Source organism: Tenrec ecaudatus, chromosome 9 (assembly GCF_050624435.1).
Source record: "Tenrec ecaudatus isolate mTenEca1 chromosome 9, mTenEca1.hap1, whole genome shotgun sequence".
Classification (NCBI taxonomy): Eukaryota; Metazoa; Chordata; class Mammalia; order Afrosoricida; family Tenrecidae; genus Tenrec; species Tenrec ecaudatus.
In genome coordinates, this window is record NC_134538.1 from 132,180,818 (window position 1) to 132,324,996 (window position 144,179).

At 40.9% G+C, this 144,179-nt stretch overlaps 1 protein-coding gene across 1 annotated transcript; it reads right to left on the reverse strand.

Annotated features, from left to right (window-relative positions):
* Window positions 1-28,465: 28,465 nt before the first annotated feature.
* Window positions 28,466-84,637, reverse strand: SAMTOR (S-adenosylmethionine sensor upstream of mTORC1). The gene is made up of 5 exons (XM_075558575.1): window positions 84,370-84,637; window positions 67,345-67,486; window positions 52,880-53,050; window positions 35,107-35,221; window positions 28,466-31,682 (listed from the first exon to the last, which is right to left on the reverse strand). Exons 1-5 carry the CDS (start codon window positions 84,527-84,529, stop codon window positions 31,053-31,055), a joined length of 1,218 nt encoding a protein of 405 aa, XP_075414690.1. The 5' UTR covers window positions 84,530-84,637; the 3' UTR covers window positions 28,466-31,052.
* Window positions 84,638-144,179: the final 59,542 nt, after the last annotated feature.

Genomic DNA, 144,179 nt, shown 5'->3' on the forward strand with positions numbered 1-144,179 from the left:
CAGTGTGGCTATGAAACTGGGGTAGTCTTGGCCTGAGAATCCTGGTGGTTCCTTCCCCAACTATAAAATAGCGACTACAAAACCTTCGTGGTAGATTTGTGAATCTTCAGCGATACAATTCTGTTGTTGTTTTCTAGAATAAGGCAGGCAATCAATAAAGATGAGCTCTCCATCCAAGAAACCCAGCCTACTGGCCTTCTAAACACACGGCATTACCTACCACCCACTCCTTGTGCTTAGCACATCACTCCGCCCCTTTCAGCCCCCCAGTTCCTAACATGTAAATGGCATGCTCTTAACATCAATTTTCCATGATGGTTGCAGTGATGAAATGAGCTCGTATTTCCAAAACGTCTTACTAGCAAGAGACCAGACTCCAACTTTATGCACCCAGTGGGCTTTGCTACAATCTCTAGAACAGAGAGGCGTCGGTCTTGTTCACCGTGAAAGCATCCTAGCATGGGACCTGGTACACCGTTGGCATGGGAATTATTGTTAAATAAACCAATAGTACAGAAGAGGCCCTCAACAGTCACTAGGTTTTCCTGCTTGTTTTCCACCTGTTTTATAATGTTGATTCTGACTCACGGCATCCCCATGTGACAACAGAACTACTCCATAGAATTTTCTAGGCTGTCATCTTCATAGGGTCAAGTCGACAAGTCTTTTTACCGAAGAGGGGCTGCTGGGTTGGAAACCAAAGCGTAACGTTCCTCTAGGCTGGAACATAATCACGGTGAGGCTAGCATAGGAGCAGGCAGTGTTTCATTCTGTTATACATGGGGGTGCTGTGAGTCAGAACCAATGCAACGACACCTAGCAACAACATATATATATATATATATATATATATATATATATATATATATATATATATATATACAGAGAGAGAGAGAACCTCCTGCCATGTTTGGGGAGTTCCCCCACTCAAGGGACTCATGATGGAAGCTGAAATGTAAAGTACGTGCTCAAACAATTATGGGTTCCAGCTGGGATCTAGTGACTCCGAAAAGTAGGCATGACTCCGAAAAAGTCACACTTCTTGGGGAAACCACAGACATCTCGCAAAATCAGCTCCTGTGGCCACAGCAAGAGTGGGGCTGGTGGGAGCATCCAGTATCCAGGATCAGTGGTGGCCGTGTGCCAAATGTCTGTCCTTGGCACCAGCCAGGACAGAATCCTCTCTGGTCTGCTCAGTTGACTCTGTTTGGTGGTGGTCTCTGGCCATGCAGTCTGAGCCTCAATTTTCCACGTTTCTCTGCACTACCATTAGTTGCCATCACGGCAATTCCAACTCTTGGCGACCCCATGTGTGAAGTGTAGAACTCTTCCAGAGAGCTTGCCAGGCTAAGACCTTACAAAAGCAGATTGCCAGGTCTTGCTTCTCATTGTCAAGAAGACTAAAATTTTCACATGTAGACGGATGGGCGACTTCATGATAAATGGAGAAAGATTGAAGCTGTCAAAGGGTTTTGTCTTGCTTGGATCCACAATCGATGCTCATAGAAGCAGCCATCAGGAGATCAAACAGAGAAAACAAAAAGAAAAGATCAAATGACTTATTGCAGTAGGTAAATCTGTGGGACAAGACCTCTTTAGGGTATTGAAAAGCAAGGATGTTACTTTGAGGATTAAGGTGCGCCTGACCCAACCCTGGCATTGCCCATTGCCTCATGTGTATGTGAAATTGGACATTGAATAAGGAAGGCAAAAGACAATGCATTTGAATTGTGGTGCTGGTGAAGAATGTTGAAAGGATCATGGCCGGGTAAAAGGACAAACCACTCTGTGCTGGAAGAAGTAAGAGGCAAGGACGGCAAGACTTGCTCTCCTACTTTGGAGAGACCAGTCCCTGAGAAGGACATCATGTTCGGTAAAGTGGAGGAGCAGTAAAAAAAGGTCTCAGAGAGCTGGATTGACACCATGGCCACAATGCCGGGCTCAGGGCACAGGACTGTGCAGGGTTTCCTTCTGTTGTGCCTAGGGTCCCTTGGGTAGGAACACACTCAATGGCACTGAACACCAACAACACTTCTGACACACCTCAACTGCCAGCCTTTCATGTAGTCATCACACCCTAATCTGAACCCACCCCAGTTCCTGAGCTACCCATTTCCCTTTCAGCAATTTCCCTTTTGTTTAAATCTGCCACTGTTGCTTACCACAAGGCCCGTCACGATAACACTGCATGTTTGCCTTCTCTTTGGCCTCAGCAAGGTCCCTCTGCCTTGTGCCTTGGAAGCTGGTTATGTTGTTATTTTGTTTTGTTTTGAGGCTTGTTATATTTTTCAGTATATTTTAGAATACTTCCATGGGTTAGCTAGATGTTTGAAAGGTAGACTGCTTTATCTGCACCCTCCAGGGTGGTTAATTAGCATTTGATGTATTATGATAAGAGCTGTATGAGCTCCCAATAAAATTATTTAAAGAAAAAGCATAATGGAGATGAGGACAACCTTGAGAGAAAGATCTCAGACACAAAATCTACAGACTTTTCAGAATAAAAGGTGTAACACCCCCCACGACAAGCCGCTGTTGAATATGCTGCTCATCCTACTGTTATTCTGCAGCCCACATAAACTCTAGAACTGTGTGTTCTATTAAAAAGAAAGAAAGGCACTAATCAGGAATCTTCACTACAGAGTGGGAGGCACCAGTGACTCACATATCCCCACATAGATCTGCCCTCCATGTTGGATAGTCAACATGAAGGATAAGAAATAATTTTTCATTGTGGAAATGAGATACATGTCTGACTAAAACATTGAACCTCCCTGCCTTTGCAGACACAAGGTGTGACATTTCACTGAAGAGAGCTGAATGGCACCTCTAGAATGGACCCCTGAGTCTACGCTGGAGTACTGTCCTTTGTCACACAAAAAGAGAACCCTGTTACACAATGTGTCACTTTTGCCTCCAAGTAACCGTTTCTTTCCAGATGCCTGATGCAGCAGAGAACAGGGCTTTTAACTCCTTAGCTGTTGTTGTGCCCGATTGCCAAGCGATACATGTTTGCTAGCATTCTGTCTGAGGCTTGCCACCTAGGAGTAAGAGAGGAGGCATGTAGCTCTCAGTCCGATCCCTCTTTAGTTGTGAGGGTTCTCAGTATTTACTAAAAGAGCATGGCAATGTGAAAGGCCCTGTGTTGTTTGCATCTATCTTCTTTATTGCACTTACCCTTTCTTCTCAACTTCCATGACCACTGCCTGAGTGCAGAGGCTAACACTTTCACAAAGTTCTTTTAATTCCCCTGGGTCAGATTTCTGGATCCATGGAATTTGGGTGACCTGACCCAGTCCACCTACCCTATTCTGGGTGTAAAGGACACCCCAAATCTCAAATATAATTTAAGGCAAACATTTATGAAATATTAAATGGGACAGCAACAAAGACATATCATCCCGATGAGGGACTTATTAGCACAAAGTCATAATGGCTTCCAAGATTTTGCAGTCACATGAAACTCCTAGCTCACTGTCATTGAGTTAAACAAGCGTTTACAAGATTGGCCAGCCCTGGACTAGCCAAGGAAGCCAGGGCATGACTCCTCAGACAAAATTCATGACTGTGTGACTCCCACTATGGAGGTCTCCGTGGGGGGACACACCCGACAAGCCCCTAAGGGAGAAAGCCCCTCCCTGCACTGGCTAGGGAGAGGGTGAGGGCAAGAAGATTCTCATCCTGGTCAATGGTCTGAAGGGATTCAGTGGAGGCCTAGTGCATGTGAGAATGTTAGGTTTCTCCGGTCGTAAAGACCTCAGTTCTTGGTTTCGCACAAGAAGGAATTCACGTTGAAGCCTGATTTATGGTCCAAGTGGGTTTTTTAAAGGACAGAAGAAGTTTCCGGTTTTACAGTCACCAAACAGGGGCAACTCGCAGGGCTGTACACCCACACGTGATGGCCTGATGCTAGAGAGAGAAAGCAGCCCAAGGGCCATGGTCTCAAGGTTCCGGCCTTTAGGGCCTTTGGCTGGGAGGTGTGGTTGATGGTACTGGTTGACCCCATTGGCTGAATTAAGCCCACCTAGCCTCGTTTGGGTCCACTCAGGTGTACCACCTACCTGGCTTGAGAGCCTGACATTGAAGCAAACTCAGTTAGTCTCTATAGCTTCCAACCTCTGTAGGGGGTTCCTCTAGGCATGGAGAGGGACATCCCCATCCCTGTCTCCAGGTACCTAACAGGAACACTGTAAATGGATTTGGGACTTTAATTGTCATCCCTCTTACTGCCATCAAATCCATTCCTGTTCATAGCAATCCTACAGGGCAGGACAAAGCTGCCCCATGGATTTCTGAGACCATAACTCTTCACAGGAATAGAAAGCCTCGTCTTTCTTCATACAAGTAGCTGGTGACTTTGAACTGCTACCCTGTGGTTAGCAGCTCAACTCACAACCAACATCATTGTCATTTATAGCCTTATGTGAGCGGGGTGCCCCAAACTGCAGCTCGAATACAACCCTCATGTCCTTTAGAGCCTTAAGCATTTAAAGAATGAGTTCCAGAAGCAAACTTTTAGTCAAACAATAGCCTAAAAAGCAGCCATAATGAAGAATGATCTGACTTAGGCATTGGGTTCTTTTGGCAAATGATCTATTGGCAACCAGCTTCAGGAATTCTGCAGTCTGGCTGGAGGTTGTGTTTTAGGATCTCTGGCAGGTCCTTGAGGACTCTGTAGCTGACTGTCCTTGAAACCCGGCACTGTGCTGTTCTCCTGAGGAATTAGCATAGCAATGGCCCACATCATCTGTTTTCACCATCTTCTTTCTGATACATTCCTTATAGGTTGAAGCCGGATGTGAATTGCCTTTGCGGTGCCTTCAGGTTGGCTTTAACTCATAGGGGGACCCTATGCGCAGCAGAACAAAAGACCACCTGGTCCCGCATCATCCTCAGCATTGTTCTCATGATCCAGCCCATTGCTACAGCCCCTGTATCAATCCATCTGAGGGCCTTCTGTTTCGCTGCCCTTATACTTTCCCAAGCACATCCTTTTTCCAGGAATTGGTCTTTCTGATAACAAGTCCAACATATGAGAGGCACAGCCCTTGCTTCTAAGGAGCGTTTTGGCTGGCCTTCTCCCAAGACAGACCTATTTTTTTGTTTAGCAGTCCATGGTACTTTCAGGATTCTTTGCCAGCCTCATAATTCAAGTGCGCCGATTCTTCATCTGTCTTCCTCATCCAATGTTCAGCTTTCACATGCATACGAGGAGATTAAAAATGCCATGGTATGGGTCAGGCCCACTTCGTCTTCAAAGTCACCTCCTTACTTTCCAACACTGTAAAGAGATCTCGTGTGCTCTTGACTGCTGCTTCCATGAGTCAATATTTTCTCCATCTATCAGTGCGGTGGTTACATAATCTGTTGTCAATCTGAGACTTCAGTGAAGGAGTGGAGTTAGCTTGTCAATCAGGTCGCAACTTGACCTCATTTGGAGGGGCTAAGGAGATAAATAGCTCACATGAGGCAGGACACACACACACACATTCCATGTGAGACATTCCTGTTGAGAAGACATAGAGCAACAATAGAGCCCTGGAGCTGGAGCCAAGTGGAAAACCCTGCCAGCACTGAGATGCTTTCACTGCCACTGGACCCACAAGACTTTGCACGCACTGGCCTGTGATCTTCCTGCATTCGGTATTATTGTATGGGAACGTGAGTCTAAAGAGGAATTTATGGACTAGTATTGAATATATCAGACTTATGGACTTGAGCTGGACTGGGTTGGGATATTTTCTCAATATTCAATTGCTTTTGTATATAAAGCTCTTTCTTATACACATTTGAGAGTCTGACTCCCTGGGTTTATTTCTCTAGTCCACCCTGACTAACACAATGATGCTACCCATTAGAACAGCTGTGAGGACTTTTGTTTCCTTTGGGCTAAATTGTAACCCACATTAAAGTCTGCAATCCTCGATCTTCATCACTAAGTGCTTAAAATCCTCACTTTCAGCAAGCAACATTGTGTCTTCTGCATGTTGCAGGTTGTTAATAAGCCTTCCTTCAATCTTGATGTCACATTCTTCTTCATGTAATTCAGTGTTTCTGATTATTTGGTCAGCACACCTGTCCTGATTTTAAACCATGTAGTCTTCCCTTGTTCTGTTTGGACGTCTGCCTTTTGGTCCATGTGCAGTTTCCATGTGAGCACAGTGAACTATTCTGGAATTCCCATTCTTAAAGCTATCAATTTGTCATGATCCACAAAATCAAATGCCTTTACAAGGTCAATAAAACAAAGCATCTGTGGTAGTTACATAATTTCATGTCAGCTTGGTAAATAGAATGCAGGGATGGAGTCTAGCCTAGCGTGTCAATCAGGTAACAAGGTAACACCCACCAGGAGGATTCTGGGAAATTGCGTGGCAATCAGGTAACAAGGTAACACCCACCAGGAGGATTCTGGGAACTTCTTTTTCCTCTGGAGGAGGACCATCACTCTCTCTCTGCTTCACCTTCCTGTTGACAAACCACATGGAGCCATATTGATGGCAGCCAGAGACCTGGTGATGTGACCACTGCCACCAACAGGACTTTGCACCCATCGACCTGTGATCTTCCTGCATTTGGCATCATTGCATGTGCTGCATGAGTTTGAAGATGAATTAGTGGACTAATATTGAACTTATGGACTTGATCTGGACTGGGCTATGATGTTTTATGGATGCACAATTACTTCTTGATATAGAGTTTTCTCTTACATATATGTGAGTGTCTCTGAATTTGTTTCTCTAGTCAACCTGGACTAACACAACATCTTTCTGATATTCTCTACTTTCCGCCAAGATCCATCTGACATCATCAATGATTTCATTTGTTCCATATTGTAGTATGTAGATTTTATGCCAACTTGAATTCATATGACAGTGTAGGGGTAGAGTGCAACCTGTTAATAAGATGGTAGCCTGATAACACTTCCTCGAGGTGTGGCCTTTCGTATAAGAGAGAGATCAAAAAGAGACACCAACTCTTCTTTCGTCCCTTTGCCTTCCTGCTTGCTGGGACTCAGCGCCTGCCTCCAGGAGTGGCTGTATATGGACCACCTAACCAGAGAGGTGTTTATAGCCTGCCACGTTTCCACAGACTTTGGACCCGTGCAACTCTGCACCTACAAGCCTGTGGTCTCTCTGCATCCCACACTTCAGCTTTCTGCATCATTGACCTGGAGCTATGTGAGTCTGAAGAGGTTTCCGGCTAGCAGAGGACCCATGAACTTGAGTTGGACTGGGCTGGGATGCCTTCTTGATATAAGTTCCTTCTTACATATATATGAATGTCACTGATTTTGTTTTTCTAGAAAACCCAGTCTAACGTATGTGATGTCTTCTTCTGAATTCAGCCTGCATTTCTGGCAGCTCGCAGTCAATGATCTGCTGTAACCATTGTTGAATGATCTACTTACGTGTGCTATTAATGATATTGCTCTATACTGTATGCATTCTGTTGGGCCACCTTTCTTTGAAATGGGTACAAATATAGGTCTCTTCCAGTCAGTTGGTGTGTTAGGCTGGGTTGACTAGAGAAATCCAGAGACACTTATATATGCATACAAGAGGATGTTGTTTCAAGAAGAATTGTCTGTCAGGAAAACATCCCAGTCCAGTCCAATTCAAGTCCACAAGTCTGATACTGGTCCACAAAGCCCTCTTCAGACTCATACAGCTACATGCAATGATGGGGAATACAAGATCACAGGCCATAGACGAAAGTCTTTGGATTCAATGGTAGTGGAAGCATCATCACAGGGCTGGTGCGCTCATTAGTGTAGCTGTCCACAAGAAGGTCAAGGCAGAGAGAGAGAGGAAGTTCCTAGGATCATCCTTATGAAAAGTCCACACCCACCAGGAAGGACCATTGGGTTGTGATCGAATTGCCAGGCTAGACTCCACTGGCCAAGTAGTTGTCTTCCAAATTTCTTGTCATGGACAGGTGAGTGCTTCTAGTGCTTCATAAACTGGGTGAAACATTTCAGTGGGTGTTTTGCCTTGTTTTTGCCAATGCCTTCAGTGCAGTTCAGATATCTTCCTTCAGTACCATTGGTTCGCATGCTTCCTCTTAAAATGGTTGAGTATCGACTAGTTCTTCTTGGTACGGTGACTGTGTACTCTTTCCATCTTCTTTTGATATTCTTTACATCACTCAATATTTTCCCATGGACATTTTCAGCACTACAGCTTGAGGCTTGAATATTTTCTTGAATTCTTTTAGTTTAAGATTTGCTGAATGTGCTCTTCCTTGTTGGTTTTCTGACTCAAGGTCTTTGAAAATTTCATTATAGTACTTTCCTTTGTCTTCTTGAGCTGTCCTCTCTAACCATATCGTCTCACAATAAATATATTCACAATGAATATATCCTGCTAATTTTTGGTGTTTCTCTAAACACTGGCTTTTTGTCCACCTGGATTACATTAATATCTTCCTGGTCTAATCCATCCCTGGACATTGAACCCCGCTAATTTTTCCTGAACAACACTCTGAGACACATCTTGGGTGAAATCCCGTGCCTTCCACAAGCTACGGGGAAAAGTCCAAACTCTCTAGTGCGGTACCCAAGGTCATTTTCAGCCTTTTAAACATTATTTACTCATCATAAGCATGTAATGAAATAGTTAAAACGTCAAGTGAGGGCTTTAAAGCAGCACTTGCAAGGCCCTTTCGGTGGCCTCCAGGGGGTACTGTTTTAGGGTACAAAAGAGAGAGATCCCAATCACAAATATAGTTTAAGGACATCCTTCACTGTCTTAAAGGAGACAAAGACAAAGACACATCATCCAGATGAGAGAGACCTTTAGCACAAAACCAAAATTTCATCCAAGGATTTACATTCAGGAAGCTAGTTAAATAAGATATAGGACAAATCCATGACTGGTGGCACACCAGTACATCACAGCTACAGGTAGGACTACATTAGTGGGCACAGGAACATACTTAGGTCACATATGTTATGTTAGAAGAACTTATAAGATTGGTCCAGGTTCTTCATATCAAGGCGTGGCTGATAGGGAATGGCTCCTGCCTATTCGACCCCCAGCATTCTCCCCAGTAAGGTTATCTCCATCAAGGACATCCAGGGGAGGCCCTAAGAGAGATCCCCCACTTGGTGCCTCTGCAAATGGATCTGGGGCTTTAAATATAATCCATAGCCTTCGGCAAACCGTGTGCTCCAAATTTAAGCTCTAATAAAATGCCCTGCATTGTAGATGATGAGTCTGGTCAATGGGAAAGGTATTTAAGATTCGAGATGTATCATTAGAAAAATTTTAGTTCATATATGAAAGAAACTTGTTAGGTTAAAAAAAAGTTCACACAATATTATGAATAATGAGTCATGAAGCTGACAGTTTTCTGAACTGTTGACAGCAAAAAACAAATCTCAGGCCACATGCCAAAGGAAAGAGCAACTAACATTCTTTCTCTTTACAGGAAAGTAAGCAACAAGACCATTGTCCTATGAAAATACAGTTGATTATACAGATAAATAAAAGAAAAGGTCTTCTAGAGGCATGCCGGATGTTCAATCAAAACACAATGCAGCTTGTCTGGATTTTGTGACATTTGTAATATACACCAATGTACGGTTACTTCAGTGTATTCTTTTGAAAGCAGTAGCTCCTGAGCCAGGGGTCATCAAGCCAACTTTTGGTCATGGTGTCCCCATGAGGGCCAGAGTAGAACCGTGATCTAGAGAGTTTTCAAGTTCTCATTTTTGTCAGAAAGGGGTCACCATACCTTTCTTCCAAGGTGACTTTGCACGGATGCCAACTTTGAACCCTTTAGCCAGCAACTGAGCAGCATGAACCAGGGACTGTGGTGGCTTAGACCCAAGCCCCAATCTACTGCCGTTGAGTAGATTCCCACCCATAGCTACCGGAGAGGAGGGAATAAGACCACCATGTGGGAGTCTGAGGCTGTAAAGTTTCATGGGAGCAAGAAAGCCTCAAATTGCGGACCTTGTGGTTAGCAGCCCAACCCCCTACACCACCAGGGCCCTCCTGTGACTGCAGAGTTGCTTGAGAAAACAGAACACCAAGTCCATTGCCACAAGCCAGTCAACTCATAGGAACCCTGCACACAGGGTTCCTGAGACGAAACATCAGTATTTCCCAAAGTGCGCAATACTGTCCCCTACCAGGCACACGGGAACAACCCAGAAAACCAACTCTAAGTGACCTTACAGGACAGGTTAGTGAGTTTCTGAGACAGAAACTCCTTAAACAGCTCTACCTTTCCCCCACAGAGTGGCTGCTGGTTTCAAACCACCGACCTTGAGGTTAGCAACCCAACTTGTCAGTGCTACGCCACCAGGGTTCTAGAACAATCCAGGGGGGTCTACAAAAAGCAGATATCTATGCTTTTTCCTGTATTATGGACTAGAGTACAAAAGTTGTTTCTTGATGGGGAAAGAGGAAAGCGGGGGTACTCTCTGTTTTGTTTTGTTTTTTAGTGGAAAGGGGGTAGAAGACAAATATAGTTTGGGAACCTATGCTGCAAATCCTTTTTCTTTTTCATTGGGGGCTCTTACAGCTCTTATCACAATCCATACATATATCCATTTTTCAAACACATCTTTACATATGTTGTCGTCATCTTTTAATGTTGCAAATCTTTATGGAGGCAGATAGCCTCATCTAGAGATGCTTAAATGATCCCTCCTCTCACAGGTTGGTGAGATGCAAAGAACAATAGAGTATGGTTTAAGAACATAGCTTTGTATTATGATCCTGGCAGGAGAGAAGGGGGGGGGGGAGAGAGAGAGAGAGAGAGAGAGAGAGAGAGAGAGAGAGAGAGAGAGAGATTTACAGTGATGGCAGGATCTCACTGATTAATGGTATGGTTGCACAGCTGATTAATCGCCCTTTCATTACCAAATTGTTTTTTGTTTGCAAGACTTTGCAGACATAATGTTCCTTTACTAATGGCATGCATGGTAAATCACTGAGTGTTTTAAAATTATAGTTATATATGATGACTTTTCAGAAATATTACATGGAGCACATATGTCCCATTGGACTCTGGTGGTAGGCAAAGTGGGATGAGATATAGGGGAAATCCTTACTTGCATCTACCTAATCTCAAACACTTTGCCTTCCCAATAATAAAGCAGGAAGTATACTTTCAAGTCTTCTCTCACTATACAGAAGCCCAAAGAAACACAACTGTTACTTATTTACTCCTCCAGGAGGCACTTCTCAACACATTAATATTTCACCACTGAACTTCCTTCTGTTATACACAGTTACACAGCCCATTCCCTGTGTGCGTGGTGTGTGTGTGGTGTGGGGCGGTGGGTGAGGGGAAGAAGTGGGGAGGGCAACCAAGAAAGCCCAGAATCTGAAAATGTTGTTGATACTTACATGTTGTGATACTGAGTATTTTTGTGTGTGCCAACATTACTCCGGTTGGAACATGTGGGAGAATTTAGCCTGCCAATCAAGTTGCAGCTTGCTTGAAGGGTTACTGGGATAAATGGCTCTCTGGAGGTGAAACTCTCTCCCTCTCTCTCTGCTTCACCATCCTGTTGATGAGCCACTGTGAGCCACATTGATTGCAACCAGAGTCCTGGAGATGCATCTACCACCATTGGATCTAGAAGACTTTGCATCCATTGCCCTGTGATCTTCCTACATTCTAAACCACTGCATATGACTGCATGAGGCTGAAGAGGGATTTATGGACTGGCATCAGACTTATGCAGTAGTATTGGACTACTTGATCTTGACTGAACTGGGGTGTTTTCTTAATATACAACTACTGTTTGATATAAAGCTCTTTCTTAAACATATGAGTGTCTCTGGTTTTGTTTTCTAATCAACCCAGCCTAACACATATGTATTATGAGTTACAAAAGAATTAATGTAATTGCTGTTACAGTGTATGCTATCCACATGTAAAAAGTTGAATTGGCAAAATTTGTATATAGATATATTTATAATAAGTACAATAGCAACAGAACCAAGAGCAGGATTTAGCTCTTTGTTTAGCTTACCTAATATAGCATACCTGTTTTCCATGTTGAGCTTTTAAAAGAACTATCTAGTTTGGATAGAAAGCTTAGGAGTCAGTGATTTTGTATTAATGAGGGGGCAAAAACTTGGGAAAAGAGAAGGTGGCATTTACATAATCTTGTGTCAACTTGAGGGTATTAAGAGTGAAGGGGAGGAGTCTAGCCTGTCAATCAGTTCACAGCCTGATGATGCTTCCTTGTGGGCATGGTCTTCTCATGAGGATTCTGGAAACTTCCTCTATCTCTCTGCCTGGGTCTTCCTGTTGATAAACTACACAGAGACTTCACTTGCTGAAAACCTGGGAGAGCCTCTCTCTCTCTCTCTGCTTCACCGCCCAGTTGAGGACACACACTTGGAGAGCTGGAGGAGCCACACGGAGACCCACACCAATGCTGAGATGCTTCCACTGCCATTGGTTCCACAAGACTTTGCACCCACCGGCCTGTGGTCTTCCTACATTTTGCATTATTACATGAGACTGTGTGAGTCTGAAGAGAGATTTATGGACTTCTCTCAGACTTATGGTCTAATGTCAGACTTATGGACTTGATCAGGACTGGGCTTGGATATTTCTTTTTCTTGTTCATTTTTTGGAGGATGTTTTATAGATATACAATGACTCTTTGATATAAAACTCTTTATTATACATATATGACTGTCACTGGATTTGTTTCTCTGGTCAACCCAGGCTAACACAGAGAATGAGAATGGGTGCCCAACTAGTAGACTATAGTCAATGTCGCTGAATTGTATCTGTAGAAATTGTTGTAGGAGGGGTAGAAAATGGCGACCAGATAGGACTCATCCCTCTGGAGCTCCTGCTGCCAGACCAGAAAATCGGGAGGAAAGGCGAAGGAAACGGGGAGGTGGAGTCCTGAAATTAGAACTAGGGTACCAGGGTTTCTCCTGAACCCCTGTTTGTGTGGAATTTCCACTCACAAAGCAAACCAAGAATGCTTTAAAGCGCTCTAGCTTTGGGGAACCCGCAGGTGCCGGCTGTGTCCTCGCCAGGAATAGCGATTTCTGCAGGCAGACGCCTGAGAGGGAACAGAATCCCAGACACCGAGGGGAACCTCACTCGAGCTCTCCACGTGGTTGGCTGCCTTGAGCCCACTGCCAGGGGAGTGGTGGCGGGTAGCCATAATTTAGAGTAAAAGAAAAAACATAGTATTACCTTAAGAAGACAGAGGTGTGGGAGAAAATAGCAGAAAGTTGGGAGTCCAGGGAGCAAATGTAGTTCCAATTGGCCAAGAAGGAAATAGCCCCCATAATAAGCTGGATTTCCTCCGCTGGGGGCCAGCCTGACAGCCCTCCAAAAGGAGCATATCACAAGCAAAAAAAAAAAGGGGTGTGTGTGAAATATATATTATTGGTTTAAAACTCAAACCCAAGTCTGGTTGCTCAGCTCCAAGGAGCACATAGTCAGAGGCCCTTAACATAAATCAGCATAAGAAGCAACCTAGCTAAGGAATGCCAGAACTCAGCTACAGGGCCTGGTGGCTTTTAGCATAACAAAGACCTGTTGTAGCAAAAGTCAACTTTAAACAGCAAGAAGTTGCAGCCCAGTGACTGTGAGAGACAATTACATTTGAGTATACTCTAGCTGGCCAGGGACATAAAAAAAATAAAATCCTCAGGCTCAGCGGGCTTGCTTTTAAACTTTTTTTGTCTCCTCTTTGCCTCTTTCTTGGTCTCTCACACTCTACCATTAAGCTCCAGACCACTCCTTTTAGTCTAGGGCATTTACACCTGCACCACACCCAGGTAGGTGAGCTCCACCCTGTATAGCTAGATAGGCTGGGAAAATCCCTGCTGGCTCCCACCAGGGGATACGCTGCTCAACTTCTTACTTGGCAATTCCTGCCTGTGTGTCTGGGGGCATAAGGCAGCTCTGCCAACACTCCTCAACACTCCAAGCTGCTGCAGGAACTTCTGCCCAACCTCCAAAACACCAAAGCAGGCAACCCTTTGAGTCATGCCCCTGAGAGGGAAGCCACAGGAGGATAAAGTGGTAGGTTATTTCCATAGTGAAATGAGCTATAGGCAGTTTGAAGAAGCACTTCTACAAGTCTCCCAGAGAGAGCCAGTGCTCTTCAACACCCAGGGAAATGGCACTTGGCTCATGTAAAACAACACAACACAAACAGCCATCAGCCCCAACGACCTCAATGAAAAAATGGGAGAAACAAAATGCAATGCCAGAAGATGTCCTGAACATAATGACATGCATAGAGGAAGGAGACATTGAGCTGCCACAGAAAGAAATGTTCAGAATGCAGTTTGGAGTAATACAGGATATGAGGGAAACAAGACAGAAAAAGGATGAAATGATAGAAGAGGTAAAAGCCATAAATCAAAGAGGAATACAGGAGCTTAGGAAGGAGATACCAAAAACGAGTAGCACACTCATGGACCTCGAGTAGCGACTGGAGGAATCAGAGGACCGCATCAGTGACTTGGAGGACAGCCAAGCAGACCTTTAACAAACACAAACAAAAATCTAATAAGATCATCAGAGAAGCTGAAGGAAATTTAAGAGCTATGTCTGATGCTATGAAGCGGAACAACATTAGAATTATTGGCTTACCGGAATAAGACACAATAAAGTAGTCATCTGCAACAATAATGAGAGAATTCTTGGAGGAAAGTTTCCCCAGCTTAGTGAATGAAAACTAGACAACCATTCAGGAAGCTGAAAGAACACCAGCTAGATTATATCCCAAGAAGAAGTCACCAAGGCACATAATAGTTAAATTATCCAACTTTGAGGAAAAGGAGAAAATCATGAGAGCAGCAAGGGAAAAACAAGCATTCACATATAAAGGTTCCCAAATAAGAATATGCTCAGACCTATCAGCAGAAACTATGAAGAAGAGGAGAGAGTGGAGTAACATATTCAAAAAATTGAAGGAAAACAATGCAAACCCAAGAATATGCTACCCAGCCAAATTATGGATCAAGATAGATGGAGAAGTAAGAGTCTTCCCAGACAAGGAAAAACTCAAAGACTACGTTAGAAGAAACCCAGCCCTACAAAAGATCCTTGCTGACCCAGTATGGGCAGAAGAACAACACTCACCAAGCATAAATAAAAGACCACCACATAGAACAACCTCACTCAGAGGGCAAAAAAAGAGAAAACAGACTTCAAGATAGCTTTGATTTACATATAGAAAGACTTCAAAGGCTGCTGAGGTAAGCTTAAAAAAAAATGGCAAATGGGGCATAGGGAAAAAGCTATGGTATACAAATTTCCCTGGGGTGAGGACCAGATGGTGTGGCGGGGACCAGACCAAATACAGGGATACACACAGTAGACTACTAAAAAAGGAGGTGGGGAAAGAGAAAAATAATAATACTAAAAAAGAAAAGGTTAGAGGGGGCACAGGGCACTAACCCACCCAAGGGGAGGGTATTGTTTGTGTCTCCACAGGGAAAGAGGGACCAGACTTCAACTGATGCTCCAAGATGTGAATGGAACATGCCGGCGTGGAGTGAGGAACCAGTGGTGAGGTCTGGGGCACCAACCCCAACCCCAACTACTAAGGGGACATCTGCCCCTCCCCTTAGAAGAATTTTTATCAAAGGATGGCACTGAATCTATAGCTCTGGAAAAGGGACATATGTGATCAGAGCACATGGGAACAGATCAAGGGGGAGGAGGAGAGAGTAGAGCACATCATGGCCCACCAGGCCAGGAGGTCGATGTTCCCAATTAGAACAGCCAGTAGACAGAGAGGGCCACATGGCTGGCCCCACTATGAGGCACACGACATCCCTCACTCATCCACAGCCCTACAGGTGACAACACTGGAGACACAGTGAGGGAATTGTACCCAATCGTATCCTGCCACACCGAGGCAAAACATCAAGGGGGTGCAACAGAACAGCAAGGGAATGGAGCGGTGAGGTTCCCAGGGAAAGCTGAAGGTGGACTTTGGGGCCAGGGCATGGACTGGACTGGAAAACACTCCTAAAGGCCAACAAATAATCCTTGAACTAACTGCAAGCTTTTCTTTCTTGTTGTGTTTTGTTTGTTTTTGTCATTGGTTTGTTGTTGTTTTGTTATATTTTGTTGCTTGGTTGTGCTCTGTCTTGTTTCTGTGCATGTTACTAACTCCGCAGGTCTGTCTAAATAAGATAGGCTGGATGAACAATCAGAGGAGAAAACAACAGGACTGATAGTTCTGTGGGGACACAGGAGACTGGGAGGTGGGAGGAAAGGTAGTGGTGTTAATAAACCCAGGGACAAGGGAACAATAAGCATTCCAAATCGGTGGTGAGAAGGGTGTGAGAGACCTGGTTGGGCATGACCAAGGGTAATGTAACTAAGGAATTGCTGAAACCCTGATGGGGACTGAGTATGATAGTGGGACAGGAGGGAAGTCAAAGGAAATAGAGGAAAGAGCTGAGAGGCAGAGGGCATTTATAGAGGTCTAGATAAAGACATGTAAAAATGCATGTATATTTATACATGAGGATGGGGAAATAGATCGATGTGCATATATTTATAAGGTTAGTATTAAGGTAACAGAGGGACATTGGGCCTCTACTCAAGTACTGCCTCAATGAAAGAATACTTTGTGCTATTAAATTGGCATTCTATGATGCTCACCTTCCTGACACAACCACTGAAGATAAAGCGGGTGAATAGGTGAATGTGGTGAAGAAAGTTGATGGTGCTCGGCTATCAAAAGAGATAGCCTTTGGGTTCTTAAAGGCTTGAAGGTAAACAAGCAGCCATTTGGCTCAGAAGCAATAAAGCCCACACGGAAGAAGCACACCAGCCTGTGTGACTACGAGATACTGAAGGGATCAGTTATCAGGCATCAAAGAACAAAAAAAAAATCGTATCATTTTGTGCTCGCCTCCTGATATGATCACTGAAGACAAATGGGTGCATAAGCAAATGTGGCAAAGAAAGCTGATGGTGCCCAGCTATCAAAAGATATAGCATCTGGGGTCTTAAAGGCTTGAAGGTGAACAAGCCGCCATCTAGCTTAGAAGCAACTGAGCCCACATGGAAGAAGCACATCAGTCTGTGTAATCACAAAGTGTCAAGGGATCAGGTATCAGACATCATCAGAACAAAAATCTTACCATAGTGAATGAGCGGGGGGAATGTGGAGTGGAGACCCAAAGCCCATTTGTAGGCCACTGGACTTCCTCTTAGAGAAGGGTTTTGGGGAGGAGAGGAGAAAGTCAGGGTGCGACGTAGCAACGATCAAAAATACAACTTTCCTCTAGTTCCTTTCTATTCACCCCCCCCCACCCCCCGTCATGATCCGAATCCTACCTTGCAAGCCTGACTAGACCAGAGGAGGTACACTGGTACAGATGGGAACTGGAAACACAGGGAAGCCAGCGGGGGATGAAGCCCTCAGGACCAGTGGTGTGAGTGGCAATACTGGGAGGGCATAGAGAGGGTGGGTTGGAAAGGGGGAACCTATTCAAGGATCTGCATGTGACCTCCTCCCTGGGGGACATACAACAGAAAAGTGGGGGTAAGGGAGACACGGGACAGACCAAGATGTGACAAAATAATTATAAATTATCAGGGGTTTATGAGGGAGGGGGAACTGGGAGGGAGGAGAGAAAATGAGGAGCTGATGCCAGGGGCTTAAGTGGAGAGCAAATGTTTTGAGAATAATGAGGGCAATGAATGTACAAATGTGTTTTACGCAATTGATGTATGTATGTATCGTGATAAGAGTTGTATGAGCCCCTAATAAAAGGATTAAAAAAAGAACTAGAAAAAAAATGAAATTGTGGTATAGTCTGCTGCATGTATTCACAACAGTGAAAAGAAAATAAATTATTTTGAAACATTGTGTCTGAGATTGCCATGTGGGTTAAATAAGAAAATATCTGTCTGACTTCCCTCAGAATGTCCCCAAATAGGAATGTTCTCCTTTCCTGCAGCCCCCATCAATTTTCACCGTCCTCTAGAAGTTTAGGTGAAAGTCTCTGGGGAGAAAAGAATGCACGTGAGCCCTCTCCCTCCAGCCAGTCTGGCAGACTCACCACCATAGCTGTCTGCTTTGCCAGGGCTGTGTGGCCGGGCCTCCTGGGGCAGCCTGTCACTGGGGGTGTTTAGTGTTGTGGAAGCCATCTTCATGCCCTAGTGTCTGGGGCCCAGCAGAAGTGCACACTGTGTGGGCACACACCCACTCTGAACACTTTCTGACTCTGAGTCTCTAGGGAGGCTCACGCTAGCGTCCCTCTGTCTCCTGGGCTTTATTGTGGTCTTCATTGAAAATGTTCCTGATATTTTACGGGTGGCTACCACCATATTCCTGGGAAGTGGTTAAGCGAGAACTAAAATGTCTATCGCCCTTATTAGTCCAAGTCAACACAGCAAAGGTCCTCCTCCACATTTGAGTCCTGGTCAGGCTATCCTTCCCAAACATCCCATGATGTCTAAACACGTGCACTACCATTACAATGGCAATGGTTCATGTTGATGCACTGGTTCTGAAATGCAGCTTGTGAGGTCTAACGTGCATGGCTTGCCACAATTACCTTCCCATAAACTGAATTAATTTATTCGTGATTAATTTGGTTATCCCTCTGTTAATTTCTAAAATTAAAATCTTACAGGGTATTATGTACATTCGAATGAATTATTGGCTGGTCCTGTACTATCTTCATGATCAGTGGCATGTTCAAGTCCATTATATCTTCTCCATTTTCTCCAAGGCCTGAAGGGCACTGGACAACTGTGTTAGTCCGAGTAGACTAGAGAAACAAACACAAACTCATAGACATATACTTATGTGTATAAGAAAGAGTTTATATACAAGAACAATTGAATATTGAGAAAACATCCCATCCAGTTCAGATCAAGTCTATAAATCTGATATTAGACCAGATATCTGATACCAATCTATAAAGTCCTCTTCAGACTCATGAAACACATCCAGGAAGATCACAGGCCAGTGGGTACAAAGTCTTGTGGATCTAGTGCCTTCATAACTACCACAGCCCTGGCAGGGGCCTCCATGTGGGCTTCTCCAGTCCCCAGGGCACCTATCAGCATAGTGCCATGTGTCTTGACAGTAGAGTGTCTCTCAGGGAGTCAGCCTAGAGAGATAGTGTCTCCCACCTCCAAGGAGGAAATACAGGAGTTCCCAGAATTCTCAGAAGGCCATGCTCACACAGAGGCTTCATTGGTTATGACCTGATTGACAGACTAGACTCCACCCCCTTCACTCTTAATCCTCTCAAGTTCCACATTCACATCAGATCATGCAACCACCACAACAACTAACTGGACAGTTCTATGTGTCCTCAGGACAGGCCCAGAGATATGCATCCACCCTCATCTGTTTTGCAATCATCTGGCACAAGTGAGCCTGAAATTAGAAGTATCAGGGTCAGCTCTGACTTCGGCCTCATCGATAGCCAAGCACCTGGATATTAAACAGCCACCAGGGACCCATTTCAGTGGCAGGAGATTTCAGGCGGTGGTTATTGATGACAGTGTACTGATCATAATAGCCGAACCGTCCACTTTTCAATACCTGCTTCCATGCAGGCAAAGCCTGTGTGCTCCACGCCAGCAACGTCACCCAGAGGAGTTACTGCAGACTTAGGACCACCTGTTGAAAATGCAATCAGGCTAATAACAAGAATCAAAGGCAAGAGAAGTGGGCAGCACCCACGGCAGGGGAAACAACTCTACTGTACGCTGCAGCCGGTGATGGGAGGGAGTCACGCCACTTCCAGGCGCTCTCTCTTCACTTTTCCCTCCTCCCTGCTCTTGCAGTTCTTAAATCCAGCACTAGCCTAATGGAATTCCGGCGCTCCGTGGAAAATCTGTTGGGCTGAGTCTCTTTTGATTTCTACTAGCACTGTAAGTTTACTAAGTGTCTTTTCATTTGATTTACAGGTCTAACATCTACTTGGACAATGCCCAACTGCACTTAGCTTACGATCCCATAAGGTGTGTGTGTTTTAAGGGAAACTACTTCTCTTTTTGGTTATTATTTCCCCATAAAGCTCTTAAACCCCGCAAACCCAGACTCTTGCCGCACTGGGCCACGGGTGGGACCCAGGCGGGTGGAACCGGGAACAAGGCATGGGATGCGGCTGCCTCTTGGACGTGGCTTGGTGGACCAGGTGGTGGCAGCCAGCACGGTTGGGGGTCCTGGCTGCTTCTGCTGCTCAGGCCGGAGAAACAGGCCTGGCGATTGTCTCTGAAAGGCCGCAGCCTTGAAAACCCTATGTCGCCGCTCTATGCACCCACGGGGTGACCACGAGCTGGTTTTCTGCGCCTGTCAATATTTGCAGCCTAGAAACCCTAAGTCGGGTTGCTATGAGTCAGCGTGTTGGTTTGGAATCATCCTTAAATGAGCCCAGGTGGCACAGCTGTTAGAGGTCAGCTGCCAATCAGGCTTCAGCAGGTAGTTTGATCCTGCCAGCAACTCCGCGGAGCAGGACGTGGCAGGCTGCTTCCCTGAGCTTGGGCGAGCGCCGGGCAGTTCTGCTTTGTCCTGCAGGGTAGCTGTACGTCCCAATCCAGGTGACGGCAGTGTAGGCGTCGTTATTCAGTTTAGGAGACATACTGCATTGAGTAAGTGCTTGAGTGGAGGCCCAATGTCCATCTGCTGCCTTAATAATAATAAACCTCTAAATATATGCACATAGATCTGTTTCCCCACACCCATATAAATATATTTACATATGTACATTCCAGTCTTTGGACCTCTATAAATACCATTTGTCACCTAGTTCTTTCCCCTATTTCCTTTTGCTTTCCTCTTGTCCCACTATCATGCTTAGCCTTCATTTGGGTTTCAGTAATTTCTCTCGGTTACCTTTCCCTTGGACCAGGCCACTCACACCCTCCTTGCTACTGATTTTGGATCACTTATTGCTCCCCTGTCCCTTGGTTGGTCAGCACCACCTCCGTGCCCCCTCATCCCCCTCTCTCATGTACCCCCTGAACCATTGGTCCCGTTGTTTTCTCCTCCAGATTATTCATCCAGTCCATCTTATCTAGATATATCTGTAGAGATAATAATATGCACCAAAAATCAAGTCATCAGAGTCTGTCCTTTGTGCTCCCTCGGGGACTCCCTGCTCTGCTCCCAGGGCTGCTGTATCTCATGCTTTTAGTGTTGCCTCAGTGTCACAGGGTCAGTCTGCGCCAGTCACAGCCCTGAATCTCCAGTGTTGTCCCCCTTAGGGGCCTGGGCCATTGAGGGATGGTGTGTCTCCTAGTGGAATCAGCCATATTGTCCACTCTGTTCATTGGCTGTTCAGAGAAGGGATATCGTCCTCCAGACTTTCTGGGCCAGGATGTGCTCCACTCTCTCTTCCTCTCCCTTCTTTTGCTCCCTTTTGTGCTGATCTGACATGCTCCTTCCCCCTAGCTGGAGCTTCAGTGCTGTCTTCTCAAGTAAATTCTTCTGGGATGAGGGGCAGTTGTCCACATAGCTGGTTTGGGGGTAAATTTTCAATATTCTAAAATAACAAAATGAACTCCAGGAGGAGTAAAAATTTTAAAGGCCAACAAGCCTAGATGAAATAAGAATTCCCTCTCAAAGAATATTAAAGGCCCAAATGCTTTAGAATTGCACTTCAAACTTAAGAAAACATTATTTCCATACTAAATAATTAGTTGCAGAAAATGAGGGAAAATAGAAAGCTATCCAATTCCTCTTATAAATATGTCATTTACAAGAAAAAGGGCAATGCTAGAAAAGAAAAGCATGCACAAATCTCACTTTAAAAATATCAAAAATAAACTCAAGAGTTTGTTGAAAGGCCAAAGATTTATTTCATAATTGCAAAAATAGATGCTGAGTTGTTGCTGATGTGACAGATTAATAAGGGGCCTCAGAAAGTTTCTTGAAAAATTGAAAGATAATGGAATTTTTCTATGTACTTGGTAAGGCTCCTTCATCTGTCAGCAAATCAATGAGGAAAAATTATATGACAATCACAAGTCCTTTAAAAAGAGTTTGATGAAACCTAAAACCAATTTCTGAAAAAGATTGCAATGAAAAAGTGGTCATATTGAGTCTCTGCTCAAGCCCTCCCTCAACACAGGAACACTTTGCTCTAACAACCTGGCATTCTGTGATGCTCACCCTCCTGGCATAATTGCTGGGTGCATAAGCAAATGTGAAGAAAGCAGATGGTGCCCAGCTATCAAAAGATATAGCATCTGGGGTCTTAAAGGCTCAAAGATAAACAAGTGGCCATATAGCTCAGAATCAACAAAGCCCACATGGAAGAAACACACCAGCCTGTGTGACTACACGCTGTCGAAGGAATCAGGTATCAAGCATCAAGGAACATATCATTGAAAATGTGGGTGAGTGCAGAGTGGAGACTCAAAGCCCAAGGGTAGCCAACCAGACAACACTTGCAGAGATGTTGTGGGGAGGAGATGAACCAGGCAGGGTGCAGGGCAGCAACGATGAAACATATAACTTTCCTCTAGTTCTTGAATGCTTCCCTCTCCCCCCACTATCATGATCCCAATTCTACCTTATAAATCTGGCTAGACCAGAGGTTGTACACAGGTACAGATAGGAACTGCAAACACAGGGAATCCAGACAGATGACTCCTCCAGAACCAGTGTTGAGAGTGGTGATGCCTGGAGGGTGGAGAGAATGTGGGGTAGAAAGTGGGAACTGATTACAGGAATCTACATATAGCCTCCTCCCTGGGGGAGGGACAGCAGAGTAGAGGGGAGGGGGAGACGTCAGACAGTGTAATATATGACAAAATAATAATAATATATGAATGATGAAGGGTTCACGGGGTGGCGGGGAGTGGGGAGGGAGGGGGAAAATGAGCAGGAGATATTAAAGGCTCAAGTAGAAGGCAAATGTTTTGAGAATGATGATGGCAACAAATGTACGTATGTTCTTGACCCAATGGAAATATGTATGGATTGTGATAAGAATTGTACTAGCCTCAAATAAAATGATTTTAAAAATATTGAAAATTTAATCAGGATTCTCTAATTTATTAGATCATTTAGAAAGTAACCCTCAGCACTTCATTTAAAAAATATATTTCATTTAAAATTTGAAAAGCTGCTCTCACTTTCATTTGTTCTCTGCACATGCTCAAAAATATCATCTCCTAAGAGTATCATTAGCTCTAAACTTGATGGCGAGGAGGGGACAGTATGCCTGGTGGGACCTGATGGAGGGCACTGTAGCCAAGAGAAATTACTGAAACCTGAATGAAGGCCGAACATGACAGTGGGACAAGAGGAAAGTAAAAGGGAATAGAGGAAGGAACAAGGAGGCAAAGGACATTTACAGAGGTCGAAATATGTAAATATATTTATATATAATGATAGGGAAATAGATGTGTGTGCATATATTTATATATTAAGTATATAGGTAGCAGACAGACATTAGGTCTCTACTCAAGTACTCTCTCAATGCAAGAACACTTCATTCTAATAACCCGACACTCTGTGATGCTCACCTTTCTGACATGATTGCTGCAGACAAAATGGGCACATAAGCAAATGTTCTAAAGAAAGCTGATGGTGTCCAGCTATCAAAAGATATATACATCTGGGATCTTAAAGGCTAGAAGATAAACAAGTGGCCATCAAGCTGAGAAGACACAAAGCCCACATGGAAGAAGCATACCAGTCTGTGTGATCATTAGGCATTGATGAGATCAAGTATCAAACATCAAAGACCCAGAACAAAAATCATATCAATATGAAAGAGGGGGAGTGCAGATTGGAAACCCAAAGCCCATGTGTAGACAATTGGACATCCCCTTATAGAAGGATCACCAGGAAGAGATGAACCAATCAGAGTGCAGTATAGCACGAACGAAACATAACTAGTTCTTTCATGCTTCCTCCCCTCCCCCACTATACTAACCCCAATTCTACCTTACAAATCTGGCTAGAATGGAGCATGTACCCTGGTACAGATAAGAGCTGGAAACACAGGGAATCCAGGATAGATAAACCCCCCAGGACCAATAATGAGTAGTGATAACAGAAGGATAAGGGAAAGGTGGGGGGAGAAATGGGGAACCAATCACAATGATCAACGTAACAGAAAAGTGGGTGAAGGGAGATACCCGTCAGTGTAAGACATGAAAAAAAAATTATCAAGAGTTCATGAGGGAGGGAGGATGGGGGAAGGGGGAAATGAGCTGATACCAAGGGTTCAAGTAAAAAATGTTTTAAAATGATGACGGCAACATATGTACAAATGTGCTTGACACAATGGATGTTAATGTATAGAGCTGTGTGTCATGCATAAGAGCTGTAAGAGCCCCCAATAAACTGATTAAAACAATATTGTGTTGTAAAGGTGAAACCAAGGTACAGGGAGACGGATAGACGTAACTTACAGGACAAGGGAGAGCAGAAACAAAAATTGCTTTGTCAGCGGGAGCTCTGGATGAGGTTCCGGGAAGTGGGGCTCAGCAGCTGGGGGCACGGGTTTAAAGGGGTGGTGAGGAATGTATGGCTATTACCATACGGGGTCTGCTGTGGCCTCCTGTGGCTTTCTTCAAACCTGGAACATTGGGTTCATGGGTTATCTTATCTGGCGGCATGCCTGCTGACCTTCGGGATGTGCAAGGAAGCTCAGGGCCCTGACCTGCTTCAGCTGAGTCCAAACAGGTGTCCCTTGCTAATTTGCCTCTCCGCTTCACTTCTTAATTTAGCCATTTACCATCATGAGCAGTGGACTAGGGCTGTATGTGAGGTCAAATTCTGGAACCGGCCTGCCTGAATTTGAATCCCAGCTGTACCTTACTAGCTTTGTTTTCTCATGTGTAAAATGAAAATATTAACAGTACTCATTTCTTAGATTGTTGTGAGAACTGTGAGTTAATGCATGCGAAGTAATCAGAACAGATCTGGATGGTAAGTTTTAGTTGATGTCAATCATTACCATTTTTACATTTACGTATGAAACCTCTTAAGGAGCCAAGATGGTGCTGTGGAGTAAGCTTGGTGATGTAAATCCACCAGGAGAAAGACGCCGATGACTGTTCCTGTAAAGCTTTACTATCCTGGAAATTTTATTTATACAGGGTCTCTATGAATCAGAAGAGGCTCTATGGCAGTGGGTTTTGTTTCTTTAACCTCTTAAGGGGCCTTTCAATTTTACCCTTGGTTCAGTTTGCAGATCAGCATCTTAATACCAGTTGGATAAACCCCCCCAAATCCAAACCCCACTGCCATTGAGTCAATTTTGGCTCATAGTGACCCTGCAGGACTGCCCCCTGGGGCGGGGGAGGCTTTAGCAGCCATCAGTGGAGGCCAGTGAGGCCGGCTTGCATTCAGATGTTAGCTGAGTGACTTTTCTAAGCCTGTAACTTTATAGCCAGTTGCATTCTTTCTCTTCACTAGTCTAACAGTGGCAGTCACTCTGAAGAGCTTGTTGAAAGGTGAAAAGCGAAGCAATGCTGGTGGAGGGGGTAGCATAAAATCTGACACATAGCCGTTGCTCGGGAAAGATATTGGCAAGTTATGACTATTAAAAGCACTTTATTCAGCGTGAAATGTGTTTCTTTGCTGTTGTTCCTTTTATAATCTAGGCTTGCTGTCATACCAAAGGGGATACTAAGTTTCCAATCTGGTTTCAAGACATGGCCTCAGTTGAGCCATAAATCACTTCAGCGTGACTGCAGGGCAGTGCTCCCCCTGCACGAGCCTGCACTTGAGGAGCCGGAGAGGTGGCGGAAGCAACAGTAGGTAAGCTTTGGTGGGGCTGGAGAGGTCAGTACTTTGGAAACCACACTGCATTTCAAGCGATTTCTTCCCATTAAACGCAATACTATCAGGGGACTTAAACAAGTTTGCAGAAAAATGGAATTGAAAGATAATGTAATTTCCCAGAAACTTTTGCAAACTTCTTCTACACTTATCTCTAATTCATACCTACTCTGCAAAGAAAGTGTGATTCCCCAATTCGTACTAAACGGCATCCTTTGATTTCTGTAACCTCCTTTTTGCTTATGAGATACAAATTAAACATGCGAAGGGGCCACCTGCTTTTCTTTTATACTTTAAAGTGAACACTGCCTCATGCCGAGGTTTGCTTTGCACTTTTGTGGGGAGCCCTGCCATAGAGAATGACCTGGGTGTGACACTTTTCTCATCATTCACAGGGGGGACAAATGAGAGAAAACTCTAAGGCTGCCTAATTAGGTTCCTCTAATATGCTGTCGGTTGTTTAAACCCTCCAGTTACTGTGGGGAAGGCGACCTGGAAAGTGCCTCCTTCAAGTCTGTAGCCCAGGACACCCTCCAGGCAGCTCTACCGTCCTCCAGGGGGACTGTCAGACAGACAGACTCAGAACACCCCAGTCAATGCTGCTGGGAGGAGATTTTAATCCGGGTGATGTGAAGGGGCTAACTTGTGTGGACTAGGAAGGATCCTTTGAAAGGTAATGTTTAAGCCAAAATCGGAACTGGTTAAAAAAAGAGCAAAAAAGGAATGAAATTTGAGGTCAGTGGGGCAAGTTAATGGAAAGGTGACCTGCCTGCCCCCCCTCTCTGACATTCACAGAGAGGATGAAGGGTTGTGGTAGAATGGCTGGGGAGGAATCCTTTGGTGAAGGAGGATACCTTACTTAAGGGAACTGCACTAAGACTGGGTGTGAACAGTGGACCAAAAAGATCAAGTGACCAGGAAGTGACTGATTGGTACTGCCACAGGCTCTTGTGCAGTCCCATATTCTTCGACGTAGACTTTTTTTTTTAAAAAGATCATTTTATTGGGGGTGCAACATGGTTGTATTGTCCCTTTTATTAAAGCTTGTCTTTCCCCTGTAAGCTGTAAGTCAACTCCTTTAGAGCAGACATTTCTGACAGTCTCTAATACACTGTACTTTTTAAGGCCTAAATACAAAGCAATTTGTTATACAAAACCTGGGCTTGCTCCCTTCTAAGTTCATGCATCACCTTTTGTGAGTGAAATTAAAAGTATTACTATCCCCCTGTATTGATAATACCTGAATTATCTCTAATTCAATTATTTAACATGTTGCTTCTTCACGCTTGAGAAAGTTTAGTAGGAAAGCATCGGTTCATTTTGTTAGAAAACGCTTGTTTGAATTTTTGAGGTATAAAATTGGTAGTAGCAGTTCAATATGTATCCACAAGGTTAGATGGCTTGTGACACGGTAACTCCCATTCTTTCTCTCCTGCTATGTAGCTCTGTTCTGCTGGCCAACAGGGTTCCTCCCTTTGCTACTTCCATCAGACTATTCTTTCCCTCAATGAAAATGTATCTTTTTTACTTTCAACTCCCAGGACCCTACTTGTTTCAATGGTTCCCTGCACTCTGATCCTTTAATCTGTGCTCACGTTTCAATGCGGATGGAGAACATAGAGCTCCTCTGTAGGTCCACTTTGTTTCAAGAATCTTACTCTTCCAGGCAGGCTCAGGGATCTGGCCTCAATCAGCTGCCATCTAGAAGAACAAAGGCGGACTTTCTGGAAGTGCCTCCGGACAGTCAAAGCCCCAGCCTTATTTATTAGCAGCAATCCAGAGACTCCTACCTCTTCTTTTCCATAAACCACCCAGGGACCTTATTTCCAAGAAATGTTTCATCTATGTTGACTTTGGGAAAAATTTTATCTCCTAGTGAAAAGGTGTTGGAAACAATGATTTCCAGCAACTCCCTGCCCCCCCACCCGCTGACTTTTCTCTGCAAAGGAATTGAAATTGAACTGCTATGTTCTAGGAGCTTAACAAAGGAGTGCTGGCCTAGGACCGTCTGCATTCCAGTGCAGCACTCTTGCTCGGAAAACAAGCAAATGGAACCTGATTCTTTTTTTTTTTTTTGGGGGGGGGAGGGGGACACGGCGGGAATGTAGGGTGGCACATTTAGCTTTATTTTTTTAAAGTGGGATGACCAGTAGATCCCTTTTATTCACAATATGTTTATAATTTGTTTTGGGCAATCAAATTGAATCAAAATTGTAGGATCAGAAGGCAATAATTCCTAAAGATACATTATATACATAAAGAATGACTTCTCCATTAGACCATATGCCCCATTAAAGCTGGGGCCCTGACCACCCACATCCTGCTGTCTCCCCGGTATAGAACTTGTGATAGAGTTCAAATATTGTTCAATGAATTGACAACTTTCATCGCGAGGAATTCATTTGTTGTCCTCAAGAACTGCATACTTAACTAAATCATCTCTGACAAAATTAACTTTGCAAAGAGATAAAATAAGACTCAGTTGACATATGATAAATCAGAGTTTATGCTCTGGGCCTGGCTTGGCCACAAAATCATGACGCGGCAAGCAGGGGAACGGGGAAGTCACCTGACCTGTCTGGGCCTCAGTGAATACATTTATGAAATTAAGGAAAAGGACTAGATGAAACTCAGTTGGGAAATTCTAAAATCCATCAAGTTCTAATTGTTTGCCATTTGTGAAATCACAGTGGAACATTTCAACCAAAGACCACAATACTTTCGATTTACAAGTAATAAACAAAGAATATTAGAAAATTTAAAATTTTTAATAAATGTGCTTTGTTCACAAAATGTGAAAAAATACAAACACAAACATACACTTTGTTATGCCACTTCCCCCAACTTAGCAACTATGGTGTGAACCACTTAATCTAGTCATGATTCTGAAGAAGACAACCAAACGACCATCATTTGTTTTTTTAAAATGCCAAACTATTTTGGAAAATCCTGTTGTATAACTTACTTATATCCAAATGAAATCATTCTTAAGAGTACCTACATAGTATTAGGAGGTCCTATGCACATTTTCTGTCATTCTACAGATAGCCTGGCACCAAGCCACACGACTGCTTAGATTTCAACACTTATACATGGAACTGGCTTTGGTGGAATATGTATTGATTTAAATCCTGTGCCAACCTATAAGCTGAATTTACAGTAACAAAGAATACTCATAAATCCAAACAAATTTATACTAAGTGGTAGTAAGTTCTATAAAGAGCATTTTCATCAAAGTCCTACTTAAAATACATCATGCACACTTTGGGGCATAGCAGAATCGACATCTGTAAACAATCTGAGAATTTATAGCACCAACGTTTTAGCTGTAACACAAAGGCTAACTCACTCCAGGGTCATACTTACACTAGCTCCTCACAAAAACACTGTTTTCACTTATTTTCAATGCACTTCCATTTGATAGACTTCTTTCTTTGCTTTTAAAATGTTACATTTAGTCAAATCAAAGAAAACAAAATAGCATAAAACTCATAAAAAGGTATTATCATAACATAATTCTGTGTTATCCTCAACACAGCATCATTTTTTTTTCTTTTGGGGGAACTATAAAGCATGACCATCTTGTAACTGAATGAAAGTCAACCATGATTATTAAGGAAATTTTACGCTATTGAAAGTAAATGGTAAACTTCTATCGAAAGTAAATGATAAATTTCAAGTTACTTCTGGCATATTTCAATTGCTATTTATTGCATTTAGCCAATTTACTTTTTTGGTTAATTACAATCTTGTTCCTCTCATTCATTTAGCATGTGCAATGTATTCTGAAATATTGGGTACACACGCTTAACTGTTTTTGTTTTAGAAAGGATACAGTTCATATCTCTAAATAAAGTTTGACACTCAAAGTTAACTACAGCATTTCACAATAAGCACAAAGACATCAGTTTTATCAGAGTAAAGAAGTGCAGTTTATGAAATTTAGTATCAACTACTGAAAATGCAAGTTTCCTTTAAACATACACACACGCACACACGCACACCCACACCATGAAATCTGAAACTGTGATATTTCAGTGCAAAAACCTCACTATGAGGTAATTTTAATGTAATAACCACTTGAAAAAAAATCCACACAGTGGCACTCTTAAAAATGATCGTTTACATGACAATTGCTGGCTGACAAGACAATGGACACTAACTGTTCTTAGTGGTCTAGAACCAATGTTGTCTTGATTGGACAAATAGTTTTCCTTAGTCATTTGCTTCTGATTCAGAAAACACCGAAAGACATTTTTCAATGCCAACTAATGGTCATCAACTAATGGTTTATTTATTCAAAGAAAACTTTCTGCAAGGATGTAGCTTGGAATTAGAATGTCAAAGGTCAAAACCATTTTATTAGATTACTTGCAGAGGGTTAATTTTCGACTTTTCTATATAATTCCAGACCTGTAGTTCAGCACCTCCTTAGCAGAAAGGTGAAGACTTTTATCAGATTTGGTCTAGTTAGAACAAAGCTCTCTCACAAGTGCAAACCCTTTCAACAAGGTGTTTACTATATCATTCCTTGCTGAAATAGAAAAATTTGTCAATGGAACCTAAATTAGAAAATGGTAAAAGTAAACTTTCACAGGTTAAAAATACTAATCACCAAGGTCCAAAAGACTACTTTGGCAATGGTGGTTACTATATTGTGTGAATGGAACTGGAATATATAACTTGGGGGAATCGCTTTCCCAGGATTTGATGCTGTCAAATGAGCTTGTAATAGACGAAAGAAGGGTAAATTGAATTACTTCCAATTTAAAAATGTTCAGGAACTATTGGATCATCAGACGAAACTAGACAGAAAATGGCTTTTTGCTACCGACAACAATGTAGTTAGGAAAATGAACACAGAAGGACAAGTGCATCCCCAAGCTAAAGCAATCCCCGTGTCACAGTCGACTCGCGAGTCATCAAAGTGCAACCTACAGCTTCCTACGCCTCTGAAGTCCCCATGGCAGCGGGTTCACGTCAACATCACGAAGTTGAAGGAAAGAAAAATATGGAGTACATTAAGCCTCAATTCCCACAAAAGAACTGAAAAGAAAGAAGTACCTTTCTAGGATATCTTTGTTCTAAAACTAAAGTATCAGTGGTTTTTGTTATGACAGGAATCAATGGATGAAATTTTAGGCTTTCTATAGAAGAATAAATTTTAGATTGAGAAGTAGAAAAAAATAGCAAACTCTGTAAACCTTTGCATTTTTCTATGCAAACCAGATTTGATGAGCTCATATTAATATTTCCAATTAGTGTAAGCAATTAGTTTAAGGAATTTGGACTTAAATCGTCTGCTTGTATATTAACTTAAAAGTAATATGGGGTCCTCGAGCTCATAGAAAGGAATAGAGCTGGCTTGACTTTCTCCAGAATCTGAGTCATATGGAGCATCAGGGAGCTCTGTGAACCCGCATGCTAGCTGTTCGTCTTCCATATCTGATCGGACATCGCAGGAAGGGTTAGAATACTCCTCATCTTCTATACTGTTGAAATCTTGAGGAATATATAACATTCCTGGGTAGTTCCTACTAACCAAGTCATTTGTGGTTTTTAGGGAGATTTTTCTAAACGCCATCAGGTGCATATGTGAAAATTTTGAATACTTGAAACGTTTAAAGCCCAGAGACTCTATCGCAATCTTCCAGCTCTTCATCATCACAGCATGGCGGTTCTGATGGGAGGAATCGGGTGTGATGATAAGCAATAAACCATTCAACACTAACAGTTCATGGGCTTTTTTGCAGCATATCCATCGCTGGTAAGGTGATGGGAAATAGGAGAGGAGGAGAGAGAAAACAACAACGTGGAAAAGCTCTGCAGGAAGAGCATCAATAGGGTTTCTCAGCTGCTTCAGAAAGGCATCTAGAGCATCCTGGGCAAGCTGGAGGGGCCGCTGCAGCTGTAAGTTCAGGAAATCACATTTGTACACACTCTGCGGAAAGGGAAAAACAAGGCAGATGAGGAACTTCAAAATTACCTGTACCTTTCCATTATATTTAACAACGCACTCTCTCAGCACTGCTATCTACTTCCAGTTTCCACTATGTGCTTTTCCTCTTGTAAATTATTAAGCGTGTAAAGATTCAGTCAACCAAAATATTCACTTACAAAATCTCAGGGAACAATTAACAAGATAAAAACAACACAAAGACCAAGCTAGCTGAAGTTGAGTTGATTCAGACTCAGGATAACCCTCAGGTGCAACAAAACAGAACCCCCACCCACCTTTAGATTCACAGTTGAGAGCAGCACATACGTGCTACCAGGATACACCTAAGGAGCAATTCGCATCAAGGGATGCCTAGTCACCATGGAAAAGTATGCATTTCTGCCCAACAATAAAGTAGGAATACTTTTAAAGTACACATAATTTAAAAAATCAAAACAGTTTATCTTAAATTTAATTTGGCTACGTCTACAGAGATGGTCCATTTATTTCTAAAGTTAGCCATAGCTATACTCACTTCAACATTCCAATTCCACCATCATCCTCCCACAAACTGCGGGTATGCTACTAACTTTGAAAGCAGTACTACCATGAACTACCGATGAATCAAAATCAAAAAGGATAGTGAAGGAAGCACTATCAATTGGTACAAACAGAATGATGACTCAGCTTTTCAAGGCTATGAAAAGACTTTTAAACCATTAACCTTAATAATCTTATTTATAAAGTAATTTTAGTTATCACTTTCATATTATAAAAAGTTTATTTCCTGGTTTACAACGACTATATTAAATTAATGTAGTCAAATGCCCACAGGAACAGCGGTGGAATGAGTGCAGCCGGGGCTGATGAACAGAGCAGGGTGAGTCAGTGGGTTGAAACACTATCTGCTAACACTAGGGTGTCGTTCACACCAGCTGCTCCACAGGAGAAAGACGAGGCTGGCTGCTGGTGCAGGTAGACTCAGAAACTCTAAGAAACAGTTCAAAATCGAATCGATGGCAACAGATTTTTAAGTTTCTGTTTTCAATATTTCCCCCCTGGTGTAGATTTTGTTTTAGTAATTTAAATCGGATGAATAATGAAATACTATGGAAATGATCCTAAAGACAGCAGTTTAAAAATTAAATTAAAATTAGCCACCTTATTATACAGCACCACCATTTGTCTGTCCATCTGTCATATTGTGGTGGCTTGCACGTTGTTGTGTACTGCAGAGCGATGTTAATGGTATTTCAAATACTACAAGTAAGGCCAGTAAAAACCTGATGAATAGGAACGGGGCATTTTCTGATGGAGTGCCAGGAGAGGAGCCCCTCAGCTGGGAAGGCACTCCAAACACGACTGGGGAGGGCTGCCTCCGCAAGCAGAGTCCTCCGTGACTTCAGTCCAGCTAACCCAGCTGACCCGGCTCCCTTCTTTTGCTTTTCATCTTAAAGTCTATAACTGGGTCTTGCTTTTGTAACCCAATTTGATCATCTCTTTTAACTGAGACATTGAGGCAAGTTCTATTTGTTGCAATTATTGATATGTTTAAAGTTTAAAACTGTAATCTTGCTGTTTGTTTTCTATTTTATTTGGTCGCTTTTTTGGTTTATTCTCTTATTTCTGCCACCTTTTGGAGTAAATTTTTCATGATTCTTTTTTTATATCAATGTTTCTGTTAGTCATAGCTTTTTGTTTGCTATTTTTTTTTGATGGCTCATAGGGATTGTTTGCTATTTTTGTGGTTGTTTTGAGGTTGTTTTATGTTTCATCCAGATTTTTCTTCAAGTGATAATATAGTACTTTTGTGTAGCTTAAGAACCTTAATACATTTCCATCTCACCTAACCTTTTGTTGTGTTATTATAATCCATTTTATTTTACACATATTATAAACTCACTATATATTATGTTTAATTACTATCAAAGGAGATTTAAGTAATAAGAAACACATATAATTTTATATACAAAGTATTACTTCTAGTATTGTTTGTTCATTTTTGTACATCCATATTTTCACTTGGCAGAAGGTCTATCTCCTTTGACATTTCTTTTAATGCAAGGCTGCTGATGCTGAATTCTTTCAGTTTTTGTATGTCTGAAGAAAGTCTATTTTGCTTTCACTTTTGAAATATATTGATGGGTTATGGAATTACAGGTTAACAGACATTGTTATTCCTGTATTTTAATGTTCCTTTCAATGTATGTGGTGGTTTAAAATGTTTTTCTCTTTATTACTGGTTTTAAAGGAATTTAATTACAACTTTTTTTTTGTACTTGAGGGTCTGTTCAAGTTCTTGGATTTGTGGGTTTAGAGTTTCCTTCAAATTTAGAAAATCATTGGTCCTTGTCATTTCAAATGATTTCCCCACTATATTTTTGGGATTCCAGTTTTATGCTTAATTTGGCCACTTCATTGTCTTATTGCTCGAAGTTACTCTTTCATTTAAAAAAACTCTCTTTACTGTATTTTGTTCTGGAGAGTTCTGTTGGTATCAATTGAAAATATTTCTGCAACGCTTAGTGTGCCGTTAATATCACGTAGTGTGCACTTTATATCATAAAGTAGTGTGCACTCTAGAAACCAGATGAGCTCCTTCAAATACGAAGACTGCAGCTACCAAATGCAAAATGACAAACACTAATTTGTTATTGTTATTTGAGAAAACTCTTCTTTTTCTGAAAGAAATAAGAATTTGCCTTTCTCAAATGATCTATCTTCACAAACTACTCTTAGTATAAACTCTTGGAATCGTGAATGAAATATAAGAGTTTTTGAGCTGACAAGGATGTGCTACTATTTCAGTTGTTTAAACTACAACAACCATCACAAAATGAACTCATTCATGTTCGCAAAGGAATGCTACTTTTCATTTCTTTAGGACTTACAGCACGCAAAGAGAAATTAGCTTGCAGTTACTCTTACAACTTTTTTAAAGGTAGAGGAAACAGACCAAATGATGTTAGATAGATTTATCTATTCAAGTACAAGTGGTTAAGATTTAATAAATTTTGGGCTGATGCCAAAGCCTTGGTTCTTTTTGCCACCCCAAAATAGAGCTGCATCACAATAGATTTCAGAAAGGGGCGAACCAAGGAATGAAACTAAGTCAAACAAAAAATCCAAATTCTATAAATATCTGGAAATCTTGGCAATTTACTAAAGTTTACTGATTGTAATAATTCTACTGTATTGCCATTGCAGATTATGGAACAAAATAAGACAAAAATAAAACCAAATACAATACTGGTTATATTAGTATTGGTTAACTACTCAAACAATTTCAAGAAGATAAACTTAGTTTATGCCTTTTACACTTATACATAGGATATATGTCTGCCATTTTAGGAATGTACTTTTTCTTTGTAAATAGACATAAAATATTCAAGTCTGAGAAAACCCCAAAAGTTCTATGCACACCTACCTCAACAGCAGGTACAATGTCTATGCCAACAGTTAGAAATTCTTCAAACTTCAGAAATGGGTTAAAGCAGCTGCCAACATCAAGTAATCTGATCTTTCCTGAGGCTTGTAGCAACCTATAATACATTTCATCAAAGAAAAGCCGAAGTGTAAAGAAAACTGTGCATATTTGCAAATATGAGACCAAATAGATTTCATAACTTTTGAACCCCACAGACCTAAAACCTAGTGAGAGTTCCAAAGAACTTTTATTTACATGGGTTATGTTTATCAACAGTTTTCACATTTGACATCAAAACAGTAAAGTTTAAAAATATTTATTAACTCAGTTTAAAAAGCTAATAAAGTAATTGCATGCTAATAAACAATATTTAAAAAACTGAAACAGATTTTTAAAAAGTAGTTCAAAAGTATAGCTGCCCCCAATAAAATGATGAACAGCACAACAACAATACAGCTGCCTTTTACATTTACATATACCCTCTACACTCGAGTGTAAGCCGACCCGTCTATCAGCCTAGGCACCTAATTTTACCCCACAACTGTGCTGAAAAACTCGGTTTCTCCACGAGTCTGTATGTGTGTAACTACAGGAAAGGGCTGTAGAAAGGAAATCACTTGGGGGGAATGGCGCACACCCATTCTACTGCGGTGGTGAGCTACACTTGCGGCTCACTTCTAACGCAAACGTGGACACCCTCGAGAGGGATTTACTGTTCGCATTACCTGCACCTGTGTGGTTCCATTGTGTCCTTCGGACATTTACTTTTCCTTACTTGAAATACTTTTCCCATTTTACAATTCCATTTATTTTTATAAACTACTTGTATCTTTTTTGATCTACGAGAATTTAGAAATTCTCTCCAAACAAAATAATTTAAATACCTAAGATTAAGGTAAAATGGAATCACCCAGTTTCTCATTTTAACTGATATTTTTTGAGAGAAAATTGTATTAACATTATGGAAGTTATCTTGAGTCTCTCACACTTACTTTAAAAAATCTTATGGGATTTTTGCTTTCATCCAAATACCTATAAAAAGTTTAAAACAAATTCTTACAGGAGTTTAATTACACAGTCTAAAATAATTAGCTTTAAAACACCACGTAGGTTAGAAATCCACAAAGAGTGAGTTGGGCATGTTGCAGAGCCATTGAAATCGAGGTGTCAGCTCCTTTGGTCTTTCTGGAGAATCACTGAGACTGTTGGCAGAGGTCGGTTTCCTGTGATTATAGCACCGAAGCTCTGATTTCCTTGCTGACTCCCAGCCAACAGTCATTCTCAGTTCCTATGTCAAGTCACATAGATCTTTCTCACTGGCATCAAGCCCATTTCAACTTACAGGAATGTTATATGGCAGAGTACAACTGCCCCTGCAGCAGGTTTCTAAAGTCTAATATTATGGGAGCAGAAAGCCTCATCTTCTTCTCTAGGACCAAGAGGCTGCTGGGTTCAAACTGCTGATCTTGTGGTTTGGGGCCCAATGTGTAATGCACTCCAGCTCCAGGGCTTCTTCACTTTAAGACCAATTACCTGAATTATTTCAGCAAAGACCCTTCATAGTAGCCTCTAGACATGTGCTCCCGTTTTGACAAAGAACAAGAACTTTGAGGGCAAGAGGAGCCATGTTTAGAATCCTACCTACTACACCATCTGTAAAAATGAGCCTTACCTTTCTATTACCAAACAAACCCACTGCTGTCAATTCTGACTCACGGCGACCCTCTATGATAGAGTACACCTGCCCCAAGAGTTTCTAAGAGTGCAATCCATCACAGAACAGCTGGTGGGTACCAATCAACTTGTGGGTTCACACCAACTTCTCAGCAGCTAAGCACTTAAAGCATGGTGCCATCCGGGTTCCGTGTAGTCTTTTATTAGTTAGGAATACGTACTTCTGAATGAAGATTGTATAATTAAGAATGGTTAAATGCAAGCATGAGGTCTCAGACTCGCGTGTTGGGTTTGTGGTGCACAGACCCCTTCGAACTACTGGTAATACGTGCAGAGACCATACTCGACGCAGAGAGTCTTCCCCCTGCCAGGGAGGACTGAATGGAAGTTACATACACTTTGAAAAAACCATGCGAAATACATATGCAAATGGTAGGAACAGTCATTTGGGAATGGTACAATCATTAAACATTGAAAATGATACAAAATAAAAAAACTTGTTATTGGTAAAAGCACAATTCTGTTAATTTGATAAACAAGTTGCACCTTTGTGGTAGATATAGGGCATGATATTCTTTCACAAGGGGGAGGAATCTAGTGCTCAAGTGAGAATATATTTTACATTTAATGGAAATCTTTAAAAAGTTAATACAGATTTTGTCGTCATAATGACATAATCTTTTCTCAAAATAGGGATATTCACCATGACCATTGATAACCTTCCCCAGATTTATAGGATTTTTTGCCTCTATAGCAGTACTTCTCAACCTTCTAATTCTGCGACCCTTTAATACAGTTCATGTTGTAGTGACCCATGACCATAAAATTTCTTGCATTGCTACTTCATAACTTAATTTTGCTACTGTTATGAATCGGGCGACCCCTGTGAAAGGGTTGTTCGACCCTCACAGGGGTCACAACCCATAGATTGAGAACCACTGCTCTAGAGTAAGTATGTTTATATTTTTGAAATTATTGACTGGCTTTCTCTGAGAGGTTGGTCTCTCTCTCCTCTTACTGTCACGTTTGTTACTAGGGTACCTTACCCCTTCAATCGTCTAACTTGAGATTTCTAATCTGTTATGCATTCCAAGGAGCCCTTGGGGGCACTGTGGACTAAGTGTTAGGCTGCAAATTGCAAGGTTGGAGGTTCAAACCCACCAACCACTTAGTAGGAGAAAGATGAAGTTGTCTTTTTTTTTTTAAACATTTTATTAGGGGCTCATACAACTCTTATCACAATCCATACATATACATACATCAACTGTATAAAGCACATCTGTACATTCTTTGCCCTAATCATTTTCAAAGCATTTGCTCTCCACTTAAGCCCTTTGCATCAGATCTTTTTTTTTTCTTTCTTTTTTTCCCCTCAATCCCCGCTCCCCCTTCCCTCATGAGCCCTTGATCATTTATAGATTATTATTTTGTCATATCTTGCCCTATCCGGCATCTCCCTTCACCCAATTTTCTCTTGTCTGTCCCCCAGGGAGGAGGTCACATGTAGATCCTTGTAATCGGTTCCCCCTTTCCAACCCACTCACCCTCTACTCTCCCAGCATGTCCCCTCACACCCCTGGTCCTGAAGGTATCATCCACCCTGGATTCCCTGTGCCTCCAGCTCCTATCTGCACCAGTGTACATCCTCTGCTCTATCCAGACTAGCAAGGTAGAATTCGGATCATGGCAGTTGTCTGCTTTTGGAGATTGACAGTATCAGAAACCCTACATTGAGTTCTATGAGTTGGAAGTGACTCCATGGCAGGGTGTTTGGATTTGTTTCCCTTTTATTGTGGCTTTTCCTTTTTGTGTGGGAAGGTCCTAGTCACACAGTGTTAGGCACCCCACAGCGACGTTGACATCCTAAACCTTATGCTCGTGATAGAGTTTTCAATTTCAAGTATTATCAGTTAAATGAATAAAGTCATAACTGGATCGGCTGGGCACTACTCTTCATTCCTTCCGAGGGGTAGCATATAAAACAGAAGGAAAGCTCCAGAAACAGAGGCGTACACACAGGAAGACAGATGCCATGTGATGAGAGTCAGTTGTAGCTGTAAGTAAGAAACAACAACAACCGATTGCTGTCAAGTCAATTGTGACTCATCGTGACCCTCTATGACTGAATACAGCTGTCCCAAGGGCAAATAATTTGCTAGCAGCCATCAGGAACTGGAGAGAAGAAGAAAATAGTTTTGTCTCATGACTGAGACCCTGATTTGGAGTTCTAGACCCCAGAACTGTGAGAGAATACATTTCTGTTCTGTACAGTCACTTCTTTTGTGGTGCTCTGAGAAACAGACACACGACATATGCTGAGTTGGTCTTATTTTCACTCAGTAAATACAAATTGTTTTCAACCTGATATGTTGTCATGTATTAACTAGGGTAGGAATCCAAATATAGGTGTATTTTGTTCAATGTCTATGATGTGTTCCAGGGTGTTATACGAATATCTTATTTACACTGTATGGGAGGCTCACTTATGGTTATCCATCAGAGCAGCAGCAGAGGTGGGTGGTGGATGGGGAGCAAGAGTGAACCCCATATACTATTCCAGTAGCTTGAACCACATGGGCAGCTTGGCCCTGCAGCACCCACCATACATACCCCTGCCACCCATGCCTCCTACTGGACAAAGCCTGATCCAGAGATATCTAAGTACACCCTCATCTGAATGCACCCAGCCAGTGGGGTCACAGTCTGTGCTTGAGGGCCTTTAAAATCATTAGTGGGAAATAATAAAAGGAGAGATGCTTTCCCTTCTGGAAACACACACAAACAAAACTTCCGGGACAATGAACACATATAAAATTGGAAGATGACCCAATGGATAATGAGTGAAGCATGTCTCCAGCAGACAGAGAAACCAAAACCCACTGCTACCGAGTCCATCCTAACTCAAAGCCAGCCTCCATACACTGTCTGAAACTGCCAATCTGCTTGAGAGCAGACAGCATCATCTTTCTCCTGAAGAGCGGCTGACTGGACCTCTGGCTGACCTTGCAGCTCAACTTAATCCCAGATCACCACCAGGGCTCCTTGGACAGAGATTACATAAAGGTAATAGACGAGCTTGGTTTTCTGAAGACAGAAAAACCTTTCCTCAAATGGTCTCTGTCTTAAAATTTACCTCCGTTGCTTTTTTCTTTGAAACCATCCACCACGTTTTTATCTGTTGTATTTATGGTTCCATTCTATCCCAAGTATTTTCAGTAACATCATGTTGTTTAATGGTACACAGAGTTAAAAAGATTACAGGGGTAAAAGAAAACCATTAAAGAGAGTACTGCTAATTTCTCTTTCTAAACTCAACCATCTCTGTTAGATAGTTGGATTTAATTATGAGGTGGGCATTCCTGCTAATTTTATTTAACATGAATTTTAAGGTCCTTTCTGATAAAGAACTTCTGCACTGACTGATTTACCTAGTAAAAAAATACTGGGGTCCTGCATGTAGAAAGAGCTCGGGCAGCATAGTGGCTTACTCAGAGTAAGTGGATCAAACCCACCAGTTGCTCTTCAGGAGAAAGATGAGGCTTTCTGCTCCTATAAGGACGTATAGCCTTGGAAACTGACAAAGGCCATTCTACACTGCTCTATAGGTTTGCTCTGAGTCAGGATTGATGGGATGGCAGGGGGTTTGGTTCTGTTTGGTCTCATATGGAAGAGCACTGTACTGGCCCCTAGGGATACGGCAGAAATTAATACAGTCCCCATATCTATCTATCGATCCTCATAGAGCTCTACAATCCAGTATGATGGTGTGGAAAATCTGTAAGCATCAGCAAGATTATAATGCCCCTGGGCCAGTTACGAAGTGAAGACCTACTACCCTTTAGAGCCCTTGAACTCATTCATGGCTTGCAGATAGCGATGGATGAAAATCCTGTCAGGGTTTCCTGGTTTCCAAAGTGACCCCTACATTTGAAAATATGTATCCAATGTATATTTAAAACATAAAGTACATAGATCTTAGGAGGAATAGATTTTTCCTCTTCATGCAAAAAGACTTTGCCCAAATGAGCTAACAGATTGACTGAGGTAGGCAATTCCCGTCTGAAAAGCTTGACTATTCCACAATCACGTTGACGGCTTAAGAACATCAGGTAGAAGGTCTTTACTGCGACCACAATGACTGCTTGCTTACATTAGAAAAATTGAAGATAACTGTTATTTGGGGTCCAAAAAAACCATTGCTTTGGAGGATAGAGGTATAAAATTAGCTAGCTGGTTAGGGCTCTTAGTTTCAAAGAAAGTTTCTATCTGAAGATCATATTAATTCTCTCCTCAACTTCTCAAGGCCACACTTTTACACAGAAAACATGTCGTTCTTCAGAAGTAAACAATTACTCATAACATTCCTATATTAGATCGTTTCCATATTTTTCATTTACTCAAATATAAACTGAATACAAAGTTCCAGAGGATCCATAGATGTTAACGATATGGTGAGAAGCAAGACCAAACTACTGTCCTCCAGTAACAGGGCTGGACTTTCGGTAACTGCTATGCAAATAAAGCATTTTAGATATTATTTTTATATGCCGCTCTATAAAAAGCTGAGCTAAGGGAGAATGGAAAATACCCACAACATATTAAGTGTACAGTAAGTACTACCTAATTACTATCACCTAAATTATTTGAAGGAATTATTTGGGAATCAAATTATCTTCATTCACATCTAGTTATCTCATACTAAGAAGTTAGCTATTACTGGCATAATAAGAAAACAATTGGTTTAGACTGTGTTATAAAATTTGGTGCAGGGAAGCAGTTCAAAATTGGGTGTAACACTGAGACTAATCAAAAGAAACTAGCTCTGACTTTGGCAGCCCCACAGCGAAAGAGGCTCCCGGGGCCAAAGGGAGCACAGACACGGGGAGCGTGCCAGGGAAGGCAGCGCACGAGAGCTCCAGCGGCCCGGCCGCCTGTGGCTGTACCAGCTGCTGCCTGTGAAGCAGAGGAGGTCAGGGAGGGAATGGGCTGGAACCCAAGAAGAGGGCTGCTTATTGATGAGAGGGTTTCAGTTTCTATTATCGCTCTTTAAATAGCAGCTGCCCCACAAACTTCATGGTACGTTTAGAAAGCCAAAAGATGCTGACTGTTCTCCACTGAAGATCCTGTTAAGACCTGAATACCACATCTCAGAGAGTTCTTTTTCTTCTTTCTTTCACAATTAACAGCAGTGTTAGAATCCTACAGATTTCCCTCCACCTTTTCTCCCCGTTTTAACATGTTCTTAAACAATGTTGCAACTACACATTCTCAGAAGAGTAAGACTGTAAGCGAAGCAGGGAAATATAAATACCAGAAGGTGGTGTTCAGAAGTTGCAGTTCTCCCTTCCCACCATATTTATTGCATTGTCATTATTTTATATACATGACTGGTAAATTAAAATAATGCCAAGAAAAAGAACTTTAGTTTGTATTCTTAAAGCAATTGATCCAAAGATAAAATGCAGTATACCAATTAAAGCAATGAGTTTTGAACACCTCTCCGTTACATACTCACTGGGCATCTTATGACGCTGCCCCAGTGGCAGTGGATTACGTGTTGGGCTACAATCAAAAGGATAGTTCTCTGAACCCACTGTCACTTGGCAGGAGAAAGATGAGGCTGTATGTTTCTGTAAAGATTTTCAGCCTTGGACAACATAAAAGTGGGTGAAGGGAGACATTGGTCAGTGTAAAATATGAAAAAATAATAATTTACAAATTATCAAGGGTCCGTGATGGAGGGGGAAAAATGGAGGAGCTGGTATCAAAGGCTCAATCAGAAGAAAATGTTTTGAAAATGAAGATGGCAAGATATGTACAAATGTGCTTGATACAATGGATGGATGTGTGGACTGTGGTAAGAGTTGATATGAAACCCCAATAAAATGATAAAAAGATATTAAATAAAATGTCATAATGGAAATACAAAAATAAATAAATAAAAATTTAAAGACCACCACCACCAACAAAACAGTTTTCAGCTTTGGAAACCCTAAGGAGCAGTTAGTTTGTTCTACCTTGTCCTCAGAACAGGGTTCCTAAGAAGTGGAATCGACTCAATGACAGTGACTTTAACTTTTGGTTTGGACATGTAATTGAAAAGCAAAAATTCAATTATGTATTCAATTATAAAAATTACAGAACATGTATAATATGTACCAAAATTTTAGTCACTAATTCTATTTAAAGCATGAGGTATAGTCAAAGATTTTCTTTAATTATTTTAATAGGTATGGAAAGAAAAGTTCTTTTACAACTACCCAACTTTCATATGAACCCATTTAATGCAAAGCTTTTCCGGAAATTCTTTATGTATGAAAATGAGCTGTCGGTACAAAACTGCCTGCATTGAATGGTTCAATGCTACCCAGAGTACTGGCACTTTGAATGAAATCGATGTGTTTCCACATCTTCCTTATTATAGTAATATGACTTTGTGTATGTCAAAGGTGTTTTCAATAATGATCCTGAATGAATATATCATAAAGTATTACGGTATAATGATTCCGATAGCACTCACAGCAAATTCAATTTTAATAAAATCAAAATACAATTAAGTTGGTAAGCTTTACTCCTAAATGTTAATAATTAAAAGCAAAACACAGAAAATTACAACTTTGCTAGAAAACACGTTATACTTGGAAACAACTGTTTGTACCATTCAGTATCCATGAATTGTGCCAATGACTCAATTCTGACTCACAGCAACGCAAAAGGACAGATTAGAACTGCCCCATAGGGTTTCTTATGAAAAATAACAACAAAACCCACTGCTTTTGAGTTTCCTAACACACACACACACACACACACACACACACACACACACACACATCTTTTATCATTAAGTAACCATGAACTGTGTTTATTGATTCCACCTCATAGTGACCTCAAAGGACAGAGCAGAACAGCCCTGTAGGGTTTCCATTGCCACAGGGCTTCTCAAACACACCGCTAATATCGTCAGTTCCCTACCTTGAGCAAATCACTGTGCTACTCTTTCTCCATGCAGTGGGCTAATTCCTAATTCTAATACTGTAGATGTCTTCACATTTTAAATCATTGCTAAGTGATTCAAGTTAATATAATTTTTACTCTACAGATTTACATGCACAAAATAAGATGTATGCTACTGCTACTTGAGTAAAACTCTTGCTCTGAGGGAACAAGATGAGACTCACACAGAGAATTACAGACCCGGAAGTTCACTCTTGTCACAGTTCATTATGAGTTGGCATGGACTAGATGGCAGTGAGAGAAGAATAATGATATGCCAGATAAATGTAGTTCTGGAAATTCCTTCAAACTCAACTTACCCTAAACTATTCATAGCCTTCCCACTCCTTAAAACCCTTTTCACAGTCTACCAACAAGACCACTTAGTCCATAAAGCAGGTGCTACAGTTACTAACTTATTTCCCTTCCTCAACTTCATCTTTTAACTTTGTCATGTCTCTTCTACTCATTTCTCTCTGCCTCTCTCACCAAGGGTCACGTCCTACAACTGATCTCTCTGCTACAGTATCTTTCAATCCATGGCAGACACAGGCCCGCCCCTAAAAAGATATTCTTTTCCCAAGAACTTCCGGCAGCCTTCTCATTTTCTAAAGGAACAAAGGAAGGATAAAGACCTTTTGTTACCTAAGACTCAAGTCAACTCTTCTAGTCACTACTTCCTGGAAGCACATTGTAGTTACACATCTTTGTTAGTCTTTCTCTTCCCACATTCAACCCTCACTCTTCTTTCTACTCATCCTTAGAAGCTCAGCAAAAATGTCAGTTCTACGAGTCATTAAATCTCCCTGTAAAAAAAGATAATTAATTCTTTTTCCAGAGCATCCCTTATATTCCTGAACAATCTCTTCTTAGGTTTAAACCAGCACATAAGCCCATTAGACGTAACTTGATAGTTCACAAATCAACAGGGCATGATTCTTAGCTCTCTTAAGTTCCCCTATGATTATCACAAAAGGAAGAGTTGAGAATTATGCTCTATTTTTGTAGCATTTTATGCTGCGATAACAATGCTTGTTGAATCCATGACATTAACGAGCCTTTCTTGAGGGTGTAGTCTGTGTTAGCACTATGCTAGGAGCTGATTTAACCACAAGGCAGATGGGAAGCTATCCTCAGCGTGTACTCTTGGCATAAAAGGAAAGACCAGCTACAATCAAACAGCTAAGAGTATACTGAGGTGATGCAAAGTAAGCACAGCATCCTAGAGTAGGAACGTCCAAATCTTTGGCCTCAGAACTCCGTTCTTTGCACAGTTAAAGACAAGGAAGGGCTCCTAAAACCTTTCTTGATGTGTATTTTAGGTATTGATTTTTACCATACTGGACATTATAACTGAGGATTTAAAAATTTTAAATTCATCTTAAAAGCAATAATAAAACTATGATACACTAACATAAGATTTGTTTTTAAAGGAGTGATATTTTCTAAAACAAAAAAAAATAGTGAAAAATGTGTTGTTACTTTATAGTTTTGTAAATCACTGGGCTTAGCTAAATAGAAATGGTAGCTAGTGAGCTTTGGTATGTAGAAGTGTTTTTTTGTGTATTTTCACAGTCTATTAAAAAGCAACTCCAAGAGATCAGATCTAATAGAATTAGTCATTTTTACTGATTCATCTATGATATTCTTAAAGTGACATTGCCTTCCTCCCTTTGTGAGCTTATAGTAAAGAATATAATATCAGTATAGTTTGATGCCTTGATCTTTGCTAGTGTGCTAACAGTGTGCTAACGTTACTTTGGAACCACGCGTACATATGGAACACTGTTAAAACAACAGGTGTAATGGAAACTATTGGTAATGGAAACACTTTGAATTCACAGACTCCCTCTGAAAGTGTCAGAGACATCAGAGAACCACCTCTCAGACATGAGCCCGGCTATGTCGGATGAGGATGTCCTACTGCTTTTCAGCAGGTAATACTCTGATGACGCTAAGTGTATGAGTAAATAAAATTCTTGGAGGTGTTTAAATGTTTAAGCCAGTATCTACGGATGAGCAGGAAATATCTCAGTGAAGGCGATGAAGAAGAGTCTAAGCAGAAAGAAAACCACCAGGTGTCAGAGCTATCCGATACTAGTGTAGCAGAACTGCCACACGTGGGTGGCTTTCACAAACACATTTGTTCTCTCACAGTTCTGGAGGCTAGAAGTTCAAATGTACAATGTTGGCTCTTAAGGTAGCAATATTTTTTGACTCACCCTCAATAGATCACTATAGATGTCTGAATCATGGTATTTTTCTCATGGAGATTAGTCAAATGATGTTTTTAGTTTACATAATCACCACTTTCATTTCAACATCTAGCATTATGGTCCATTATCAGAAAGAAGCTCAGCAATTCAGGGTTTTAATGTATAGTACTTGTATTTTTTTTAATAGCTAGAAGACTGTATACTATTATTTTATCTTTTTTTCCCCCAAAAAAGGAGGAGTCTGGGACTGTTAGACATTTTGCTCAAGGTTAAGGTGATCAGACGCCCCCCTTTTGGCAGGGCAGTCCAAATTTTGAACAATTTTTCCCGCGTCCCGGGTTTTTAAAAAGTCCCAATTTTTGGAAAGAATGCACATCAAGCTAGGGTATATGGTTTTTGGCTGCCATGTAGCTATTTCGCCAGGATATGAGTTTTATCAATGGTGTCCCGCTGGTGTCTTGCTTTCCCAATGTTAACATCTGGCCACCTTATCCAAGGCCATTCTCGGGGCTAGTGCTAATGCTGGAAAAGGACCATCTTCCCAGCTTTTTAGGAAGAACTGAGAATCACCTATTATTTGGATTCTGTATATTTTTCCCATTTTGGAACTGGTAATAAGCACTACTTGTCAAGATCCCTCTTAAATATCAGAACACATAGTTTCAAAAGGACTCAAGATCTTGACAATAAGATTTCTTAAGTCTCTAGATTTGACATTTTATTATCACAAAAACATCATGTATAAGGCTGAAAACATTAAAAGAAAATATTTTATCTTAACAGTTCAGCAAAACAAATGGAGTTTCATTTTCAGATTCAACTTTCTATTTGTGTATCTATAATCACTAGAGAATAACTCCCAAACTGATTTGAATTGCTGTTTTGAACAAGGCCTTCTGTTTTACATATTACCTATCATCATGTATCAGACTCTCGGTCAAACATGTTTTAAGAGTATGTCCAATACCTTACATTCTACAGCAGAATGGACAGAAGACACTTGATTGCCAGTGACAGCCTAATATTCTACTCTGTCCTACAGGCCCTTCCATGAGTAGGATTAGACTTAATGGTACTGAGTTTGGTTTTTGGCTTTTTGACTCAGTGCCACTTCTTTTTCCTCTTTTACTAAAACAATCAACTGTGTCTCAGCAGATGATTATTTTAAAAACATCATTCTATTGTCTTAATTAAGGAGCCCTGCTGGCTCAGTGGGCTTATATCACAGATGAATGTGAAGTTATCTGCTCCTATCAAAATTTATAGTCTCAGACACTCAAAGGCACAGTTCTATTCTGTTCTACAGGATCACTGTGAGTTTGAATCAAATTGATGGCAGTGAGTCTGTTTTTTTTTTTTACTGTCCATCCTTCCTTCCTTCATTCCACCACTATTCAGATGTCTATAATCTAAGCTTGTTTTCAATAATTATAAATATAAAGCAATACCCTGATTATCTTCAGAGTTCATACAAACTCATCAATACAAATATACTGATTGACTAATTGGTAGTGGCTGAAGGGCTGTGTGAAATCCAGGCTTTGTAGAAAAGAACCCATAACTGATAACTTTTGACCAAAGTAGACTTATGGAGGACTGGTGGTACTCTGGGTTAGCCATAGGGCTGAGACCCAAAAGGGTGATGGTTCAAATTCATCTTTCTCCATGGAAGAAAGAAGCATCTGGCAGTTTTCTCAGAGCTTTAGTCTCAGAAGCCCTAGATAGGATCAGTTAGTTGGAATTGACCCAAGGGCAGTGAGTTTGAGCTTTTGAGCAAGGATTTTGGAATGCACAATGATAGTATACACATGCTCTAGTTATGCCCTGCAGGTACTATAATTTCATAAAATGCCCTCTACTTTCCCGGTTCTATCATTTCCCTTTCTTCTATGTTGCAAATGCATATTATGTATCTGCTTAAAATACACACAAACACAGTAGGACACCATTTTATTACATCACGTTCATAAAAGTGAAAACGCCCAACGCTGGAGAGTTTGGGTCAAAGGGGTTCTAGAACTGACATAATCTTCTGAAAAATAACTCGCAAGAACCTACAACCCAGAATAAGTACAAGAACCTAGAACCACTCATACGCTTCAACCTTGAAATCCACTTTTGGGAACTTATTTCAGAGACAAAAATTCAAGTACAAAGAGTAAATGCTGAGATTAAACAAGGTGAGAAACAACCTAAAATTATAGCAAGATCATGTGTATCAAACAAGATTCTTTCCATCACATTCTTCTTTAAAAAAAAAAAGGTGTACCACTTGGCTTTGGCATATTGAGTCTTTGTTGCTTCTACATTGCTGGGCCATCTTAACTCCTCTACTTTGAATTAAATATTATTTTGGGGGTAATAAACTACTACTTGCCTGGAATAACATCAAACAATGTAGTTTTGGGTGCTTAGAGAAATCACCAACAGTACTTAGCAAAAAACCAAAGCAAACAACTTTAGCACAATTTGGTCATTATAGTCAAGAGGCATACTTTATAATTTTAATTAGAAGTTTTCTTATAAAGATCATAATAAAAAGTAACACTGGCAACTAGACAAATTCTTCAGTTTTTTCTTAACATTAGATTGTTCTCCATGATTAGCAACTGAAGCAGAACTAATTCCTGTAAAGCAGAGGCAATCATTCTCAAATCATGTTTATGCCATCAGCATGTTGTTGCAGATTAGGAAAATCTAGAAAGGCTGGTTCAGTGTCTTTAAGCTACATTTTTTTTTTTTTTTTTTTTTTGGCCAATCGGCAACATTTCAGGACATACGCAGTTTACAAAGGCAGGAAATAAGTACTTAATTTGATAATCATCAATATTTACATACAAGACAAACTGAAGGGAGGAAAACAGATATCCTGGTATTTAAATGATTTTTTTCTCCTTCAAAACTAAACCAGAAGCTGGAATTTCTAGTGAAGGAAGAATCAACAAGTTGGTAAAACAATACCTCAAAACAATTATAAAACTATAAAAAAAAGAGTAAAAAACAATGACTTGTTGGCTCAAATAGAGAAGTAGTTATTAAGGAAAATTGGCTAGCTTTAGGGTAAGATCGGTGTAGATGCACAGCACTTTGGCCTGGAGTCTGTCAATCACCTGTACCTCAAGTGTAGCTGGTGTGAACGTTCTACCAAGTCAAGTTCAGTCGGTGTGAATGTTCTACCAGGTCAGAACTGGCTGTGCAAAACAGAGAGGCTAACCTGATTTGGAGCAAATAGTGGAAATTCCACACAGAACCTTGTCCGTAAAAGTAGCAAATTTGGTAGGAACCAAAGAGGGAAGGTTTGTAGCTTTGCTAGCTCAGGTTGCAGTGCTTGTTCACTGCAGGCTAGTTTTAAATCTACAAGGAAGGTTCTGAAACTGAGACAGGCACTGAGGGGCTTAGCTGAGCCCTCCATGCAGCCATCCTACATAAGTATGCAGGGAGGCCTCCCAGAGCCTGAAGAAAGAAAAAAATGAAGCATATTTGAAAACTGCCTGATTTTTAAATGCAATTCCCTACCAGTGCACAGGAGGCTAAGTCGGAAAATGTTGCTGTTACAGTTCCAATTCATACACGCCCCGGTTCTCCCAAATAAAACAGGCTTGAACCTATCTTGTGATGACTGGGTAGCTGGTAGGCAAGTTTGCTCCTTAGTCTCATTAGCACGAAACTCCACCCCCACTTATACTCCACCCCACCCCACCAAATAAAAGGGGAATTGAAACAGGGCAGGGAGGTCAGTCCAGAAGGTTATGGTGACTGGTGATTTTTATTATTGGTAAAGGGCAACATGGAGAGATTTTCTTAAAGGACACAGGATAATCACAGAGAATTCTTAGGAAGAAGTTTTAAGGAAACTGCAAATTGCTCTGGTGAGAAATAGGTCTGCACAGTTGTGCAGAGGAATTTTTTTACTTGTTTTATTAGGGGTTCATACAACTCTTATCACAATCCATACATACATCAATTGTGTAAAGCACATTTGTACATTCATTGCCATCATCATTCTCAAAATATTTGCTCTCCACTTAAGCCCCTGGCATCAGGTCCTCATTTTTCCCCCTCCCTCCCTTATCTCCCCTCCCTCATGAACCCTTGATAATTTACAAATTATTATTTTGTCGTATGTTGCCCTGCCCAACGTCTCCCTTCATCCACTTTTCTGTTGTCTGTCCCCCAGGGAGGAGCTCACATGTAGATCCATGTAATCGGTTTCCTCTTTGCAACCCACTCTCCCTCTACCCTCCCAGTATTGCCACTCACACCACTTGGTCCTGAAGGGATCATCCATCCGCCTGGGATTCCCTTTGTTTCCAGTTCCTATCTGTACCAGTGTACATCCTCTGGTCTAGCCAGAGATGCAAGGTAGAATTAGGATGATGATGGTAGGGGTGGGGGGAAGAGGAAGCATTTAGGAACTAGAGGAAAGTTGTGTTTTTCATAGTTGTTACATCACACCCTGACTGGCTCATCTCCTCTCCAAGACCCTTCTGTAAGGGGATGTCCAGTGGCTTACAAATGGCTTTTGGGTCTCCACTCTGCACTCCCCAACTCATTCACTATGGTAAGATTCTCCTATCAAGACAATGTCCCATCTGCTCATTCTTCAAGGGTAACTGGGGCTGTGGCCTATGAGAATTTCATTGGGAAACTTGAATCCTCTCCCCTCCTACAGCCTTGATCTTGTTCCTTCTGACTTCTTTCAGTTCCCCGAAATGCAAAATACATTTGAAAGAGACATTATTTAAAGATATAAAAGTACTGTTTTTGTTGTGCTGAAAACAAGAGTGCAGAATTCTTTAGGGAAGGGTTTGGGAGATGGAAGCATTACCTTCAGAAGTGTATAGACTTCCCCTATAGAATGATATTTAAAAAGAGTGTATAGACTTGATGGAGGATATGTTGAGAATAAGTACCTTCATATAATGACATTTCTATTTAGTAAAGGTTCCTATGATTTTTCTCTAAGTTCTTTAAAAATTTCCCCCATGCATTCATTGCAAAGAGTGGAAGCCTGACTGGCTTGCGGTGCTTGAATACCATTTATGATCTTTCCTTGTTTGGCCTCTAACTTCCACAGACATAAAGCAAATCCTACAAAACCAGCTTAAGAACGACAACAACAAATACATTTCTTTGAGTGTGTGCACATGGTGATGTAGACACTCAATTTTTGCCATTGCCTTTATTTCCCTTCTTTTTTTAAAACCAGTGTTGTAGGGAGATATATTTCACAATTAAGTTCAGGTGAATTACTAAAAAATAGAAGTACTACTCCAATTGTCTTGGGAGGAAAAATCCCAATTGAGAGTGGTAATGAGTTGGGTTGCTAACTGGCAGGTCGGCAGTTCAAACTCATCAGCCACTTCTGGGGAGGAAGATGAAGATTCCCGTTCCTGTGTAAAGCTTACAGCCTTGGAAACCCAAAGGGGAAGTTCTGCTCTGTCCTACAGGATCACAGTCAAAGTTAACTTAGTGCCAGTAAGAGGCTGTGTATTATATAGTTTTTAATAGCAGCAAAAATATAAAGCCATACAACAAAAAACAGTAAGAGTGACCTGAAGGAGATACGAAACAAACTCTGAGAAGCTCAAATGTTGGCTTAAGCAGATACAAACTTCAAAAGCAGCTTGATAAATGTGGTTCAAATAATTTTTTAAATTATGTTTTAAAAGGAAAATTATGGTTATAGTGAATCAGCAAATGAGGACGCTCAAAAAAGAAACAGATAAGAAAGAACCAAACAGAAATCCTACAGCTGATAATTTTCATTTATACCTGTTTTGATAGAATTGTAGGTATATAACTTTTTGTATTGGTCAACATTATACATTTTTAAAGTGCATTTATTACTTCAGTTGTAAGATACTTATTGTCATTATATTTTGCAAATTATATGTAACTTGAACAAAGGCAAAAACATGCCTGTCTTTTCAGACTGAACTAGTCAAAATGATGTTAATTAATTTTAAAATTAAAGTACTTGTAACTAACAAAAGGCATTTCAACATTGTTTGAAGTCAAATGAACCCCAAGGAAGGCACCCTGGTGATACAGTGGGTTAAGCGGTGGAAATTACTCTCCAGACTGGAGGTTCAAACCCACCAGCCACTCCACAGAAGAAAGGTAAGGCTTTCCGCTCCTGGAAAGAGTTTCCACCTCTGAAACCTAAGGGGCTGTTCTCCTCTGTCCTGCAGGGCTGCTGGGGGGATGGACTGGATGGCAGTGGTGAGCACAGCGTTCTTACATCTGTGAATCTAGAATGGTTTTCAGACAACTCATTTGTTTTTCATGGTCAGCTGTCAGCCTCTATCAAAACTGTTTCTGGAATTATTCAAATTTAATATTTTCAAGAGGATAACAAAATATAATATAGGAGGGTAAATCCATTTTAATACTACTAAAAATTAATTAAATATAATAATCACGGAGTTATAAAACAACATTTGTCCCTATGTGCATTAAATATGTTTTTAGCACAGATTTTAATTGATAACAGAATAGCAGGAAATATTTCTAATAATAACAACTTATTTTTACTTTCTTATGCTGTCTTAATTAGTAGAGAGTTCATTTAAATAAAACTTCATTTAGATTTGCTATTCTGATTCCTTGTATTACAAAAAAAATTATTTTACCATTTAAAGAACTTTTCTTTCATATTTTCAATTAGGATTATCGAAGCTGCAGAATCATTAGTTGCAGAAACCCCTTTAAAAATGTGTGCTAGCACCAGACCCGATGGGAACATGTCCCCAAGGGTCAGCAGATGCAGCCTAACATAACCCTGGGAATAGGAATACTGCCCATAACTTCATAAAGCTACCATACTTTTACATTAACATAGCTATCCAGAATACTGTTCATAATTTAACTAGGAAAAATATACTTACTCAGTTATAAATTCAGGGTTTGTAAAGCTGAGGTTGGTTAAATGACCTTCAAGTTTAGAAGATTCACGTGATTTTAAGGCTGGAGTGGTCTTCGTGGCGAGTACAGCTCTTTTTTCATCTTTTTCAAGTGCTTTTCTCTTTCCACCATTTTGAAAATATTCTCTGCATACACTAAAAGGCAAAATAAAGTTGTGTTTTCCGATGCTGGTTATGAATATGAGATAAAATGCAATGGGTGATTTTCAAAGTAAAGATTTCTATTTGGCACGGTCAGAGGTTTGGAGGCACACTCAGTTTCTCAGCTACCGTACCCCAGAGGATGGTAATACACCATGTTTGAGAGGAAAAATATGTGCTTGAACATCTTTTTAACTAGAACTTAAGCTCCTTTGGCAGAGCTTCGATGGTCCTGCAGGAATGCATCCAGGACTGGGCTGCTGTTTGCTAGGGGGCCATTCAGCCAGTCCTGACTTCACAGCCCTCTGCGCAAACCAGAACCACCAGTCTTGTGCCATCCGCGGAAGTGCTGTGTCTGAGACCATGGTTACGAGGCACCTTTCTGAGGACCTTCTTTTTCACTGACCTCTACTGAAGCAATGTGACGCACTGTGTCAAGCACTGGTCTTGGCTGACAAGAGGTCCGTAAGCCCAAGTTTAGCCATCTGTGCGTCCAAGGAACATTCTGTTTACTTCTTTCAAGACAAATGTGATTTCTGGCAGTCATTTCTAGCCATTAATTTTGACTCATAACTCAAGGAGCCTAAGGGCGCTTTCTGGAGTGGGGCTATACAGAGAGGTGGAGGTACTCGAGCAAAAAACAAAAATTAAGACCTATCAAATTGTACACCAGAATATGGGTGCTTTATTGTGTACAGTGTATCTCAATATAACTGATTAAAATACAGTTTTTATCAACTTGGACCTAACAATGAAATGCTTCAATTATATAACATTTCAGCTAAGGCCCAACAAATGTGAGAGACACGTTTCGTAGAACCACAAAAAAGTTCCAAAGTGCAACACACCTTGAGCTGGAAGAATGTGTATTTTATTTGGTGCACCTTGATGTTTACCAAGCAACTCGCAAAATATTTAAAATGCTAAACTTCCAAGTTCTCAAAGGACAATGATGGCCACCCCCACATACCCTCTAAAAAACAATACAGGATCCCTATGGGAAGCAAACAAAAGCACTTACAGCCAATGACCATGGCTTAACTAGGAACAGAGAATAAAATTTCATTTCATCAGACACCACCTGGATTGACTCTGTAGTCTCTCCACAGCAGAGTCAGATGGTGACAGTATAAATGAGAAATGAGTGCTGGCTCTCACAGGCGGCAGGGGGTAGGGGAGCTAACACCAACTAGGGATCATCACCAGAAGAGCCCGATATTGAGTGGAGAACTTCGAAGTTGAGGACAAGGGAGTGGTGAATGAGAGCACTAGCTACCGGGAGGTCAAAAAGAGCATGTTTTGAAAGTGTATAGGAAATATTCATGTAAAAATGTCAAATAACAAACAAGAAATATGTATTTAAGGAATGCAAGCATACGTTACTGTAATAAAATTAATTAATTCATTATACTAATACATCTATGGAGAAAACTCATAGTTTTACTTTCACAGATGCTGAAAAGGCATTAACAAGATTCAACACCCTTCTTAATAAGAAAACTCAGTGGTATAGAAATTGGTGACTACTTCAGCATTAAAAATACACATATAAAGAAACCTTCCAAACTCACTGCCATTGAGTTAATGCGGGTTTCCAAGACTGTAACTCTTTAAGGGAGTGGAAAGCCGCATTGTTCTCTGGCACAACAGTCATCAGTTAAAAGATCAAAAATTTATAAGGATATATCACATGTATTATCACCGAATGTAGAAGGCACAACTATGTAGAATATGTTTGAAAGTACATTAAGACTCCACAAACTAGCTTAGGGAAAGTGAGACAAAGGGTATTACTTGTTTTCAAATAGTCTTGTATGCGAATAAGATTAATTATAAAATATACAAGCATCACTTAGATATAATAGTTTAAGGAGTACATCACTTAGATATAATAGTTTAAGGAGTACAATAGGAAGAGAAAAATATTAATACATAATACTCACATAACATGTAATGTCATTCAATATGACCTTCATTCCCCAAAGTTTTGCCAAATGATTATCTGTTAAAGATGGAACTTTCTATTACTATAAAGATGCATCATCTCAGAACTCCATGGGGGCACTTTTGCTTTGTCCTACAGGGTTGCTATGAGTCAGAATCAACTTAATGGTAGTGAGATGGGAGTGAGTTTTTGAGCCAGGCCAGAGGAGCCTAGTGGTGTATCAGGTAAGCATTAACAGTTAACCATGAGTAAGCAGTTCAAAATTACCAGTGGCAATTTTCAGCCTTGAAAACCCCGTACAGGCTTGATGTGAGCTAGAATGGACTTGATGGCAGTCGGTTTGGTTTGGTTTAGGTTAGCCGGCCCAGGCAGGGGCAGAATCGCAACGACTTGCTTGGGTAGGCACTTACTGGAAATTGGAATACCAGGGCTCCTTTGGTCTTCAGTTCTACCTGGACCTTTAGAGGGTTCCAGAACCACCAAGTACGCTTTTCTAATCTGCAACACTGTAAATACATCACCGACATAGCTCCTTCTGCAAGGCTTTGGTCCCACCAATAAAGTGATCAACTAACTGATCTGCTGTCAAAGACGATTTTGTGACCATTTCCTTTTTCTTTCTTTCTTTTTAAATTAAAACTGTATCATCTGGGGATAATGTTTCCCTGGTTCTTTTGCTAATACACTACAGTGCATAAATTTCCTTTTAGTTGTTTTCAGAAACCAACAGCCCCACTCAGAAGATAACCTGCCCAAATCATGCTCAAATAACTAATTTAGGTCCCAACATCCTTGCAGACTTTCAGGCAAAATAGTCAACTTATTAAACTCGAGCAAAAGTTTCAGGTTTCATGGAGCAGGTAATCCCAATCCTTCCTGCACACCGGCACAGTGAAAAACAGCATGGTTCTTTAAATTGACATGTGCATAAGTTAGGAGCTTTGGTGTCATAGTGGTTTGAAGTTGGGCTATGATCTACATGGTTGGCTGTTCGACACCACCAGCAACTCTTAGGGAGAAAGACTTGGCTTTCTACTCCTGTAAATAGTTACAGGCTCAGAAACCCACAGAGTGTTGCTATGAGTCAGTATTAACTCCACAGCAGTGAATTTGGACTCCCAAGAGGATCCAAATTCACTAAAACTCTTGGAAGACTCTTGGACCTGGAAGATGCCTGCTATCTACTTTTCTGGGCTGGGTAGAATGTTGGCCCAATTGTCTCTGGGTGGTAGCTGTCACCTGTGAGTTCATCTCACAAGTCTAAAAAGTTAACCTGTTGTGCTCCCAAAAAACAAAATAAGAGCAACCCAAATTCACACAGATATGGAGCCAGTGAGTCAGCCCTAATTCTGCATTTCCCTTGCTAGATCAAAAGGAAGACTGCTGGTCAAGGGTGGGAAGGCTGGGTGAATACCAGGCCTTTCTGTTAGATAATCTGCCCATCACCCAGAAAGCATCTTCAGCTTTCTGACCTGATTTCAGTCAAGATCCACCTGACATCAGCAATGCTATACCTTATTCCACATCCTCTTCGGTGTCTGACTTGAACCCCTGGCAGCTCTCTGTCAATATACTGTTGCAAACGTTGATCTTCAGCAAAATTTTACTTGAAACTTATATCAAGGATGTTGTTCGATAATTTGGGCATTCAGTTAGGTTACCTCTCTTTGGAATGGGTACAGTTGGAATGGGTACAGTTGAAATGGGGTCCAGTCAGTTGGTCAAGTAGCTATCCTCCAAATTATACAAAAGAGTGCTTCCAGTGCTTCATCAGCTTGTTGAAATATTTCAATTGAGATGCCATCAATTCTTGGAGTCTTGTTTTTGGCTAATTCAGTACAGCCTCAACTTCTTCCTTTAGCACCATTGGTTCTTGTTACCTAAATGGTGGAATGTTGATTAGTTCCTTTTGGTACAGTGACTGTGTATTCTTGCCATCTTCTTCTTTTTAAAGTTTTATTGGTACTTCATCCTCCATCTTCTTTGAAATATTTTGCCCATAGAATCTCTCAAAAAGGTAACCCGAGGCTTGAATCTTTTCTTGAATTCTTTCAGTTTAAGATATGCTTAGTGTGTTCTTCCTTCTTGGCTTTTTCATTCTAGGTCTTTGCACACTTAATTATAATACCTGGCTTTGTCTTCTCCAATTGCTTTTAAAATTTGAATTCAGCCCCTTGATTTTTTTCATTTTTCCCCATTTGCTTTAGCTACTCTATGGTGAACACCATGTTTCCAAGTCTCTTCTGTTATGAACTTTGATCTTTTTGTTCTTTCCTGTCTTTTTAATGATCTTGTGCTTTCTTTGTGAATGATGTTCTTGATGTCCTCCCAAAGTTCACCATGTTTTCTATCAGCGTTCAATGGGCCAAATTTGTTCTTGAGATGTTCTCAAAATTCAGGTGGCATAAACTCAAGGTCACATTTTGGCTGTCATAGACCTATTTTAATTTTATTCAACTTTAACTTGAACTTACATATGAGCAATTGATAGTCTGTCCACAGTTATCCCTGGCCTGGTTTTAACTGCTGATACTGAAGTTCTCCAGCATCTCTTCCCACAGATGTAGTCAATTTGATTTCTGTATATTTCAACTGTGTATGATGAAATGTGTACCATCCATGTGTACAGTTTCTCCTTTTGTGCTGTTGAAAACAAGGTATTTGCTATGAAAAAGTCGCTGATCTTGCAAAATTCTATCATGCTACCTTCAGCTTCATTTCTATCTTCAAAGTCCATATTTTAAACTATTGTTTCATTTCTATTTCCAATTTTTACATTCCAATCACCAATATTATGAATGCATCTTGATTGCCTGCTTGATCAATTTCCAACTGAAATCATCGGTAGAATTCTTCAATTTCTTCATCACTAGGTTTTGTGGTTGAGGTATAAATTTGAGTAGTTGTATTGATTGAATTTCCTTAAAGGCAGATGGATATAATCCTATCACAGGCAGTATTGTACTTCATGATTAATGTTGCACAGTCCTTTTTGATGATGAATACCAGGTCATTACTCTCAATTGTGTTATTCCTGACATAGTAAACCATATGATTTTCTGATTCAAAATGGCCAATATCAGTCAATGTAAGCTCGCTAATGCTCTTTATGAATTAACAGTTCATTTTTGATGACCTCCAACATTCCTAGATTCATAATTTACTCATTCCAAGTTCATATCATCAGCAAATTATTCAGCTGTTTCTCTTTAGCTTGAGTGCTGCCCCATCAGCAAATCAAGATCTAGAAGTCTCCATTCCCACAAGCTTTATCCAACCCACAAGACTATGGTCACCCACCCATTGACCTGAGGGGCCAATCCTCCAGCACTATCCCAGACAATGTTCTGCTTTCTATTCATTAGGCCTTTAGTATCTGACATTTTGAAGCTGTGCACAAGGTTTTCAGTGCCTACCTCCTTCGAAGAAGGGAGGTGAATCTTTCTTTTTTTGTTGTTTGTTTGTTCTTAGACTGGAACCTCTGCTGAAATCTGTTCACTCGGGGTGACCAGGCTGGCATTTGAAATACCAGTGACATACCTTCCAGCATCATAGCAACACACAAGCCACTGTTGTACAGCAAACTGATGACAAGTGGTAGCATAACACAGTAGTGTCTTATGCAAAACAACCCAAAGGCTGGGCTCATGACCCCAGTAGTGGAAGTACAGACCTGAGGGATAGATGTTAAGTGAAGACTAACAAGAAGACTTCACAGTAATACCTTGACCTTAAAGGGCTCAAGTACTTGTTGGCTTTGTAAGGTAGAATTGGGATCATGTTAGTTGGGAAGGAGAAAGCATTTAATTAGAGAAAGTTGTATGTTTCATCGTTGCTACACTGCACTCTAACTGGCTCGTCTCCTCCCCGCGACTCTTCTGTAAGGGGATGTCCAGTTGCCTACAAATGGGCTTTGGGTCCTCAATCTGTACTCCCCCTCCTTCACAATATGATTTTTTTTTTCTCTGACGCCTGATACCTGATCCCTTCGACACCTCGTGATCACACAGGCTGGTGTGCTTCTTCCATGTGGGCTTTGTTGTTTCTGAGATAGATGCCCACTTGTTTACCTTCAATTTTTTTAAGACTCCAGATGCTATATCTTTTAATAGCGGGGCAACATCAGCTTTCTTCATTACTTTTGCTTATGTACATATTTGTCTTCAATGATACTGTCGGGAAGGTAAACATAGTAGAGTGAAAGCAAATGTTTTGAGAATGATGATGGCAACAAATATACAAATGTGCCTGACACAATGGGTGGATGTATGGATTATGATAAGAGTTGTACGAGCCCCAGTAAAATGATTTTAACTGTATATACTCGAATACAAGCTGACCCAAGTATAAGCCGAGGTACCTAATTATTACCTGGGAAACCAGAAAACCTGATTGACTTGAGTATAAGCCTAGGGTGGAAAACGCAGAAGCTATTGGTGAGTTTCAATAATCAAAACAAATGAAAATAAAGTTACTAAAAATTGCGACATCAGTGGGGTATTGTATTTAAATATTTATTTGAAATAAAAACATAAATAAAAGGACAAGTCATTTAACATTAGTAAACCAGCACAGTAAGTGGAAAATAGGTTCAACAAAAACAATAAGGTATCAACAATACCTTAAGAGTACTATTCCCTGAACTCAATCAGCAGCGAAGCTAAAATGTAAAGAGTTAAAATCCTTCAAAACTGGATTCTTCATCATCATTGTATCCCAATGCAGAGCTTCAGCTGGTGTGAGGTCATCATAGACGCTGTCCTCACTGAGATCGCCATCATCACCATCACTGCTGTCATTTTCATACAAAGTGCAGTCTTCACTGCCATCCATAGCATTACTAATAAATACTACATTTCTGGAAGGCACGTCACACCACGTCTTCTGGAATGTCTTCCCATGCATCTCGACCCCACTTTGCTATTAACTCTATGTCAGGCATCATGAGATTTCCTCCTTTTGTTAGTCGGGCTTGACCAGATGACATCCATTCATGCCACATCCTTCGCACACGGTCTTTAAAAGGCTTATTCAAAGATACATCCAGAGGCTGCAGTACAGATGTAAGCCCAACTGGAATAAAGGCTAAAGTAACTTTACTAGATTTTGCCAATTTTTTTTATGTCATCTGCTAGGTGGGTTCTGAACATATCCCAAACAAGTAATGATGGCTTTTTCTTTAAGGCTGCTCCTGGTTGTCGGTTCCAAATTTCTTCCAGCCATTTTTTTGTTCTGTCTTCATCCATCCAGCCTTTAACATGTGCACGCACAGTAATTCTCAGTGGGAAATTGATCTTTTAGGCAAGGTCTTTCTTTTAAAAATAATGACAGGACACAGCTTAGTTCCATTAGCCAAACATGATAGAACAACTGTAAAGTGTTTTTTCTTTTCCTGTGGTTTTCAGAAAAATGGTTTTTTCTCTTAAACTTGCCACAGTTCTGTTGCTTGGAAGATCAAAAGTCATGGCAGTTTCCTCCATATTCCCAATATCTACTAGGTCATAATTATAAATCCTTCTTTGTTTTATAATAAATGACTGGAATGACATAATTTTTTTCTTCAAGGTCTTATGGCAATTTCTGGGAAATCTTTGTTCTTTGTCTCAAACATAGTTGGCCAAACCTATTCATGAAGCAGGTACACCATCCTGCTGATGCAGCCAATTTTTCAATGCCTGGTGCTTTATATTTGTCATCCTTAGCCATATGTAGAGCACATAGTTGGATTCCCATGCGTGTTATGCAGTAAACATTTTGATGACACTCCACAACCCATTTATGCAATTCACTCTCGAGCCCCATAAAAAGATGTTAAACCATGACGAGCTTCTTCAGCTTTTGGAATCTGTTCCAAGTCAGCCTTCATTTTCCGCCACTCCATCACTTGCTTTCATCAACACAGAATTCCCTACTTGCAATACTGTTATTGCTCTCCTGCTCTTGCCATAACCTTCATTTTGAAACCAGCCTCATATGACTGGCGTTTTTGTTTTGGTTCAAGAGTATCCATTTCTAATAGGATAAAAAAAACAAGACTTTCAAAAAGAACTTTCATGGTAATGCACCCCCCCCCCCCACCCTGCGTTAGCCAGGAGGAGGAAGGGGGAGTCCTCATGGGTGGGGGATTCAGGATGTGAATTAACACAGAGACCAGAGGGGAGAGACCGAGCCCAGCCAGACACATCCTTACCAGTTCAGCTGCAGGCTTAAGTGAATCACTACGGGTGCTTCTGCGAATTGGAGCCATCCACGTCATAGGACGGCTCTGATTGTTTAGATGTGAGTAAACAAACATTCAAAGGCCTGCAGTGTCAGTGGGGCTTTGAATGAACAGCGGAGAAATGGTAATTGGCAATCACCCGTGAGATAATGGGTGCTTGTCCCGTTAACTCGGGGGGGGGGGGGGGGGGGCAGTGAGATGTTACACCTCGCTTGACCCGTGTATAAGCCGAACCCCAGTTTTCCAGCACATTTTTTTGCACTGAAAAACTCGGCTTATACACAAGCATATATGCTAAATACCAGGGAGATAACGGGCGCTTGTCCCATTACCTGGGGGGGGGGGGTGTCTCAGTGAGATGTTACACCTTGCAGCTGGGGTACCACTGATCCATGTATAAGCCGAACCCCAGCACATTTTTTGCGCTGAAAAAACTCAGCTTATACACAAGTATATACAGTAATTATATATTGTGAAATATTTATTTCTACTGACAAATAAATGAAATTTTGTCTTGAAGCATGGTGTAGCACAGGTAACAATATTTATGCCAGGTACTTGTATGTGGGCATATCTGCATGTGAGTGGACCCACCTGGAGATGGATAGAGGAGTGGTGTCTCAGTTCCTAAAACCATCGGAAATATGTGTTTTTCAATGGTCTTAGGTGACCCCTGTGAAAGGGTCACCCGACCCCCTAAAAAAGGTTGCAACTCACAAGTTGAGATCCGCTGTTCTGTTGCATTTTATCACTCAACAAATATCAGTAAATTAGGTATTAGATGGAAATTACATATGCTCTGAAGGTCCCAATCCATGGGTGAGATGAAATATACCCCAAAGATAACTTTGTGCATCCTTATCAAGAGATCACCTTCCTTGGATTAAATCAGTACCTGTTAACTTGCTAAAGAGTAAAGCCTGCCCCTACAAACCAAAAACCAAACTCACTGCTATTGAGTGTATGCTGATTAATACCAACCCTAAAGAACAGGATAGAACTGCCCTGTGAGTTTCTGAGATCATAGTTCTTTATAGGAGTAGAGGGCCCTTTCTTTCCCCCCCAGGAAGGCTGGTGGTTTCAAATGACCTGTAATTGCCATTGGCCAATAGAACACTAAAGAAAGTCCAAATGGAACCAAATATGCAGGGAAACTTGATATAATACATAAATGTTACATCAAAGTCATAGAAGAAAAGGTATAATTTTTCATAAATGACTGAAATGGCACATTAGCTATGAGCTCCCAACCTGCTTTATATCCCCCAAACCCTCAACAAACTCACTGTTTTCAAGTCGATTCCAACTCAAAACTATGGGGTGTGATAATGAGGTGATTCTTGTATGAAGGCTGGAAGAAGGCTGAAGGTGAGTTCAACCAAGTGGGTAATGACTGAACCAATCATGTCAACATATGATGCAAAGGGCTTAAGTGGAGAGCAACTGCTTTGAAAATGATGAGGACAAAGAATGTACAGATGTGCTTTCCACAATTGATATGTGTATGGATTGTGATAAGAGTTGTATGAGTCCCTAATAAAATGTTTTAAAAAAAATTCTGGAAATGGAATCTCTGAGTTTCCTGGTGGGTAAAAGACTAGGTAGCCAGAGGAACTGGCATGGAGGCAATGTTTGACCTCTTCTGGTTATACAAAGGAGAAAGAAACACCCACTCCACATCAGCCAAAGGATAATTGCTATGAGGCAGGGGCCAGACATACCTTTCAACTTCCTTTACCCTATTCTGACACCAATTATCCTTCCCACGGTACTCTACTTCTCTTATGGGCTTGATAATCCATTAAATGGCCACACATAACTCTCATGATTATAGGGGTTTACTAAGGAAGTCAACAGGTCAGCACAAGTCAGAATTAGAAAACATTAAAGATACAGTCCTTTGTGGCCTCTACTTAAGCCTTCCCTCAACACAAAAACACTTTGTTCTAATAACCTGGCGTTCTGTGATGGTCACCTTCCTGACATGATCGCCTAAGACAAAATAGGTGCATAAGAAAATGTAGTGAAGAAAGCTGATGGTGCCCAGCTATTAAAAGATATAGCACCTGGGGTCTTAAACAAGTGTCCAGATAGCAGGGAAGCAACAAAGCGCACATGGAAGCAGCACACCAGCTTGTGTGATCACAAGGTGTCGATGGGATCAGATATCAGAAGATAAAAACAAACAACTATATTCATGTGAAGGAGAGGGGTCAGAGGGGTGACCCAAAGTCTATCTGTAGACAACCGGACATCCCGTTACAGAAGGGTCACACTGAAGGGATGAGTCAGTCAGAGTATAGCATAGCACCAATAAAACACACAATACGCCTCTGGCTCTTTAATGCTTCCTTCCTTCCACTATCACGACCCCAGTTTTATCTCACAAATCCTGCTAGACCATAGAATGTACTTGCACTTGGTGTTAGAAGAGAGTGAATCAGAGAAGAATCAGATTCATGATGAAAAATGTCACAAGCAAAATCAAAGATAAAGGGCATACATGAGTAAATTATACAGAGAGACCTACAGAAAATATTACAGAAAATAGGTCAGTGTGAAAAATTTGTCAAAAACCTAAACACATCATTCCAAAAGAGAAAATGATTTTTAAAAAAGGGCTCAACCTCATTAAAAAAATTACAATCTAAACCTATAAAAAGATGCAAATTCCTATATATCAGATTGACAAAAATTCAACAGTTGGGCAACATGCTCTTGGTAAGACTATAAACAGGCATTCTTATTTTTTTTGCTGGTGGAATTGCCAGATAACGTAAACTCTATAGAGGACAATTTGGTAATATCTAACAAAATCATATATTTAGTCTTTAACCCTGCAATTCCACTTCTAGAAGTCTACATAAAGATAAATTTACAAAACTACAAAAGGAATATGTACAGATTATTCATTATAAAGTTACTTATGACAGAATTTTATAAATTACTTCTGAAAGTGAGGAAAATATATACCAAATGGAGTGGATCGCTAGGATATATTTTTAAGTAAACATACAGAGTATGTAAAATGCTATAATTTATAAACATAGGAAAGAATAGATGTATACACACAGTGATGCATTTACATATGAATTTGCTTATTTTTGCAAAAAGCACTACTAAGATCAGCAAGAAATAATGAAATAAATAAAATTTATTAACTTCAAGGTAAGGGGTAAATGAAGAAAATGGAAGGAAACTTTTTTTGAGTATACCTTTTCGAAAGTTAACTTTTATAGCATGTAAATGTTTATATTCCTAAAATTAAAGGATGAGAAGCAGTCTATAAAACAGAAAATAAAGGAAAAACATTTGAACTGCAAACTGGTAACAATTAAACATAAAATACTGTTTTATGTAACTTTTTGAGTATGAGCTTGACTTTTGATGGGATATATTATAAAAACAAAAGAACTGCAAAGATATCTTAAATTTCATTCACTTGTTTTATCCTCGAATGGTAGCAGTAGTATAATTTTGAAAACTTCTCCCTGAGTTGTGGTTTGACAACAACTGTATCACTGTTACTCAGAAATAAGTTCTTCTGTGAGAGAGGGGAAGTGTGGCAGATTCCTTTTGTCAAGAAAGTACAAATTATGCACTTCCAAAACAAAAACACTCTCACTGCACAGAATAGAATACAAACCCAAGTCTTTACAGGAGTAGAAGCCCTCATCGTTCTCCCACGCAGCAGCTGGTGGTTTTGGCCTTGCAGCCAGCAGCCATGTCACTTCTTTGTACACCCTTCTCTGAACAGTTTTAAATGGCTTTATTTTTCATTGCTATATTTATTTTTGAGAGAGAGAGATGGGACTTTCTACTCCTGTAGAGAATTACAGTCTCAGAAACACATGGGTAGGAAGAACCTATAAGATCTCTATGAGTTGGCATTGACTTGATGGCAGTGAGTTTAGTTTTTGTTTTTTGATTTAGTTGTGCATTTTGACACATCTTACTTATTAAGTACTCAATTTATGCATTAGTGATTGCTCCTCACTCCTGCTAGCATGGCCCTTTTACTTCCTTTGAGTAAGAGTTGAGTCTGTTCACTGTGGTACTCCAGGCTACAAGAGTACCTGATACTTTGTAGATAATTATTGAACAAGCTATTAAACAAATAAAGAAGGAAAATAACTAACATATACTGCATATTATTTCTTGAAAGAATGAAAAATATATTATTTTTAAATGAGGTTAAAATAGTAATTTTGATCCCCCAATACAATAGCACCTCGCCCTGCTAAGCAGCCATTGCAGGATACCCATCTTCCCGACATGATCACTGAAGACAGACGTGTGTGTAAGCAAATGTGGTGAAGAAAGCTGATGGTGCCCGGCTATCAAAAAAAGATATAGCATCTGGGGTCTTAAAGGCTTGAAGGCAAATAAGCGGCCATCTAGCTCAGAAGCAACAAAGCCCACAGAGAAGCACACGGCCCAAGCGAATACAAGGTGTTGAATGGACCATGTAGCAGATACAAAGGAACAAAAACAATCATTGTGTGATCACCTTCCTCACATAATTGCTGAAGACGAAAGTGTACATAAGCAAGTGTGGTGAAGAAGGCTGATGGTGCCCGGCTACTGAGAGATATAGCGTCTGGGGACTTAAAGGCTTGAAAGCAAACAAGCAGCCATCTAGCCCAGAAGCAACCGAGCCCACACGGAAGCAGCACACCAACATAGGTGACCATGAAGGACAGAGGAGACCAGGTCTCCAACAACAAAGGTGGGGTGGTGGTGAGAATCACATCACCGTGAAAGAGGGGGAGTGCATGATGGGGACCCAATGCCCACCTGTAGACAGCTGGACACCCCTTCCAGAGGGGTAGTGAGGAGGAGATGGGCCACTCAGGGTTCAGTGTAGCAACAATGAAACTCAAAACCTTCCTCTAGTTCCTGAACGCTTCCTCCCCTCCCAATCATCATGACCCCAATTCTACCTTGCCTTGCGGACCTGGTTATACCAGAGGATGTACAGCGGTGCAGTGGGGATCTGGAGGCACAGGGAATCTAGGACAGACGAGACCCTCAACACCAGCGGTGGGAGTGGTGACACCAGGAGGGAAGGGCGTGTAGAAAGGGAGAACCGATCTCAGAGATCTATGTGTAACCTCCTCTCTGGAAGATGGGCAAGGGGGAGGCGGATGAGGGGAGATGCCGGGGAGTGTAAGATAAGATATAATAATTATTTATAAACTATCAAGGGACCAGGGGTGGGATCGGGGAGGGAGGGGGATAGGGGAAAAAAAAGGGAAACCGAGCTGATTCCAGGAACCCAAGTGGAAGGTGAATTATGAGAGTGACGAGTGCAACAAATGTATAAGGGTGGTTTGCTCAATTGATGTATGTACAGATTGTGATAAGAGCCTTATGAGCCCCAATAAAAAGATTTTTAAAAAAATAGTAATTTTGAAAAATAAATTAAAAAAAATAGGAATCAGGTATTCTTGTAAACTTATTTTCCACACAGAAAGATAAAGCTTCATCTTCTGATAATTATTCTCTAAATAAGTCAAAATACACATTTACTTCTTTAATTTTATCTTCTTGAGAAAACTGCAGTAATTTTGTTTCCTGATGTTTTCAACATTACAGTCTTTATTTTGAGAAAATAAACAATGTCTAAAGTCAGTACAAACCCAAATTCAAGGCTACAATACCCAAAACACACACCAAAACATTAGAATTAAATATTCTTCAGATATTCCCAAATTTTATATTACAAAATAATAATAACTTTTTACTTAAATCCACTTGTGGATAATTATCAAAAGAAATTTCTATAACTTATTCATTCATCAATTAACTATTACATACTTAATATTTTCATTCTATTTCATTTAATTTGAATGCATTTAAAGTAAAATATTTTTTATAGCTCAAACAGAAAATTTAAAGTGAAGTCAGAGGAAAATAGTTTGATTTTTAAAAAGATGAATGCGATAGGCCTAAGGAACATGAGACCATTAAGGAAAGTTGATTAAAAGATACTACTCATTTATGAATACTTCTAGTTTTGTTGAAAACCAAATTATACAATACACAAGCATCAAGTAGATTTAAGAGTTTAAGCAGTACATGAAAAACAAAAATAGCAGTTCATAATAACACACAACTCACCTACAACACCATTCAATACGACCTTCACCTTCACAAGTTTTTGCCCAATGATTATCTGCCAGATTTTTCATTGCAGCAGCATATTCACAAAGAGCTTCCTCATCTTCACAGTGTTCTCGCCAGATCTTATCAAAATCTCCCACTAGAAACAAAGAGAAAAGTAAAATAATCAACCTTTACTTTAAAACATGTTCAAGCTCTTACAAGTTTCAGCATAGTCTAAAATTCTTTACGAGAATATAAATTCTGAATTTTTATTGGTTCATATTTTATAATACCTTCCTGTAGTCTTAATTATTATAATTTAGTAATCAGTAGCAAGCCCTGGTGACCCACTGGTTAAAGCATCTGGCTTCTAACCAAAAGGCTTGTGGTTCGAGAGCATCAGAGACTCAAAGCAACTAGCCACTTTTGGGGAGACGGAGGTGGTAGCCTGCTCCCACAGAGATGTTATCTTAGAACACTGATAGGGCAATTTTATCTTGTCCTAGAGCAGCAGTTCTCAACCTGTGGGTCATGACCCCTTTGGAGGTTGAATGACCCTTTTACAGGGGACGCCCAATTCATTAACAGTAGCAAAATTACAGTTAGGAAGTAGCAACGAAAATAATTTTATGGTTGGGGGGGTCACAACATGAGGAACTTTATTAAAGGGTCACAGCATTAAGAAGGTTGAGAACTACTGTCCTAGAGGATTATTATAAATTGTCTCAACAATTTATGCGGTTTTGTTTTAGAATAATCAAATACAGTGAATTAATAAACTGAGCTCGTATTATGGCTTTACAGTTTAATAACAATGGCATACTGAAAGAGGGTTTATCTTCTCTATGCCTATTTTCTTATAAAAACACATTGTATTAGCGTTTTCAAAATCATGGTCTTTGATATAACAGGAGTGATTTAAACAAAAGTTTTATGGTAAATATGTGGGGGAAAGTTGAATGTGCCAACCATCTTTATACAAATTTCTTCTCTATAAGACTTATTTTACAGTCTACAGAAGGGATAATTTAGGAGAAGGTCTGGGTACAAGAAGTTTATTTGGGAGAAAACCCCCAAAACAGGAGTTAGGGCATGAAGATGAGTCAAGAAATGAGAAAAAAAGGTAAGTACAAGGGTACGTTCTTCTATTGATGCTGATACTCGAGGTTGCTGATGTGGGCAATGAAGCATACTAAATGCTTCTCAAAAATGTTCACCTAAAAAAACAGGCAGCTGGAACACAATCTAATGGGTACTCCTCTCTGTTAGTGAGGACTGTTAACAGCCTAGACTTGTAGTCTGCCCTTAGGCATTAAAGGGGTCATCTTCAGTGCTAAGGGCAGTGCAGTGAGAAGGCAGAGAGAGAAGAGAGAGTAGCACACAAAGGTGGTCTCTGTCAGAATCAGGTAAGCAGTCCACCATTGCTAGCATGGGGCTGACCACTTCCAAATTCTAACATGTCTTGTTAGGTGCAACTGAGTTGGTTCCGACCCATAGCAACCTTATGCACAAGAGAACAAAACCCTGCACAGTGCAGTCCTATACCATCCTCACAATGGTTCCTATTCCTGAATCCATTAATGCAGCTACTGTGTCAATCCATCTCAGTGAGGTCTTTTTTTTTTTTTCCACCATCCTTCTACAGGGACTGGTCTCTCCTGACAATTTGTAACACAAAGTCTTGCTATCCTTGCCTCTAAGGGGCACTCTGGCCTTACTTCTTCCAACACAGATCAGTTTGTCCTTTTAGCAGTCCATGGTAGTTTCAATATTCTTCTCTCCCACCACAATTTAAATGGATCCATTCTTCAATCTCCCTTATTCAATGTCCAACTTTCACATTCAGATAAGGTAATGGAAAAGAATCATGGCTTGAAGGCAGCTGCATGTTAAAGTCAAGGGCAGAGGCTGGGCAGAGGCTGCATGTTAAAGGCAAGGGCATCAAGGCCTGGAAGAAGATCTCAGTTGTAGATTCTCACAGAGATCTGGGAGAGCCAGATCTGAGGGAGATCTGGGGAAAGCCCAGTAGGAGCCAGAGGGTGCTCAGATAAGAGGCCACTTTAGAATGACCTAGTAGCTCTGAAAGACTGATCAGCCTCCCCCTGTGGGTGGTGGTGGGGCTAAGTTGTCATGATGTAACACGGGGAAGGGGAGACAGAAGTGGCGGGTGAGCTCAGCAGGGGCTCTGCGGGACATTCACAATATAAATAAGGAGGGTAGGTGATATGGTTATTTACCATGTTTGAGTACCTAACCATGAGCTTAACAGTAGGTGTATAATTCAGAGTAACGAAGGCAACTGTATACACTTGTCATTCTTTGGAATCAACTCCATGGCAGTGAGGTGTTTTTGTTGTTATTTTTCAGTTTTAAACCAATTTGCTGTATGGATTGTTATAAGAGCTGAAGGGTCCCCAGTAAAATGATTTTTTAATCAACTGTGGAAAACACAATAGAGATTATTAAAGTGAATGAGAGGGATATGGCACCAAAGGAAGGGGAGAGGCAGGTAAAAAATGTGGGAGGAGTTATAAATGAGATACAAAATACGGTCTCTATGCCCTGGGCCCCAAACTTTTAATTCATGTATTAATTCAACCTAAACATAAAAACCCCACTACTAGTCATACAAAAGTGCCCCAGTGGCGCTGTGGGCTATGTGGGAGATTGACTTCTCCCTTGGGCTTTGGGCTCCACAGAGATTTACTTTCAAAAACCCTACAGAGGGTTGCTTATGAGCCAACAGCAGTGGATGTGATTAGACATGTGTCCTGCTAATTATGTAGTGGTGTGTCATTGAACAAAACAGAGTTAGTCTTAAGGTGTTAAGAGAAAATTCCACTTTTTAGAATACCCTTAGTACAGTTGGTTATGTTTTAAAAATATGAAGTTATCGAAAACAGAAAAGCAAAAATATATTTTATTTAATAGCCCATTATATTATTTTGTACAATATTTAAAATAATGGTATTTAACCTTTACAGAAAAAATTTTCCAAATAATCTATCATTTGGGTTCCAAAAGTCAAAGAGAAAAGATTAACCACCACTTACAGTACATACTTAAAACCCACACACTGACTCCAGTGTACATGCCTGCAAACTTGATTGTAAAGACTTCTTTACCACTTAGTTCTTAGGTGAATATTTAAAAGACTGCTACTGACAAGGGAAATAGCTTTCATTATCAAAGTCAAATAAGGACTTGGACATCTTGAGGTCTGCATCAAAGGTCTAGTCAAGATCGTACAAGAAGTGTGTTAGCATTCAAATCCAAACAACTACAACTATGAAATAATCATCACCCTGGCAATTTATTTTAATATATTGGCATTTGAGGACTCAAAATTAATTGGGATTTACTGATTCATTTTTTATACATTTCTTACAAGAATCCTAGAATGAATGAATTTATCTTGAAATAAATATACATATTTATAAATATTTCTAAAAATTATCTTGAGAGAAAATGGTTTTCTGTGTGAACAATGACAAAACACATAAAAGGCAATTTTAAAAAAATCCACAATATTAAATAGACCCAGATTTTCTTATATGAAGAATTTCAAGAAAGCATTAGGAGTCTATACAACATTATGGAGCTCTAATGGCGTACTGATTGAGTTGAACTGTGATACATAAGGTAGACAGTTCAAACCTACCAGCAACTACTCAGGAGAAAGACTGGGTTTTCTACTCCCTTAAAGAGTTCTAGTCTCAGAAACTCACAAGGGCAGTTCTACCCTGTTGCCATGAGTTGGCAGTGACTTGTTGGCAGTGAATTTGGTTTTGTTTTAGTACATTATGAATAAAGTTCTAACTTGTGTATTTTTTTGCTTGTACGTTTTTGCTAATGTTAAGTACGAGATAAATAACAACAAAAGAGAGGAATAAAGTAGCTATATACTTAATATACAGACTCTTCTGCTTGTGACAGGTAGGTTTATTGTGCCAAGCTGGCCAATAGGAACATGTAGGATTAAGAAGGTCGCAGTTTGACTGGAGGGCAAAGAGATAAATGGCTCAGCAGGCACCGCCTCTCTCTCTCTCTCTCTCTCTCTTGCTCTCTGGTGATTGGACCAGTGTGTGGCTACCTTAGTAGTTCTCTGCCTCAACTTGTGAGCTACACTACCTGTGGGGCACCTAACCCATGGATTGCGTCACTAGAGCTTGAGGTTCCTTCGAGATACTATACTGGTGTATACATCGCTTGAACTTGGGACTGTCGGATCCCGTCACCTGGCTGAATGCTGGTGACCCACCCTGCTGTTGGGCTGCCTGTGACTGGATAGCCTACATTGCCCTATGGGAGACACAGCTGTCTGCTTCCTTGCCCTTGGACCCAGCAGCCCTTGCGAGTTGAAGGACTTCCAGTATGTTAACTGTTCCATGGAATTGAGTTGAAGTGAGCCCTCTGTACTGCTATGTGGATTAATTAGCTGTTAAATTCCTTCGTGCTCTATCTATCTATAAAATCATAAGTGTTCTGGTTTTGTTTCTCTAGAGAACCCTGTCTAATCCAGCACTCAAATCAAGACTTTATTATTTTTAGAAAGCACAATGAAAAAATGTGTCTCTGCTATCTTGTTTGAAAATTAGTAGTATATGTTTTATGCTTATTGTCATGAAGTAGATTCCAGCTCATAGCAATTCTACAGGACAAAGTAGAATTTATAGCTTTAATCTTTATAGAAACTGAATGTTACCTGAACTAACAGAGGGTGGGGTAGGGGCAGAGAGATCCAAGAGACAATCCAAAATGGTCCCATGAAGATAAGATAGGATAGCAATATATGTATCACTATTTTGTATGCTACTTGAGGGTAGGAACCATGAATTGGAATGTCGTAGTAAAAATGAGGCTCCGTATTATTTAGTATTAAAACCAGAAAAATTAAGACAAAGAGTGAAATGTTAAAACATGGACACTGCAGAAAACATGGACACAGTATGAGCTTGCTCTTGTAAACGCATGTACCACAATTACAAATAGAGCTGTATGATATTGAAATTTTGGGTATATATGGAAAACTATTTTAGAAGGACCTGTGATAAAAAAATGTTTTTCCAAGCATTGAAATTTTCAATAGTACTGCAAAGTGTGGTGGTTATAACAGGGACTAAGTGACATAATTTGCCTGAATTTAGATTACAATGTAGATATAATACTTCCTTTAGTAATAACATGAAAATAAAGAGTAAGAATCAATATATACATGTTTAAAATGTGAGTAGAAAACAGGGAGACTGCTTTTATCAATATGGTACATTATTAAAAAATTAATTTTACACAGTACCATAGCAAGAATACTTGCTATCAGGGAAAATATCATTATACTTATTAAGTTATCTCAGCTGATGTTTCACTTCAGTGCATTGTATTTTATTACAGATATAAAGTATTACAGTACACATAAATAAGGAATGAATTTGGGAAAATGAGCTTTCAAGTATAAGCATATTCTTCAGCATCAAAGTGCCCCAGTTTTTCTCTGCAACAGCAAAACCTTTGTTCAGTGTTTTTTTTTAAGAAGTGGTTCAATAATCACCTACATTAGAAGTACACATTATTAAATATATAGTTTCCTAGGTCCCACTCTCAGTCCCACTGAATTGCTTTTGGAGACCTAAAATGCTGCATTTTGAAAACTCCATCACCGGACAGTGAAACACAGTAAAGTTTAGGAACCGTTCTTTAGGTGCTGCAGCTATGAGACACGTACGGGAAAAGAAAACAAAAGGTGGTAGCCAAGGAGATAGTGACTGGAAACTTTTTAAAGGAAATCACATCTTCTTAAACCATGTTACAGTAAACGTAATTTTACCTTTTCCTGAGAACTTTAAAATGCTCCTGTAAACAGTTTCTCTTGTATAGATACAGCATAAATGGTGGCTGGTATGGTGCTACTTCTGTGTCACCCCTGTGGCTACCAACTGTGCACTGTAAAACAAGCTCCACTGTCTCCTTCTGACCCTTAACTACTGGTCTCCTCCAAGGATCGAGCACTTCCCTGGGCCATTCATCTGCTCTGAGATTAAACCTCCAGAGAAGGCTCCCAAATCTACACTTTCAAAGCATAAGTACTTTGCAAACTAAATCAAAACTACCGTACCTATGGCAAGCCAATGTTATCTACCAACACAGGCCTCCTTGCCTACAGCCCACCCTCAACAAACATACACACTTCCAACCTGGATGCTGTTTGCATCATTAACATTCCATTTAGTGGAATACACAAATGATATCGGTGTCTCCTTTGACTTTCCCTTGATCAAAACTGCTTAAAAAATCTGATTCACCTTTCTCCGTTTTCATGATCACTTATCTTTATGCCAGATTTTTATCAGGAGCCTCTTTGTTCTTACAGTGGTTTCCTTTCTTCTGGATTCCTTCCTATGCAAACCTATTTATTTAGCTCAGATTCACCTTTCAGTCCCCTGTATCAATGAAGACTTTTCAAAATATAGATTCCTATAGTCCACAGCGAATACTGGAGTCAAGGCAAGGACACTACACTTGTTTTATTTTTCTCCTCATAAATGATCAAATGAGCTGCACTAATAATTTTATTTTTATATATTTTTCTAAATGCAAAAAAGCAACTGAAATAAATCTTAAATCTATTATATCAAAATAAAATAGCTAGCATATATTGTATACCTACTATGCACTAATCACTGAATTGTTTATCTAGTTCTCTTAAATCTTTTAGTGTTACAGATTATTTAGTTTTTTTCTTAATTCTATGTTCTCCTGTGGGAATGGCAGTTCAAATGGTCCTAGGACAAATTTAACACATCTTTCTGTGGACAAATTTCACTATACTTATTTTGCTCACTGGCCAAAGATGACAACATAAAAGCAGTCTTGAACCCGTTCACTCTGGTTTGACCTCTGCTGGGAATTTACATGTCCACCCCAGATAAATTGAATTGGAACCTACATTTTGTTAAGGTACCCAGGTTACTCTTATGCATCCTGATGTATACGTTGTTCATGTCTACATAAGAATGGAGATACAGCCCCTCTGTACTACACTGTTAACTGGAAGCAGTGTGCTCCCAGGAAGCCTTTTCTAAGTTGCAATAGTATGAAGCAAGGTAGCGACACTAACTTGTAAGGAAAACAATTTTGAGTCTCCTCAGACCCAAAAAGTAACCTACCAAATAGTACCAAATGACACACAAAAGCTAACCGTAATATACATTGTTTACAAACACAGTTCACTTCTGGCAGAGTGAGGCTGAAATGCTGAGTGTAGCAGGGGCCACACAACATGATGTTCAACATGCAGGCTACCCGGCTAACAACTCCCTGAGAAACAAATACTGAGCTAGTTCCACTTTTTGTAAAAGTGAAAGTCTTCTTCAGATTTCTTTTGGTGAGTGAAAACAGATACTAATGTAGCTCCTTCACAAACCAAATGGTGAACTTTCACAGAAAGCAAGTGCCATCTGTAATCAGGAAGCTGGGGACAGTGAGCTCTGAATCTTTAAGGATCACCAGGGGATCTTGTTAAAATGCAGATTCTGAGTCAATACATAAGGAATTGAAAGGCAACTCCTCAGCAGGGGGTCTAAGCCTCAAAGAATGAACCAGTTCAAAGTTCTACATAAAAGAGTAGCACTTTGACTCTAAATCTGAATGAGTGTTGACTAGCATGAACATAAAAAGAAAACAGTAAAAGCTCACTTAAGAATAAAACAAAGAATTTGTTCAAGGTTTCTTGGGGTCAAGAAGGTAATCAATATTTTAAAGCAATTGTGTTGAAGGGTCATGGAAAAGGGAGGGGGGAAAAGGAAACCATCAATTTAAAATTCTGTTGCTTTGATTTAAAAACATTAAGATTTTGTTTTAGGAAAAGCATTACAATGACATTACTTTTTCAGTTTCATGCCCTTTTGTTTTAGTGTAAAATTATCTTTAATGCTCTTCCCCTCCTCTACAATTTGCTTTTGTTTTAGGCACTTGCTAGAGAATAATCCTGAGTGAATATATTCTTAGTTTATCCTAAACTGCTAAACTAACTCATCCTAGTTCCAATCTATGATAACTTTCCCGCCTAAAAATGGTGAGCTATTCCCTTAAAACAAATCTCTCTAGCTTATACTTATGCATTATATTGTTACATATATTTTACATTGTACATATATTATTGTAAAGAACCCTGGTTAAGTGTGTAAGGTGCCCTGGTGAACTAGTGGTCTTATCTCAGGCTCATCTTACAGTGGGTCCCCAAATCTACCCTGCAGTCATTTCCCCAGTTCCATAATTAAAATCGACATACACAGTAATGGGGAAAACGCCTGTATTGAATCCCTGACAAGTGGAATAAGGATCATTATGATAGTAAAAGCCAAGTGTAAGCCATCAAGACTGTCTAGGGGAAAATATAGTCCAAAGGCAATACTACATTCTGAGTGGAACTCAAGGATTTGAAGGAAACAGGGCTGGTGTGAGGTATACTACATTCTCATTTAACTTGCCTGTTTAGCCTGTAAAAACAACAACAACAACAACAGATGAATCTTGGAAAATGACAGTGGATTATTGTAAATTTCGCTAATTGCAGCCACTGTTGCAGATGTGGTTTCATTGCTTGAGCAAATTAATACATCTCCTGGCACTTGGTATATGGCTACCGATCTGGCCAATGTCAATTCCAGTTTTTCAATTCCAGTTTCAAAGGATCGCTGTAAGCAGTTTGCCTTCAGCTGGCAAGGCCAGTAATACATTCCACTTCAGGGGTCTATTAAATCTCGACCACTACAGCGTAATTTAGCCTGCTGGAATCATGATAATTTTCCCTTTACATGAGATGTGACACTGTCCTATTGCACTGTAATATTTGCTGACTATACCTAGTATGGCATAAGTACCAATGAGTATTGGCTTATTGGTAAAACATCTGCATATTCAAGGATGCAAAATGAACCTGAAAATATCTGAGGTGCCTTCCACCTCTGAGAAATTTCTATGAGTCTAGTGGTGTAAGGCATGCAGATATTCCTAACTAAAATGGAGGACAAATTACTCTACCTGACCCCTCCCCTAACTAAAAGAGAGGTATAATGTCTGGTGGGTCTCTTTGGATTTTGAAGGTTACCTATCATTCATATGGATGTGTTACTCAGGCTAATTTATCAGGTGATTTTGCCAGGCCCCTTTTTGTGAATCATTGCCAGGCCCCATTTCGTGAATCGTAGCACAGACTCTAGGGATTTAAGAACAAAGCCCAGACATTCTCTGCAAATAGATACTTTCCTTCTAAGAAACATTCTGACTCATAATTAGGCCTAAACAGAGACTGACTACTTACCCAGGAACCACAAGTGACCATTTGGCCCAAGCTGCCTACCGTGAGGAACTAAGTACAGTCTGACTCAAGTCAGCCACACACCACAGCACTCCGTCATTAAGCGAAAGTGGCATGCGATCAGGCTTGAGCAGGATCTGAAACCACAAGAAAGCAGCCGAAATGCCGGGGTCTGCACTCCGGTCACATTACTTTCCCTCTCGCCATCAGCATATATGGCTTTGTGGAGCACTCCTTCAGAACAGGAGAACGAGGAAGAGAAAGCATGTGTCTAATTTACAGATGGTTCTGTGTAATACAGAGGCACCACTCAGAAGTAGAGAGCAGAAGCACTGCAGGCCCTGACACTTCCCTGTAGGACAAGAGAAATCCTCCTAGTGGGCAGTTTCAGCATACTTGGTTATTCACCTGTCATCCTCCTTCCCTCTGACTCCTGTCAGTAGTCATAGTAAAAGTTGAGGGTTGTGCCTGGGGTCAGCACCACAGACTTCTACTTACTAAGGCTGCCGTGGCTAAAGCCACTGCTGAGCATCCAACCTGCCGCCAGCAGAGACTAATACCAAATCCCCAATATGGCACCATTCTTTGAAGCAACCAGCCAACGTTCTGGTAGTAGGTTGATTATTGTCACTGAAAGGGCATTTTGTTCTGACTAGACACTTGGAATATAAATTTCCCTTCTCTTTATGCAATATAACTACTAAAACTATTATCCATGGACTAATAGAATGTGTTATCCCACACTGATAACCCACATAACATCACTTCAGACCAAAGGACTAATTTCATGGCAAATGAAATGTAGAATGGCCCATCATCATGAAATTCACTGGTCTTATCATCCTTCTCATGGTGCTGTTGGCTAAGTGTTGGACTGCTAACATCAGTTGGTGGTTCAAATACACTAAGTTGCTACATGGGGAAAAATTGAGGTGATCTGCTTCTGTAAAGCTTTTCTGCTTCAGAACCCCTATTTAGGGTTGTCATGAGTTAAAATCAATTTGATAACAGTGGGTTTGGATTTTTGGACCATATCCCCCACTCTCTTGAAGCAGCTGGCTTGCTAAAATGATGGAATGGCCTTCTAAAGCCAACTTACAGAGCCAGCTTGGTGACACTACTTTCCATGGTTTAGGGCATTATGCTTCAAGCAGACGTATAAAGGAGCTTCAAAAATTTCAAGTGAAAATGCAGAAGTAATGGACTTCCTCTACAAATTATTGAACTCCACCCCCATACATGCTCTAAATCAGTGTCCAATGTATGGTGAGATACATATAGATCCCCATACCTGGTATTCATGGATCCAAAAACCAAGGGATAGCACTGGAGTGGCATTATTCACTATTACCTCTGCTAACCCACTCACCAAATCTTTGTTTCCTGTCTCTGTGACCCTATGCTTTGCATATCTAGAGTTCTTACTTTCAAAGAGAAGACTGCTCCCACTTGGAGATGTGACACAGATTCCATTGGACTTTGGACTCATGTTTTCTGAATCAACAGGAAATGTACGGAGCTATACTGGTTACTGGGACTGATCTGATCCCTATTGCTGAGGGGAAATTGAATTTCCTAATAAAGGTAAAGAACAGTAAGTCTGGAATACAGGAAATCCCTTAGCACTATCATGCCCTGTGGTTAAAGTCAATTTGATAGTACAGCATCCCAACTCCAACAGGTCTATTTAAGGCTGAGACACTTCACACAAAGAACCAGGTCGTGCTTGTGAGGGCAAAGGGAATAAGAATGGGTGATGGAGACATGTAGTTCTAACTAGGAGTCATGATCATGTGACCAACTACAGGGTTGTTATAAATATTTAAATTAACACCTAAAACATCTGATATATACATATTTAAAACCAAGGACTATTTTAAATATTTCTCCCTTGTTTTATTTGTGTGCACATATCCTAGAAAGCTTCAAGTAGTTCAGGAAAAAATTAAATTAAAAACATAACAGAATTTTTCTATGAACCTTTTATATGCATCTGTATGCACACAAAAGTATATAGCACTTAAGCTTTTTAGTTTTTTTCCCGCTTAAGGAAAACCAGTTCTCTCAATGGTTTTAAAGACCTCAACCCCACACTCCTGAGGAAGTGGGCTACAGACTACCAAGACAGAATACGGCTGTGGATGCAAACTCAGGCTTGTCTGAAGGCAGGCAGTTGGTGGAGGGGGTTCATCCTGCTGCGCAGGAGAACTAAACAGTGGGCAAGGCTGGTGTACTCTGTTCCCTCCTCATTCTTGTCCTCTTGCTCCGCTTCCACCACTGGCCCACAGGTGCTGCTGCTATTGGCACCCATCCTTCTACCTTCTGTAACAGCTCCAGCAACAGCAACAACAACAGCAATGAGGACAACCGGAAGAAGGTTCCTATTAAGATTTTAACATGGTGCTGCTCGCACAATGGCCAAATCACAAAACATGTGATTTCACAGAACATAACAAGGGTGTTAGGCAATGCATAACACCTGTGTTTGTATAGGAAATATTTTGGTTTTATGTCTTCCTTATGTCATTACTTATGAAATATGAGGAAAACAACCCTATGCTAGAATGTCGCCAGTTGCGTTCACATTAGTTGTTATCAGGTTTGGTGTATGTCTTCAAAATATAGATTATGTACATATAATCTTTACATAGAGATTGTGTGTAGTTTAAAGGGATATGTACAGGTGATAAACGGACAAGGGGTGAACTGTGATGGTTAATATTAAGGGTCAACTTGCCTAAGATGGTTCTTAGTAGTTTGGCAGATCTTGGCTTGATTGCTCTCCCAGAGTATAATGTAATTATCCTCCCTCCACTTTGTGAACTAATGTGAGCATTCAATCAGTTAAAAATCCGGTCAATTAAAATTCAATCCACCTTCTTTGGGGTGTGGCCTGTATCCTCTATGGATGTTGTGGCAAACACCCGGCATCTGACTCATCATCTTGACATCTAATTCTTGAGATGAATCAGCAGGCTGCCATCTGACCTGTGACTTCTGGGTTTGTAAGCCATTGCGCCTTTAGCCTGACGCCTGAGCAACAGATTTGGGATTTGCCAGCCTGCACAAATAAATAACCAATACCTTGAAATAAATCTACCTCTCTCTCTAAAGACATATATAAAGTCCTGGAACTATTGTAGGGACCGTGTTAGCTAAACAAACCATTGGTGTTTCAAACCATGAGCCACTCTGTGGCATCCATCTGCTCCTGTAAAGATTTCCCATCTCGGAAACCGACTCAGGGACCCCAGGAGTCTACGTGGGTTTAGATTAGGTCTTAATCATATATTTCTATATATGCCCTCTATGTTACATGCACAGTGAACTGATTTTGCTTCTCTAGAGGACCCAATCTAAGAAAGTGGTATCCAAAATAGTGTACACAATAACCTCTGTAACACTGACTTTTATAAGCCCAGTCTCTAAAATTAACTTATCTTGAGCTTCCTTTTTCTGCTTCATTATCAGTAATATGTTCTTATATTCTGTTCACTGCTTTTATATTATCATTGCTACTGACAATGACTTTTAAAAAGGTCGAAAAGTATAATAAAGATCACCTGTAATCCCATAGCCTTGCTATACTATTAACTATTTAGAATGTATTTTTATTTCTCTCAGGTTCATGATGCATGAACAGCAAGGATTTGGGTAATAAATGTTTAATCTGTCTTGGTATATAAAAACAAAATAAAACAATTGTGATTTCAACTCACAGGATTAAGTAGAATAGGCCCTAAAGGGTTTCTAGTGACAAAAATCATTATGGATAAAGCCTGCCAAATTGTTCTCGAAGAGTGGCTGGGGAGTTTGAACTGTCATTGTTTTGTTTTTTTTTTTGGCAGCCATGCACTTTAACCACTATGCTGTAAGTAAATTTAGGAACTGAATTGTTCAAATTTACTAAAGACATTCACAAAATAGGTTAAAAATGGAGTGGAGGTTGTACTTCTACTGCTGATAGCTGTACACTTTAATCTTAGAGCTTTTACACTTTAATCTTAGAGCTTTTACATGACTACTTTAAAGTTTAAAAGACATGACAAAATAATAATAATTTATAAATTATCAAGGGTTCATGAGGGAGGGGGGAGCGGTGGGGGGGTGTGAGGAGCTGATACCAAGGGCTTAAGTAGAGAGCAAATAGTTTGAGAATGATGAGGGCAACAAATGTACAAATGCGCTTGACACCATTGATGTATGTGTGAATTGTGTTAAGAGTTGTATGAGCCCCCAGTAAAATGATTTTTTTAAAGAAGCAGGGTCAAAGTAAATGTGAAGCATAATAATTATACATATAAGATTAAGAGCAAAAGAACCATACACAGACAAATGAGAACACACATGGCGCACTACAATTCTCCATTAGACAAACCTGGTTAAACAACGAAATGCCTGTTTGGGAAGCAAAATTAGCTATTTCTTATTAAAAAGATGTCTGTAACTCATGATATAGCCACAATATTTTTGGCTTATGTGGAGGTTAAATTTTTAAAGTGATGTAAATACAGGCATATATCTATAAATGGCTAACACCCAAACATAAGTCCCTCCTTACCACCTCAAGGCATGTCCTTATCACTTAGCAACTACTTCAGATAAGTCTTTGGAATGGTGATCTTTATCACCAATTCTCACTTTACCCTAGACAAATTGACACAAGGTCTCTAAGTGGCGACCCAGGCACACAATAAAATGGAACAGAAAAAGGTGGGAAGAGAGTACACAAAACCTATCTGCACAGACATATCCACCATTCCAAGCCTACCCATCACCACCAAAAACAGGAGCTGGACCATAGCAGAGAGAGAGTAGAAGAGCAATCTTTGACTCCTACAGCAGCAGGGCCTATTTCTCATTCTTCTTCCCACTTCCTATCAATTCCACTACCAGGGATAAGATAAGCCCCAAACTCATTATCTAGTCCCCACTTCTTAGTATTCCGATGAATGTTTTGCCTTTTCATCCCATCCCAACTTATTTCCTGTCATTTCTCCCTACACAAACCCAAACCTCACAAAATTCCAACTGAGTTAATCGTACGTACTCAATTGAGCAACCAACCCTACCAGTTTGGAGAACTATCTGTTACTCGCTTTCCCTTCCATAGCACCAACCCTTGGAGCCACCAATATAAGGTTTGGAACTGGAAAGAGACTCTTCATCCAAAATTCAAGCAAGTCATTTCATTGTTTTGAGACTGCATTTATTGATATGTAATATGGGAGAGCTAGTTTAGATCACGACTCCAAATGTGGCTAACAAATTCCCATGTTCTAATGAAAGGGATTCTGAGTATGTAGCCGAGTCAGGATGCAGGAATTTTCTCAGAGACGCAGATGATTCCACTGATTAGTATGTCTGGGGATCACTGATAAAAGTTCACGTTTCTTTTAGTCTGGCATTCCAAGATTCTAAGCAGGAATTGTCCCTGTATTTTCAGGTAGGACTATTTCATAGTTATTAGTGTACATAGATAATTCAGGTATTAAACAGACTGAAGAAGCTTTTATAGACTCACTTGGCACTCAGAATTATATTACTGTCTGATGACAACTAACTTTCAAATGAACTTGTAAAATATGTTCATAGATTGGTGATTACTAATATTAAAATACAAAGAAAAAGTAAATTGGAGAATGTTGTGACTATGTACACAGACATACCCTCAACTGGCTTTTAGAAAGGGCATGTTCGTTAGGATCCTTTTCTCTGCTATTTCACTAATGGGGTTTTTGTATTCACTCGACTAAAGCTTAGAGAAGTCTAGATTATTGGTGGAATCCAGGGCATTACATCCCTGAAAAGCAATCTCATTCCGTTGTTTGCAGATTACACCAGAAGCATGCCCATTTGTTTCTTATTGACATGTATCTTTTCAAGCGATGCTAATTTCCAGCTACCAATTCTATATCATAAGCAAGTGTCCTATGGTTAGTAGGCAGGGTTGAGAAGACCTGCTTAAACATGTGCGAAATAATAAGCAAGTACAAACAGCACTGAGGAGTTAACATAATAGTAGTGTTTATTTTTTAACAGTTTGACAGATAACTCACATAGCATACAATTCACTGGTTTAAATATATTAAAGTAGTATGTTAACTTAAGTGGAACCTAGTCATTTATGAAAAAGTTTTTTATAAAAAGGTAAAAAAATACAATGGAATTACATGGTTGCTTTTTCCACTTTAAAAAATGTACTTATATTTGTGCATAAAACATGGCAAATTGCTGAAAAGTGTATCCATTTATTTCCCAATTTCTCCAAACAACACAAAAAATCTACAATGAATGCCATTATGTAAGTGCATTCTCTAAAGATCAAGAATGATGCAATGGTTGCTATAGTAACAACTCATTTTATTAAGTTGTGGGTTGGGGTTTAAAGCATCCTTTTAAAAAACAAATTTCAATACCTTAACCATGTCCATTACGTCTCTTTCTATTGCTACCCATTAAACAATAACTATAGGTCATTTTTGGTGCTGACTACTTAAGAGGCCTCTATTTAAGTTACCAAGGAAAGGTAACTGAATTGAACCTTTGCAAAATGAAACACACCAATTTCATTAAAAGAAACAAAAGCAAATCAAAAGTAACATGAGATAACATGTTTCTCTTCTTTCGCTGTTATAATTTTGCACCTAATCCTAAATTAGTAACTAAGTATAAAACGAACACTAGAAGACTGCTGACTTACGAGTTTGCAATTAAAGCTATTGTAAGAGTCACTGGAAAAGTGAACACTCGCTCACTTTGATACTTAGAAGCAATTTCTCCTGAGCATCTGGGGTGGGGGCGGGGTAGGGGAAGAAAGGCAATTGGGCAGTTTCACTATCAAAGCCTTGTAACATAGTACTTGTTAAGAACACAGACTACATTTAGAAATCTCTGGTATAACTGCGGGCCCCAATTGTAAGCACTATGGAAAAGCACAATCAGAAGTTCCTAGGCTCCTTCCTTCCTCCTCTGCTCTTCTTATGGAAGGGCTCCCTACCCGACGGCTGCCCTGACTGGCATCAATCAAAGTCCTAGGAGGCTTGGGTGTGACACTGATTATGGTCGGAGAACCTGCCCCCGGCCCCCACCCACCCCCAATCTTCCCTAAGTGAACTAGGACGAACCATGGAGGGAAGGGGGGCTGGCGAGCAGGAAGGTCGCACCTCCCCGGTTAACAAGGCGAAGTCCGGTCAGCTGAAAGGCCTGCTGACTTCGCAGCCCTGGAAGTCGAGGCGGTTGAGGGCGCTCGGCAGAGCCCCGGCTGCGCCCGCGGGCTGGGTGCTCGGCGGCAGGGGAGCTGGCGAGGGGAGAGGGGGCGTCTCGGGCGTCCTCCTGCGCGCCTCTCTCCAGCGGCCCCCGCCTGCCTCCTCTCTACCTTCCAGGTCGCTGGCAACAAGCCTCCCCTACCTCCCCGGTGGAAGCGATCTGTTTGTGGGTGGTGACAACCAGTCTCAGCACCTCGGCTGGGGACTCGGTGCCGCCACAGGCCCGAACTCTGCCGAAGGCCCTCGAAGGAAAGGGGGCGGGAGGAGCGCGCCGGACGCCGCGGAGGGCTCGGTTCGAGAGGGGGTGTCCGGTCGGGGAGCGCCGCCAGCGGGGGCAGGGCTGACGTGCGGCTCCCATAGGTGTCAATGGTGGCCGGCTTCTTTGGGGGAGGGGGCGGGGGAGGGAGCCGGTGGGGGTGGGGAGGCCTCCCGCCCCCCGCTCGGCCCGCTGTTTACCTTCCCGATACTTCTTGCGGAGCCGCCGGTGGACGTTCTTCACCACCCCGGAGAGCTTCTCCTGCTCCAGCTTCCGCTCCTGCTCCCGGGGCGGCGGACTGCTCGGGGGCCCGGCCCCCTGGCTGCGAGCGGCGCCTCGACTGCCGGCCCCCGGTTCCATATCGCCGCCGCCGCCGCCGCCGCCGCCGCCCCTCGGGCCCCCTCAGACGCTCGCCTGGCGGAGGAGGTGGGGAAGGAGGAGGCAGCAGCGGAGGCAGAGAAGGCAGTGGGGCTAGAACGGCGGCCTCGGGGGCTGCACTTTGCCGAGCGCCCAAGCTGATTGGTGGAGAGCGGAGGGCTGGGCGGAAACGGAAAACAACAAGGGCCAATCGGAGGAGGGCGCCGACGGCGCACTGGGTTGTTTGGGAAGCGAGCAGCTGGAGGAGGCGGGGCTTGCAAACCGGGGGGCTCCGAGGCGGTGGGATAGCTGGGCGAAGGGCTGCTCACCATCCCACCCCCCACCCCCCCCGCCCCTGCAACTCTGCGCAGGCGTCGTGTGGCGGCCGCTGGAGACGTGCAGCTGGCGACGCGCTTGCGCGGCCGAGTTTGCTGAGTTGGGGCTTCATTCCACTGCCCTGCTTTCTCACGTCTTCCAGTCTTCCCCTTTGCCCCCTACAACGGGTTGTAATCTGGTGGGACTTGGAGGGGACCCTGGCTCTGCGCCCCGGCTGCGAAATGTGGCCAGGCTTAGCTGCTTAGAGCCGGAGAGGCTCTCCCAGAGGGCTGCCTTCCAAGGGCTGTTTTAATTCTCCGGAGGAAACCTCGCCACCGAGTGGGCCAGAGTCAAGGTGCCTTGTGCAAGTACTGGACAAGTGACCTCCCCCCCCCCCAATGGGTGAAGGGCAGAGAGTCAAGCAATAGGACATGCTATGGACAGAGGACTCACAACAGGTGTCCTCCAGAAGTTTATGGAAGTCCTGGTGTCATAGAATTGGGTGCGCTTTTTGGGCTTGATTGAATGAACCGCAGCCCTGGTGGTGTAGTGGGTTAGCATTGGGCTACTAAGTGCAAGGTCAGCAGTCTGAAACCACCTAGCGGCTCTGCTGGAGAAAGATGAGGCTTTCTACCGCCTTGAAGAGTTACAGGCTCAGAAACCCACTGGTGCAGTCTACTCTGGCCTACATTGTCGCTATGAGTCGGAATAACCCACGGCAGCAGTGAGTTTCATTTTTTTGTTGGCCTGTTTGGGGTGCGCTTGAATGGATTTGAAAGTATACTTCCCCCTATGCCTCCATAGGGGAGGTCCTCTCAGAAAGCTCTACGTTCAGTCGTTCTCAACCCTCCTAATGCGGCCACCCTTTAATACACTTCCTCATGTTATCGTGACCCCTAAACCATAACATTGTTTTCGTTGCTACTTCATCACTGTCATTTTGCAACTGTTATGAATTGGGTGACCCCTGTGAAAGAGTCATTTGACCCCCAAAGGGGTCGGGACCCTCAGGTTGAGAACTGCTGCAGAGAATAAGCTTGCTGATGGACACCTGCCCCAGAAGCGGTTCTGGCGTGCTGGAGAACCACAGATTCTCAACGAGACTGAAAGCTTGGAAGAATTGTACCAGCTTGTACAGGTGTTGGGTAGCTGGCATTATTTGGAAATTGTTATGATTAGAACGTTTTGTTCCTTATGTACAACGAAAGTCAGGGTGCTGTGCTCGCTTCATAACAGTCATGTGTGAGCCTGTTGCTGCTGCTACTGGGTCACTTCACGCCCTCGAGGATTTTCCTCTGTCCCACTGTCTCTCTGCCAAGAAAAGGAGGCTGACGGCAATGGTTTTGCATTGGGCTACGATCTGCAAGGTCAGCAATTCTGAACTACCAGGAGCTCCCTTGCGGAAATACCGGGTTATATTCTGGTAGAAAGTTGTCTTGGAAACTCACAGCCCATTCTACCCTGTCTGGCTAAGTCGTTAAGTCAACATCGACCCCATGGCAGTGAGGTTGGTGGGGTTTTCTGCCAGTTAAGGTGCGATATAGCACCGATGAAAAATACAGCTTTCCTCTAGTTCCTAAATGCTCCCCACCCCCACCCCTGCACTGTACTCATCTGACTTCTACCTTGCAAGTCTGGCTAGACCAGAGGATGTACACTGGTACAGGTAGGAACTGCAAACACAGGGAATCCAGGGCGGATGATCCCTTCAGGACCAGTGGTGTGAGTGGCGATACTGGGAGGGCAGAAGGAGGGTGGGTTGGAAAGAGGGAACCAATTACAAGGATCTACATGTGACCTCCTCCCTGGGGGATGGACAACAGAAAAGTGGGTGAAGGGAGACCTCGGACAGGGCAAGATATGACAAAATAATAATTTATAAATTATCAAGGGCTCATGAGGGAGGGGGCCACGGGGAGGGAGGGGAAAAATGAGGACCGGATGCCAAGGGCTTAAGTGGAGAGCAAATGTTTTGAGGATGATGAGGGCAGTAAATGTACAAATGTGCTTTACACAACTGATGTATGTATGGATTGTGATAAGAGTTGTATTAGCCCCTAATAAAATGATTTTTTTTTAAGATGTCTTTTCTTCAGGAACTGGTTGGTGTCTCCTGATAGCAGTTCCATGTCCAAAGTGCTCGAGATGTTATCACTGCTTCCAAGGAGTATTTCTGGCTGTACTTCTTTCCAGACTTTCTTGTGCTTCCAGCTGTCCGTCCATGGTCCTGCCACTATTCCTCACCACCTTTGTATTTCAACAGCATCGATTCTTCTGTGAGTGTATTCATTGTGCATCTTTCACATGCATTATGTGGTGATTGACATACTGTGACTCACCTCGGCCATCAGAGGGACATCTTTGCTCCTTAAGACTTTAAAGAGGTTTTCTGGAGCAGATTTGTCCATTGTAATTCGTTGTTTAAGTTTTTTTGACTGCTGCTTCTACAGTGATGACTGTGGATAAAATGAGATCTTTGACAACATCAATCTTTTTTCCTTTATCATGATGCTGTTTATTGGTCCAATTGTGACTTTGTGTGTTTTCTTTATACAGACTCGTAATCATCCTGAAGACTGTATTTTTTTATTATCATCAGTGAGTGCTTTTAGGCCTCTTTGCTTTCAGTAAGCAAAGCTGTGCCATCTGCATATCAGGTTTTAATGAGCCTTCTTCCAATTTTGTTACCCTGTCGTCTTCATATAGTCTAGTTTCAGATTATTTTCTCAGTTTACAGATTGACTAAGTATGGTAAAAGGATCCACTACTGACATATACCCTTCTTCATTTTAATCCAAGAAATATTCCCTTGTGCTTTTCAAATAGCTCCCTCAGTCTAGGTCCAGGTTCTACAAGGGAACAAATGAAGTGTTCCCATTCACCACCCCTGCCCTCCCAGAGGAGTAACATTATTTTACTTATTCTTTTTTTTGAACAGTTAAAAACTGTTAAATTTTTAACAGTTTTATTGACATAGCATACAATTCGATGGTTTAAACATATTAAAAGGTAGTATAATCACCACAATCAATTTTAGAACAACTTCTTTCTTGTACTCTTTATTATCAGCTCCCCATTTCCCCCAAACTTCCCCTGTCATAACCCTAAGAAACTATTACTCAGTTACTGCTTTTATAGATTTACCTATCCTGCCTTCCATATAAAGTAAAACATACTCCCCCCACCACCCAAAGAAAAACCAACAATAGCAAATTAAACAAAATAACAACAATAGAAATGAAAGCAGAAAATAATAAAAAGCAGAACAAATTTAAAATAGGGCAAGAGGGAGAACAAATGCTAAGATGTTAAATTTTAAATAAAAAATATCTGAATTAGTCGGTTTTTCCAATGCACTTTTATCTGGTGATAGCAAGACGATTCAGATGCCTGATCAGTGGTCAGAGGGGACTCACTAGAGGCTTAATTCATGTGAGGTCCCTGCCAGTGGTTTTGGGGCTTTCACTGTCATCTATAGCCTTCTGCACGTGGGCCCATCTAAAACAAGGAGCCATCTAAGTGAGTTTTCACCCGCCTATGTGAACCAAGGATTGTAACTAATAAAATCTGAGACCAACATTCTGAGCACCCAGTTTGCATGTGACAGTTGACCACTGAATAAGGAAGAAGGAACAAGACGTGATGCATTTGAACTGCGGTGCTGGTGAAAATATTGAAAATATCACGGACTGCCAAAATAACAAACAAGTGTGTCTGGGAAGAAGCACAGCCAGAATGCTCTTTAGAGGCAAGAACGGTGAGACTTCATCTCCCATACATTGGATGTGCTGTCAGGAGAGACCAGTCCCTGGAGAAAGGCATCAAGTTTGGTAAAGTGGAGGGGCAGCAAAACAAAGGAAGTCTCTCAGCAAGCAAGAGAGACTGACGCAGTGGCTGCGACCATGGGCTCAGGCACAGGAACTCTGCGAGGGTGGTGAGGGCTGGGCAGGGTTTGGTTCTGTTGGACATGGGGTTGCTACGGGTCAGCACAGATTGAATGGCACCTAATAAGAACAGTTTGCAAAAGGCTATGGATGGCAGCGAAACGTCCTTGCTATTAATGATGTCCCTAGTTTAAGACCCACATGGTCAAATACATCATGTAACTTTCATATGACACCTTCTGAATGTTGCAGACAGGAAGAACAAAGTACACACACTCACAAACCACAGGAGGAACAGGAGTGAGAAGACGGGTGGAATTTATGATGGAAGCTGTTCTGCTACCATCACAGTGACGAGACAGATCAGTGGAGACATGAACATAGCTTCACCACAGTTATAAGGAGAAGTTACACAGAATCACCTAATACATTGAGAATCTAGCTGTCATAGCTTAAAGGAATTGCATTTAAAAGAAAGGTGAGCCTGAAGGTATATTACTTTTGAGTCTTTTCATATTTTGGTGGCTAGAGTCAAACCAGATGGACTAGTGGGTGGCATGCTTAGCTAATTTCAAGTTCAGTAGTTCAAGTTCAAACACTGCCCACTCCTACACTATCCTCACAAGTGTTCATGTGCTTGAGCCCATGGTTGTAGCCACTGCATCAGTCTCTCTTGCTTGCTGAGTGCCTTCCTCTCTTTTGTTGCCCCTCCACTTTACCAAGCATGATGCCAAGCACTTTACCAGCCACATGGAGGGAGAAAGCCAAGGCTTTCTACTCCCATAAAGACTTACAGTCTTAGAAACCTACAGGGGCAGTTCTACTCTGTCCTATAGGCTGGCTGTAATTTTGAACTGACAATAGATAGGGCAGTGAGTTTGATTGTGAGTTGGGGGCAGGGGTGTAAAGGGAGGCACAGAAATGTATTGGGGAGTTACCCCGATGGCCATTTGAGAAATACAGAAATTAGCAAAGAAAGATAACCCCAAACTCTAAACCCACATCTATCGAGTTGAAGCTGACTCTTGGTGACCCTATGGATCAGGGTAGGGCTTCCAAGAGGCGCAGAGAGCCTAACCTCAGTTTGCTCTCACAGAGGAGTTGGTGAGTTTGAACTGCTGTCCTTGCAGTTAGCAGCCCAGTGCTTGTCTCACAGTATCACCCCTCACACCTTTTTCTTTATGTATATATGTGTTTTCAAATGGGATCATATCTCTTGATCGTTGTGTGGTCATCTATTGTATGGCAGCCTACCATTTCATGAACCTGCCCTCCATTATTGCATACTTGGCTGCTCCCGTTTCCCCTGGATTACAAATACTGCTGCGATGAGCACCTTTGTGCGTAAGTGTTCATCCCTCACTTTGATTACATATTTAATTAGGTTAGAATCCGAAAAGTAGAATTTCTAAAAGTTTAATTGTATGAATGTACTAGAGTTTGTTTATTCATTCCTCTGTAATTACAGATTTCGGCTGTTTCCATGTTTTCGCTGTTACGGAAATTGCTGCAATAAACATAGGTGTGCATATATCTGTTTGTGCAGTATTCTTGATTTCTGTAGGGCATATACCCAGTAGAGAAAGTGCAGCATCAGAAGGAGGCTGTATTTTCATTTGTTGAAGGAAGTACCATACTCATGTTCCATCGTGGTTGCACAATTCAATTCTACACTCCCACCAGCGATGGAAGAGTGTGTCTCCCCCACAAAGAGTGTTCCATTTTTTCCACATCCTCTTCAGCATTTATTATTTTCTGGTTTATTGAATTTTGCTAAAATGTCAGTGTAACGTATTATTTCATTGTTGTTTTAACTCGTACCTCTCTTACTGCTAATGGATGTGAACATAATATTAAACATAATTTATAAAATTTTAATGAGATTTTAAAAGATCTCCATTTTAAAAAAATATGTGGGAGTTTACTACTGTTAACTAGCTCTTCTTGTTGATATCATATTATCATTAAATATTAATATGAGTTAATAAAATGAACTTATCTAAGAATATCTCATTGCCATTCCCCAAGCAAAGAGAAAAACTCCACATTCTCATCTTGCTGACTGATTTCACACTTGCTAACCTGTTTACCTGCTAGAAGCAACCTCACCTAAGACACTGGGCATCTGGATCTCATTCTACTTTGTTTGTATTCAGATGCGCTTGAGCCAACATATCCTGAGAAACACCGCTACTGAAGTATCTTAAAAGGAAATGGTCACTAGCTTGAGTCCACAGTTTATACCTTTCATCAATGGGATTCATGATGTTGGAAAAATGGTTTCTATTAGGTAGCAGCAGAATGGTAATCAGATTTTCCACTTAAGTGAAATATCAGTTGTATTTGCAGAACATCTGAAGGAAGCAATTTGGGGGCCATGCCAATGAGCATGTAGATGCCCAGGAAAGCACAACCCTTTTTCTTGGCATGTGGTAACAGGTTTTTGGTTACTATAAATATATGCATTTTTAAAAATCCTCCCATTATTATATTAAATGGGTGCTGGGGATGGAGATGTTGGAATAAAATAGTATTCACTGAGCATAACAAACCAGTGTGAGAGGAAGAGGCCTTTCTAAAGAAAACACCCAGAGCTAAATTCCGCATCCTCTTTCTTCACCTGCAAACACCGCCCTTTTCCCACGCACATTTGGTGTGTCACAGTGAGGTTCCTGTATAAAAAAGTCCACTAGTGCAAGGAAAACAGAAAGCATTCTTAGAAGGAGAAATATCTTGTCCTCTTTGTAGTTATCTGATTTATGAGGAAAAGGAATTCCCACAGAAAATGTAAGGATTCAACATAGTATAAGAATAAAGTAGGTTTTATTTCCATTGGGAGTTCAAAAATATTAATCAGGGATGAAAAATAAACGTTGAAATCCATATCACACTCCAGGGTTTGGTACTCAGTTAACCAGCAGAATGGTTTTAAACGCACTTTGTGAAAGTGTTGTCCATTTTATTACTGCCTTTACTGATCTAAAGCATGAATGGATGGCATTTCTTCTTCACTGATTCTTGATAGTATTATCTACTGTGCTTTGTCCCTCTCTATCAGAAGGAGGGAATGGTGTCAGAGCTTAAATTCTGAACACTTGGTTTGCAGAAAGCTTTGAACGATGGTGGAAGCCCAAAACCTCTTTGCAGGGTTCACGCATGGACTAAGCCTCCTGTGGATCCCTTCTGACCATAGAACAGGGATATGAATTGCCTTACTCTCATACAGAGTGCATGAGATTGTGGCCAACGTAGTCAGGTTAAAATTTAACACTTTATCATTTGATCTACCTTTCCACCCATTTCAAAGTTGTTCTAGTTTCTAATATTTTGTACTTTCTTTTCGATTAAGGTGTGTCCATATTTTATTTTATTATTAGTTTGTTTATTTTGCATATTTTTCTGTATATGAAATGGTGGATAGGTAAATCTATAGAGACAGTAACTGGCTTAATGATTTCTTGAGGGTATGGTGGTTGAGGGGCAATGCCGAGCTAATAACAATGAGCACATGAAAGAAGAAAATCTTCTAAAATTGATTATGGTGACGATTGCATAAGTCTTCTTGATATGATCGAACTGTTGAATTGTATAAAATGTGGATTATGTGCCAAGAAAACTGTTTAAAAATAAAAAGAATTTGTGAAAGTCCTTATTGTTGAAAATAGAATTGTATTTTACTACTGACCAACTTTTTAACTTATGATTATTTAGAAGTAGCATTCTTAGAAATTCAGTTAAGTTATGGACTGGAAAAGTAAAATTTGTATAAATTTGAAAACATATGCTTAATATTTGCACAAAACTCATCCATGAATATAAAAATCTATGATATTGGAATACTTTATTCTGTTCAAAATGTTTAGGTGTAGATGGATTGTGGATGGGACACATGATATGTTTTTAACATATGGATAAACAAACATTGATGAGAGCAAGTAAGTGAAGAACTATTTATGATTTTTTTCACTTAAAACATTATAACATTTATAAAAATATGACTATTTTCTTTAAAATTTAAGTTTATACTCATTATTTCATGATAAATCAGAATTAACTGACAACAGTTTTTGTTTTAATCTGTCACGCAAAAGTTTCTCCTGTAATCTTAATACTGTCAACATGTAAAAATCCTGAAACCGATAACAGAGTTTTCAGTTAAAATGGAGAACTGTGCTAAAACCGTAATTAACTAAAAATGGCAACCGTAGTTACTGCCTAAGCCTATTGGGTCCATCTGAGTCTGATTCGACTCAGGCACACCACAGTCACAAAATAAAAAGCCCCCCTGCCACCATGGTTAAACACTGGCTGCTAACAGCAAGGTTCGTGGTTCTAACCCACCAGCAACTCTGCAGGAGAAAAGACCTGGCGATCTAATGTAGCAATCGTTCTAGATAGAAAATGGGAAGTGTTTTTCTCAATGGTAGATGCTTCCTTTATGATGAAGTACTGTTGTTAGATGCTGCTGAGCCAGTCCGATTTATGGCACCTTATGTACAAGAGGAGAAAACCGTGCCTCGTCCCCGCCTATCTTCCCACAATTGTTATATTTGCATAACAGTGTTGCCGCCAATGTGTCAGTCCATCTCCTTGAGGGCTTTCCTAGTTTTTTGCTGGTCGTCTACTTTCTTTCCTGATAAGATGTCCAAAGTGCATGGGACAGAGTCTCGCCACCCTTGCTTTTAAGGAACATACTGGTTATGCTTCTTCAAAGACAGATTTGTGTATTATCCTGATAATTCACGGACATTTCAACATTCTTTGCCAACACCATCTGTCAGATCCACCGCGCCTTCTTCACCTGCATATGAGGTAGATGAAAATTCCATGACTTGGGTGAGGCAATCTTAATAATATTTTGTGGTAGCTTTTTTTTCTCAGCGCATTAGGTTCTTTGATGTCTTGACTGTGGCTTCCACTAACGACTGCGCTTCCAAATAAACGTAACCCTTTGACACCTCAAACTTATCATGACCTTGTCTATTTGTCCAGTGGGGTAGCTTTTTGTTTCCTGTATATTGTAGTGGTATAAGTACTGAAGGCTTTAATCTTCATTGGCAAGCGCTTCAAGTTCTCCACACTTAAAGCAAGTAAGCTTGTGTTAGTTGCATCCTGTAGTTGGCCAAAGACTGTTCCTCCCATCCTGGTGCCATCTTCTTCGTATTGTCCAGCTTCGCTGGTTATTTTCTCAGTGTACAGACTGAAAAAGTATGACCAAAGGACCGAACGCTAATGCACACCTTTTTTGACCTTAAATCACCCAGTATTTCCTTGTTCAGTTTGAATGATCGCCTCATTGTCCATATACTGGTTCTGCTTGAGCACAATGCAGTGTTCTGGAATTCCCATTGGTCACAATTTTATCCACTGTTGGTTATCATCCACACAGTTGCATGCCTTTATGTCAATAAAACATGAGTGAATATCCTGGAATTCGATACTTCAGACGATATTCATCTGACATCATCAATGATCTTCCTTATTCCACGTCTTCTTCTGAATCTGGTTTGAATATCTGTCTGGCAGTTCCTTGTGGATGTACTGCTGTAACTGTTTTTAAATGTCTTATGTATAATTTTACTTTCTTGTGATTTCGATGATTCAATAATTTTCACATTCTGTTGGGACACCTTTCTTTGGAATGGGTGCATATATGACCAGTCGATGGCTGGATGACTGTCTTCCAATTTTCTTGGCATTTCTTTTTTTTTTCCTTCAGGAGACAAAGAATGTGTGTGGGCTATTAGTTCACAGTGATACAGGCTCTATCTTCCAACATCCAGCATTTTCATTATGAGACAAGAGATATGGCAGTGTGGTCTTCCCCGGGGCAGTTGCTGAGAATGATTTAGGTATTGTCCCTGGTTGGGGGTCTCCAAATATGCCTCTTAAAAAAATCCTTCTCAACATTTTGGGCCACTCAATATCCTCTACAAAACGCTTTTCTTAATTGCACTAGCTAGAGTGAATTCTAATTTTTTGCACAGAAGTTGTGATGGTTAGATTTTTAAATTATTATTAAAAGATTTTATTGGGGTCTCTTACAACTTGTAATAATCCATACATCGATTGTATCAAGCATATTTGTACATATGTTGCCATCATTATATTCAAAGCATTTTACTTTCTATTTGAGCCCTTGGTATCAGCTCCTATTTTCCCCTTCCCTTCCCACTTCACCCTCATGACCCCTTGATAATTTATAAATTATTATTTTCATATCTTACACTGACTGCTATCTCCCTCCCCCCACGGTTTCTGTTGGCCTTCCCCTTGGGGTGGTTGTGTTGGGTATACATTGATCATTGTTATTGGCTCCCCCTTCCTCCCTTCTCTCCCCATCTGTCCCCTACTCTCCTGGTATTGCTACTCCCATTTCTGTTCCTGGATTCGTGAGTCAATAGTGAGCTTATATCTCTTATCTGTACCTGAGTACATACTCTGGTCTAGCTTGCAGTGAAACGTAGGACTGGGGTCATGATAGCGAGGGGCAAGGAAGCCTCAAAGAACCGAGGAATATTGCGTTTCATCAATGATATACTGCACCCTGGTTGACTCATTCTTTCCTGTGAAGGGATGTACCATTGTCTGCAGATGGGCTTTGGGTCTCTGCTCCAATCCCCCTCATTCTCGACAATATGGTTTTGTTTGTTTTGGGTCTTCTGATGCCTGTTACCCCATCCCATCAACACCTCATGAACACATAGACTGGTATAGTTCTTCCATGTGGACTTGTTGCTTCTCTGCTAGATGGCCACTTGTTTAATTTCAAGCCTTTAAGACCCCAGGCACTAGAACTTTTGCTAGCTGGGCACCTGTGATGGTTAGATTTTATGTTGAATTGATGCACTTGTGTAAAGGTATGAATGGAGTCCAACTCTCATTCAGGACACAGCCTAATGGTATCCTAGTGGAGGTGTGGCCTTCTTAGAAAGGATACTGTGCAGAACTTCTCTGTCTTGCCTCCCTTCACCTTGCTGCTTGTCTAGATTCGGGATCTGGCTCGAGCTGTTGGACCCATTAGGCTGCTGGTCCTGGGAACTTTTTGTATCTTGCCATATTCCTGCTGACTTTGGATCCATGTAACGCCACGCCTACTCTCCTGTGAGATTCCTGCAAGCTGTTTCAACTTCCTGCCTCATCAACTAGCAGGTACATCAATCTGGACAGGGTTCTGGCTGGCATCTGACCCATGGACTTGATTTGAACTGGGTGGGCCAACTTTCTTGATAAAAATTATATATAACCAGGTTTTGTTTCTCTACAAAACTTAGCCTACTACAGAGGGCCTGGCGAAGAGACATTTGGGAAGAGAATCAGGTGACCTAGAAACAGTCACCGGTAGCTTTCACTGTAATTTTTCGAGTGCTGTTAACTCAGGGTGCCCTGCTTGGGCTGCTAATTGCAAGGTCAGCCATCAAAATCCCCAATCACTCCAAGGAAGCAAGACAAGGCTTTCTAACGTTATAAAGACTTACAGTCTCAAAACCCACAGGGGCCATTCCACTTTGTCCTACGGGGTCACTATGAATTGAAGGTGACTGGGTGACGTTGAGTTTGCAGCTTGGTCGGACAGTGCTGTGCTGTTTTAATTAATGTTCTTCTCTATTTTACCACTCAAGGTTCTAATATTCATTGCAAAGGCTGCAGGAACTCAGGCAAAATTAATGATTAAAGGGTTTATTAAGGAAGTTAACAAGTGGTAGTGGCAGTGAGTAATGCTCAGGGTACATGTGTTTATCAGGCCATCCTTCAAAGTTCTTTCAGATCTGCTAATAATTTCTTTCTGATGCTTAACCACTGTGCCACTAGGGCTCCTGAAACGAATGTTGTCAGGGGCCATAGAATTGGTTCCGACTCACAGCGACATATGTACAACAGAAAACAAACACGCCATCCCCACCATTGTTCTTATGTTTAAGTCCATTGTGGCAGCCATCGTGTCAGTCCGTGTTGTCCACAGTTTCCTCGTTTTCCTTCCCCCTCTGCTTTAGCGACCATGACGTTCTTTTCCAGGGCCTAGCCTCTCCTGCCATCATGACCAAAATATGGAGGTGAAGTCTCACCATCCTTGCCTGTAAGGAGTACTCTGGCCTTCCTTCTTACAAGTGGTTTTTTGGGGGTGGGTGGGGCGGGGACAGTCCATGGTGTTTGCAATGTTCTTCGCCAACACCATAACTCAATTGCATCGATTGTTTCATGTTTCCTTATTCGAGGTGCAGCATTCACATGCATATGGGGCAATGGAAAAAACTATGGCTTAGGTCTAGTGCACCTTAGTCCTCAAAGTAACCTCCGTGCTTTTCTATATACTTTTATCGGGGGGCTTTTACATCTCTTATCACAATCCATACATTCCTCCAACGTGTCAAGCACATTTGTACATATGCCACCATCATCATTTTTAAAGCACTCTCTTCCCTCTTGAGCCTCTGATATCAGCTCCCCATTTCTTCCCACTCCCTCCCCTACCCACCCCCACCATGAAACCTTGATAAATTATAGATTATTTTTTCCATATCTTATATCATCCTCTATTGTCCCTCGCCCACTTTTGTGTTATTCATCCCCCTGGGATGGGGTTCTAGTTTGATCCTTGTGATTGATTCCCCTTTCCCCCCCCCCTCCCCTAATTCTCCTGGTATCTTTACCCTCATTGTTGGCCCTGAGGGGGTTTATTTATCCTGGATTCTCTGTGTTGTGGGGGCTCTTATCTGTAGCAGTGTGCATGCTCTGGTCTAATATGATTTGTAAGGTAGAATTGAGGTCATGATAGTGGGGTGAAGGAAGCACTAGAGGAAAGTGTGTGTTTCATCTGTGCTATACTGCACCCTGACTGGCTCATCTCTTCCTGTGACCCCCTCTGTGAGGAAATGTCCAATTGTCTATAAATGAGCATTGGGTCTCCACTTCATGTCCCCACCCCCCATTCACTTTGGGTATGGTTTTATTCTGGGTCTTAGATACCTGATACCTGATTCCATCACCACCTCATGATCACACAGGTTGGTGCGCCTCTTCCATGTGGGCTTTGTTGCTTCTCAGCTAAATGGCCGCTTGCTTATCTTCAAGCCTTTAAGACCCCAGATGCTATATCTTTTGATAGCTGGGCACCATCAGCTTTCTTCATCACATTTGCTTTTGCACACATTTTGTCTTCAGCAATCATGTCGGGAAGATGAGCATCACAGAATGGCATATTTTTAGAACAAAGTGTTCTTGTGTTAAGGGAGTACTTGAGTTGAGGCCCAATGTCCATCTGCAACCTTAATTCTTAACATATAGATATGAGTACATAAACCAAGAGTGTGACATCTGCACATTGCAGGTTGTTAATAAGTTTCCTCTAATTCTGCTATTGCATTCTTCTTCATCTAGTTCAGCTTCTCTGATTATTTTCCCAGCACACAGTTTGTGTAAGTATTGTGAGAGCATACCACCCTGATGCACACCTTTCTTAATTTTAATCTAGACCATATTTCCTTGTTCTATTTGAATGACGGCCTCTTGGTCACTGTAAAGGTTTTGCTGAGCACAATGAAGTGTTTTGGAATCCTGAGACTTCTCATATAGTTTGTTATGGTCCTCAGAGTTGAATGTCTTGCAAATTCAAGTTTTAGTAGTCAAATAAAACACAAGGAAACACCTTTCTGCTTTCAGCCAAGATCTGCCTGACGTCTGCAATAAATCACCTCTGTTCCAGGTCCTCTTCGGAATCTGCTCTGAACTTCTGGCAGCTTCCTGTCAGTAAACTGCTGCCCACTGTTAGAGGATCCTCAGCAAAATTTTACTTTCCAGGGATACCAATGATATTGTTCTATAATTTGTGCATTCTGTTGGGTCACCTTTCTTAGGAATGGGTACAAATATAGATCTTGCAGTCAGTGGGCCAAGAAGCTGTCTTGCAAATTTCTTGGTATTGATGAATGAATGTTTTATCAACTGGTTGAAACACTTTAATTGGTAGTTCATCAATTCCTGGAGCCTTGTTTTTGGCAAACGCCCTCAATGCAGCTTGGCCTTTTCCCTTCAGTACCATCAGTTCTTGCTACCTCGTGAAAAGGTTAGTTATAGAGTACCTAAGGCAAATGGAAGCAACCGTGAAACAAAAGAGGTGAAGAGAAAATTTCAAGGGGCAGCTTGATAATACAAGAAAATATAATGAACTGTGTGTGCAACGATGAGTTAGAAAACCAAAAAAGAAGAGCAAGTGTAGCATATTTTAAACTGAAGTAATTCAAGGAAAATTCAAGCCTCAAGTTACAATGTCGAAAAATTTTATAGGTAAAATATTGAACAATGCAGGAAAAATTAAAAGAATCTGAAAAAAAACAAAGACTCACTGTACCCTGAAGAAGTAGTGGACGTTCAACCACTTCAAGAGGTAGCATATGAGCAAGAACCCATGGTACTGAAGGAGATAAATGAATATCACGATGAATTTTGCTAACCTCACAATTTAACCCATATTTAGAAAAAGGATAGTGAGCCACCCCGAAATTCAGTGAGTTAAGTGGCATCAATCATTTGCTCAACATTCTGGAATCTGTTCGGGTTTTGGCAGTTGAGTGGCTCAACTGTAGCGGGAGGATCTTTTTCCGGATTGTCTTCTTCCATGGTTGACCTGTTGATGCCATCTGTTTTAGCTAGAGCTCAGGGTCAATGTCCTTTCTTTTCTCTGCGGCCACGCTACATAGACACGTTGGGTTTCTCACAGCATGGCAGATTCAGGGTAGTAAGGAACTGGTAACGAACTTCTCCCAGAGCACAAAAGAGGATACTTCCAGGCCTACTTGGTTCTTCTTCAAATTAGCCTCGAGTATTTCTACATCACCTCTAGACACGTTTTCATCTTTTCCTAGAATGGGTTTCTATCTGCTCTTTGCTAATCTGTTTCTTCTAGCTCCCTATACCACCTCGATGGTTCATCATGAGTACTTACTTTAATACTTTTTCTATGTATTCCACATTGGTATGATTGTTCTTTTCCTTTGAAATTTGACCTATTTTATTATGCATGCAATTCATTCATTTAAAGGCCATTTTGATGGATAATATTCCTGTCTCTTAGGCCTATGCGACAGTGCCCAGCATATAGTATGTGGTAAATAAATGTTTGATGAATCTCAAACATGAGGATGGCTGCATTAGTTTCTTTTAGGAGAAATGATTCCACTTGAAGACATGTAGACCTTGAACTACATAGAGGCCCTACCAATATCATTGAGAAAATGTTTAGCTGTGCTACCCAAGAAGAATTTAAATTATTCATTAGGTAAAATGAGCTCGGGATAGTTATTGAATTGCATTGAAAATCATGTTTACACCCTATTTCTTTATCTTTCTCACAAACTCAGGGAAACAAAAGCTTTTTAGAATGTCTAGCATCAGTGAAGAGAGCCTGGAAAATGTAAAGATAAAACTAGTTGGCTTGGAAATAATGAGTAGAAATGTTTATCAAGTTAATTGGCTTCAACCGGGGATAGAATGAGGGAAACTTTAATGGTATTTATTTTCTGAACCACATTAGCTCTACCAACAGATCGAGCTGTGATCAACGGTGTTAACTGATTTTCCCCCTCTGCTATTCTGTATGTTTCCACTGTTTGACTAAATGGGCCATTACAGGGAGGGAGGAAGACTGGCATCAATCAGTACCTGCTACGAAATAAGTTGGATTTATAAAACAATGGATCAAATCCAAAAATGTCTTGGCTAACAGATATCTCCGCATCTCCAAAAGCAGTTTCTTTTCAGGACACAGTAGCGATTTCAGTTTGAAGAAGTTTCTGAACTTTTAACTCAAGGTAATGAGCCAGTTAATAGGAGACTGGATTTTGTGTAGGAAGCAATTACCTCGATTGATAGGAAACTGGAGAAAATGAGCACAAGCTTTAATGAGATTGGCAAAAAGGTCATATGTCTGAGAGCTGAGATGGAGTGAAAAGGACTGATGGTGGGGAAATCATTAAAGACGATGCCATGAAAACCAGTGAAACTAAAGAGGAGCTGGAATGTCCCTGGATCTGCTCTCTAAAGTGCCACAGAACCGATGTGCCCACTGGTAAGGAGATCTCAAGATCTTTGGCAGTTCATCGTTCAATTGGAGCATCATTGGTGATTTAGTTTTAGTCTCACCCAATAAAATGACAAAATCCGTTTGAACAGAACAAATGATGATTTACTAATATACATCCTGGCTTTTACACAATCTTGGAAAGAGCCGTTCACAGCACGGCTTCCCTCCCTTCTTTTCTCAGTGACTTCTCAATCTGACCCCATCACATGACCGAAACGACACAGAGAAAGGTCAGTAATGATATGATTGTCAGAATAAATCAGATCCCTTCTCTTTCTCCCAGAATTCAATATTGATGATCATTTCCTCCTTCAAGCATATTCCTGGCTTCCAACACAGCTCACTCCTTCGCCCCTGTGTCGCTGACTGCTCTCCTATTTCCCTCCTAGGTCCTCTCTAAATGAACATTTCCAAGTGCTCCATCATATTTTTTTCACGTTTCATGATCTTCTTGAATGATGGGTTTGCTCAATGTCAAATTACTCCCAAACAAGACAAGCACAGACTTACTGGTTTCTACGTAGTAATCTGTAGTGAACAAATTCAAATCCCCACCCCCCGCATCACATCAAAAATTCTGCTTCTGCAATATGGCACTGACCAAACCCTTAACATTCCTCTAGTTCTTTAATGCTTCCTCCCCCCACTATTATGACCCTAGTTCTACCCCTCAAATCCTGCTAGAGTAGAATATGTACTTTGGTACAGGTAAGTGCTTTTGATATATGGATTCCAGGACAGATAAACCCTTCAGAAAAAATAAGGGGAGTAGTGAGACAAGTGAGACCAGAAAGGCTGGGGGGTGGGGAAGGGAAAAGGGGAAACTGATAGCAACAATGGAAGTATAACACCCTTCCCAACCCCCACCCAGGGGGATGAATAACAGAAATGTGAGTGAAGGGATATAGTGGACGGTGTGACAGATGAAAAAATATATATAGATACATAATTTATTAAGGGTCATGAGAGCAGGAGGGTGGGAGAGGGAGGGGAAAAACAGGAGCTGGTATTAAAGGACTCAAGTAGAAAGACAATGTTTTGAAAATGATGATGGCAACGTATGTACAAGTTCACTTGATATAATTGATTTATGCATTGTTATAATATCTGTAAGAGCCCCCAATAACAAGATTTTTTATAAAGTCTGCTTCTGGGTATGTCTGACCTCTCTTTCTTTCCCAACACACAGTGCCTTCCTACGGACTCAAAGTCATTTCAAGTTTGTACTCCTTGATAGGAATATAGTACCCAGTAAACAGGGGAAGCAAGAATTAAGTTGTGCTTATTTACTAATCTATAATAAACAGTTTCACCTGTTTTTCACCACATCTTTTCCTCATACGTGAAACTGTTGGCTACAGATTTGTAAGTATGCACAAGCAAGCCTGTGCTTACCTTGCTAATAGGGTAAACCATCTCTTGATTTGCCCATGTTCCTTCTATGCTTTGAAAAACATTCCTGTGTCTTCATGGTTTGATAGTTTCCTTTTGCGCTTCCAACACCATTTTCCAAGCTCGGCTGCTCATCAACAGGAATGAGCCTCCAGCAGTCCTAGTTGTCCAAATGACTCCTCGCTCTCCAGCCATTGTGGACCCAAACAGGCCCCTCTACTAAGCCAGTTCGCTTGGCGATTCAGAATTGGAATAGAAAGAGAGTATGCCAATCCTTGCAGGTGGCTGAAAATATAAATCAATATATATACTTATATCACCATATTACAATAGGTGAAATGGAGAAAATGGAGATAAACTGAGAAGAAAAGTGGAGTGGTGATAAAGAATTGACAATTGTCTAGCTCTTTCCCAAGCTGCCACCCTGTTTTTGTGTTGGTGTTGTATAAAATATCTGTGTCCTTATATCAACTTGTACCCTAAATCCTTTCTTGTCCTTTCACTTATTTGCTGTTAAGTTCACCCAAGTAGATTTTCTCTTATTGGCAACTCAGCGGGCCCATTCTGTCTTTTTAATAAAAACCTCTGTTATAATTTTTATCAGAGTTTATACACATTAGCTTTTAGATAGCTCACTATTTGCTTTTAATGTACCAGTTCCTAGGGTAAAATGGACATGAAATATAAAATGCTACATTACAATTTTTTAACTTTAGTTTTCTAACTTCAACACAGAAATCATTTGAGAAAAATGGGCCAATTTGAATTTTCTCCTACTTAGAATGTAAATTTGAATCCTGAAGGCAAAAGGAATTTTAACAAGGAACAGAAAATATCTTTGCCATTTCCTTTCCCCAAAGTAAATTGTTTTAAGATTGTAAAATTTCTTTCTTTCTTTTAATTTTGTATGTATTTTGCATTCTCACCGCTTTCTATATTTAACATTTTGCGTTTGGTTGTGGAGAGGACTGGGTGCAGTGTTGACTCTTATGGAGAATGATTATAGGCAATACGATCATATTCTCTAGTGATGTTGATAAAAATCACTTTATTGGGGCTCGTATAACTCTTATCACATCCATTGTGTCAAGCACATACGTACATTTGTTGCCATCATCATTCTCAAAACATTTGCTTTCTACTTGAGCCCTTACCATCAGTTCCTCATTTCCCCCCTCCCTCCCCAGCCTCTTCTCCCTCATGAGCCCTTGATAATTTATAAGTTATTATTATTTTGTCATATCTTACACTGTCTGACATCTCCCTTCACCCACTTTTCTGTTGTCCATCCCCCAGGGAGGGGGTTATATGTAGATCCTTATAATTGGTTTCCACCTTACCACCACCCTCCTGGTATCGACACTCTCACCACTGATCCTGAGCGATTCATCTGTCCTGGATTCCCTGTGTTTCTTGTTCCTATCTACCAGTGTGCATCCTCTGGTCTAGCCGAATTCTAAGGTAGAATTGGGATCATGATAGTGGAGGGAGGAAGCATTTAAGAACTAGAGGAAAGAATGTTTCATTGTTGGAATTAAACTTTTATATGTGAGTATAGTTTCTGTCACTACTTTTTTTTGACAAATAACGATAAAATATGCAGATAACTTGGTGAGTTCAAGGGGGTGAATACAGCCATGTAAACACCAATTCAGACAAGAGGTGGGACACTGCCCTCACTTCAGGAAGTTACCTTGTACCCCTTCGAGTCAGTGTATACTCCCATACACAGCTCTGTTCCAGGTGCCTCATCATAGATAATGGTGATTGCCCGGCATTGATTGTATGTATGTATGTATGTATGTATGTGTGTGTGTGTGTACCCGCAAACACATATAGTTTTAATTCTCTGTGTCTGACTTGTCCCTAACAGCATGTCTTTTATACTTGCATGGTTACACCTTTTCCCCTTATTGCTCAGCAGTATTTTTTTTTTTTTAGTAGTTCAATCATTTTTTTAAACGTTTTATTAGGGGCTCATACAACTCTTATCACAATCCATACATATACATACATCAATTGTATAAAGCACATCTGTACATTCTTTGCCCTAATCATTTTCTTTTCTTACATTTTATTAGGGACTCATACAACTCTTATCACAATCCATACATATACATACATCAGTTGTATAAAGCACATCCGCACATTGCCTGCCCCAATCATTCTCAATGCATTTGCTCTCCACTTACGCCCTTTGCATCAGGTCCTCTTTTTTTTTTTTCTCCCCTCCCTCCCCGCTCCCCCCTCCCTCATGTACCCTTGGTAATTTATACATCATTATTTTGTCATATCTTGCCCTATCCGGAGTCTCCCTTCCCCCCCTTCTCTGCCGTCCCTCTCCCAGGGAGGAGGTCACATGTGGATCCTTGTAATCAGTTCCCCCTTTCCAACCCACTCACCCTACACTCTCTCAGCATCGCCCCTCACACCCTTGGTCCTGAAGGTATCATCCACCCTGGATTCCCTGTGCCTCTAGCCCTCATATGTACCAGTGTACAACCTCTGCCCTATCCAGCCCTGCAAGGTAGAATTCGGATCATGGTAGTTGGGGGGAGGAAGCATCCAGGATCTGGGGGAAAGCTGTGTTCTTCATCGGTACTACCTCGCACCCTGACTGACCCATCTCCTCTCCTAAACCCCTCTATGAGGCGATCTCCAGTGGCCGACACTTGGGCCTTGGGTCTCCACTCTGCACTTCCCCCTTCATTCAATATGGTAAGTATATATATATATATATATATATATATATATATATATATATATATACACATACATATATTCTTTTTTTTTTTTTTGCATGATGCCTTATACCTGGTCCCTTGGGCACCTCGTGATCGCACTGGCTGGTGTGCTTCTTCCATGTGGGCTTTTTTTGCTTCTGAGCTAGATGGCTGCTTGTTCAGCTTCAAGCCTTTAGGACCCCAGACACTATCTCTTTTGATAGCCGGGCACCATCCGCTTTCTTTGCCACATTTGCTTATGCACTCATTTGTCTTCAGCGATCCTATCATGGAGGTGTGCAGCCAATGATATGATGATTTTTTGTTCTTTAGCAGCAGTATTTTTTTGAATAAATGTATTAAGATGATATTTTCTTGTCACCTGATAGTAGACACTTGGGTTTTTTCTGTTGTTTACATTTGTATGACATTTAAAAAATTTCTCTTCAATAAATATTTAGGAATGGCAGTGCTAGGTCATGGGACAGGTGTATGTTTTACTGTATTAGACACTGGGAATTCCCCCACGCCCACCCAAAGTGTATCAGTTTACTCTCTTTATCGGCAATGGGTGAAAATTCCAATTGCTCTATATCTTTGCCAACATTTGGTGTTGTCGCTGAATCAGTTTTAGATATTATAATCATATTGTCATCAGGTTGATTCTGATTGTCATTTCCTTGAGTTTTAATTTAATTTCCCTGATGAATAATAAGGCCGCGCACATTATTTCCCCTGTGTTCGTTATAGCTTTCAGTTCTAAAGTTTTCAATTGGTCTTTTATATAAGCTTATTTTTGTTCATCTATTCAGTCAATATGAGAACTTTTTGCTTTGTGTCATTAACATCTTCATACGGATTTCTTTAATGTCCTTGTTTACCTACCTTAAAATCTATGCCAAATTGAAATCTTTTTCTATTGACTCCTTTTTCTCTAACTAGGAATTAAACTTTCTTGGCATATCTAGCGCTTTAATGATACACTGGATATTGTGGATGATGTATTCTCAGGAGTGAACATTTTAAATTCCTTTGAGAAACTCCGGTGGTATTTATTTATTGGCTGCTAATTGTAGGGTCAGCAGTTTTAAACTGGCAGCTGCTCCTTGGGAGAAAAATGGGACTTTCTGCTCTGTAAAATGTTGCAGTCTTGAAAGCTCACAAAGGCAGTTCAATCCTGTCTTATAAGGTCGCCATGAGTTGGAATCGACTTGCTGGCCTTGAGTTTTGATGTGTGTTGGTCCTCAAACTTTTTAAACAGCGGCCCAGTTCACTGTCCCTCAGGCCCATTGGAGGACTGGGCTATAATTAAAAAAAAAAACTATGAACAAATTCCTATGCACACTGCACATATCTTATTTTGAAGTAAAAAAACAAAACGGAGCAAAAACACATGGCGGGCCAGATAAATGTTCTTGGCGGGCCGCATGTGGTCCAGGAGCTGTAGTTTGAGGACGCCTGTAGTTACTACATAGGTAAGTTACTGGCTTATCACTTTGAACTTGTGGAAGCTCAATTTATATATATTGTATCTATATTTATTTACGAAGACCTTTTCCTACAGTCTTATGATTTAGTTTTGCATTAAATCCTAGCACAAATAATTCTTCCCTGAAAAGTGATCTTTTAATCCTAAATCTTCATTGTTCTGAGATCAATGGAAAACTCTTTCCCAGAGGAAGGTAACACATGGATTCCTTGCTCCTCAGTTTTTAAAATCTTCCAAGTGTTGCTTTCTTCCAGGCTCCTTGGGGTCTGCCCTGCACATGTGTAGTTTGGGATACCTCTGAGCGGTTGAAGGTGGTTTATAACAAGATCGAGGCTTGTTTCTCTGTAGTCCTCTCCTTTCTGCTTTTCTCCCCCAAATTTCCAGTTACTTTGATAGCCCCCAATTCTGCCCTCTGATAATTAAGGGCAACAAAACTGTGGCTCTACTTATGTTATGATTGCTCTCTCCCATCAGGGGAAAGATGTATAAATGTGAATCTAATAGAGTGCCGTTTCGTTCTTCCTAGGGTGAAATTCCCCTCCACTTCCTGCCTCGTTTGGAGCACTCTATAGTGCTTTCAAGTAATTGAGTGTGTGTGTGTGTGTTTTCACTTAGTCTAATATTGGCTCCTCTGCTACTCCACCGCTGTTACCGTATTACAAGGAGAAATTTCCCTAGATATGCCCCATATCTTGTAATCCATCATTAGCTATATCAAGAATTGGGCAAGGTCTCTTCTCAAGAGAGCAGCTTGTACTTGCTTAATGCAGAAAGTAGTCAAATTTTCATCTCAACACCAATTTACTGCCTGGGTTCTGATATAATGCTCCTGCATCCCCCTTCCCTGCCTGGTGCAGAGGATAAAAAGCTTAATAACATGAGAATGCTAAGATGTTCTTGCTAAGTAAGAGTAAACTCCCTGTGACAGTCACAAATAGTAAACATCTTATTTTAAACTATCTCTAATTTGACGGAAGTAGGGAAAGCCAATATTTTGAGGCATTAAAAAAAGTACACCAAGCTTTACATCTTTTTGATTATAGGTGGTTAAACTCGCGATGCTAATGGTTAGGATTTATAACCGATAGCTATCTAGAGCTATTTGATCAGAAAATGCCTTTTCCTTAACATTTCTTTCATTTCTAAAAACTTCTTTATTGTAAAACCATTTACAGTCACAAATACGATAGAATGCCTTAGAATCTAACTGGCGGGAAGATCCTGATGCCTTCTGACTTTTGAATGATTCTGACGGACTCTAGAATGAAATGGGAAAGCTGATGGTAAAACGCCAACATCTGAGCCATTGCGTTTCAAAATGCGGGATGAAACTTCTTTTGGCTTCAGATCATGTGCCATGTGCCAGGTAGGCTTCCGAGAAACACAAACTAGGCGAGCAGACTAAGCAGCCTTCCACCACCCTTCCCTGTGTTCACTCCTGCTGTCGGGGCAGTTACCGTTTCCAGTTCAGTTCCTAGGACGAGGCTGCTAGCGTTGCTAAGGAATAGGAGCATTTTATCACAGATTTTATAGCCCAGCACTGTAATTGATTTGATAAAATTTTACAATAGCAATGTTTAACTTACTCTTCCTCGGTCTTTATGATATAGCATAATACTAATCCAAAGTGGGTTTTTTTTTTTTTTCAAAGTGGGTTTTTTTATCCTGTTTTATACACACAAAGGAAACCATTCAAAAGTCTAATTGAAAGAAAGGGCATTTAAATGCAGCAGAGGAGCACATGCTCAGAGAACACAGACTTTATTTTATATTTCCGTGTTGAGTTCTCTGTGTTAAAATGATCAGCTTTATGACAGTGTGTATCATATCACATATGTTGTGAGTTCATAATGAAAAGATCCCGGTGAAAGCTTTGATTTTCTATAGCTCGGCCACCAGAGTGGGAAAATCGCATAACTAGAGTGGTTCCCTCCCCTTCCCCTGCCAATCCTGAGCTTACATATGTGGGATGGAGGGGGAGAGGAATTTGCTGATTAAAAAATTGCTGGGTAATATAATAGTAGGTCCTGGTATAGATATTAAGTCAGCTACTTAAATTTACTTCAGAGCATACGTTTTAAACACTATTTTATGCCAAAAGATCCCTGGTGGTATAGTGAGTTGAGCATTGGTTTGTTGACCTCAAGATTGGATGCTCACCTCAAGGTCAGTTGTTCAAACCTACCAGTCATTCCAAGGGAGAAAGATAAGGTTGTCTATTTCTGTAAGGGTTAAATACGTAAAAAATATATAAAAAGCAAAACCAAACTCACTGCTGTCAAGTGATGCTAACTCATAGCAACTTTGTAGGACAGGTTTGAACTGCCCCCATGCATTTCTGAGGTTCTTTCTGCCAACTGGTTGGAAGTTTCAAACTGCTGACCTTGCCACTAACAGCCCAATGCTCTACCACCACACTACCAAGATTCCTTGTAAAGGTACAGTTTTTGAAGCCCTAAAGAGCAGTTCTACTGGTTTTACAGGGTTGCTACAAACAAGAGTCGAGTCAATGGCGGTGGGTTTGGTTATTTTTTTTGGTTTTGCTTTTCATTTATTTCATGTTTGAGGAAATAGGTTCGGAGAAGCTGATAAAAAGACAATAACTCAAACAAATAAAAGTAAACAGAAAATGCATTTTAGAATCGTCAATGTCTTTCATTGTCCTATAGCTGAATTTAGTTATGAGAACTGTTCCTTGATAGTCAGTTTTCTAACTATATCATATCCCATCAATGTGAAAATACAGGGAGAGTTGTCTCTGTGCAAATGTTAAATGCTTATTTTGGGTTTTTAAAACACAAAATCTATACCAAATTAGACAGTTTAGTGTTTTATTTGTGGGCGTGTAAAACCTTTTGCACATAGAAAATTCTACCTGCATTTCTACGTTGATGAAGACATTGCATTGCCAAGCATATTGAAAGGCAAAATATCTTGAGACTTTCAGAGGGTCCTAATAGGCTCAATGCTGCCATATGGTCACAGGCAACAAGAAAACACCAAGCCAAATCTCCAAAAGGTTTCATCAGCAATATTCAACCATATCTAGACATTTCCAAGTTCTTACCTGACTAATTTAATTGCATATCTTACCTGACTAATTTAACTTTTTTCTCTTTTAAACTTCACTCTGAATGGCGGTAACACATTTTAGATTTTATATGTGATTTGAGAGATATAAAATCTTTGATTTTCTGGATCACATATCATATTTTATTACCATCTTTCTCATGATGTGCATCCAGTGCTATTCCGATTCTTTGATAGTTAGCAAAAACATTCAATATCGATGATTGGATTTAAAAAAAACCCTTCGCTTCAATTTGGAAGAAACTTCTTGATATTCTTACAGATGTATGAGTCTAGTTTTTATGCCTCAACAAAAGACAGGGAAGGAAAGTGATGATTTTGGAGTTAGAAATATCCCAAAAGAATGAAACACGAAAAGGAAACTCCAAGAATCGCTCAATCTCAGCAAGATCTTAAAGACTCCTGCTTTTATATGGTGCCGTTAAAGAGATCAAAGAGGACGGAAATCCTTCCCAGCTTCTCTAATCTGGAAACATGAAGGAGAAGGAACACAAAAGAGATCAGACTGTTATTGTTGTTTAAAAAATGACAAAGAATTAATGTTGGTATTCCTTAGAGTGTGGATCCAGGCAACAGGGTTTGAAATTTCCCCATACAGTTTACTTCAATTTTACCACACCCTCCACTGTTGACATGTTGGCTTTTCCAGACCTGCAGAAACAATCTCTAATGCATCAGAAAACTGAACAAGGAAACACTCGGTATCTGTGGGGCAATGGCCTTTGAGAACCAGGAGATTGGAATTCTGGTTTTAATCTTTTGTCAGTAACTGGCTAAATAGGAGCCCTGGCGACAGTGGTTTCCCATAGGGCTGCTAACCACAAAGTCAGCAGTTTGAAGCCACTAGCTATTCCCACTTGCTAAACCTCTTTGGAAAATAGAAGTTATCTATACATCAGGGGTATTAAACCAGATCGCAGAGGCAGTGGGTTACTTAATTTGACTCTTCTAGCTCAAATCTCCAATTCCCCCCAGGGTGGTAAGAAGATGGGGGAAGACACTGATAGAATTCACCTGTGAGGAATTGTGCACAGAATTTCTTGCACTGCCATTCTTCTTTATATAAAAAGAGCCCTCTGAGAAGCAAGAGGAGGGATCTCATTACCAGCAAGAGCCAGGTGCAGAGCATAGCCTTTAGACCCCAAGTCCCTGTGCAACGAACTTCCTGGATCCAAAGGACAGTTACAGCGTAGCACCAGGGGAGTGGCAGCCACACAGACCCAGGAGTCCCCCTGTGGGGGACTTCCCAGCCCCCGAGCAAGTAAAGCCCAGTGCCTTCGTGGGGGAGGCTGGCTTGTCAGCGGGTGCCTCTGGGCACTGAATTGGGGAAGCTGGCCTGGCTGATCCACTGAGACTGAGTGCTTTTGGGCTGAGGCTTACTCTAGTGGTGTCCCTTCAGCAACTGGATTCAGGGAACTCGGTTTGCCTTGCAGGGAGCTTGAATTGACTTCCTTTTGGTTAGGGCTTTCAGAGGAGTGATATGCTCCTCTGGGCAATTTTTAGCAGACCTGGAAGAACTGTGAAACCGTTCCTGATAAACAGCTCGCCCCTCAGCATTTCTCACTGGCATTTCAACTTGTTAACTTTCTGAATAACCTTTTTAATCACGATTTTTATCTGTGAGTTCTCTCTAGCCATTGCAACGGGTATTAGCACCCAGAGAGGTAATATAGAGAATATTAATGAAAACATCACACCAACGATCGCTAAGATCTTTCGGAAATTTTTTGTTCCTGGCTTAGGCCTCTTGGTTCACAGTTAAGTCATGATTGGAGGGCACAGTGTGCAGTTCAAAGCGATACGAAGTGAACTCTTTTCAGGTAAAAATAATTTTAAATAGTCGCAATGTAATTTTTCCAAATCGAGGAGTTAATCCAAACCATAGAAGATGACATCTCGTTCGAGGATGAAGGAATATGAGATAAACATTTTGAGGCAGGCCTCTGTTGAGGACGTAGGGAAGAATCATGTGGCTGAGAGGCTTTGAATGTACCTGACATTGTAATGCCACAGTGATACCAAGGCTGAGAATGTCCATCAAATGCATAGAAGGGTTACACTTGCAAAGTCAGGGCATACTAATTTATATGAACTGTTCTGGAGAACACTATTCAATTTTCAGAACTAAACATTTTTTAACAGGAAGGAATTCCACAAGTTGATTTGCCAATGATAAAAGGATTCGATCATTTAAATTTTGCACAGAGGATTAACAAGTGACCTATGCCAACATGATAAAGAGGGCTAGGAAGTTTACTCTGTCGAAATGTATGACTGTTCTTCCAGCTGGACGGATCCCTGGCGGCATAGTCGTTATGCACCGGCTGTGAACCGCTAGGTCAGTAGTTTGAAACCACAAAACACTTCCTGGGAGAAAGAGGAGGCTTTCTATTCCTGTAAGAATTACAGTCCTGTAAGCCCACAGGACAGTCAAGTTGTCCTGCCGGTAGTCAGCAGTGTGAAATCCCCAGCTGCTTGGAGGGAGATCCATGGGGCTTATCATTTTGGAAGTCCCAGGGTAGTTTTACCCTGTACAATAGGGTCACTATAAACCAGCATGGACTCCGTGGCAGTGAGCTTCCTTGTTTTTTTTTTTTTTTAGTTTTGATAAGGTTGCTATGAGTCAGAATCTACTGATGCAGTAAATTTGGTCTGGTTTGGATTCTTCAAGATCACCTGGTAATACTAAATGTAGGCAATTGAGATGACAACAGAGACACTTAAATTATGGACATCTCTTTTTTGATGGCCAATTCAGAAAGTTATGCTGTCAGCAGATTATGTGAGGGATTTCAGCAGAATAATCAAAGACATAAACAAGCCCAGGGGATTACAAATTGAGAAGCCACAGAGAAACTTTGCATATCTCTAGATAAGGGAGTATGATACGGATCTCAGATGACACCAGAGAGAGAATGATGGGCAAAGTTTGTATGCTTCATCAAGAAATGTCAAGACACATGCCAGTGGCATGATTAAGTCTTATGTTTTGAGTTCCTTGTCTATAAACCTGGCAACTAGGTGTGCTAATTGGGAGTGAGGCTATCAAACTGAGACTGTTCTACAACTGTCTCCTTGCTATTTCCATCTTCTCAATCATTTACAATAATTAGGTTTTTGGTAGATCATAGTAACCTTTAATGATTCAAGTATGTCAAGACTGTGGGTCTTCTCCCCCTGATCTTCACTATGATATGATAAACTACAATGGAAAGTTAGTTTCAGATGGAATTTTCCATACATGGAAACATCTCTTAGCAATACTTATGGAGAAGAAGTTATATAGCCTGCTAAGTCATCAACAAGACCCTTGTAGGCTAGCTTCCATAGAAACAAACGAAACCATGGAAACTCTAACCCATTGTCATCAGGTCAACTGTGACTTAGAGCAACCTAGGAAATCGAGTAGAACTGCCCCTTGGGGTTGCCCAGGCGCTGATTACTATGGAGAGCAGCAGCTGGTGAGTTTGAACTGCTGTGCTAGGGGGAGAAAGATGCCAAATTCCAACTCATTCTATATACAGAATAAAAGCTTGCCTGCTCCGGTGCCATCTTCAAGACCATTGGGAGGGCTGAGCCCACTTTTTGTAACCATTATGTCAATCCATATTATTGAGGTTTCCCTTGTTTTCTCTTTGTTGATAATGTGTCCAAAGTCTCATCATTCTCGCTTTTCGGGACCATGTATTTGTCCTAAATCAGCTTTGTTACCTAGAATTTCACAGCTTACTCATTCAAAGGTGGAAACCCCTATATGATATTTCTAGCCAATGCATACATCTTAACTGCCATTCATTTCATCAGAGAAAAATACTTCTAACACCAAACAAACCTAGTGTTGCTTGGAGATAAAAGTACTAGAATAGTTAGTGTCTTGTCATCATCGTTGTTAGGTGCCATGGAGTTGGCTCTGACCCATAGCAACCTTATGCACAACCAAACGAACTACTGCCTGGTCCTGTGCCGCCATCCCATTTGTCCCCTTGCCTGAGCTCATTGATGCAGCCACTGTGTCCATCCATCTTGTTGAGGGCCTTCCTCTTTTTTGCTGCCCTTTTGCTTTACCAACCATGAGGTCCTTCTCTAGGGACTGGTTTCTTCTGGCAATATTTCCAAAGTATATAAGATGAAGTCTTCTTGCTATTCTTGCCTCTACGGAGCACTCTGGCCTTACTTCCTCCAACACAGATGAGTTTGTCCTTGTAGTTTCAATATTCTTCACCAACACCACAATGCAAATGCATCAATTCTTCTTCTGTCTTCCTTATTCAATGTCCAACTTTCACATGCACGACTAGTCTCTCAGCCTCTGGATTATATGTTTAAAAATGGTTTTATTGGCATATACTTCCTACTTACAATTCAATTATCCAGTCGATGTCAGAACACGTTCTTTTGTCCTCGTTGCTGAGCTCCCCCTCTTCTGCCATGTCCCTGGGTAATTAGGAATCCAGGTACTTCTCTCTGGATTTCCTATCCTAATTTCACATACAGAAAATCATATGGAACACAAACAGGAGGCAAAAACCGAACAAACAAAAACTCAACACAATGACTAGACAATGTAGAAAAACTTCAATTAACAAAGCAGAGAAGACATGACAAAATAACAATCTGTGGATTATCAAGGGCTCATTAGGGAGGGGGAGTGAGGAGGGAGGGGAAAAAAAGAGGACCTGATGCAGAGGGCTTAAGTGGAGAGCAAATGCTTTGAGAGTGATTAGGGCAACGAATGTATGGATGTGCTTTATACAATTGATGTATGTATATGTGTGGATTGTGATAAGCATTGTATGAGCCCCTAATAAAATGTTTTTTTTAAAAATCAGAGATTATTAAAATTGATAACTTTAAAATGGGTCAAAGGGAAATCAAGTGATAAGGTACTACATGTTAATGTAACCACATCTGTCGTCATTGGCTTTGTGCAGAGAGGTTTCACTGGAGGTTTCATCCATACGGGGACCCTGCAAATTGATTTAGGGCTTCTACTGTCATCTACAGCCTCTGCACACTGAACACTCCGAGTTCATGCTGTGATACTAGGGCAGTCGTTCTCAACCTTTCTAATGCCACAACCCTTTCATACAGTTCCTCATGTGGTGGTGACCCCCCAACCATAAAATTATTTTCATTACTACTTCATAGCTGTGATTTTGCTACTGTTATGAATCGGGCGACCCCTGTGAAAGGGGTTGTACTAGATGACAGTCCCTCCTTCAGATTTGGATTTTTATTTATTATTGTTACTTATTTATATATTATTATATATTTTATTATTTGCAATCCTTGGATTATACAGGCTCGTGTGTTTCTTCCAGGTGGACTTATTTGACACCTCAATTAGATGGCTGCTTAGTTGAAGATAGACCCCAGCCAGGCGCTACTTGCCAGGCACCATCTGGTTGCTTCACCGCACTTTACCAAAGCATCCATATCTTCAGTGATCTCTTCATGACAGTGAGTATTGAGTAGGACCATGTCATGAGAACTAATTATTTTTATATGGTGGCTAGGATTAGGTTTCATCCTTGGATTTATTTATACATCTATAGTTTACTTATGTCTCTGGTTCACTTTAGAGACACGATTATCATTTTATGATAGAGAACATTATCAATTACCCGGTGATTCTATTGATATTGTCACTAATTTAGCCAATGGTGTAGAATTTAAAACACTGTCGAGAGAAGGAAATTATACAAGTAAAGGCTAGCTTCAGACCGAATACATGAATTCTACACATTAACCTTGTAAGGCGCTAGACACTATTTACACAAACAATAGGGGTTGGGGACAGGACAGCATTTTCAGTGTCAGCAATTGAAAAGTAACTAGCTCTAACGTATGTGTTCCTCATTAGGAAACTTCAAATGAGCACTCCCTGACCTGGTTGTGGTTAGTTGTGGTTAGGCTAGCAGTTAGTTGGCAGTATTGTGAGGGCCACAACGCCTGCACACCTCATGCATAAGAGAAGATGAGATTAAAGGGGACATTAACGGTCACTCACTGTTATTAGGGGAACATTTTAAAGTACTCTATAGACAATAACTGCCCTGGAAGACTGTATCTGAAGAATAACTGAAGAAATACTTGGTGGCGCACAAACCTGTTCAGCTTATTGTAAGGCTGTCATGGAAAGGCATGCAAATAAAACTTGAAGACATGCATTTTGCACTGAAGACTCAGAATGAACGACCGAGTCAGGCTTTGCCTTTCAGCAGTGGGCTCTGGGAGGGACTGGACCTCTCCTCCAACTCAGAGCGGTCTCTGAGGGTCTGATGGGCTGCCGTGAAGAGGGTCTCCTAGGGAGACTTTTCACTTGTCTATCTCCCACTGATGTGGAGAGAAATTACATCTTTACAGTATTGTCTCCTATGCAAGTGCACAGTTTATGATAACTTCTTCGAACCCTTCGGTTTCTTGGGCTAGTTTAAAGCTTTAACTTTGTAACTTCTGTATATTTCTTGTAAGTTTAGAAGGAATCATTTTATCTTAAGTTTTTGTTTTAAATGGTATCATCACTTCGATTACATCTTCTAGCTGATGATTTCTTAAATTTTGGAAAGCTATTGGTTTTTGATGACAGCTGTTTAGCCAGTAGATTTATGATTTTGAAGAAGATGACTGATAGTTGTCATTATACTTAGAAGCACATGGACACATCCATCGCTTTACTTTTAGCAGAAACGAAGAACAAACCGTTAGGCTGTTAACAGTCCTGTGTTACAAGAAGGCGTAGGACACGGGTAGCTTCTACTCATCCTAATTGGAAACGGTCAGTGGTGAGATGGACATGTATATTATTTATCGAATCTCCAGAACCTTCAATGCCAAAAGGGCAGCATATCTTGTGAAAGCTTATTTCCACCTCCTGCAGAAATGAGCAGACTAGAGAGGCATATGTTATTTAGGGACTGACAGTGCTGGATAAAAGCGAAGAAGAATTGTGACTACTTAGAGTATTGGTACGGCTGTAAAACTGTCGGAAAGGCCTAGGATATATAGCTGTAGTTGAAACACCATAATTTTGTGGACAGTTTGGAGAAAAGTTAATAGGTTAACCAATTTCTCAGACTTTCTGACATATTTAAGTCTGACAACATAGCCTAATTGGATCATTAGCCTTATTCTAGGTTTTTGATTGAGCCTTTCTTATTTGACCTCTTAGCTTTTATTACGAGCAAAGGAATGAGAAGAAGAAAAAGAGCAGAAACTGCAAACGGGCATTTGCCCAAGCAGTACCTCCGCCACGTGCACCGACACGGGCTGTGAGCACTGACACGGGCTGTGAGTGAGAACAGCGGTCTCCAGCCCCACGCGACTCAGCCAAAGGAAGTGGCGGTGGTGATGTGCCTTGAAGCTAACGCCAATTCATAGGGGCGCCATGTGACAGTCGAAGGGCCCCGGGGGGGGGGGGGTTCTTGGCTGCAGTCTTGGCAGGAGCAGACCTTCATTTCTTATTTCTGTGGCGCTCCTGGAATGGGTAGAATCATCAACCTTTCCATGACTAGCACTTAACAGTAGTTAGGTTAGCACGTAGCTATTGGCCCAGGCCTCCTTGAGCCAGAGGTCCAGGCTGACGTGTCAGGAGCAGAGGGCGGGATCCACGAGGAGCACTGCGACACGGAAGGGACCCCGAATCCCCGAGAACCAGCCTCCAGGCCTGTGATTCCCCACCAGACAGCAGGAAGGCAGCCTTTTGAAATATTCTCTATACGTTTTCTCCTGGGCTTTATAAGATACTACTTGCTTCAGCCCACTTCTCTTTTTCTTTTTGGTCGCATTGCAGAGATTTGGCTTACGGTAGAGAGGAGGTCATTTCCGATGAAGTTTCCATCGTCTCTAATTCCAGGTGGGGGCTTCCTGGCCGTGTAGTGGTTACACGCCCAGGTCGCGTCTTGGGCAGCTAGTGCTGCGGGGACAGGAATAGAGTTATGACAAGGGGTGACTCACAAGCGTGATCATGTTCCAACGGTTTGGAGACTAGACGTCTGGGGGCATGGGGGGGGGCACTGGGCTGCTGTTAGCAGTTCAAACCCACCAGCCATTCCTTGGATCCCCGGTGGCACAGCGGCTGTGTGCTGGGCTGGAACTGGACTTTCTACTCTCCTAAAGATTTGATGTCTCCGAAAACCCACCCGGGCAGTCCTACCTGGTCTTGAGGGTCACTATGAGTCAGCACCGGCTCGGGGGCAGTGAGTTCGAGGGAGAGCCACTCTGCTCCTCTCAGGGTTTCCAGCCTCAGCAATCCTGCACAGGGTCACAGGACCCGGAATCAGTCCCATGGAGGGGGTCTTGGGCAGTAGGGGAGAAAGGAGCCCTAACGGCACAGTTGTGAAAGCGGTTGCTTGCTCACCAAAAGCCTGGGGGTTTGAATCCATCAACTGCCCCCAGCGGGGAGAATATGTCAGTCTACTTCCTATAAAGTTATGGTGAGTTGAATTCGCATTTTGTCTGTTTGATTCTAGGAGAAAGCTTTCTTCGTTGGCTCGGAGGGAAGGTGCTTGTCTGTTTTTAACTTCAGTTTCTTGGTTCCTCAGCGATCTTCAGTGGCATGCCATCTATCTGCTCCGTCTGGGCTTGCTTGCTTCCTGCTTGCTTCATCTACTCTTTTAAACCTCAAAAGAGATTGATTTAAGACACACCTTACACGAATATTACCTCTTTAAACAAAGAAGCCCCGTTTTCAAAATCCTATAATCACATACCTATAATTACAGGTATACATGTGAGGATTTACAACAATTTGGGAGGGAGATATGTGCACAATTAAATACGTAACAGCTGATAACTGCAAGGTCAGCAAATACATTCCAGCTGACAACCCCATGGACTCCATGGGAGAAGACTTGGGGCTCTGTTTCTATAATGACTGTGGTCTAGGAGGTCCTGGGCGAGGGGGGTGGGGAGCAGAGCAGTCTGTCTTGTGGGATCCTGATGGGTTGGAATTGGCTCCATAGCACCCAAAGTCAAACTCATTGCCATTGATCCAGTTCTGGCTTATGGTGACCCTGTGGGAGAGACTAGAACGACCCCTGTGTGGTTCTGAGATTGTAACCCTTTACAGGAGTAGAAAGCATGTCTTTGCCCTGTGGAGCAGCTGGTGGCTTTGAACCGCAAACTTACTGGTTAGTAGCCCAGCGTGTATTGCAGTAAGCCTCCAGAGCTCCCCAAAAGCACAGAGCACTATTACAAATGAGAGTATTTCTTTAATGTCCTGAACTGTCCCAGGGTTTTTACTATTCACTGAACTCCATTTTTAAAGGGATTTCATTTAATATTTGTGACTCTGCAAAATCATTCCCCAAGGAATTTATTTCACTAGGTCTTGAGACCAAAAGGCTCTAGACATTTAAGATGTTTGCAGAAATGAATGAAATGAAATAAATTTATCTTACTAGACAAGTTTATATTATTCTATCAGAGCTAGAAATAAAGCAACTTCCTTTCCCCAAGGAATTTATTTCACTAGGTCTAGAGACAAAAGGCTCTATACATTTAAGACATTTGCAGAAATAAATAAAATAAATTTATCTTACTACAAAAGTTTATATTATTATATCAAAGTTAGAAATAAAGCAGCTTCCTTAAGAATTAGAATAAATGTTCAATTATGTCATGCAAATACACATCAATGTTTAATTATTAAAAAAAGAAGAAACACAGGACCTACTTATCTTGTAAAAGGGAAGAAAATTGTACTTTGCATAATATTCTGTCTTAGAATGTATGATTCAGAGACACATTTTAAATAAGCTGTTTATTTTATAGAAGTTTCCTATTCTTCAAGTATTAGTAAGTTAGAAGTCCTGGTGATATAATGGGTTACACTTTGGGCTGCTAGCCCCAAGATTAGCAGTTCGAAATCACCAGACATTCTGCAGGAGAAAAATGAGGCTTTCTATTTTCATAAGGATTTACAGTTTTCAAAAATCCATAGGGGCAGTTCTATCCCGGCCTATAGGGCAACTACGAATTGCAATCAACTTGATGACAGGGAGGAGTTAAAAAAGCATTTGGGAGCTGGGAGTACAAATATGTGTAATCGGTGCGCTCTTCAGGGTCATTCCAATATCACACTGGGAGGACGTGGTGCTCATCATTGTTTTGTCCACAGAACGTAGATGGGTCTTAGAACAGTGAGTAAGCTTTCGAAAGAAATGAATTCATCATCTTTGGGGAAGGGATAAGGATGAGTTCATATATACACATGAAAATCTGATTCAAGGCATTTAATTTAAAGAGCATTTGCATAATTAAAGCAAACTCCAAAGTCTTGTTAATTTTGTTCTTTCTGTAGAAAAAAAGAATGTTAACCACTTTCAACATTTTATTTGAAAAGTTAAAGTGTATATGTATGGCTTACATCAATTCAGTGGACTTACAGTGGTGGTGTCCACTCACTCACTCGTTCACTGCCATAAAGTCGATACTGACTCGTACTGACCTTATAGGACACTGTTTACTGGAGAAGAAAGTCTCCTCTTTCTCCCACAGAGTAGCTCGTGGCTAGGGGCTGTTAAATCAGTTCTGACTCATAGCTACTCTAAGTACAAAAGAAAGAAACGCTAAGTGGCCCTGTGTCTTCCTCACAATCTTTCCTGTTTGAAGCCCATTGTTGCAGTCACTGGGTCAAGTTCGCTCACTGACTGTCATGCTTTCTTTTGCTGACCCTCTCCTTTACCAAGAAGTTCCTCCTGATAACATGTCCAAAGCACGAGATGAAGTTTGACCTTTGCTTCCAAGCAGCTCATTCTGCCAGTAGTTCATGTTATATTCAGTGTTCTTCGTCAACACTATAGTTGCATCAATTCCTTTGCACCCTTTCATGGTCATTGTCCAATTTCACATGCAAGGGATGATTGAAAATCCCATGGCTTGGGTCAGGTATACATTCATTCTTAACATGATACATTTGCTCTTTAACACTTCAAAAGATGTCTTTTGCAGTAGATTTTCCCAATGCAATGCATCATTTGATTTCTTCACGGTTACTTCTATGGGTGTTGATAGTGGATGTGATTATGATACCTTAATTATTTAGTTGGTTAAGTATTTAGAGACTATGGAACTTATTACAGAATAATTAAAAGAAATAAAGGCACAGGTGACAGGAATGGCTAACATGTACATATCAATGACTTTTAGTGGCATGTATTGTTTTAAACCTTTATATTTGTTAATCTTTTCATGATATGTAGGACATATGTCATCTACCAACTTTTCAGCCTCTCAAACTTTCTGGGGAAGCTTCTATCCCAGTTGTGTAGATCTTACAGGACCTTGCGGACCACTAAGGACGAGAGTGAAATGGGAGGGTTTGGAAGAGGAGAACAAACTAATGCTTGAAAATCATCACTCACGCATTTGTGCCGAGAATAGACTATAGCAGAGTCAAGACAGAAATTGAGTAAGAAATAAATTGAGCAGTTTGGAGGCAATTGCAATAATCCAGGATGTAGTCGTTCATGATGGTGTACACCAGTGGTAACACTGGAGGGGTGAGAAGGGGTAAGATCCTGAATATAATTTGAAAGCAAGGCCATTAGGATTTTCTGAGAAAGGGAATGTAGGACTGTGATAGAAAGAAATGATCTATAATGACACCAAGGACTATGATGGAGAGTTTCATAAAATAACGGATCTCTTCTAGATCGTACGGGCGATACAGGGTCTTGCTACCCTATCGAGAGGGCTATAAGAAAACAGTGTTTCTGTGATGCAGTAGAAGTTTCCAAGGGTTGGAAAGTCCCATCTGAAATGAATAAATCTTGGGCAAGTCCTCAATTAGCAATGACTGAGTGTTTGCACTGTAGCAGTGCTGAACAAGCTGCTTAGCTGGGCCAAAGCTAAGGCAAGCTTTACCCAAATGGAGTTGATTGACTCTGGGCAATGGCTACACGAATTGCTTAAGGATGATATTTTTGTCCAGTCGTAGACTTTACAAGGGCTTATAACATTATTTATCTACAGATACAATTAATGTAATCCACATTAATGGGGGTGATCTCAGAACTGGGAAAAGCAAAGTTAAATTCTAAGATCTATCTTGCTAACATTTTCACACAATTGATAAAGTAATAAAGGCAATAGAGTCTCTGGATATGTTATTGGTCAAAATTGGAAGAATGGGATCCAGAAATAGATTTAAAATGTGATTAAATGTAAGGAGAGCTACAGCCTATTAATATATCCTCTAAGATAGAAGAGGAAACTTGCTGATGTAGTGTGGGAAGGGCAGCTTGAGCACAAATGTGTGTGTGTGTGTGTGTGTGTGTGTGTGTGCGCGTGTGCTCTCATGCTCACGCTCATGAAAGCAGATACATGGCTTTATAATTGCTCGTGTTTGAAGATGGCTTTTGATCCTCCCCAGAAATTAGGGATGTGTTTATCTAAAGATACCTTAGCCTACTCACATAGTTGAGCCAAAATAAAGCCTCTTTACCCAATGCCCCTGTGAAAGAGAAAATACCTCTATATTCACATTCACATCCTTCTTGTTTCCAATCCAGCTTTTAAAATAGCATTAAGCGGAGAGTAGTCTTCCTCAGGACAGTCTAGCTTGATAAGAAACAGGACATTAATGACCCCTTTGAACTATTCTCCAATGTCCTGAATCATATTCTTCATAATTTCTTCTTAGCCCCTCAGACAATATCATGTCAAATCTGTTCACAATTATTTGTAGCTTGGCCAAACTAAAATTTGGTCATAAATTTCATAATTGTCTGAATGAGTTTTCTTCCCAGGTTTTCTATATCCCCTTTAAAATGGTGAAAACATCTTCATGAAGGAGCAATACTGTCTATTTTTGACCTACCTGTATCTCCTTTCCTCCTGTCTCAAAGGAAGATGCATTTTGCCTCTTTCTCAAGTCTTATTCCTGTGTGTTCCTAATCTTAATACTGATTTATGATTTCACTAAATATTTATGTAGTAACTGTTTTGTACCCGTTGCTTTGCCAGAACCAGCAAATATAAACGCAAACATGACATAATACCTGCCCTTAAGATATTCACAGTCTAGAAAGGGATATGGATATATGTGGATAAATCTTTCTCAAAATGTCTGGACAAAGATGTAGGAGATTGCAGTGGAGTGGGTGATCAAAATCTTTGAGTTAATGATGACTCCATGTAGAGACTTTTGATCTGATTTTGAAAAAAATGAGTCAGAGTTTGTCAAGGGTGAAGACAAAGCTCAAGGTCATTTTAGGCAGAGGATTGTGATGATAGTGGGTAGGGGGAAATGTTAGTGATAAATGAAGCTGAAGAAAGTCTTTTTCTTTTTTCTCTATATCAAAATTTATTCCTGATGGTTAAAGGAAATCATAAAAATGTATTATAACCCCAAAATGCAGAAGAATTTATCAAGTTTATTTACTTGTTTAAAATCTCCAATGCTAGTATTAGATGATATCTCAATTACTAGGAATTTAAATAATAATTTAGCTACTAAACACAGGGCTTGCTTTTTCTTCCCCGGGGTTCCCTTTAACCACTCACAGTGTTTTGTAAACTATTAGGGTATTACAAATACTTCATTTTTATCTATTTCCAAGTATGTAATATTTGCATCATCAAAAGGTTAAGTTGAACATATCATGAAGAAATATGATCAGATCTCTGAATATTCTCCTTTGTTTTCTAGTAGTGCAGAGTTGGAAGATGTAATAGATGACATCTGAGCTTCAGAGCAACGATGAGGCCAGTTTAGTGGATGCCCAGAAAGCAATAACTTTATTTGGACCTTTAAATGCACGTTGGACTCTGTTTTCCAATAAAAAGAGCCTGGCTCTTTAGATAAACACCACCACCGTGACAGCCAAACAGGTAGATTTATAAGTGGGCGACAGCTGGTTGTAACACTGTCAAAGGAAAACGTAAGGCTAAGGTTGCAGGGGAAAAATGGATTTAAATAAGACTTGGCTTAAGAAGGAAGAAGAATGGGTGTGAACAAGAACCGTGGTCATACGAGGACTTCTCTTTGTTCTTTCTTATTGATTTGAAGATGCGGTCACATCAGAGTTAGACTGGAAAAGATGGGACACAGTCAACCGTGGTCTCTTTCGGTCAAATCCCTTAAAGAAGGAAAAGTTAGAAGTCTGCGGATGAAGGAGTTAACCCACCAGGGAAATACTTCATTAGCAGAATTAAGATCATAGAGAACGGGATGAGAGAGGGCTCATATTTAATACCAGTCCTGGAGGAACTGTATGGCTCCAGAGCTTGGGGACATGCTGTTTAAATCTGGAGAGAGCAAACTAAGTAGATTAAGATTCATAATTTCCCCCCACTGCTAAATTTGACTGGCTTTAAAAAATTCATAATTTTTGTGGCTTAATAAGGTGCATTTGAATTTTGTCAAAGTATTTATGCTTTAAACTTTTCTCTAAAGATGCAATCCTTTAAAGTAAACCACTTCTATTTCTCCTTAAAACTATTTGGGATGTTACTGTTGTTAAGTGCTGTTAACTGGGGTCACGTTTGTAGCTACCCTAGCTGTGACATCAAACTGCTGCGGGGTGTGAACCCACTGGCACAGCCACTGTGACAAACCATCAGTGAGGGGCCGCCTCTCTTTTTACTGATGTTAAGTTTTACTGACCACATATTGACTGTATCCCCCCGAAGTATGTGTCAATTTGGCTCCGTCATGATTCTCATAATTATGCTATTATTTTGTATTTTGTGTTCTAATTATCCTATTGTCATAAATCCTAAGCTCTATGATGTTAATGAGGCAGAATTATAAGCAGTTATTCAAATGAAGGAGGATACAATGTACTGGATGAAGGGGTAATTTGAGTCAATCTCTTCTGAAATATAAAAGAGATTAAACAGCCCAGTAGAGATCAGGGGGACCTGATTATCACCAAGAAAGAAGAGGCGGACATATCATATATCCTTGGGCCCCGGGGGTCCCTGTGTGGAGAAACTCCTAGACCCAGGGAAAGATTGATGCCGGTCCCACATTGTTGAAGGTAGATGATTGTCTTCTTCCAAAGCCAACAGAAAGAGCTAGCTCCCTGGCTTTGGACTCCTAGCTTCTGAAACTGTGAGACAATACATTCCTGTTCGCCACAGCTGCTGATTTTTGGTATTTATGTTACAGCAGATAAATAAGACAATGTCCTTCTCCAGGGACTGGTTGTTTGTGAGCTGAAGTCTCACTATCCTCACTTCTAAGGTGCGATCTAGCTGTACTTCTTCCAAGACAGCTTTGTTCATTCTTGTGGCGTTCCATTACATACTGAATATGCTTCACCAACGCCACAATTCAAAGGCATAAATTTGTCTTTGATGTTCCTTATTCATTGCTGAGACACAACTGAAATCACCAAAGCTGTGATCAAACACACTTTACTCCTTAAAATAACATCTTAGTGGTTTTTCTTTTTAAGTTTAACACTAACAGATACGCTATTTAGTGTCGCTTAACTATAATATATTAAAATATCACTTCATTTTATTTTCATATTTGGATTTTGATGAGGTTTAACCTTTTTCATTCATCATTTTATATGGTTTGTTGATTTATTCATGTTCATCCTCAATGATCTATTGTGAATTTTTTTTACCTTCTTGTACCTTTTAGGGACATATTTGTAAGAATGTTAGACTTTTTGCTAAATTGTAATGTCTTAGTATGAATGAATAGTTCATAGAAATAGCAAAACAGTAGATGTAAGAGGAGGGCTTCAAAAAGCTCATGGAAAAATAAAATGAAAAGAAAATGAAAAAATTCTGATACTTTTTTGAAGCCCTTATACATATATTATATTTTTAGTAGACAGTAACTTTGTCCATGCAAAGTCACAGAGGCTATATCCATTCATCTGTTGGCAAATTACAGGACTTTCAGGTATAGAAGTAGGAGGGAAAAAAAAGAAAAAGAAGTAGGAGGAAATAATCCTGGAGGGCTTGTCTTGTAATTGAAAATCTGTATAGCAATAACTAAAGTCCCAGTATGAAGAATCAGTTAACTTAAAAAAGGAAGAAATTCCACCACCAACAACATTAATGATTTCGGTGTGTACCAACCTAAAATAAGAACATTAATCTCCCAGGGAAATTAAACATTTTCTCTAAGATTTTTTTTATATCTTTATGACAACTTGAACTAAGTAAATGCTATTATTATTATTACTTCTTATAGCAAGTCCTTGGAAAATGGAATTCATTCTGCAAATGAAATTTCTGAGGATAGTACATAGGAAGAACAGAATAAGACAGTGTGTTCATGATGCACTCTGCAGCTTGCTACAAGCAGGTCAAATGCCACTGTAAAAAGACCAAGATAAATAATACTTGATATTTATATTGAACCAGATTTTCCTTTCTGCTTAAAGATCCCATATCACTCAAGCTTGAAGGCTGAATCACTTTTTTTTTAGGTGTCAAGGAAATACAAAGTTAGACACTATGAAACATTTCGGAGCCCATGTAAGCGTATCTTTTCAGTCTGACTGATAAGATTCGTTCCTTTTTCTTAATAGCTCTGGTGTTTCTTCATCTGTCACGCTGTTGTGTAGGCAGCTGGCCACAGATGGATTCGACAAAAGTTAAGGTACAGTGGATTCAGGATCGCTGCTGACACCAAGTGCAGAGCTAGAATTTTATAGTTTCTAAATAGAGGCTGCTCCTTAGCCAAGAAACTCTATAATTCTAGGGCACCCTGGCACATCACTGGGACTCAGTTAATTTCCATAGATCCTGACTTATTTGGCTCTGCCTTGGGAAGGTAGGAGCATTAGGGCAAATGTTTGCTTCAAGGAGTTATTGGTCAGTCTAGCTTTGGCTTTGTCGGACAGAAGACAGGGAAGTTGGCTCAGGATGGCTCATTGCAACGCGGCAATTTCCAACTCTATTTACTGTTTGCAATGGAGGCAGATAAACCTCCTTTGTTACAGAGTTCAGTATTTTAAAGTTGCCACGAGTGAACTTGGACATGTTATCAGGAGGAACCAGTTCCCAGAGAAGGACATCACGCTCTGTAAAATCGAGCGCCAGCAAAAGAGAGGGAGAGCTTCCACCACATTCATTGGCACAGTGGCTCCAAGCATGGCTTAAGCATCACAGTGGTGAGGCTGGCGCAGGTCCAGGCAGTGTGTCCTCCTGTTGTTCCCAGGGGCGCCATGTACCCGACAACGAGCACAAAGGAACAGGTGAGAGGTTCGCGGCTGTGACTTTCTTTCCTCTCGGTCAAGCCCTGTTCTATGGTTCGAGCTGTTGCGTGCAGTGATACGGAGCTGACTCTCTGCTTCTTTAGAAGCAAACGGGGTACTTCAGATGCACCCCCTTTGAGGCTTGTTTCATAACTGCTGAAGAATCCAGCCACAGGGACACGCTACTTCAATGTCAGTGTCAAAAAAATCCAAGCACAGCTTCTTTGCCATTTTCTTACGGAGCCAATGCATGTCATGGGGGAAGACTAAAATGGAAAACGTCTTCCACAGAACAACAAACCATTCAGTATTTACATTTGCTAGGGCAAATGTTGGTAAACCTCATTTGGTAAAAATTTCCATGTTCTCAGAAGGCACTATTTTAATATTTCCCCATACAGCATATATGTTCCTTGAGCTAATTTGCATGTATCTGTGTATCACTTCAGAAATAGGCTAAACAGACTTTAGGTAACTAACCTACTATGTTAGAGCAAATGAAAAATGAACAAAGACTCAAGAGTAATGACCAGATTAGTAACTCATTCAGGGAAAACTACTAATATGTTAAAAGAAACTGAAGAAGAGAGTTTAAGATTTCCTTTATGCCTCCGGAGCTGCAGGTTAAAGCTCAAGTGATTTTCTTTTTAATAAAAGGGTACTGGGGAAGCTTGTTAATAATGCATCACTGAGAAACATTTACCTAAGATATAAAAACCTGGTAAAAATTGAAATATATCTATCTGCCAAACACCAGGGTTTTAAGTTTTTTTAAGCACAGGTGCAGCAGAAAGTGTGGCCTGACATATAACCTGAAGATAAAATTGGATGAGCTGGGTAATTAAAAAAAAATGCATACCAAGAGAGGAAGCAGAGAATCTACATCCCTATTACATAATGTCAATGTTTTTTATGTGTACATGGGGATTTTTGCATGCTGCATATTAGCCAAGCTTCCTAAAAACAGCTTAGGAAATTGAACTAAAATGTTTTTCGTCTGATACTTACCTCTATGAGGTGTGTGTGTGTGTGTGTGTGTGTGTGTGTGTGTGTTTAAAGCAGAGTCTAATTTCCATCTCCTATGGGTTTGTAAAGGCTGTCTCCATAGTGATGGCCAATGAGAGAAGGGGATTTCACAGGTTCCTTTCGCAGCGTATGTGGCACAGCCATCTCTTTTTATGTCCTGTTTGTTCCCCGTACCCCATTACGGGCTGTCTCCATGGCAACAGCCAATGAGCTCTTGCACATGTATCTTTGCACCTTCTGTGCAGGCTCCTCCGTGTGTGCCCTCATGCACTCTGTGGTGTCACAAAGCATCTGAGAGCAGTACATGCCCCGTCCATTGGCTTTGTGCCCCTGGCAACCTCTCCTTTCTTCTGCACTCTCAGGACAGCACCGATTAGGACCATATGAAACACTGGTAGCTGCTTGGGTTGTCCATTCCCATCGAGCACACAGCAATCTCTGATTTAGGTTCCATGATACGAAGCGTTCCTATAGGAGGTCTGCTTCTTGGCTGCATAGCTTTGGGGGAGCCAAAACTTGTAAAGTTTCTTGTCTGGCTATGGGAGAGGTGTTTAGTCTCATACTGCTTTCACAAAAGGAAACATCTTAGTTATACATGCTGGCACTTCATGCTACAACTTAAAAGCATCGAAAAAGCTTTAGCTTTGAAGTTTTATTGCTCCATAAACAAGTATTTGTGTGATTTCTCTGCAGGTAGCATTTTATTTGTCCCAAGGGATATAAAGAAGCATCAAATATCAAATCTGCCCTCTAGGAGTTTAATTGTTTTGACAGTCATCTGCTCTAGCTGACTTCAAGAGATAATTAGCTAATGAAAAAGAATTGGTGGCAATCTCAGGTAATACATGGACTCACCATTGAACTCTTCTATTTAAGAAATATCGCATGAGTACAAGTAGCTGAAATTACATATTGATTTTTTAAGGAGAAATAGAAAAGAATAATAAAAAACACATTGTGATGCAAGACGTTTTTAGGTGAATAATAATGATGTTATTAATAGAATATTGGATAATTACTGCTATTCATCAACAAACATCTGGGAAATATATGGCTGAAAGATATGGCTCTTTTGAATTGGTCTAAATTATTCATGGATAAATGATTTGATGGCTGCAATAAACTACATATTAATTACTGAACTTTCTCGCTACAGTTTAATTTGGACTGATGAATTTGATTTAGACCAAATGACATTAATCATAACAGTTCCCAATTTCAAAATAGTTGACTCAAAATAAAGTTTTGACATGGAGTATAATGAACCCATACTATTATCAATCATTCTTTGCATTTACTTTAACTACTTTCTAAGTGAAAACTTCCACTTGCTCTCCCTAAGCTCAATAATGAACTATAGAATTTGCAGCGTTACGCCTCTGGTCCTCTGGTCCTTGAATCCGTATATGTCACTCTCCTATGTATTACTTGAGGACAAAGACCCTCTGTGCAGAAGGTCAATGCTAACAGTTCACGGGATTGCTTTTGGAGTGTTCCATAATTTTAAGTAAGTAGGAAGTAAACAATTTCAAAATTGCAAACAAAAACTGTGAATTGGTAATAAAGTAAGTAAAAAAATTACATTAAATTTTTAATTTTAATCAAAAGAGTAAAAAATAAATAAATAAAACAAGCAAAAGTATTGATAAATAGCTCATTAAGTAATTCAAATGTCAATGTAGAAGTAAGCTGAACAAAAGCCTTCCCTAGTATTTAAGTGTTTAATATTTAAGTGTTTCCTTTATCTTGGGGAACCATAATTTTTAGATTTTTTAAAATTAAGATATTATGGTATTGCATTGTGATTCCCGCTTAAAACCCATCAAATATTATTTGATGTAATTTGGAATTTGTGGCATAATTTTAATAGTGTTCAAGCTTGACTGTATCCAGTTTCCATTTTACTTAGATCCAAATTCAACACCCATAGAAGCAGTCAAGAAATCAAATGACCTACTACAAAATGTGTTGGGCTGCTAATCACAGGACAGCAGTTCAAACTCACTGGCTGATCTATAGACGAGGCTTTCTGCTCCTGTAAAAATTCACAACCTTGGAAACTCATAGGGACAATTCTCCTCTGTCTTGCAGGGTTACTGTGAGTCAGAATTTACTTTGATGGCAATGAGTTTACTGTAAACCACGTCTGAAATGTTAAAAATCAAAGCTATCACATTGAGGACTCAGGTGTGCCTGACCTAAGCAATGGTATTTTCAATAGTTGCATATGTAAGTGCTAACTAGAAAATGAATAAGGAAGACAAAAGGCTTGCTACCTTTAATATATGGTGTTGACGAAAAATATGGAATATACTATGGAATTCCACAAGATTAAACAACTCAGTCTTAGAAGTACAGTCATAATGCTTCTTAAAAGCAAAGGTGGCAACACTGAGTCTCATGTTCTTAGGACATGTGATCCGGAAGGACCAGCCCCTGAGGAGGGATATCATGCTTGGTAAAATAGAGGGCCAACAGGGGGCGGGTGTGTGTGTGGTGGAGGGGGGGGGGGGATGGGAAGAAGAACAATCCTTAATAGGCTGGATTTCCTGAACTGACCGTAACAATGGACTCAAATATGACAAGCACTGGGAGGATGTTCCAGGACCTGGTAATGCTTCATTCTATTGCACAGAGGGTCGCGTTACGTCAGCACCAACAGAATGGCACACAATAGCAACATCATAGGTGCAGGGAATTCCCAGAGGAATGGCTTTGTCATTTCTTCATGCTTTTTGGTGTTACCCTCTTCTTAAAACCCACAGGTCTGTGCTTTTGTCTTTGGAGAAAGCTGGAAGCTGCAGAGACCCTCTTTCTCTGTAGCCATATTGGTGGGAGAAGATTTGGAAGATGAGAGAGGTTTAGAGAGAACATTAGTTCAGACATTACCAAGGTCCATATTGATTGATAAGGCTAGCCCAGAAGCTAGCTTGTGTCACCAGTGATATGTGTTATCTAGTGCACAGCATTGAGAATCCATGTGTCTGACTGAGATGGCGTTAGGTGTCACTTACATCTCTACCCCTTGCTCTTGATGACCTTCTTATGGTAGTCAGCCATTTAAAACGTGGCCTATTGCATTAAGACCTTGACTCACCCCAAATGTTATCCTCAGAATTCCATTCATTGTGATTCAAGTTGCTCAGTCCCCCAACATTGATATAACTCCATCAAGAGTGGTTGTTCAGCAGTACTTGGGAGTCAAGTTTGTTTTATAATTTTCTGGTGCTTTTTATTTTTTAAGCAACTGTGTACTTCTAATCCTATTTCACCAATTTCTCACATGTACCCCTCTTTTTTTTTTTTACTCCTTAATTTTATTTTCCTGCTACTGCAATATAAAATTACCAGCTAGGGAGCGTTTGTAATCATTCTTTGGTTTTCTCTCTTTGCCAAGTGTCATGACATGCAATTGTTCAATATCAGCTTCTGGTTCCCACCCTCTCGCACCTGCAGGTGCTCCATTCTATTTTGCTTTTATGTAGGATATTAAACTGTCAGGTAGGATGAGTGATTTTTCTAGTGTTAAAATTGTTCTGTTCTTATTGCACAGTTTTTTATCATGTATCCCCATTTATTTCTATGCCAGTTTCCTTGAACTATTATTGAATCTGAAGTTATGCAAGATCAGAAATATTTAAAAGTTTATGCCCTTGATATAGTTATGCAAACAAGTAGAAAGTCATTTCTTTAAAAAAATCATTTTATTGGGGGCCCATACAACTCTTATCACAATCCATATATACATCAATTGTATAAAGCACATCTGTACATTAATTACCCTCATCATTCTCAAAACATTTGGTCTCCACGTAAGCCCCTGGCATCAGCTCCTCATTCCCCCCACACCCTCTCCATTCCCCCTCCCTCATGAACGCTTGATAATTTATAAATTATTTTGTCATATCTTACAATGCCAGATGTCTCTGTTGTCTGTCCCACAGGGAGGAGGTTATATGTAGATCCTTATAATCGGTTCCTCCTCTCTACCCCACCCTCCTTCCACCCTTCCTGGTATCACCACTCTCACCACTAGTCCTGAAGGGATCATCTGTCCTGGATTCCCTGTGTTTCCAGTTCCTGTCTGTACCAGTGTACATCCTCTGGTCTAACCAGATTTGTAAGGTAGAATTGGGATCATGATAGTGGGCTGGGGGAGGGCGGGGCGGAGGAAGCATTTAGGAACTAGAGGAAAGTTGTATGTTTCATCATTGCTACATCGCACCCTGACTGGCTCATCTCCTCCCCGCGACCTCATTTCTAGCAGTCATTGTTAGTATTAGAAGTCACTTGAGTTAACCATGAATTTCAAGTTCTATTTTTCCTCTAGCGTTTACACTGGCAATTTAATTTCATGGGCTAGTTAGTAAATGCTAATTCTCAACTACTACGGTCATACCTTTATTGTGCGATTATTAATGTTTGGAAACTTTTATATTTCTCCATTCACAATCTGAATGGTCCCTGAAAAGATCACAGAAACAAAGACAGTTCTTTTCTGCACCTTCACTTTCTATTTCCTGTAAACTAAACTAGCTGATCCTTCAAATATTAATGGTCTAATATATCAAGGGCTGATCAATATTGTAAGCACTTACATTTTCATTAATTTAATTAATCTGTGTAAAGAGGCACTTAATTGGTCTAGTTTACAGATGAGGAAACTGAGGCAAAGAAATTGTTAGTAACTTGTCCTCAGGCGTATATAGAGTTCGTAAGTTGAAGAGCTGGAATTTGAGGCTGAACAGTTTGGTTCTAGCTTGACTGTTACTTTATAATTCCTGGGATCTCCAGTCATTTTGATCTTCCTCCATTATGGGATTCAAGTTCTAAATATTTCATCTTTCATCACAGCCACATGCTGGACGTGCAGGAGACTGTGAAATGGCATCAGTTAGACCGCAGAAAGTGAGACGCGGATCAGAAGGATTTCAAGGGAAGCCAATGTGTTCGCAAAAGAAAACTACAGAAACTTGATTTTTCTTCTCCTGGTCCTTGGGATTTGGTTTTCTTAGACACCGTTTCCTGGGGGATTGCTTTCATTGCGTTTGCTTTAGCAGGGTGTTAGTGAGCTTTTAACCCACTCGATGGGAATAAAAATATGGTGGTGGACTAGCTGGCATGAGGCTATGCAGGGGAAAAGGAAGTGTAAACTGACCAAAAGGTAGTTCGATGGTTTTAGAAATCTGTTTCAACAGACTATAAACCTACTTTTTTGGGGTGGCCATTTCCCTCACCCTCTGCCACTGAGTCAATGGTGATTCCCCCTTTCCTGTTTCCAAGGCTGCATCTCTTTACAGGAGGAGAAAGCCCAGTCTTTGTCCTGCTTGGAGCTGCTGGTCTTTGTAAACTGCTGACTATGTAGATGCAGCTCCACAGGTCACCGCTCCACCCCCAGGCTCCAGTCCCAGGCTACAGGAATGCTCCAAATGGTTCGCATGGTACGGCAGGAACTCAAGCTCACAGTCCATTCACAGTTCTCCTGTGAAATACGTGCTGTACCTGGATTCTCATTCCTCCCTTGAGAAACAATGCCGAGAAGCCAAGGAAGCACCCCTTTACTTACCGAACTCACTGTTCAGCAGCGTGGGATAGCGTGCACAGGGAGCTCTGTACCCCTGACTTCCACTGGAATGTCATCGTGACAGCTTTACAATCGCAGCCACTGCTGATCCGGCCTGGCATTCAAAGAGCACTCCTTCCAGAATCCACGAGCCTCTTCGGGAACTCAGTCCTAAGGAGCTCCAAAACCCTCAGCGAAGGTTACTCAGGTCATGGCGGGGACCTTCGCGGATTTTCCCCATCCTTGGCAAGCGTGTACATTAATTCAACGTTTTCCTGGGAAACATATGTAATCTAAAACAGCCTTGTAATAACAAGGGCAATGCAGTTAAATGACTTAGGTCATCGCCACCCTATCAATCAAATTATTTTTATCATATGTATTTGGAGGGTTACAGGTAACACTTAGCTCATTCAATTGTTAAAAAAAAATAATAAATCAAACTCTTCTATGTCTCCCAGTGTCTTCCTTTGTGGTAATGATTTTGTAATGATCTCCCCCTAAAGTGAATAGGGCCTTTCTCCTAACTCTTTAATCTACCTGCAAAAACAGAGTTTACTCTAATAAGGAGAAATGGCGATTGTCCTACGGATTTAGAGGAAATGAGGCAGAAAGACACAGAAACTGCACCCCCCCATGGCAGAAATGGAATCCCTTTCTCTACCTCCACTGCATGGGCCTTTCTCCTGCTTGATATCTCCGCTCTCTTCGAGTCCCTCAACCAACCTTTCAGCTCTGACCCTCAATTTGCATCTCTTTCCAGGCAAACTCATCAGCAGTGTGTAATATGTCAGGTACGCCCTGTGGAAAGTATTCCTACAACTGGCATAATGAAGGGCTTCAACAATTTTTTCTCGGTTGTGTGGCTGGCCTTTGAGTGGTGTCTGTAGACATTAAGGCATTGGAGAGGAGCCATCACTAAAATGTATTTCCTGTGAGCTGGTCGTGCAGTTGGCCAGCAGCTCTCAGTGACACCTGTGTGGTGGAGTTGAACTGTCCCACAGGTGTTTTTTGGTCTATCGTGTTTCGGCAGCAGTTCGCTGGGCCTTTCTTTGTGACATTGCTGTGCGGGTGGAAACAGCCAGTCTTTGGATTAGCAACTGATCTCAGACGGCATGGGTTACTCAGACTCTTAGGGAGCTCTTCCTGACTCTTACAGGACTAAGATTTGTGTGCATCTTCAAACTGAAAGTAAGAAAAAAGGAAGGAAGAGAAAGTCGTGAAAGAGGCTAAGAGAGTCCCACCCCACTTCCCTGGGTGTTTTTGTGAATAGCCTTATGATTTGGGGTACCTACCGCCTTCCTCTGCAATGCTGGTGGGCTGTATGTACTTAAAGCGCCCATCTGCTCACCGAAAGGTCCATGTTTCAAGTGCCCCTATGTTGACCTATGACTTCTGGACTTCTGAGCTTCCAGATGGTACCTTTTCTCTCTTCAGTGACTAGTTACGAGGACATAAAATCAAACGGACTCTTACTGATGTGTGACGAGGGAATAACAGCCCTTTCCAGAGATGTTTGCGGCTTCAAGAAAAATGTAAGCCAAAGAATGACCTTTCTGACAGGATTTTATAAAGTATCACAATCAATTACAAAAAGCAAAACAAAAACCATGCAGAAAAAAACAAACCGAGAAGTGTTTGGAGCTGCAAGGCATGCCTTATCCTGTTTAGGAATCCCGAGTCAGTATCTGCTCGTCCTTTCCACAACTTCTTCCGTTTCTTACTCTTAACACACAGACTGCCTGAAAACGCTATCTGTACTCGCCCCCTTTCTCTGCCCTACAGTGGCGCACCCGAGTGAGTCAATCGCTCTGAGCCGTCTCTGTGGTTCCCAAGGAACTGGAGAAAGGGCCAGGGAATGGTACGTGTGGATCACTATTAGGGGCTGCTGCTCTATGCCAGAAATTGCTCAGACACAGGTGTATTTGATATCCGGTCAGATGTGTTCAAAATGAGATTTGTGTATGTGTGTGTGTTTTATTTCATGTACTTATTTTAAACTTTGTTGTTGCTGTGAAGTAGGTGAAGATTTAAAGAACAGATCACAGTTTTACCTTCAGCCATTAATACAAATTCTAATTCAGCTCGTCCATTTCAATCCTCTCAATGGACCATTGGTTGTCTTACTTCCCTTTCTGTGTTCTCTGGGTCTGTCCCTCCTTCTTTTCAAATCCTGTGAACTTGGCTCTTGGGTAAATTCTACCCTTTTGATCATAAATGGTTGATTAGTCAAATGTGAAGGTAAGTTCAAGGCCAGGCCACAAGTGTAAGGGCCTTGATGTTGGGGGGGGGGCACTTATTTTTATCTGACCAGTAAGCTCGATCGGTTTTATGATTTTGAGTTTTCTTCGATATTTTTCTTCCATTCCACCCAGAACTTCCTAATGGAACCCTTTCCAGAGCAGTTGCTAGTAGTAGCAGCTGGCCAACATTGATTTCTTCTGGTCTTTATGGTTTGAAGAATGAGGTTTAGTCCCCTGGATGAATTGCTTCCATGTGTCTTTTGATTTTGCGGATCTTTGTGAACTGCGTTATGCCAATTGTTTGCTGTGACTAGGTCCTGAACGCCTAGGCACAGCGGCTAATTTGCTCAAGGTTCTGGCTATCTCCTATGAGTTTTCATAGCTTTGTCACTTGTAAGCTTCACCTCATTATGGATATATTTACAGGAAAAGTAAATATATATATAAAATACTATATATATATACATATATGTATTCATTGATATACTCCACCTCTGTCCCCTGTCAGTTTGCACATCTATCCAAGTATCTACTCTGATATCTATTCACTGTTACATGATTTTGAATCTGACAGTATTTGCTTCTGTTGCCTTTAATGCTTCCAATCCCTCCACTAGTTCCTCTGCCTCCACGTCTTTCCTCCTAACCTCCCTCTTCTGTATTGCTTTCCCAGTGGCCCAAGCGATCCCTTGTGTCCTCTCTAGCCCTTGACTTCCCTTTGCTCCCTTCCCTTTCTACGCTGGTAGCCATCAAACAATGTTTTCTTTTAATGACTTCTAATAATAGTGGTCAGAATGAATAAGATATGTCAATAAAATATTTAATTAGAAAAATAGTGGTCTCATATAATATTTGTCCTTCTGTGGTCGACTAATTTCACACATTATAATGCCCTTCCGGGTTATCATGCTGTTTGGTGATTCACAGATCCGTTGTTATTTGTTAACGTTATGTGGTATGTCATTATGTGTTTGTACTAAAGTTTATTTAACCATTCTTCCACTGAGGGCCATGTAGGCCATTTCCACCTTTCGCTACTGTGAATAGAACTGCAATGAATAAAGGTATGCACATGTTTATGGATGCTGTACTTCTTAATTTTCTAATATATATATATATATATATATCCAGTAGAGGTCTTCCTGGGTCATGTGGCATTTCCATTGCCAACCTTTTGAGCAAGAATCATAATGTTTTCTACAGTGATTCTCTGTTTTGTGTCTCAGCACTAATGTACGAAGGTCCCAGTCTCGTCATATCCTCACCAGCATTTTAACAATCAAATTTTTTAAATCAGAAGAGTAATACATGGCCACAAAAACTCACTTGTGTCCCAGAAATTCTATGACACCCGATTGATAAGTCTGCTCTTCCTACTTCTAATTTCTTCCATTCTATGGAAGCAACCACTATTAACAATTCAGGGTGTATCTTTTCATAGTTTAAACTAGGCTCAGCTAATTTCTATTTTCCATAATCCTAGCATTTAGCCTTTTAAGCATTTTTCTGTAGGAGAAAGATAAGACTTTCTACTCCTGTAAAGGTTTACAGTCCCAGAAACCTGCAGGACAGTTCGACCCTGCCCTGTAGGGTTGTTATGAAATGAGTCAGAATTGACTCAATGGCAGTGACAGTGAGAGAGTGAGAGCACTTTTCTGGGACAGCTGGTCTCAGAGGTAGGTCAGGTTCATATCTGTACCAGAGCACATACTACTTTATAAAGGATAGAAATATTGGAAAACAAAAGTTTTCCATAATAACATTTTAGAGAGTCTATTTTAGTTCTTTGTACCAGCATGATGGCTCATTATCCTCCACACATGTTTTTTGGTTGAAAACACAGCTGTGCCTAAGCTGCTCATCTGTATGTTTCTGTGTTGTTTATAGGTCAGTTTAAGTAAGAAGTCTCTCTTCATGTGCTTCTTCCTTGCATCCTGTTTATTTAGAGGTACATTTGAAAGATGGAGAATTAGAATGCTAGTTAGCATACTAGACCCAAGGAAAACAAAACAATTCCTCAAATTTGGGGTCTTTAAAACAATTCATTCCTCTATATTTATATTAATGAACACTTGTTTCTTTATAAAGGGGAATCATTTTAATGAGTTTATTATTTGATACGCATCTTGGAAGAATCCCCAACATCTTAACAGTCTGACTATCTTCCTCCAGTGTTTGGTTTTCAAGAAAAAACAACCTGCATTTTTCGTACTAGCCTGCTGTCATCTTCAATAGTTGTAAATTTGTTTCAAATGCACCCAGGTAAAGAATATTCACATACACACGCACACACAGTGTGTGTAAAATTGGATTGAGGACTGTGGTCAGCTTTGATTTTCCTTTTTACTTACACCACACTTTGGAGGGACTCTCCTTTTAAAATCAATTTTGCTTCAGCTGTATTGATTGTGCAACTGCTCTCCACTTCAGATACTATTTTAAAAATCCAGGACTGACAGAGGCCAATGGAAATCAGTTGTCAGAGTAGACTATTCGGTGATGATACTGGAAAATAACCGGGTAAGGTCTGGACGTATTAGCATGCTTTAAAATCAACATGAGTCAGCCTCCGAATGCTGTTATCAAGACGTAGAATGCAAAAATCTATGCAAATCGGGCAACCATGTTGAATTTATTGCCACATAAGTCTTAGGGATTAAATTAAGCAGGATAATTTTAAAATGGAGGAATTAAACCCAATCCAATTACAGGGCTGCATTTGAAACCCAGAGACCCATGAACCCTGCGGCAGCCTGAAGAGCCAGGCTCATGTAGAGACAAACACAATATTGCCTGGGAAAAGCAATGTTTGTCATGAATCACCACTGAGCATATGAAATATTCTTTCCCACACTCTAGACTCTGTGGGATCCACGTCTTTAAAAAAAGCACATTGTGTCCCCCCTCCTCCAACCCTGGCTTTTCTCAGGACAGCTTTGGCCTTTCTCTTTGCTTGAAGGTAGGCAATGCTGTGTGCTGATCTTTGAGATGGCTCTCCTCGGCTGTGTCAATCTTCCCCAAATTCTAAAGTAAAGCTGATTTTCATGAAAAAATCATAATAAATATATGTAAGCAACCATTTGCCATCTGAACCTTGTTGACTGTATAATTCAGTGATATTAATTACTTGGACAATGCTCTGTTAGCATCATTATTCCTTTCCAGATTTTCCCAGAAGCTCAGAGCCTTCCTTCTCCCTCAATCCCTCCCACCACCTCTGGTTATTGTTTGTTGTCAGTTCCAACCCATAGCGACCCTACATACAGCCGAACGAAGCATATCCTCACGGTTGATCTTATGTTTGAGCCCATCATTGCAGTGACTGCGTCAGTCTGTCTCGGCAGAGGTCTCCCTTTTTCGCTGCCCCCCCCCCCCGCCCTACATTACCAAGTAGGATGTCCTTCTTCAGGGACTGGTCTCTCCTGATAACACGTCCAAAGTATGTGAGACCAAGTCTCATGAGCCTTGCCTCTGAGGAGAATTCTGGCTGTACGTCTTGAAAGACAGATCGGTTTGTTCTCTTGGCAGTCCGTGGTATTTTCAACATTCTTTTCCAGTACCGTAGTTCAAATGAATAATTTTTTCTTCAGTGTTCCCTCTTCAATGTCCAACTTTCATATACATATGAGGTGATTGAAAATACTCTGGCTTGGGTCAGGTGCACCCGAATCCTCAAAGTAACGTCCTTGATTTTCAACACATGAAGGAGGTCTTGTGCAGCAGATTTACCGAATGCAACTTTTTTTTGGATTTCTTGACTGCCGTTTGCATGATCCTTGATTTTGGATTCAAGCATGATGAAATCCTTGACAACTTCAATCTTTTCTCTACTTATCATGCATGATGTTGCCTATTTGTCAAGTCTGAAGATTTGGGTCTTCTTTACATTGAGTTGTAATCCATACTGAGGACTACAGTCCTTGATCTTCATCAGCAAGGGCTTCAAATCCTCTTCATTTTCAGCACGGACCCTTGTATCACCTGCATGTCATAGGTGGTTAATGAGACTTCCACCAATCATGATGCTGCATGCTTCTTCATAGAATCCAGCTTCTCTGATTATCTGCTCAGCCTATAGATTGAACAAGTGTGGTGAGAGGATACAGTGTGATGCACACCTTTCCCGAGGTTAAGCTATGCAGCATTCCCTTGTTCTGTTCAAACTACTGCCCCTGGTCCGTGTCCAGATTTTGCATGAGCACAGAGAAGTATTCTGTAATTCCCATTCTTCTCAAGACTATAGTTTGTTATGATCTGAACAATTGAATTCCTTTGCATCCACCTATGGCTGGCACTAATAAATGTCACTCTCTATATAATTGCCTATTCTAGATATTTCACATCAGTGGGCACGTACAGCATTTGTCCTTTTCTGACTGGTTTCTTTTACTCATCATGTCTCCGGATTTCTTTTCTCTTTGCGGCTGTGCTGGGAGTTTATATACTCACCTGTGGTTGGACATTTAGGCTGTTTCCACTTGTTCGCTATTGTGAATAGTGCTCTGATAGGCACTGATGAACAAGTATGTATTCGTATCCCCACTCTCAATTCTTTTGAAAATAGACCTAAAGCAGATTCACTGGATCATGCACTGTCTAACTTTTTGAGGAATAATCTAACTGCTTCCCATACTAGCTGACCTATTTTATAAGTACCACCTCCAAAGGTGGTGGTATTGCGTAGAGTTCTGGTTGCTCCACACCTTCACCAACATCTGCTGCTGTTTGCTGTTGTTGTTCAGAGCTGATTTTAAAACCATTTTAGTGCATGGGAAGTGTTATCTCATAATCATTTCAATTTGTTTCTCCTTAATGACTAAAGGTCCCTGATAGTGCAAACAATTCATGAGCTCAGTTTGTAACGGGAAGTTGGAGGGTCAAGAACATCCCGGAGTGCCTCCGAAGAAAATCCTGGTGATCTTTTATAAATCAGCCCTTGATAGCCCAAAGGAACACAGTTCTACTCTACCACACATGAACCCACTGCATTTGGAATCAATTTGATGACAACTGGTTAATGACTGGTGCCATTGAGCATCTTTTCATTTGCTTTGTGACCATTGATATGTCTTCTCTGGTGGAGTTGACTGACATGTGAGGATTGGCACTGTTGTGAGTTCTTTTTTCACTCTCTCTGTATGGGTAGTTGAGTGATAGGTGAGTTTTTTTTTTTCACTCTGTATGGGTAGTTGAGTGATAGGTGAGTTCTTTTTTCACTCTCTCTGTATGGGTGGTTCAGTGGTAGGTGGAGAAGGGCTACATGTAGGGCCCCTAAAGAGTGCTCTTTGCCCCGTGCCCAATGTGCCACATAGACATGTTGTTGTGGGGCTCCGTGGATGGTGACCCCAGGTGCACTACAACAAACTGCTGCCTGAACCCTGTGCCACTCCCATGAAGAATTGTGAATCAATCCATTGAGATGCAGACTGTTTGCATTGGATTCGAAAGCAGTTGCTGAATAAACAAGTGCAAGGACAAAGGTGAGTGAGCAGAGACAGCTCTTTTCAGAATAGAGCAGGCAGCTGATCACTTGGGATGGCTTGAATAGCCTAGGGGAGAAGTTGATCGAATACAGAGCCTGGAATTCTTGCTTTAAGTATCTGAATAATTTGGGTTTGGACATTGAATGCTGTTTTGAGATGGGAATTATTCTGGAGATAAGACATAATTAGCCATCAAAACCCAGTGAGAACCAGCCTAGTAGTTAGGCTAATTTTCTAGCAGTCTGAGAGATTTAGGATAGAAATGGCTTTTGGTTCATTGGAACGAGGAGGAATGGGAACCGGAAGGAAGGGGGTTCAGAACCTGGAATGTTTATATTTAGGATACATAGAGCACTCAGGAGAGGGTGAGGGTAGGTTTGAGATCCCCTCTGAAGTAGAAGTCAACATAGGGAATAGGTGGTGGTGGTGGTGGTGATGCATAGGTGCATGTAGAGAAAGGATTGTGGTGTGCGGGCCAATGGAGGAGACCTTTTATCTCATCAACAATTTTCACTGTTCTTTGAAGAAGGCGGTGTGGTGGTGTTGTGGTTGCACAATTGGGCTGCTAACTACAAGGTCAGCAGTTCAAAGCCACTAGCTTCACCATGGGGGGGAATGATGAGGTTTTTTACTTCTATAAAGAGTCACAATGTCAGAAACCCACAAGGGCACTTCTATCCTGCCCTATAGGATTCCTATGAGTCAGCATTGACTCAGTGGCAGTAAGCTTTTTGTTTCAGGTTTGGTGAAGTAAGGAGAAGCCTGGCTGACTGCCTGAGGTTTCCCTTTATAGCTGGGAGAGCAAATCCCAAACACAGTAGCATTGCTTTCAGCTGGCTGCTTGCTTAATGAATTCTCCAGAGAATGCCTCACCGGTCACACTAGTTGCCTTTGGAGCCTTTAGAAAAAGCCAGTCCTGTTCTTGCCTTGATTTTGCATTTCTGAGAGTTTCACTCTAGCATTCTGGCTCAAAGGAAGGGGATCATAAGAAGTAAATGGAGGAGCAGGAGGAGGAGAGTGTTGTGGGAAACAAATCCTGCTTCTCCCTCCACCTGCCCTTCACCTTGTGTACTCCCTGGTCCTCGGAACTGGCTGCTTATTCTCACAGGCCAGCAGACAGGATGGCTTGTGGCAGTGAGCAGGGGTTGACCGCTCTTCTCCCATCGTGCAGATCTTCTTCCTTCATAGAAAGACTCCACTCACGCATTTCCAGTGCAGGGTCTGGAAATTCATTAACATCTAAACAGATTTGCACCATCATTTCCAATTCTGCACTGTATGATCCATGTGAGTGGATTCTGCACATCGCAGGTCTATACCCATTACAGGTCTGTCCTTCTACACATAGATCTACCCTTTTGTTTTTGGTAGGAACACTGAAGGATAAGAAGCAAAGGGCTATAAAAATCCCTCAAGAAGTTCAATTATATCATATTGGCATGGAAACTGTTATTTTATTTTCATTTACAAACAAGTGACTCTCACACCCAGGTATCGTCCATCCTTTATGTGCGTGGAAACTGAAATCCCCAGGAGAAGTGGTTGCCTTTAATGGTATCTAAAGCAGCGGTTCTCAACCTGTGGGTCGCAACCCCTTTGAGGGTCGCACGATCCTTTCACAGGGGTCTCCCAATTCATCACAGTAGCAAAATGACAATGCAAAATGAAGTAGCAACAAAAATAATTTTATGGCTGGGGGGGTCACTACAACATGAGGAACTATATGAAAGGGTCACAGCATTAGGAAGGTTGAGAACCACTTTTCTAAAGGACTGGTACCCAGATTTTCAGAACACTAGTTCAAGGTTCTTTGTACTACTGCAGGCTTTTCACAACACATCTGACAAAACGATTAGAAATAGCAATCAGGAGGATCTTAAAATAAGGGAGCCGAGGCTCTGGAAGCATGACGGGGGAGGTTTCTATTCTTTAGTGTTATGTTTGGATCGGCAAGGATAAGAACCTGTTAGTAATAATACTGCCAAAAGGAGAAAATTGGTTTTTAAAAAACTTCTCTGTGGGATGAGCAGAGCTCGACCTTCGTTAATATGCGCACATTAGCATGATCTGATTTACATAGGTGCTCGCCCTAGGTGTTTAGGAGAACAGCCTGGAGAGCAACCTCAGATCATTATGAAAACTGGAGGCGTATCTTCCATCCCTCTCTGAGGATTTTCAAATAAACATTAATTAGAACCGAACCAATTCAGGAATGGCTGATTACATAATTTTGATAAGCCTGTCATTGCCCATAAATATTTCATGAAATACAGAAAATTATACAGCATTTTCCCTAGCTTCAGACCAAGACTAGTTGTGAGGATTAAAGTTAGAAAAATAAGACAAAACCAAACCGTTTCTTATATAATTCTCAGGTCAGGCAAATAATACTTTGGGAGCATTGAATTAAACCTCGAGTTTCAGATATCATGATTAATCTTCCTGGCTTTATATTTTGGGCGCAGTGTGGCAGAAACTGGTAAATGCTTATCTGATGACAGACTTCCGCTCCCGCATTATGGAGGGAAATAAGTTGATGTGATGATATAAGCAGATGCAGCGCTCTGCAGAGTTCAATATCCTGCAGTTTCTTTGTGCTCTTTCTGCTTGGTCTGCAAATTACTTCTCGGCACCCTGCAAAAGCACTGATCATGGAGAACTTAACGTTTACCCTGGGCACCGTGAAAATACTGTGCAGAGGAAACACCGACAGCCCAGGGCCAGTCATCTGCAGTTCATGCTCGCTTAGTGACTCTTCACAGTACTGTTTCCATGTTAGAGATGGCAAAGGGGAGAGGATGGTCAGGCATGCTTACAGTCAAAGATGCCGACAATGCCAAACAGAACCAGTAAATGAGTGACTGGCCAGTCGCTTCCTTCAGACAAAGGATATTTACTGAGCATCTATTATGTGCCGGGCATGGTGGTGGGCATTCATAGGAGTGGTACAAAAACTTTAGAAAAGAAACAATCTACGCACTCAAAGATGTTAAAGATAATGTCTTTCAATGCAGTGGTTCTCTAGCATTTGTGCACATCAGAATCATCAAGGGGAGTTGGTATCTCAATGGTTAAGTGCTAACTGAAGGTCACCTGTTTGAATCCACCTAGCAGTTTGATGAACACTAGAAAGATGTTTACTTGTGTTTTATTGATCATGCAAAGGCAGTTGACAGCGTGGTTCATAGTCAACAG

Coding starts and splice junctions, on each gene's coding strand:
- SAMTOR (XM_075558575.1), bottom strand. CDS start 84,529: ATGGAACCGGGGGCCGGCAGTCGAGGCGCCGCTCGCAGCCAGGGGGCC. Junction 53,051..67,344: donor CGTATTGAATGGTGTTGTAG/GTGAGTTGTGTG, acceptor TTTGCCTTTTAG/TGTATGCAGAGAATATTTTC. Junction 31,683..35,106: donor ACATTGTACCTGCTGTTGAG/GTAGGTGTGCAT, acceptor CCCTTTCCGCAG/AGTGTGTACAAATGTGATTT.